Source organism: Peromyscus californicus, unplaced genomic scaffold, assembly GCF_007827085.1.
Source record: "Peromyscus californicus insignis strain IS unplaced genomic scaffold, ASM782708v3 Scaffold_5__1_contigs__length_169319896, whole genome shotgun sequence".
Taxonomy (NCBI): domain Eukaryota; kingdom Metazoa; phylum Chordata; class Mammalia; order Rodentia; family Cricetidae; genus Peromyscus; species Peromyscus californicus.
The window spans coordinates 133,059,150-133,203,328 of NW_026294573.1; positions in this window are offsets into that span (position 1 = coordinate 133,059,150).

Here is a 144,179-nt window from a genome sequence, read left to right on the forward strand (position 1 = left end):
GACAAGAACAATAGCTTCTCTTTCGTCCAATACACTGTACTTGCTGAGAACAGAAGCAAGTGTTATTTTCAAAGTGTATGGCAATGGGAGCACACTAGTGATTCTCCTTACCAGAAAACAACTCTTGGTACTAGGAAAAGAAACTGCATGTGATTCAAATCCGAATATGAAAGGGAAAGGAACACTAGCTCGTCTTACAAGAAACACACTCTGCTCTTGAGAATGCGGCACTCTTTTTCTCTAATGTATTTCCTATAGGGCCAGAACAGTGACCTCGCTCAGAACAAAAGAACTGTGCTTCCTACACACAAGGGGCATATATACTTCAACTCTGTTTAGGAAACTTACAAGAACAGTAGCTCTCTTCCATCCAACACACTGTACTTGCTGGGAACAGACACTAGTGCTATTTACTCTGTATATGGAAAAGGGAGCTCACTAGTGACTCTCCTTACCAGAAAAAACTCTTGCTGCTAGTACCAGAAACTGCATGTGATTCAACTCCGTTTATGAAGGGGAAAGCAACACTAGCTTGCCTTACAAGAAACACACTCTGCTTTGAGACAGGGGCACACTTCTACTCTAGTGTGTTTCCTATAAGGCCAGACCAGTGAGCTTGCTCAGTACAAAAGAACTGTTCTTCTTGCACTTACGGCCATATCTAGTTCAACTCTGCTTAGGAAACTGAGAAGAACATTAGCTTCACTTCCGTCCAATACACTGTACTTGCTGGGTACAGATGCCAGTGCTATTTGTACTGTGTATGGCAATGGGAGCACACTAGTGACTCTCCATATCACAAAACAACTCTTGCTGGTAGGACGATAAACTGCATGTGGTTCAACTCCATTTATGAAGGGGAAAGCAACACTAGCTTACCTTACAAGAAAAACACTCTGCTTTTGAGCAAGGAGCACTCTTCTACTCTAACATATTTCCTATAGGGCCAGAACAGTGACCTTGTTCTGAACAAAAGAACTTGCTCCTTCACACACGGGCCATTTCTATTTCAACTCTGCTTAGGAAACTGACAAGAACAGTAGGTTCACTTCTGACTAATACACTGTAACTTCTGGGAACAGACACGAGTGATATTTACACTGTGTATGGCAATGGGAGTGCACTAGTGACTCTCCTTACCAGAAAACAACTCTTGCAGCTAGGACCAGAAACTACATGTGATTCAACTCCATTTAAGAAGAGGAAAGCAACAATAGCCTGCCTTACAAGAAACACACTCTGATGTTGAGAGAGGAGCACTCTTCTACTCCACTGTGTTTTCTACAGGGCCAGAACTGTGAGTGTGATCAAACCAAAGAATGGTGCCTCCTACACACACAGGCCATATCTAGTTCAACTCTGCTAAATAAACTGACAAGAACAGTAGCTTCACTTCCGTCCAATACCCTGTACTTGCTTGGAACAGACACCAGTGCTGTTGGCACTGTGAATGTCAATGGGAGTGCACTTGTAACTCTCCTTACTAAAAAAAAACTCTTGCTGCTAGGACAAGAAACTACATGTGATTCAACTCCATTTAAGAAGGGGAAAGCAAGCCAGGCGGTGGTGGCGCACGCCTTTAATCCCAGCACTCGTGAAGCAGAGGCAGGCCGATCTCTGTGAGTTCGAGGCCAGCCTGGGCTACGAAGTAAGTCCAAGGAAAGGCGCAACGCTACACAGAGAAACTCTGTCTGAAAAAACCAAAAAAAAAAAAAAAGAATGGGAAAGCAATACTAGCTCGCCTTACAAGAAACACACTCTGCTTTTGATAAAGGAGAACTCTTCTAATCTTCTTTTTCCTATAGGGCCAGAAGAGTGAGCTTGCTCAGAACAAAAGTACTGTGCTTCCTACACTCACCGGCCATATCTACTTCAGCTCTGCTTAGGAAACTGACAAGAACAGTCACCTCTCTTCCATCCAATACACTGTACTTGCTGGGAAGAAATGTGAGTGCTATTTGCACTGGGTATATCATTGGGAACACAATAGTGACATTCCTTACCCAAAAAGAACTGTTGCCCTAGTGGTAAAAACTGCACAAGATTCAACTCCGTTCATGAAGGGGAATTCAGCACTAAGTTATCTTATGAGAAACATACTCTGCATTTGAGAAAGGATCACTCTTCTATTCCAGTGTGTTTTCTATAGGACCAGAACAGTGAGCTTGCTCAGAACAAAAGAACTGTGCTTCTTCCACACAAGGGCCATATCTAGTTCAACTCTGCTTAGAAAACTGACAAGAACAGGAGCTTCTCTTGCGTCCAATACACTTTACTTGCTGGGAACAGACGACAGTGCTATTTGCACTATGTTTGGCAATGAAGCGAATAGTGATTTTCCTTACCAGAAAAGAACTGTTGCTTTTAGCACCAATAACTGCATGTGATTCTACTCCATTTATAGGGGATTTCAGCACTAGCTTGCCTTAGGGGAAACACACTCTGCTTTTGAGAAAGTTGTACTCTTCTAGTCCACTGTGTTTCCTAGAGAGCCAGAACAGTGAGCTTGCTCAGAACAAAATAACTGTGCTTCCTACACATAGGGGCCATATATTTTTCAACTCTGCTTAAGACATTGACAAGATCTTCCTTCAATTGGTCAGATACACTGCACTCGATGGGAATTGAATCCAGTTCTATTTGCACTGGGCATGGCAATGGAAACTGTTAGTGACGTTCTTTGCCCAAAAAGAACGGTTGTTCCTAGGACCAGAAACTTCCTATGATATTACTCGGTTGATGAGGGGGAATTCAGCTGTAGCTCACCTTAAGAGAGAAACTCTCTAATTTTGAGAAAGGAGCACTCATCTACTAAAATGTGTTTCCTAGAGGGCCAGAACAGTGAGCTTGCTCAGAACAAGAGAACTGTGCTTCCTACATATGAGCTATATGTAGTTCAACTCTGCACAGGAAACTGACACGAACAGTAGCTTCTCTTGTATACAATGCACTGCACTTCCTGGGAACCATCTCGAGTGCTATTTGCACTGTGCATGCTATTCGGAGCACATAGTGACTTTCCTTACACGAAAAGAACTGTTGCACCTAGGACCAGAAACTGCATGTGATTGAACTCCATTTCTGAAGGGGAATTGAGCACTAGATTGCCTTACAAGAAAAACACTCTGCTTTTGAGAAAGGAGCACTCTTCTACTCCACTGTGTTTCCTAATGGGTCAGAACAGTGAACTTGCTCAGAACAAAAGAACTATGCTTCTTCCACACAGGGGCCATATCTAGATCAACTCTGCTTAGGAAACTGACAAGAACAGTAGCTTCTCCTGTGTCCAATTCACTGCAGTTGCTGGGAACAGACACGAGTGCTATTTGATCTGTGCATCTAATGGGAGCACAATACTGACTTTCCTTACCCGAAAAAAACTGTTACTCCTAGGACCAGAAACTGCATATGGTATTATTCAGTTTATGAAGGGGAATTGAGCACTAGTTCGCCTTAAGAAAAGAACGCTGTGCTTTTGAAAAAGGAGCACTATCCTTCCCCACTGTGTTTCCTCAAGGGCCAGAACAGTGAGCTTGCTCAGAACAAAAGAACTGTGCTTCCTACACACATGGGCCATATCTAGTTCAACTCAGGTTAGTGAACTGACAAGAACAGTAGCTTCTCTTGCGTCCAATACACTGCACTTGCTGGAAACAGACGTGAGTGCTATTTGCACTGGTTATATCATTGCTAACACAGTAGTGACTTTCCATACCCGAAAAGAACTGTTGCCCCTAAGCGCAGAAACTGCATATGATTCAACTCTGTTTATGAAGGGGAATTCAGCATTATCTCATCTTACAAGAAACACACTCTGCATTTGATAAAGGACCACTCTTCTACTCCACTGTTTTTCCTATATGGCCAGAACAGTGAGCTTGCTCAGAACAAAAGAACTGTGCTTCCTCCACACAATGGCCATATCTAGTTCAACTCTGCTTGGAAAACTGACAAGAACAGTAGCTTCTCTTGCGTCCAATGCACTGCAGTTGCTGGGAACACACGCCAGTGCTATTTACATTATGTTTGGCATGCGAGGACAATAGTGATTTTCATTACCAGAAAAGAACTGTTGCTTTTAGGACCAGTAACTGCATGTGATTCTACTCAGTTTATGAAGGGGAATTCAGCCCTAGCTCACCTTAGGAGAAACACACTCTGCTTTTGATAAAGGAGCACTTTTCTACTCCACTGTGTTTCCTCAAGGGCCAGAACAGTGAGCTTGCTCAGAATAAAAGAACTGTGCTTCCTACACACATGGGCCATATCTAGTTCAACTCATTTTAGGAAATTGACAAGAACATTAGCTTCTCTTGCGTCCAATACACTGCACTTGCTGGGAACAAATGTGAGTGCTATTTCCACTGTGTATATCATTGGGAACACAATAGTGACATTCCTTATCCAAAAAGAACTTTTGCCCTAGTACCAGAAACTGCACGTGATTCAACTCCGTTCATGAAGGGGAATTCAGGACTAACTCTTCTTATGAGAAACATATTCTGCATTTGAGAAAGGATCACTCTCCTATTCCACTGTGTTTCCTATAGGGCCAGAACAGTGAGCTTGCTCAGAACAAAAGAACAGTGCTTCTTCCACACAAGGGCCATATCTAGTTCAACTCTGCTTAGAAAACTGACAAGAACAGGAGCTTCTCTTGCGTCCAATACACTGTATTTGCAGGGAACAGACCCCAGTGCTATTTGCACTATGATTGTCAATGAAGCGCAATAGTGATTTTCCTTACCAGAAAAAAACTGTTGCTTTTAGTACCAGTAACTGCATGTGATTCTCCTCCATTTATAGGGCATTTCAGCACTAGCTTGCCTTAGGAGAAACACACTCTGCGTTTGAGAAAGGAACACTCTTCGACTCCACTGTGTTTTCTAGAGAGCGAGAATAGTGAGCTTGCTCAGAAGAAAAGAAGTGTGCTTCCTACACACACGGGCCATATATTTTTCAACTCTGCTTAAGACATTGAGAAGAACAGTAGCTTCTTTTGGTCAGATACACTGCAATTGATGGGAATTGAATCCAGTGCTATTTGGACTGGGTATGGAAATGGAAACTCAAAAGTGATGTTCCTTACCCGAAAAGAACTGTTGCTTCTAGGACCAGAAACTACATATGATATTACTCGGTTGATGAGGGGGAATTCAGCAGTAGCTCGCCTTAAGAGAGAAACTCTCTTATTTTGAGAAAGGAGCACTCTTCTACTCCAATTTGTTTCCTAGAAGGCCAGAAGAGTGAGCTTGCTTCACAAAAGAACTGTGCTTCCTACACATGAGCTATATGTAGTTCAACTCTGCATAGGAAACTGACAAGAACAGTAGCTTCTCTTGTATGCAATGCACTGCACTTCCTAGGAACCATCTCGAGTGCTATTTGCACTGTGCATGCTATTCGGAGCACATAGTGACTTTCCTTACACGAAAAGAACTGTTGCACCTAGGACCAGAAACTGCATGTGATTGAACTCCATTTATGAAGGGGAATTGAGCACTAGATTGCCTTACAAGAAACACACTCTGCTTTTGAGAAAGGAGCACTCTTCTATTCCACTGTGTTTCCTAATGGGTCAGAACAGTAAACTTGCTCAGAACAAAAGAACTATGCTTCTTCCACACAGGGGCCATATCTAGTTCAACTCTGCTTAGGAAACCGATAAGAACAGTAGCTTCTCTTGTGTCCAATTCACTGCACTTCCTGAGAACAGAAACGAGTGCTATTTGCACTGTGCATGTAATGGGAGCACAATACTGTCTTTCCTTACCCGAAGAAAAACTGTTACTCCTAGGACCAGGAACTGCATATAGTATTATTCAGTTTATGAATGGGAATAGAGCACTAGCTCGCCTTAAGAAAAGAACGCTGTTCTTTTGAGAAAGGAGCACTCTTCTTCTCCACTGTGTTTTCTCAAGGGCCAGGACAATGAGCTTGCTCAGAACAAAAGAACTGTGCTTCCTACACACATGGGCCATATCTAGTTCAACTCAGGTTAGTTAACTGACAAGAGCAGTAGCTTCTCTTGCGTCCAATACACTGCACTTGCTGGGAACAGACGCGAGTGCTATTTGCACTGGGTATATCATTGCTAACACAATAATGACTTTCCATACACGAAAAAAACTGTTGTAGCTAAGCGCAGAATCTGCATATGATTCAACTCCGTTTATGAAGCAGAATTCAGCACTATCTCATCTTACAAGAAACACACTCTGCATTTGATAAAGGAAAACTCTTCTATTCCACTGTGTTTCCTATATGGCCGGAACAATGAGCTTGCTCAGAACAAAAGAACTGTGCTTCCTCCACACAACGACCATATCTAGTTCAACTCTGCTTAGAAAACTGACTAGATCAGTAGCTTCTCTTACGTCCAATACACTGCACTTGCTGGGGACACACGCCAGTGCTATTTGCACTATGATTGGCATGGGAGGAGAATAGTGATTTTCCTTACCAGAAAAGAACTGTTGCTTTTAGGACCAGTAACTGCATGTGATTCTACTCAGTTTATGAAGGGGAATTCAGAACTAGCTCACCTTAGGAGAAACACACTCTGCTTTTGAGAAAGGAGCACTTTTCTACTCCACTGTGTTTCCTACAGGGCCAGAACAGTGAGCTTGCTCAGAATAAAAGAACTGTGCTTCCTACACACATGGGCCATATCTAGTTTAACTCAGGTTAGGAAACTGACAAGAACAGTAGCTTCTCTTGCGTCTAATACACTGTACTTGCTGGGAACAAACGTGAGTGCTATTTGCAACTGGGTATATCTTTGGGAACACAATAGTGACATTCCTTACCCAAAAAGAACTGTTGCCCTAGTCCCAGAAACTGCACATGATTCAACTCCATTCATGAAGGGGAATTCTGCACTAACTTATCTTATGAGAAAAATACTCTGCATTTGAGAAAGGATCACTCTTCTATTCCACTGTGTTTCCTATAGGGCCAGAATAGTGAGCTTGCTCAGAACAAAAGAACTGTGCTTCTTCCACACAAGGGCCATATCTAGTTCAACTCTGCTTAGAAAACTGACAAGAACAGGAGCTTCTCTTGCGTCCAATACACTGTACTTGCTGGGAACAGACGACAGTGCTATTTGCACTATGTTTGGCAATGAAGCGCAAAAGTGATTTTCCTTACTAGAAAAAAACTGTTGCTTTTAGCACCAGTAACTGCATGTGATTCTACTCCATTTATAGGGGATTTCAGCACTAGCTTGCCTTAGGAGAAACACACTCTGTTTTTGAGAAAGGAGCACTCTTCTACTCCACTGTGTTTTCTAGAGAGCCAGAACAGTGAGCTTGCTCAGAACAAAAGAACTGTTCTTCCTACACACACGGGCCATATATTTTTCAACTCTGCTTAAGACATTGAGAAGAACAGTAGCTTCTGTTGGTCAGATACACTGCACTCGATGGGAATGCATCCAGTTCTATTTGCACTGGGTATGGCAATGGAAACTCAATAGTGATGTTCTTTACCCAAAAAGAACTGTTGCTCCTAGGACCAGAAAATACGTATGATATTACTCATTTGATGAGGGGGAATTCAGCAGTAGCTCGCCTTAAGAGAGAAACTCTCTAATTTTGAGAAAGGACCACTCTTCTACTCCAATGTGTTTCCTAGAAGGCCAGAACAGTGAGCTTGCTCAGAACAAAAGAACTGTGCTTCTGCCACACAAGGGCCATATCTAGTTCAACTCTGCTCAGAAAACTGACAAGAACAGGAGCTTGTCTTGCGTCCAATACACTGTACTTGCTGGGAACAGACGACAGTGCTATTTGCACTATGTTTGGCAATGAAGCGCAATAGTGATTTTTCTTACCAGAAAAAACCTGTTGCTTTTAGCACCAGTAACTGCATGTGATTCTACTCCATTTATAGGGCATTTCAGCACTAGCTTGCCTTAGGAGAAACACACTCTGCTTTTGAGAGGAGCACTCTTCTACTCCACTGTGTTTTCTAGAGAGCCAGAACAGTGAGCTTGCTCAGAACAAAAGAACTGTGCTTCCTACACACACGGGCCATATATTTTTCAACTCTGCTTAAGACATTGAGAAGAACAGTAGCTTCTGTTGGTCAGATACACTGCACTCGATGGGAATTGCATCCAGTTCTATTTGCACTGGTATGACAATGGAAACTCAATAGTGATGTTCTTTACCCAAAAAGAACTGTTGCTCCTAGGACCAGAAACTACGTATGATATTACTCAGTTGATGAGGGGGAATTCAGCAGTAGCTCGCCTTAAGAGAGAAACTCTCTAATTTTGAGAAAGGAGCACTCTTCTACTCCAATGTGTTTCCTAGAAGGCCAGAACAGTGAGCTTGCTCAGAACAAAAGAACTGTGCTTCCTACACATGAGCTATATGTAGTTCAACTCTGCATAGGAAACTGACAAGAACAGTATCTTCTCTTGTATGCAATGCACTGCACTTCCTGGGAACCATCTAGAGTGCTATTTGCACTGTGTATGCTATTCGGAGCACAGAGTGACTTTCCTTACACAAAAAGATCTGTTGCTCCTAGGACAAGAAACTGCATGTGATTGAACTCCGTTTATGAAGGGGAATTGAGCACTAGATTGCCTTACAAGAAAAACACTCTGCTTTTGAGAAAGGAGCACTCTTCTACTCCACTGTGTTTCCTAATGGGTCAGAACAGTGAACTTGCTCAGAACAAAAGAACTATGCTTCTTCCACACAGGGGCCATATCTAGTTCAACTCTGCTTAGGAAACTGTCAAGAACAGTAGCTTCTCTTGTGTCCAATTCACTGCAGTTGCTGGGAACAGACACGAGTGCTATTTGCACTGTGCATCTAATGGCAGCACAATAGTGACTTTCCTTACCTGAAAAAAAACTGTTACTCCTAGGACCAGATACTGCATATTGTATTATTCAGTTTATGAAGGGGAATTGAGCACTAGCTTGCCTTAAGAAAAGAATGCTGTGCTTTTGAGAAAAGAGCACTCTGCTGCTCCACTCTTTGTCCTATAGGGCCTGAAGAGAGAGCATGCTCAGAACAAAAGATCTGTGCTTCCTACACACGTTCTATATCTAGTTCAACTCTGCTTAGGAAACTGTCAAAAAACAGTAGCTTCTCTTGCTTCCAATACACTGAACTTCCTGGGAACAGACGCTAGTTCAATTTGCACTGTGTTTGGCTTTTTAGCGCAATAGTTACTTTCCTTATCTGAAACGAACTGTTGCTCCTAGGACCCGAAACTGCATATGATATTACTCGGTTGATGAAGGGGAATTCAGCACTAGCTCGCCTTAAGAGAAAAACTCTCTACTTTTGAAAAGGAGCACTTGTGGGAGCCCGTTCTCAGGTTCCTCATGGCTTTACCCAGCAGGTCCACATAGAGGATGATTAGGACCACGGGCCTGAGTGCAGGTGTCTGAGATGGTCTGCATTGGCTGTGCTGGGGGAGGAGGTCTTTTGCTCCACCCCCTGGCATCTCTATAAAAACCCTGGGGCAGAGACAGTCAGGGCCCATTGGAATAGGTTCCAGGCCCTCTCGAGGCTATTCTTTATTTTCTATCTGTTTATCTCTGCGATATTCTCCACAATAAATCCTTCTATCTAATATTTCCTGCTGCTCGCACTCAAGAAAACTCTGGGGAACTGTGGGGGTGGTTGGGTAAACCCCTCACAGAATGGCGCCTGAACAGGGACTAAAGAAAAAAGAAAAAAAAAGGACTAAAGAAAAAATGGCGGGACTAAAAAAAAGGGACTAAAGACAAATGAACAGGGACTAAAGACAAAGTAATAGGGACTAAAGATAAAGGAAAATAGTTTTATTACAGAGTTTTTGGCGAAAGTGCTGAGTTCAGCCCTGCCAGTGGATAAGGCATGCTGGTGTTATGGAAATATATATATATATATTTTATATATATTGAGAGGCAGGGGTTTTATCCTCGAGAGAAAAGGAAAGAGGACTGGAAGGATGTCCGATGCTGCAGCGAAATTCTCTTCTGTCAAAGTTTTCTATCTTGTATCCCTTTCTCAATTTCTATCTGTGAAAAATAAGTATAAGGCATAGGGTAGTAATATAGTTTAGGAAAAACTTAGAAGTGTAAGATTGTGTAGGAAAAAATAAGTAAGGCAACTAGACAGAAAAACTCTTCAATTTTCTAACTTTGGGGGCTATGAATGCAAACTGGGGTAAAAAAATCTTTCTTTGTGCTTTATGGGTAGTAAAAAAACTCTTCTCTGAGCTTATGGGGAAGAAAAAGTGTCCTATGGAAGCTTTTGACCTGGGGACAGCTGAAATGCTGAATCCAAGTGGCAGGAGAAAGTGATTTCTCCCTGAGGCAAAAATGGGGGTGTAAAAAGCCAAAGTTTAAAGTTGGGAAGTTTTGGGAAAAGTTGGTCTTTCTCTTGGGGGAAAAAATCTTTCTCAAACTATAAAGCTTTTCTTGGAAAATTTGGGGGGAAAAACTCTCTAAAAAGCCTTCATTCTCAAAAGCTCTTAAAAACTAAAGCCTTTTAACTTTCTCTCAGAAGGACAAATTAGAATCACCTGAAGATATTAGTGTGGGGACCACCTGTGATTAGCTCTAAGGGAAAACAACAAACCTCTTAAGATAGCAAAACCTCTCCAAGTTCTCTTTCAAGCTTTAAAAATCCTCCCTGCAATACAGGAGGCAGGGACAAGTTTCTAAAAACCTCTTCTAAGCTCTGTCTCTTCAAGCCAGGAAAAGACAGTGGGTCAGAGTACCCTGAGGGAAACACTTGGGAGAGTGTGGGTAAAGAGCTACAAAGAGCCCAAAAGGGCAGGAAACTTTACTGGGAAAAGCAAAAAAGCCAAGCTTTTCAGTTACAACCGAGCTGAGGCATCAAGGGTTTTTTTTCTGAGTGTCTTTGAAAAGGTGCTCCTAATCTTCCTAAATCAAAGATCCCCTGAAGCATGCAAACTGTTAACATTGTATTCTTGCTTCTGACCAAAAACCCAGAGGCGACTGGCCAGCGTCTCTGAGTTGGAGTGCATTTCGGGGATACTAGGGTTCCTACAATGGTAAACTTCCTGGAGCACAGAGCTGAGGCAGGAAGGTGCAGGACCCAGGGGAAGATTGCTAATGAACAACCAAAGCTAAAGCCAGTGGGAAGGGCACAGTTGTCTGCTTTCTTATAAGTCCCGGTTTATAGGTCCACAGCTGCAAAAAGAAATCTGAGAAAAAGCTTTCCTACTAGAGAAAGGACCTTACTGGGAAAACAGTAAAGCTGAACTGTGTCTGAAGCAGTTGTGCTACTGAGTCAGAACGCTGTCTGGGGAAAGAGCCCAGCCAGGGCAGAACAGAACTATCCAGGAGTAAAGCTTTCTTTTCTGTCAGAGAAAGCATCTTTGAGAAAAGCTTTGTTTCAACTGACTCTGGTGAGATGAGGGAGTGTAGCCCGAAGGGGTGATTGCCTCTGGCATAAGCTCTGTCCTTGAGCACCCAGACAAGCAAATGCAACCCACTGGGGGACTGGGCCAGGTGAAGGCCTGATGAGGCAAAACAACTGTCCTAATGGGAGTTTAGAAATGGCAAAAACCTCCCTTGTTAGATTTTCAGTCTGTATGCAAACCACACAGACCCCAAAACAGAAACAGACAAAAGCCCCTACCTTCAGTAGCAGGGAAAGCCACCACAGTAGTGTCGGAAACTTACTGGGGTAGAGGGGATAAACTGAGACCAAACTGGGAACTGTCTGGGAAAGACTCCGAAGAAACAGAAGGGAAATATTCCTTCCCAGAAAATACATGACCTGTGAAAAGTTTCTAGAATTTGAGGCAGATTCGGGGGGGGGGGAAAAAGCCCCTACCTCCAAAAGCAGCTAGCAGAGGAACAGAGCCGCAGACAGATACCTGAAACTCTGCATCTGGGGAAGGAAGGAACAGGCAAAATGAGAATAAAATCAGTGGGAGAAAATCTCTCTGAAAGAGCTATGGAAAAGCTGTTGTACATGATCTTGTTTTTCCCTGACTGGCTAAGACAAACACAAGCCCCTAGGAAAGTTGCTATCAGAAATGCCAGCCTCAATGTGCACTAATGAGGCAGGTACGGTTCTGATTTGGGGGCCAGTGTCAAATGAAGGAGAGACACCTGTTAAAGCCAGCTGAGGAGAGACCAGAAATCTCCCAATGTCCCATAATTGAAAATGTAAAATGCTTGTTCAAATCTCCCATTGCAAAAGCAAAAAACTTTGTTCAAACCTCCCGGGCAAGAATTTGTAAGCAAGTCTGGTAAAAGAACCAGTTGACTCTCAGACCCAAAAAGAACTATGGGAAATGACTGATATAAGGGAAATGGTATAAAGGACTGATATAAGGGACTGATATAAGGGAAATGCATTCTGGGAAAGGTAGTTTTTCCGCTAAAGATGGCGACATTGCCCTGAAACACTTGTCAGCTCGAAAATACGTTCATGGTAAATTTAAAACACAGCTTTTAAAAGAATAAGGAGGAAAATCATCTAAGAGTGTAAGTGTCAGTTCCAATGAAAAATTGAAAGGATACAGAACTAGATGCTTCGCGGTTTGGGGCTTCGTTGGTAAAATGCCTTATTTACCCTAATAGCTGTGCAAAGTTTTTACAGTAGTTGGAAGACAAAAAGCTACCTTTAAGAGCAAACAAGCCACTTTAAAATCCTTAAGAAAGCAAGAGAGCAGTTTATACACTGAACGTTGTCTAAGATATGAAGAAACTTATGTTGAAATTAAAGTTCTTTGCCTTTTGAACAAACTGCCTGCAATGAGTAATTCCTTTGCAAATCTAATTAAGGGGATAAGAAACAGGCATTCAAAAAAATGACTGATTTATAGATGGGAAACAAACTTCAGAAAAGCTGTCTTACAAAAGAGTTGCTTTACCTGAAAGTTCCTTATAAGAAATCAATGCTAAATATCACAGCTGCTAATACCATCAGGAGTTAAAGCTAATGAAGTGAAAATACTAAATACAGATCGGAGCTGTGCCACTTGTGGCTTTACTAGCTTCTTTAGAAAAATACTTTATATCACCTAATAGCTGTGCAGTATTTTGGCGAAGAGCTTTACAGCAGTTAAATATGGTAATTTCCGCCCTCAGCGTGAAGTGAAGTTTTTCGGTAGAACAAACCAAAAGTACTGCTGTAAGAGAAACCTTTGTCTGAATTGAAGCACTTAGGGGGACAATTATGAATTTGGGTGAAGGAACAGCCTCTAGTTAAAAACTGTCTACCGCTGACAGTGCATCTCTGCCAGTCCGAACGGCTGAGAGAACTGGCAAATTTGGAGTGTGGCGTCATCCTGGGAAGGTTACAGTCCCCTAGCAACAACTATCACAATTCTATAACAACACTCACTAAATCCCAGTGCTTTATAGCAAAGCTGACTATAAACTCTAAACTTTAGAAATGATGTACGTACTTCCTGTCTAGTTAAGAGAATCTTTCTAATAGAGATAGTGATAATAATTAAGAGTAAGAAAGAGAAAAAGATGAAAATAAGATGTGAGTTTGTAGAAATTATTCTGTCTTGTTAGATCTGTGTTAAAGAAATCTTTAGGTGTTTGCTAAGTTAAATATATGCTAATGGTAGCCCTATATAAGTTTGTAAAATAGATCTATAGAGTTCCTTTAAGAATATAAGCTTGCGCTGGGTGGTGGTGGTGCACGCCTTTAATCCCAGCACTCGGGAGGCAGAGCCAGGCGGATCTCTGTGAGTTCGAGGCCAACCTGGACTACCAAGTGAGTCCCAGGAAAGGCGCAAAGCTACACAGAGAAACCCTGTCTCGAAAAACCAAAAAAAAAAAAAAAAAGAATATAAGCTTGCAAGAAGTATCTAAGGTAGTCTTAAGACATGTAGTAATAAGCTTGTAAGAAGTAAAGATGCTAGTTGTAAATGTAAGTTTAAATAAGAAATAAGATGGAATGAATATAAGTAGTATATAAGAAGTAATAAGAAATATATTTGCTAAAGTAGTTCTATAGTTTCCTTAAGGAGTATAAATAAGTAGATGTTAATACGTTATATGTGAGTTTGTACAATGTAAATGTTGAATGTGAGTCTAAATGCTTTGCAAGGCAAAAAAAGGTTATATGTGAGTTTTTAAAAAAGTGTATATGTTAAGTGTGAGTCTATTCTTAATGTATATGGTGAAAGAACCTGAGACACACAGAACTTAGTGTCCTAGCAGAGTGCAAAGCAGGCAGTCTGAGCGGTTTTCAAAAGCTCCAGAAGCCGCTAAGAAGCTAAGAATGGCGAACGCCAGAACCAGCACAAGGCATCCGCAGCTGAGATCCGTGGAAAATCGACGCAACACAGAAAAACCTGAGCTAACATCAAAAACGGTGCGGTTTAGAATACTACTGTACCTAAAAAGGTCTCTGGCTTGAGATTAAGTTCAGAGACGCTTGTTTGAACGAAAATTGTTAACTGCAAAAAGTTTTGGTTGTAAAATGTCTCTTCATATTTTGAAGTGAAAGCCTAATACCAGAATTTATTTGTTAGAACTTTTTGAACTTAAAATGAGATAAAACTACAAAAAGATTTTAGTTATGGATTTCTTCATATTTGGAAGGCTAGTACCAGAATTTATCATTTGAATTTTAAGACTTAAGAAATGAAATGAACAATAGAGATTTCATTGATATGGGACAATTTTGAGTTTATTCATAGTAATGGCCTAGGAACTGTTTTCTGGAATTGGGTTAAAAATGGAACTGTTTAAATGAAGAAATTCATTATTTCTACCTAGAATCAAGATGCAGTTTTGTGTATGCATATATGCTTTATTAATTGGTGATTCATGAATTGTTTTGTGGAACTGTTTATGTAAAAATGAAATTACTTACAGAACTGGTTTTGTGTTACAAATGGAACTGTTTAAATGGAAAAGTTTGGGTTTCTAACTAGGCTTGAGATTTTGCTTAAATTATAAAGAAAAGGGGGAGAGTTAATATTCCTTAGTCTAATTTCAAAAGTTGTTTGAGTGGATTAATGTCATGTTTTGTTAGTAAGAAATGCAAATGGGGTATATTAAGAGATTACTTTTAAAGGGTAAAGAGTTTTTATTTAAGAAACTGCTTTTGGATGTTTTGCTAAGTTTTCAAAGTGTTAATGGTTAGATTGAGAAGATTGCTTTTCAATATGGGTTTGTAGGAATTGTATAAGTTTGGGTTCTTCTAACTAGGTTTGAGATTTTGTTTAAAAAATTATAAAGAAAAGCAGGAGTTATGAGGTTGAATTATGTTTGCAGAAATTATATTTACCCTATTGATATTAATGCACCCTGGTTTTGTGGAGTTAAGGAAATATTTTAGTTTGATGTGAATACATTGAAGTTTTTCCTATGTTCTGTTAGCAAGAAAATTCAAATGATTGAGTTAAAGTTGTAAGACGGAGAATATTGTTAACTATATATAGCACCATATATGCTAATTCAAATGGTGCTGTTAAGAGTTTGCTTTGAGTTATAAGATTGAGAATTGTGACTATGTATAGCAATATTTATGTTAACCTGTTAATGGTAAAGATGAAGCTAAGGGATTCTTTAAGTTTGTAGTAGCCTTAAGGGTTTTTGGTTTAGAAAGGGCTTGAGGCAGCTAACACTGCTGTAGTCACCTTGGACCTAATTCAAAGAGAAATTCCATCTTTATCATCCTCTACTCCCATATTGGAAGGTGTAACAGCTATGTAGACTGCTATAAGCCATTAATAGTTATTTTTATATATTAAGAAAGGGGGACCTGTGGGAGCCCGTTCTCGGGTTCCTCGTAGCTTTACCCAGCAGGTCCACATAGAGGATGATTAGGACCACGGGCCTGAGTGCAGGTGTCTGAGATGGTCTGCATTGGCTGTGCTGGGGGAGGAGGTCTTTTGCTCCACCCCCTGGCATCTTTATAAAAACCCTGGGGCAGAGACAGTCAGGGCCCATTGGAATAGGTTCCAGGCCCTCTCGAGGCTATCCTTTATTTTCTATCTGTTTATCTCCGAGATATTCTCCGCAATAAATCCTTCTATCTAATATTTCCTGCTGCTCGCACTCAAGAAAACTCTGGGGAACTGTGGGGGTGGTTGCGTAAACGCCCCACAAGCACTCTTCTATTCCACTGTGTTTCCTAGAGGTCCAGAACAGTGAGCTTGCTCAGAACAAAAGACTGTGCTTCCTACACACATGGGCCATATCTAATTCAACTATGCTTAGGAAAATGAAAAGAACAGTAGCTTATCTTGAGTCCATTACACTGCACTTGCTGGAAACAGACGTGAGTGCTCTTTGCACTGCGTTTTGCATTGGAGCTCAGTGGTGACCATCCTTATCAAAAAAGAACTGTTGCTCCTAGGAGCAGAAACTGCATGTGACTCAACTCTGTTTATGAAGGGGAATTCAGCACTACTGTGCCTTATGAAAACAAAATCTGCTTTTGAAAAAGGAGCACTCTTCTACTCCACTGTGTTTCTTAAAGTGCCAGAACATTGAGATTGCTCAGAACAAAAGAACTGTGCGTCCTACACACACGGGCCATATCTAGTTTAACTCTGCTTATGAAACTAACAAGAGCACTAGCTACTCTTGTGTCCAATACACTGCAGTTGCTGGGAACAGACACGAGTGCTATTTGCACTGAGTATGGCAATGGGAGTACAATAGTGCCTTTCCCTAATGGAAAAGAACTGTTGCTTCCAGGCCCAGAAACTGCATGTGATTCAACTCTGTTTATGAATGGAAATTCAGCACTAGCTTGCCTTATGAGAAACACACTCCACTTTTGATAAAAGAACACTCTTCTACTCTACTGTGATTCCTATAGGGCAAGAATAGTGAGCTTGCTCAGAAGAGAAGAACTGTGCTTCCTACATACTAGGGCCATATCTGGATCAACTCTACTAAGAACCTGACAAGAACAGTAGCTTCTCTTGCGCAGAATACACTGCACTTGCTGGGAACAGACGTGAGTGCTATTTACACTGTGTATGGCAATGGGAGCACAATAATGATTTTCCTTATCCGAAAAGAACTGTTGCTCCTAGGAACAGAAACTGAATGTAATTCAACTCCGTTTATGCAAGGGAATTCAGCACTAGCTTGCCTTACTAGAAACACACTCTGCTTTTGAGAAAGGAGCACTCTTCTATTCCATTGTTTCCTTTTTGCCAGAACAGTGAACTTGCTCAGAATAAAATAACTGTGCTTCCAAGACACACTGGAAATATATACTTCAACTCTGCTTAGGACACTGACAACAAGAGTAGATTCCCTTGGGGAGAAATACACTGCATGTGCTGGAAATGGATGTGAGTGCTATTTGCACTGTGTACATCAATGAAAGCAGAATAGTAACTTTCCTTAACCAAAAAGAACTGTTGATTCTAGGACAAGAAATTGCATGTGATTCAACTCCATTTATGAAGGAGAATTCAGCACTAGATCTCCTTAGGAGAAAAACACAATACTTTTGAGAAAGGATCACTCTTCTCCTCCAATGTTTGTCCTATAGGGCCAAAACAGTGAGCTTGCTATGAACAAAGAACTGTGCTTCCTACACACACGGGCCACATATAGTTCAACTCTGCTTAGAAAACTGACAAGAACAGTAGCTTCTCTTGCATCCAATACACTGAAATTGCTGGGTACAGATGAGAAGGCTATTTGCACTGTGTATTGCAATGTGAGCACAATAGTGACTTTTCTTACCCGAAAAGAACTGTTGCTGCTAGGACCAGAAACTGAATGTGATTCAACTCTGTTTATGAAGAAGAATTCAGCACTTGCTCCCTTTAGGAAAAACACACAATGCTTTTGAGAAAGGAGCACTCTACTACTCCACTGTGGACTTATAGGGCCAGAACAGTGAGCTTGCTCAGAACAAAAGAACTGTGCTTCCTACACACACGGGCCATATCTAGTTCAACTCTGCCTTGTAAACTGACAAGAACAGAAGCTTCTCTTGCGTCCAATACACGGAACTTGCTGGGAACAGACGCGAAGGCTATTTGCACTGTGTATTGCAATGGGAGCGCAATAGTGATTTTCCTTATCCAAAAAGAACTGTTGCTCCTAGGAACAGAAACTGAATGTGATTCAACTCTGTCTATGCAGGGGAATTTAGCACTAGCTTTCCTTACTAGAAACACATTCTGCTTTAAGAAAGGAGCACTCTTCTATTCCACTGTGTTTCCTTTAGTGCCAGAACAGTGAACTTGCTCAGAATAAAATAATTGTGCTTCCTACACACACTGGCAATATCTAGTTCAACTCTGCTAAGGAAACTGACAAGAACAGTAGCTTCTCTTGCGTCCAATACATTGTACTTACTTGGAACAGATACGAGTGCTGTTAGCACTGTTTTTGGCAATAGGAACACAATAGTGACTTTCCTTACCCGAAAAGAACTGTTGCTCCTAGGACCATAAACTGCATGTGATTAAACTCCTTTATGAAGGGGAATTCATCACTAGCTCATCTTATGAGAAACACACTCTACTTTTGAGAAAGGAGCACAATTCTACTCCACTGTGTTTCCTATAGGGCCAGAATAGTGAGCTTGCTGTTTACAAAAGAACTGTGCTTCCTACCCTCACGGGATTTTCTAGTTCAATTCTGCTTAGGAAACTGACAAGAACATTATCTTCTCTTGCGTCCAATACACTGCACTTGATGGGAACAGACGCGAGTGCTATTTGCACTGTGTATGGCCATTTGAGCACAATAGTGACTCTCCTTACCAGGAAAGAACTCTTGCTGCTAGAACCAGAAACTGCATGTGATTCAACTCCGTTTATGAAGGGGAAACAAACACTAGCTCGCCATACAAGGAGCACTCTTCTACTCAGCTGTGTTTCCTATTCAGCCAGAACAGTGAGCTTGCTAGAACAAAAGAACTCTGTTTCCTACACACACTGGCCATATCTAGTTCCCCACTGCAGAGAAATCTGACAAGAACAGTATCTTCTCTTGCATCCAATACACTGCACTTGCTGGAAACAAAACGATTGCTATTTGAAATGTGTATGGCAATGGGAGCACAATAGTGACTTTCCTTACACTCAAAGAACTGTTGCTGTTAGGACCAGAAACTGCCTGGGATTCAACTCTGTTTATGAAGAAGTCAGCACTAGGTCACCTTAGGAGAAACACACTATGCTTTTGCGAAAGAGCACTCTACTACTCCACTGTGTTTCGTATAGGTCCAGAACAGTGAGCTTGCTGAGAACAAAAGTACTGTGCTTCCTACACACACAGGCCATATATAATTCTACTTTGCTTAGGAAATTGACAAGAACAGTATCTTATCTTGCGTCCAATACACTGCACTTGCTGGAATAGATGCGAGTGCTGTTTGCATTGTGTATGTCATGGGAGTGCAATAGTGACTTTCCTTACCCAAAAAGATCTGTTTCTCCTAGGACCAGAAACTGCATATTTTTCTACTCTGTTTATTAAGGGGAATTCGGCACTAGCTCCCCTTAAAAGAAACACACTCTGTTTTTGAGAAAGGAGCACTATTCTACTCCACTGTGTGTTTTTTATACGTCCAGAATAGTGAATTCGCTCGGAACAAAATAATTGTGCTTTCTACACACATGAGCTTTATCTAGTTCAACTCTGCTTAGGAAACTGACAAGAACAGTAGTTTCTCTTGTGTCCAATACACTGCACTTGATGGCATTAGATGCCAGTGCTATTTGCACTGTGCATGGCAATGGGAGCACAGTAGTGACTTCCTTACCCGAAAATAGCTGTTGTTCCTGGAAACAGAAATTTCATGTGATTCAACTCCTTTTATGAAGAGGATTTCAGCACTAGCTCACCTTATGAGAAAAAGACTCTGCTTTTGAGAAAGGACCACTATTCTTCTCCACTCTGTTTCCTATCCAGCCAGAATAGTGAGCTTGCTAGAAAAAAAGAACGGTGCTTCCTACACCCATGGACCATGTATAGTTCAACTCTGCTTAGGAAACTGACAAGAACAGTAGATTCTCTTGCGTCCAATATACTGCACTTGCTGGAAACAGACACAAGTGCTATTTGTACTGTGTTTAGCATGGGATCGCAATTGTGACTTTCCTTAGCCAAAAAGAACTGTTGACCCTAGGACCAGAAACTGCATGTGATTCTACGCCATTTATGAACTCGAATTCAGCACTAGCTTGCCTTACAATTAACACACTCTGCTCTGAGAAAGGAGCACTCTACTACTCCACTGTGTTTCTTAAGGGCCAGAACAGTGAGCTTGCTCAGACAAATGACTTGTGCTTCTAAACAAACAGGCCATATCTATTTCAAATCTGCTTAGGAACTGTCAGGAACAATTGCTTCTCTTGCGTCCAATACACTGCATTTTCTGGTAAAAGACACGAGTGCTCTTTGCAATCTTTTTGGCATAGGAGCACAATAGTGACTTTCCTTACCCGAAAAGAAATGTTGCTCCTGGGTCCAAAACTGCATGTGATTCCATTCCATTTATGAAGGGGATTTCAGCACTAGCTCGTCTTAGAAGAAACACACTCTGCTTTTGAGTAAGGAGCACTCATTACTCCACTGTGCTGTCTATAGGGACAGAACAGTGTATTTGCTCGAAACAAAAGAACTGTGCTTCCTACACACACGGGCCATATCTAGTTCAACTCTGCTTAGGAAACTGACAAAAACAGTAGCTTCTCTTGTGTCTAATAGACTGAACTTGCTGGGAAGAGATGCGAGTGCTATTGGTACTGTGTAAATTAATGGGAGCACAACAGTGACATTCCTTACCTTAAAAGAACTGTTGATCCTAGGACCAGAAAATGCATGTGATTCAATCCGTTTATGGAGGGGAATTCACAACAAGCTGGCCTTACGAGAAGCACACTATGCTTTTGAGAATGGAGCATTCTTCTACTCAACTGTGTTTCCTATACATCCAGAATAGTGAGCTTGCTAGAACAAAAGAACTGTGCTTCCTACACATATGGGTCTTATCTTGTTAAACTCTGCTTAGGAAACTGACAAGAACAGTAACTTCTCTTTCATCCAATACAATGCATTTGGTGACAATAGACGCCAGTGCAATTTGCACTGTGCATGGAAATGGGAGCACAGTAGTGACTTTCCTAACCCGATAAGAAGTGGTGCTCCTAGGACCACAAACTGCATCTGATTGAACTCCGTTTATGAAGGGGAATTCAGCACTAGCTTGCCTTACAAAAAATACACTCTGCTCTTGAGAAAGGAGCACTCATCTTCTCTACTGTGTTTCCTATACAGCCAGAACACTGAGCTTGCTAGAACAAAAGAACTGTGCTTCCTACACACAGGGGCAATATCTAGTTCAACTCTGCTTAGGAAACAGACAAGAACAGTAGCTTCTCTTGCATCCCATACACTGCACCTGCTGGGAACAAACGCGACTGCTATTTGAAATGTGTATGGCAATGCGATCACAATAGTGACTTTCCGTTCACCAAAAGATCTGTTGCTCCTAGGACCAGAAACTGCATAGGATTCAACTCCGTTTATGAAGGAGAATTCAGCACTAGCTAGCCTTATGAAAAACACACTCTGCTTTTGAGAAAGGAGCACTCTTCTTCTCCACTGTTTCCTATAGGGCCAGAACAGTGAGCTTGCTCAGAACAAAAGAACTGTGCTTTCTACACACATGTGCCATATCTAGTTCAACTCTGACTAGGAAACTGACAAGAACAGTAGCTTCTCTTGCGTCCAATACACTGCACTTGCTGGGAACAAACGCCAGTGCTAATTGCACTGGTTTTGGCATAGGAGCACAATAGTGACTTTAATTACCCAAAAAAAAAAAAAAAACTGTTGTTCCTAAGACAAGAAACTGCATGTGATTCAATTCCTTTTATGAAGGGGATTTCAGCACTAGCTTTCCTTATGAGAAAATCTCTCTGCTTTTGCGAAAGGAGCACTCTTCTACTCCACTGTGTTTCTTATACAGCCAGAACAGTGAGCTTGCTCTGACCAAAATTACAGGGCTTCCTCCACACATGGGCCATATTTAGTTCAACACTGCTTATGAAACTGACAAGAACAGTAGGTTTTCTTGTGTCCAATACACTGCAGTTGCTGGGAACAGACACGAGTTCTATTTGCACTGTGTTTGGCATGGGAGCGCAATAGTGACTTTAATTAACCTAAAACAAATGTTGTTCCTAGGACCAGAAACAGCATGGGATTCTACTCCGTTTATGAAGAGGAATTCAGCACTAGCTCATCTTAGGAGAAACACACAATGCTTTTGAGAATGGAGCACTCTTCTTCTCCACTGTTTGTCCTATAGGGCCAGAACAGTGAATTTACTGAGAACAAAAGAACTGTGCTTTCTAAATACATGGGCCAAATCTAGTAAAACTCTGCTTAGGAAACTGACAAGAACAATTGCTTCTTTTGTGTCCAATTCACTGCACTTGCTGGTAACAGACACGAGTGCTATTTGCAAAGTGTTTGGCATGGGAGTGTAATTGTGACTTTCCTTGCCCCAAAAGAACTCTTGCTCCTAGGACCAGAAACTGCGTGTGATTCTACTCAATTTATGAAGAGGAATTCAGCACTACCTCACCTTAGAGAAACACACTCTGCTTTTGAGAATGGAGCACTCTTCTACTCTACTGTGTTTCCTATACAACCAGAACAGTGAGCTTGCTAGAACAGAAGAACTGTGCTTCCTAAACACTTGGGCCATATCTAGTTCAAATCTGCTTAGGAAACTGACAAGAACAGTAGCTTCTCTTGATTCCAATACACTGTACTTGCCGGGAACAGACGCGAGTGCCATTTGAAATGTGTATGGCAATGGGATGCAATAGTGACTTTCCTTACCCTAAAAGAACTGTTGCTCCTAGGACCAGATACTGCATGGGATTCAACTCCATTTATGAAGTGGAATTCAGTACTAGCTCGCCTTAGGAGAAACTTACAATGCTTTTGAGAAAGGAGCACTCTTCTACTCCACTGTGTGTCCTATAGAGCCAGAACAGTGAGCTTGCTCAAAACAAAAGAACTGTTCTTACTACACACACGGGCCATATATAGTTCCATTCTGCTTAGGAAACTGACAAGAATAATAGCTTCTCTTTCATCCAACACACTGCACTTGCTAGGAACATACGCGAGTGCTATTTGCACTGTTTCACATAGGAGCATAATAGTGACTTTCCTTACCCAAAAAGAACTGTTGCTCCTGGGACCAGGAACTGCATGTGATTCAACTCCTTTTATGAAGGGGTTTTCACACTACCTTGCATATGAGAAAATCTCTCTGTTTTTGAGAAAGAAGCACTCTTCTTCTCCACTGTGTTTCCTATACAGCCAGAACAGAGAGCTTGCTAGAACAAAGAAACTGTGCTTCCTACACACATGGGCCATATCTAGTTCAACTCTGCTTAAGAAACTGACAAGAACAGTAACTCTCTTGCATCCAATATGGTGCACTTGCTGGAAACAGACACGAGTGCTCTTTGCACTGTGTTTGGAATAGGAGCCCAATAGTGTCTTCCCTTACCCAAAAGAACTGTTGCTCCTAGAACCAGAAACTTCATGTGATTCAAATTCGTTTATGAAGGGGAATTTAGCACTAGCAAGCCTTATGAGAAACATACTCTGCTTTTGAGAAAGGAGCATTCTACTACGCCACTGTGTTTCCTATAGGGCCAGAACAATGAGCTTCCTCAGAATAATAGAACTGTTCTTCCTACACACACGGGCCATATCTATACAACTCTGCTTAGGAAACTGACATGAACAGAATCTCCTTTTGCTTCCAATACACTGAACTTGCTGGTATCAGACGCGAGTGCTATTTGCACTGTGATTGGCATAGGAGCAAAAGAGTGACTTTCCTTACCGGAAAAAAACTGTTGTTCCTAGGACAAGTAACTGCAATGGATTCAACTCCTTTTATGAAGGGGATTTCAGCACTAGCTTGCCTTACAAGAAAAACTCTCTGCTTTTGAGAAAGGAGCACTCTCTATTTCATTGTCTTTCCTATACAGCCAGAACAGTGAGCGTACTAGAACAAAATAACTGTGCTTCTTACACATCTGGGCCATATCAATTTCAACTCTGCTTACAAAACTGACCAGAACAGTAGCTTCTCTTGCATCCAATACAGTGCACTTGCTGAGAACAGACGCGAGTGCTATTTGAAATGTGTATAGGCCATGGGAGCACAATAGTGACGTTCCTTACCCTAAAAGAACTGTTGCTCCTAGGACCAGACTGCATGGGATTCAACTCCGTTTATGAAGAGGAATTCAGCACTAGCTCGCATTATGAGAAACACACAATGCTTTTGAGAATGGAGCACTCTTCTTCTCCACTGTTTGTTCTATAGGGCAAGAATAGTGAACTTGCTCAAAACAAAAGAACTGTACTTCCAACACACACGGGCCTTATCTAGTTCAACTCTGCTTAGGAAACTGACAAGAACAGTAGCTTCTTTTGTGTCCAATACACTGCACTTGCTGGAAACAGACACAGTGCTATTTGCACTGTGTATACCAATGCCAGCACAATAGTGCCTTTCCGTACTGAAAAGAACTGTTTCTCCTAGGTCCAGAAACTGCATGTGCTTCTACACCATTTATGAAGGGGAATTCAGCACTAGCTCCCCATACGAGAAACACACTCTGCTTTTGAGAAAGGAGCACTCTTCTACTCCACTGTGTTTCCAATAGGGCTAGAACAGTGAACCTGCTCGGCTCAAAAGAACTGTGCTTCCTGCACACATGGTCCATATCTAGTTCAACCCTCCCTAGGAATCTGACAAGAATAGTAGCTTCTCTTGCATCCAATACACTGCATTTGCTCGGAACAGACACGAGTGCTATTTGAAATTTGTATGGCAATGGCAGCGCAATAGTGACTTTCCTTACAAAAAAGAAATGTTGCTCCTAGGACCAGAACCTGCATGGGGTTCAACTCCATTTATGAAGCAGAATTCAGCACTAGATCCCCTTATGAGAAACACACTCTGCTTTTGAGACAGGAGCATTCTTCTACTCCACTGTGTTTCCTATAGGGCCAGAACAGAGAACTTGCTCAGAATAAAAGAACTGTGCTTCCTACACCCATGAGTCTTATCTAGTTCAACTCTGCATAGGAAACTGACAAAAAGAGTACCTTCTCTTGTGTCCAATACACTGCACATGGTGGCAATAGACGCCAGTACTATTTGCACTGGGCATGGCAATGGGAGCACAGTAGTGACTTTCCTTCCCGAAAAGAACTGGTGCTCCTAGGACCAGAAACTGCATCTGATTCAACTACATTTTTAAGGGGAAGTCAGCACTACCTGGCCTTATGAGAAATACACTCTGCTTCTGAGAAAAGAGCATTCTTATACTTCACTGTGTTTCCTGTAGGACCAGAACAGTGAGCTTGCTCAGAACAAAAGAACTGTGCTTCCTACACATATGGGCCATATCTAGTTCAACTCTGACTAGGAAACTGACTGGAACAATTGCTTCTCTTGCGTCCAATACACTGCACTTGGTGTTACCAGATGTGAGTGCTCTTTGCACTGTTTTTAGCATAGGAACCCAATAGTGACTTTCCTTACTCGAAAAGAACTGTTGCTCCTGGGTCCAGAAACTGCATGTGATTCAATTCCTTTTATGAAGGGGATTTCAGCACTAGCTCACCTTATGATTAAAACCCTTTGCTTTTGAGAAAGCAGCACTCTTCTACTCTACTGTGTTTCCTATAGGGCCAGAACAGTGAGCATGCTAGAACAAAAGAACTGTGCTTCCTACACACATGGGCCATATCTAGTACAAGTCTGCTTAGGAAACTGACAAAAACAGTAGCTACTCTTGCGTCCAATACTTTGCATTTCCTGGGAACAGATGCAAGTGCTATTTGAAATGTGTATGGCATTAGGAACACAATAGTGACTCTCTGTACACTAAAAGAACTGTTGCTCCAAGGACCAGAAACTGCATATGATTCAATTCAGTGTAAGAAGGGGAACTCAGCACTACCTTCCCTTACTAGAAACACATTCTGCTTTTGAGAAAGGAGCACTCTTCTACTCCACCGTTTGTCCTATAGGGCCAGAACAGTGAGATTTCTCAGAACAAAAGAACTATGCTTCCTACACACACGGGCAATACTAGTTCAACTCTGCCTAGGAAACTGACAAGAACAGTAGCTTCTCTTGCGTCCAATACACTGCACTTGCTGGGAACAAACACGAGTGCTACTTGCACTGGTTTTGGCATAGGAGCACAATAGTGACTTTATTTACCCGAAAAAAGCTGTTGTTCCTAAGACCAGAAACTGCATGTGATTCAACTCCTTTTAGGAAAGGGATTTCAGCACTAGCTTTCCTTACGAGAAAAACTCTCTGCTTTTGAGAAAGGAGCACTCTTCTACTCCACTGTCTTTGTATCCAGCCAGAACAGTGAGCTTGCTCAGAACAAAAAAAAGGGCTTCCTACACACATGGGCCATATCTAGTTCAACACTGCTTTTGAAACTCACAAGAAGAGTAGGTTCTCTTTTGTCCAATACTCTGCAGTGGCTAGGAACAGATGCGAGTGCAATTTGCATTGTGTTTGGCATGGGAGCGCAATAGTGACTTTCTATACCTGAAAGAATTGTTGCTCCTAGGACCAGAAACTGCAAGTGATTCTACTCCATTTATGAAGAGGAATTCAGCACTAGCTTTCCTTACGAGAAACACTCTCTGCTTTTGAGAAAGGAACAGTCTTTCCTCCACTGTGTTTCCTATAGGGCCAGAACAGTGAACTAGCTCAAAAGAAAAGAACAGGGCTTGCTAAACACTTGGGTCACTACTACTTCAACTCTGCTTAGGAAACTGACAAGAACAGTAGCTTCTCTTGTGTCCAATACACTGTACTTGCTGGGAACAGACATGAGTGCTATTTGCAGTGTTCATGCAATGGGAGCACAATAATGACTTTGCTTACCTGAAAAGAACAGTTGCTCCTAGGACCAGAAAGTACATGTGATTCAACTCTGTTTATGAAGAGGAATTCAGCACTAGCTTGCCTTAAGAAAAACACACAATGCTTTTGAGAAAGGAGCACTCTTCTTCTGCACTCTTTGTCCTAAAAGTCCAGAACAGGGAGCTTGCTCAGAACAAATTCCTGTGCTTCCTACACACATGGGCCATATCTAATTTAACTCTGCTTAGGAAACTAAAAAAAAGTAGCTTCTCTTGTGTCTAATACACTGCACTTGCTGGGAAGAGATACAAATGCTATTTACACTGTGTATATCAATGGGAGCACAACAGTGACTTTCCTTACCTGAAAAGAACTGTTGCTCCTAGGACCAGAAACTGCATGTGATTCAATTCAGTGTATGAAGGGAAACTCAGCACTAACTTCCCTTACTAGAAACACATTCTGCTTTTGAGAAAGGAGCACTCTTCTACTCCACTGTTTGTCCTATAGAGCCAGAACAGTGAGCTTGCTCAGAACAAAAGAACTGTGCTTCCTACACACACGGGCCATATCTAGCACAACTGTGCTTAGGAAAATGACAAGAGCAGTAGCTTCCATTGCATCCAATACAGTGACCTTGCTGGTAACAGACACGAGTGATATTTGCACTATGTTTGGCATAGGAGCACAATAGTGACTTGCCTTACCCGAAAAAAAACTGTTGGTCCTAGGACCAGAAACTGCATGTGATTCAACCCCTTTTAAGAAGGATGCCGGGCGGTGGTGGCGCACACCTTTAATCCCAGCACTCGGGAGGCAGAGCCAGGCAGATCTCTGTGAGTTCGAGGCCAGCCTGGTCTACAGAGCGAGATCCAGGAGAGGGGCAAAGCTACACAGAGAAACCCTGTCTCGAAAAAAAAGAAGGGGATTTCAACACTAGTTTTCCTTATGAAAAACACACTCTGCTTTTGACAATGGAGCACTCTTCTACTCTATTGTGTTTCCTATACAGGCAGAACAGTGAGTTTGCTAGAACAAGAGAACTGTGCTTCCTACACACATGGTCCATATCTAGTTCAACTCTGCTTAGGAAACTGACAAGAACAGTAGATTCTCTTGAGTCCAATACACTGCACCTGCTGGGAACAGACTTAAGTGCTATTTGAAATGTGTATGGCAATGGGAGCGCAATAGTGTCTTTCCTTACCCGAAAAGAAATGTTTCTCCTAGGACCAAAAACTGCATGTGATTCAACTCTGTTTATGAAGGGGAATTCATCACTAGCACGCCTTACGTGAAACACACTATGCTTTTGAGAAAGGAGCATTCTACTACGCCACTGTTTTTCCAATAGGGCCAGAACAGTGAACTTGTTCAAGACAAAGGTGTTTGCAAAACATTCAGGCCACATCTAGTTCAACTCTGCTTAGGAAACTGACAAGAACAGTAGCTTCTCTTGTGTCCAAAACACTGAACTTGACAGGAACAGACGAGAGTGCTATTTACACTGTGCATGCAATGGGAGCATAATAGTGGCTTTCCATACCTGAAAGAACTCTTGCTCCTAGGACCAGAAACTGCATGTGATTCAACTCCTTTTATGAAGGGGATTTCAGCACTAGCTTGCCTTACAAGAAAAACTCTCTGCTTTTAAGAAAGGAACACTCTTCTACTCCACTGTCTTTCCTATACAGCCAGAAAAGTGAGCTTGTTAGAACAAAAGAACTGTGCTTCGTACACATCTGCGCCATATCTAGTTTAACTCTGCTTATGAGACTGACCAGCACAGTAGCTTCTCTTGCATTCAATACAGTGCACTTGCTGGAAACAGACACGAGTGCTATTTGAAATGTTTATATGCAATGGGAGCACAATAGTGACTTTCCTTCACCTAAAAGAACTGTTGCTCCTAGGACCAGAAACTGCATGGGATTCAACTCTGTTTCTGAAGTTGAATTCACCACTAGCTTGCCTTAGGAGAAAAACACAATGCTTTTGAGAAAAGAGCACCCTTCTGCTCCACTGTTTGTTCTATAGAACCAGAACAGTGAACTTGATCAAAACAAAAGAACTGTGCTTCCTACACATACAGGCCATATCTAGTTCAACTCTGTTTAAGAAACTGACAAGAACAGTAGATTATCTTGTGTCCAATACACTGCAATTGCTGGAAACAGATGTGAGTGCTATTTGAACTGTGTAAATCAATGCCAGCACAACAGTGACTTTCCTTACCCGAAAAGAACTGTTTCTCCTAGGACCAGAAACTGCATGTGTTTCTACTCCATTTATGAAGGGGATTTCAGCACTAGCTCCCAATCCGAGAAACACACTCTGCTTTTGAGAAAGAAGCACTCTTCTACTCCACTGTCTTTCCTATAGGGCCAGAACAGTGAACTTGCTTGGCTCAAAAGATCTGTGCTTCCTACACACACGGGAATTATCTATTTGAACTCTGCTTAGGAAACTGACAAGAACAGTAGCTTCTCTTGCGTCCAATACGCTGCCCTTTCTGGAAACAGATGCGAGTGCTATTTGCACTGTGTTTGGCGTGGGAGCACAATAGTGACTTTCCTTACCCTAAAAGAATTGTTGCTCCTAGGACCAGAAACTGCATGTGATTCAACTCCTTTTATGAAGGGGATTACAGCACTAGTTCTCCTTAGGAGAAACACACAATTCTTTTGAAAAAGGAGCACTCTTCTACTCCACTGTTTGTCCTATAGGGCCAGAACAGTGAACTTGCTCAGAACAAAAGAACTGTGATTCCTACACACTTGGGCCATATCTAGTTCAACTCTGCTTAGGAAACTGACAAGAACAGTAGCTTCTCTTGCTTCCAATACACTGCACTTGCTGGGAACAGATGCCAGTGCTACTTGCACTGTGTATACCAATGGCAGCACAATAGTGACTTTCCTTACCCGAAACGAACTGTTCTTCGTAGGACCAGAAAATGCATGTGATTCAACTCTGTTTATGAAAGGGAATTCAGCACTAGCTTGCCTTACGAGAAACACACTCTGCTTTTGAGAAAGGGCACTCTACTACTCCACTGTGTTTCCTATAGGGCCAGAACAGTAAGCTAGCTCAGACAAAAGAACTGTGCTTCCTACACACACGGGCCATATCTTGATCAACTCTGCTTAGGAAACTTACAAGAACAGTAACTTCTCTTCTGTACAAATACACTGTACTTCCTGGTTAAAGACGGGAGTGCTATTTGCACTGTGTTTGGCATGGGAGCACAATAGTGACTTTAAAAAACCTGAAAAGAACTGGTCTTCCTAGGACCGGAAACTGCATGTGATTCAACTCCGTTTATGAAGGGTAATTCAGCACTAGCTTGCCTTATAAGAAACACACTCTGCTTTTGAGAAAGGAGCACTCTTCTACTCCACTGTGCTTCCTATAGGGCCAGAACAGTGAGCTTGCTCAGAACAAAAGAACTGTGCTTCCTACAGACACTGGTAATATCTAATTCAACTCTGCTTAGGAAACTGACAAGAACAGTAGCTGCTCTTGTGTCCAATACACTGCACTTGCTGGGAACAGACATGAGAGCTATTTCCTCTGTGTATGGCAATGGGAGCGCAATAGTAACTTTCCTTACCCAAAAAGAACTGTTGCACCTAGGACCAGAAACTGCATGTGATTCAACTCCTTTTATGAAGGGGAATTCAGCGCTAGTTCGCCTTAGGAGAAACACACTCTGCTTTTGAGAAAGGAGAACTCTTCTACTCTACTGTATTTCCCATTGGGCCAGAACAGTGAGCTTGCTCAGAACAAAAGAACTGTACTGCCTACACACACATTCCATATCTAGATCAACTCTGCTTAAGATGCCGACAAGAACAGTAGCTTTCCTTGTGTCTAATACACTGCACTTGCTGGAAACCAACACAGGTGCTGTTTGCACAGTGTATGGCAATGGGAGCACAATAGTGACTTTCCTTACCTGAAAGAATTTTTACTCCAGGGACCAGAAAATGCATGTGACTCTACTCCGTTTATGAAGAATAGTTCAGCACTAGCTAGCCTTATGTGAAACACACTCTTCTTTTGAGAAAGGAGCACTCTTCTACTTCACTGTGTTTCCTATAGGGCCAGAACAATTAGCTTTCTCAGAACAAAAGAACTATGCTTCCTACACTCATGGGCCATATTTATTTCAACTCTGCATAGGATACTGAGAAGAACAGTAGCTTCTCTTGTGTCCAATACAGTGCAAATGCTGGGAACAGACGCGAGGGCTATTTGCACTGTGTTTGGCATGGGAACACAATAGTGTCTTTTGAAAACCCAAAAAGAACTTTTGCTCCTAGGACCAGAAACTGCATTTTGCTTTGGGATGTTCTGTATGCCAAATGTGTTGCTGATTAGTCAATAACTAAAACACTGATTGGCCATTGGCTAGGCAGGAAGTGTAGGCGGGACAAGGAGGACAATAATGCTGGGAAGTGGAAGGCTGAGTCAGAGAGACACTGGCAGCCACCACGATGAAAAACAGCATGTGAAGATGCCGGTAAGCCACGAGTCATGTGGCAAGGTATAGATTTATGGAAATGGATTAATTTAAGCTGTAAGAACAGTTAGCAAGAAGCCTGCCACGGCCATGCAGTTTGTAAGCAATATAAGTCTCTGTGTTTACTTGTTCAGGTCTGAGCGGCTTGGGAATGGCGGGTGAGAAAGATTTGTCCTGACTGTGTGCCAGGCAGGAAAACTCTAGCTACAAATGTCGCCCAAATTGGTGGCAAAAGTTTCCACCTAAAACCTGAGAAAAGATTCTAAAATGGATCTAAAAACAGTTCCTAATTGTCTCTCAGATGAGGGGCAGCTGCTGATTTGAGCTACTTATGGGTTCCTAGCATATGCCCTATGGCAGGAATGAGGCCTCTGCATGTGGCATATTAAGCTGCGTGGTAGAGTTAGACTTTGCTAGTTCAAAACAAATAAGGAGGTTTTTGTGCTACACGCTGCTTGGATAAAAAGATAGACCCACAATAGCTCCCAGAGCCCTCATGTAAAGTACCATGGCCATGTTGGGAAGCTGAGGTGGGTGGAGCGAGCAGCCATAGCTGCTGCATTTTAAAGCAATAGATTCACAAAAAAGACAGATTCAGATGTAATAGTTTACAATGTGTGTAAAATATACGTAGGCTTGAAAGAGACAAAAAAGGTGATATATGGTGATATATACAGTTATATAAACAAATACATAGTTTTAAAAAATAAAGTTTTTAAAGAGACAGTAAAATTAATATAAAAAATAAGCCACGTAAAGATGAATATTACACAGAGAATCTGGATTGTGTTGTCTTTGGAATTTTTAACTGCAGAAAAACATTTGATTGTAAAAGTTGTTGAGTTAGGCCAAAATGTATATTTTAAAGGTACCTGGACTTCAAAATTTGGATATAAGGATATGTTGCTTTGGAAAAGAATCTCTTTTGTTCCCACAAAAAGCCAAAGGCTATGGATTTGTTCCAGATTAAGATAAATGAGGTTTGACCAGCCAAGACCCTTTGAAAGGCCTCCGATAACACCATGGCCCAGATGATTCAACATCCACAATGGTTTCAAGCAACTGGCTCAGACGAGATAGCCTCATGGACTACTCAATAATCCTAAAACTTTCTTTGTGCCCCCATAAGATAAAGCGCCCCCATCCAGCAGGAAGTAGTAAGAGAAGCTATGGCCAAATTCCCAAATTATATGTAATTTTACTTTGTTAAGGTTAAAACCTTCTTTTTCAAAAAAAAAAAAAAAACGGGGGAAGTGCTGTGGGATATTCTGTATGGCAAATGTGTTGCTGATTAGTCAATAAATAAAACACTTATTGGCCATTGGCTAGGCAGGAAGTGTAGGCGGGACAAGGAGGAGAATAAAGCTGAGAAGTGGAAGGCTGAGTCAGAGAGACACTGGCAGCCACAACGATGAAAAACAGCATGTGAAGATGCCGGTAAGCCACGAGCCATGTAGCAAGGTACAGATTTATGGAAATGGATTAATTTAAGCTGTAAGAACAGTTAGGAGGAAGCCTGCCATGGCCATACAGTTTGTAAGCAATATAAGTCTCTGTGTTTACTTGGTCGGATCTGAGCAGCTATAGAAATGGCTAGTGAGAGAGAATTGTCCTGACTGTGGGTCAGGCAGGAAAACTCTAGCTACAGCATGTGATTCAACTCCATTTGTGAAGGGGAATTCAGCACTAACTCTCCCTAGGAGAAACACACTCTGCTTTTGAGAAAGGAGCACTCTACTCCTACACTGTGTTTCTTATAGAGCCAGAAGAGTGCGCTTGCTCAGAACAAAAGAACGGTGCTTCCTACACACACGAGCCTTACCTAGTTCAACTCTGCTTATGAAACTGACAAGAACAGTAGCTTCTCCTGGATCAAATATGCTGCATTTGCTGGGAACAGACATGAGAGCTATGTGTACTGTGTATTGCAATGGGAGCACAATTGTTACTTTCCTTATCAGAAAAGAACTATTGCTCCTATGACTAGGAAATGCATGAGATTCAACTTCGTTTATGAAGGGGAATTCAGCACTAGCTCACCTTATGAGAAACATACTCTGCTTTTGAGAAAGGAGCACTCTTCTACTCACCTGTGTTTCCAATAGGGCCAGAACAGTGAGCTTGCTCAGAACAAAAGAACTGTGCTTCCTATACACACGTTCAATATCTAGTTCAACTCTGCTAAGAAACTGACAAGAAGAGAAGCTTTTCTTGTGTCTAAAACACTGCACATGCAGGGAACCAACACGAGTGCTATTTGCATGCTGTATGGCAATGGGAGCTCAATAGTGACTTTCCTTACCCGAAAAGATTTGTTAGTCCAGGGACCAGAAACTGCATGTGACTCAACTCTGCTGTGGGATGTTCTGTATGTCAAATGTGTTGCTGATTAGTCAATAATTAAAACACTGATTGGCCATTGGCTAGGCAGGAAGTGTAGGCGGGACAAGGAGGAGAATAAAGCTGGGAAGTGGAAGGCTGAGTCAGAGAGACACTGCCAGCCGCCAAGATGAGAAACAGCATGTGAAGATGCCGGTAAGCCACGAGCCATGTGGCAAGGTATAGATTTATAAAAATGGATTAATTTAAGCTGAAAGAACAGTTAGCAAGAAGCCTGCCATGGCCATACAGTTTGAAACCAATACAAGTCTCTGTGTTTACTTGGTCGGGTCTGAGCGAATGTGGGACTGGCAGGTGATAGAGATTTGTCCTGACTGTGGGCCAGGCAGGAAAACTCTAGCTACACAACTCTGTTAATGAAAGGTAATTCAGCACTAGCTTGCCTTAGGAGAAACACATAACGCTTTGGGAAAGGAGCACTCTTCTACTCCACTGTTTGTAATATAGGGCCAGAACAATGAGCTTGCTCAGAACAAAAGAACTGTGCTTCCAACACACATGGGCCATATCTAGTTCAACTCTGCTTAGGAAACTGACAAGAACAGTAGTGTGCCTTGCGTCCAATACACTGCACTTGCTGGGAACAGACGTGAGACCTATTTGCACTGTGTATGGCAATGGGAGCGCAATAGTGACTTTCCTTACCCGAAAATAACTGTTGTTCCTGGGACCAGAAACTGCATGTAATTCAACTTGGTTTATTAAGGGGAATTCAGCACTAGCTAGCCTTACAAGAAACACACTCTGCTTTTGAGAAAGGAGCACTCTTCTACTGGTCTGTGTTTCCTATAGGGCCGGAACAGTGAGCTTGCTCAGAACAAAATAACTGTGCTGCCAACAAACATGTTACATATCTATTTCAAGTCTGCTTAAGAAACTGACCAGAACAGTAGCTTTTCTTGTGTCTGATACACTGCACTTGCTGGGAACCGACGCGAGTGCTATTTGCACAGTATGTCAATGGGAGCACAATAGTGACTTTCCTTACCCGAAAAGAACTGTTTCTCATAGGACCAGAAACTGCATGTGTTTCTACTCCATTTATGAAGGGGAATTCATCACTAGCTCCCCATCCGTGAAACACACTCTGCTTTTGAGACATGAGCATTCTTGTAGTCCACTGTGTTTCCTATAGGGCCAGAACAATTAGCTTGCTCAGAACAAAAGAACTATGCTTCCTACACACATGGGCCATATTAATTCAACTCTGCATAGAAAACAGAGAAGAACAGTAGCTTCTCTTGTGTCCAGTATTCTTCAAATGCTGGGAAAGGACGCGAGGGGTATTTTCACTGTGTTTGGCTTGGGAACACTATAGTAACTTTTGAAAACCCAAAAAGAACTGTTGCTCCTAGAACAAGAAAGTGCATGTGATTCAACTCCGTTTGTGAAGGCGAATTGAGCACTAGCTCTCCCTAGGAGAAACACACTCTGCTTTTAAGAAAGGAGCACTAATCTCCTACACTGTGTTTCTTATAGGGCCAGAACAGTACACTTGCTCAGAACAAAAGAACGGTGCTTCCTACACACACGGGCCATATCTAGTTCAACATTGTTTATGAAACTGACAAGAAAAGTAGGTTCTCCTGCATGAAATATGCTGCATTTGCTGGGAAAAGACATGAGAGCTATTTGCACTGTTTATTGCAATTGGAGCACAATTGTTACTTTCCTAACCCAAAAAGAACTGTTGCTCCTAGGACAAGAAACTGCATGTGATTCAACATTGTTTATGAAGGGGAATTGAGCACTAGCTCACTTTACGAGAAACATACTCTGCTTTTGAGAAAGGAGCACACTTCTACTCGCCTGTGTTTCCTATAGGGCCAGGAAATTGAGCTTGCTCAGAACAAAAGAACTGTGCTTCCTACACACACGTTCAATATCTAGTTCAACTCTGCTTAAGAAACTGACAAGAAGAGTAGCTTTTCTTGTGTCTAATAGACTGTACTTGCTGGGAACCAACGCGAGTGCTAATTGCCCTGTGTATGGCAATGGGAGCTCAATAGTGACTTTCCTTACCCGAAAAGAATTGTTACTCCAGGGTCCAGAAACTGCATGTGACTCAACTCCATTAATGAAGGGGAATTCAGCACTAGCTCACCTTAGGAGAAACACATAATTCTTTGGGAAAGGAGCACACTTCTACTGCACTGTTTGTAATATAGTGCCAGAACAGTTAGCTTGCTCAGAACAAAAGAACTGTTATTCGCACAACACTGGCCATATCTAATTGAACTCTGCTAAGGAAACTGACAAGAACAATAGCTTCTCTTGCGTCCAATACACTGCACTTGCTGGGAACAGACGCAAGTGCTATTTGCACTGTGTTTGGCAGTGGGAGTGCAATAGTGACTTTCCTTACCCGAAAATCACTGTTGCTCCTAGGACCAGAAACTGCATGTGATTCGACTTCGTTTATTAAGGGGAATTCAGAACTAGCTCACCTTATAAGAAACACACTCTGCTTATGAGAAAGGAGCACTCTTCTACTCCACTGTGGTTCCTATACGGCCAGAACAGTGAGCTTGCTCAGAACAAAAGGACTGTGCTTCCTACACACACTGGCCACATCTAGTTCAACTCTGCTTAAGAAACTGACAAAAACAGTAGCTTCTCCAGAGTCCAATACACTGAACTTGCTGGGAACAGATGCGAGTGCTATTTGCACTGTCTATATCAGTGGGAACACAATATTGACTTCCCTTACTCGAAAAGAACTGTTGCACCTAGGAAAACAAACTGCATGTGATTCAACTCGGTTTATGAAGGGGAAATTAGAACTTGCTCGCCTTAAGAGAAACACACTCTGCTTTTGAGAAAGGAGCACTCTTCTACTCCACTGTGCATCCTATAGGGCCCGAACAGTGAGCTTGCTCAGAAGAAAAGTACTGTGCTTCCGACAGACATTGTCCATATCTAGGTCAACTCTGCTTAGGAAACTGACAAGAACAGTAGCTTCTCTTGCATCCAATACACTGCACTTGCTGGGAACAGACACCAGTGCTATTGTCACTGTGCATGGCAATGGGAGCACAATAGTGACTTTCTTACCTAAAAGAACTGTTGCTCCTAAGACCAGAAACTGCATGTCATTCAACCCCGTTTATGAAGGGGAATTCAGCACTAGCTCACCTTAGGAGAAACATATAATGCTTTTGGAAAGGAGCACTCTTCTACTCCAATGTTTGTACTATAGGGCCAGAAGAGTGAGCTTGCTCAGAACAAAAGGACTGTGCTTCCTACACACACGGGCCGTATCTAGTTCAACTCTGCTTAGGAAACTGACAAAAACAGTAACTTCTCTTGCATCCAATACACTGTACTTTCTGGGAACAGATGCAAGTGCTAATTGCACTGTGTAAGGCAATAGGAGCGCAATAGTGACTTCCCTTACCCGAAATAAACTGTTGCTCCTAGGACCAGAAACTGCATGTTATTCCACTCTGTTTATGGCAGGAAATTCAGCACTAGCTTGCCTTATGTGAAACACACTCTGCTTTTGAGAAAGCAGCACTTTTCTGATACACTGTGTTTCTTATAGGGCCAGAACAATGATCTTGCTCAGAACAAACGAACGGTGCTTCATAGACACAAAGGCCATATCTAGTTCAGCTTTGCTTAGGAAACTGACAAGAACAGTAGAATCTCTTGCGTCCAATACCCTGCACTTGCTATGAACAGACATGAGTTTTATTTGTACTGTGTATGGCAATTTGATTCCAATAGTGACTTTACTTACCCGATAAGAACTATTGCTAAGGGGACCAGAAACTGCATGTGACTCAACTCCGTTTAAGCAGTGGAATTTGGCACTCGCTCGACTTACCAGAAACACACTCTGCTTTTGAGAAAGGAGCACTCTTCTACTCTACTGTGTTTCCCATAATGCCAGAAGAGTGACATTGCTCAGAACTAAAGAACTGTGCTTTGTACACAAACGGGCCATATCTAGTTCAACTCTGCTTATGAAACAGACACGCACAGTCACTTCTCGTGCATCAAATGCCCTGCACTTGCTGGGAACTGACATGAGAGCTATTTGCACTGTGAATGTCAATGGTAGCGCAATAGTGATTTTCCTTGCCTGAAAAGAACTGTTGTTCGTAGGACCAGAAACTGCATGAGACTCAACTTCGTTTATGAAGCTGAATTCAGCACTAGCTCGCCTTACCAGGAACACACTCTGCTTTTGAGAGAGGAGCACTCTTCTACTCATCTGTGTTTCCTATAGGGCCAGAACAATGAGCTTGTTCAAAACTAAAGAACTGTGCTTCCTACACACGTTCCATTTTTAGTTCAACTCTGCTTAAGAAACTGACAACAACAATAGCTTTTCTTTTGTCTAATACACTGTACTTCCTGGGAACAGACGCGAGTGATATTTGCAGTGTGTATGGCAATGGGAGCGCAATAGTGACTTTCCTTACCTGAAAAGAATTGTTACTCCTAGGACCAGAAACAGCATGTGACTCAACTCTGTTTATGAAGGGGAATTCAGCACTAGCAAACCTTATGAGAAACACACTCTGCTTTTGAGAAAGGAGCACTCTTCTACTCCACCGTATTTCTCATAGCGCCCGAACAATGCGCTTTCTCAGAAAAAAAGAACTATTCTTCCTACACACATGGGCCATATTTATTTCAACTCTGCATAGGAAAATGACAAAAACAGTAGCTGCTCTTGCATCCAATACATTGCACTTTCTGGGAACAGACGTGAGTGCTATTCGCATTGTGCATGGCAATGGGAGCACAATAGTGGCTTTCCTTATAACAAAAGTACTGATGCTTCTAGGCACAGAAACTGCATTTGATTCAACTCCTTGCATGAAGTGGAATTCAGCACTAGTTCGCCATAGGAGAAACACACTCTGCTTTTGAGAAAGGAGAGCTTTTCTCCTCTACTGTGTTTCCCATAGGGCCAGAAGAGTGAGCTTGCTCAGAACAAAATTACTGTGCTTCCTACACACAAGGGCCATATCTAGTTCAAGTCTGCTTAGTAAACTGACAAGAAGAGTACCCTCTCTTGCATCCAATACACTGAACTTACTAAGAACAGACATGAGTGCTATTTGCACTGTGTATATCAATGGGAGCACAATAGTGACTTTCCTTATGCGAAAAAAAATGTTGCTCCTTTAACCAGAAACGGCATGTGATTCAACTCCGTTTATGAAGGGGAAATCAGCACTAGCTTGCCTTACAAGAAACACACTCTGCTTTAGAGAAAGGAACACTCTTCTACTCCACTGTGATTCCTTTAGGGCCAGAACAGTGAGCTTGCTCAGAACAAATGAACTGTGCTTCCTACACAGACGGGCCATGTCTAGTTCAACTCTGATTAGGAAACTGACCAGAACGGTAGCTTCTCTTGTGTCAAATACACTGCACTTGTTGGGAACAGATACCAGTGCTATTTGCACTGTGTATGGCAATGGGAGCTCAATAGTGACTTTCCTTACCGGAAAGAACTGTTGGTCCTAGGACCAGAAACTGCATGTGATTCAACTCCATTTATGAAGGTTGATTCAGCACTAGCTCCCCTTTCTGGAAACACACTGTGCTTTTGAGAAGGGAGCACTCTTGTAATCCACTGTGTTTCCTGTAGGGCTAGAAGAGTGAGATTTCTCAGAACAAAAGAACTGTGCTTCCTACACACACTGGCCATATCTAGTTCAACTCTGTTTAGGATATTAACAAGAATAGGAGCTTCTCTTGTGTCCAATACACTGCACTTGCTGGGAAGAGACGTGAGTGCTATTTGCACTGTGTTTGGCATGGGAGTGCAATAGTAAGTTTCGAAAAAACCCGAAAAGAACTGTTTCTCCTAGGACCAGAAATTACATGTGATTCACCTCCATTTGTGAAGGGGAATTCATCACTAGCTTGCCTTAGGAGAAACACACTCTGCTTTTGAGAAAGGAGCACTCTTCTACTCCACTGTGTTTCCTGTAGGGCCTGAACAGTGAGCTTGCTCAGAACAAAAGAACTGTGCTTCCTCGAAACACGGGCCATATCTAATTCAAGTCTGCTCAAGAAACTGACAAGAACAGTAGCTACTCTTGTGTCCAATACTCTGCACTTGCTGGGAACAGACACTCTGTATATCAATGGGAGAACAATTGCTGTGGGATGTTCTGTATGGCAATTGTGTTGCTAATTATTCAATAAATAAAACACTGTTTGGCCATTGGCTAGTCAGAAAGTATAGTCAGGACAAGGAGGAGAATAAAGGTGCGAAGTGAAAGGCTGAGATGGAGAGACACTGCCAGATGCCATTATGAGAAATAGCATGTGAAGATGACAGTAAGCCACGAGGTATGTGGCAAGATATAGATTCATAGAAATGGATTAATTTAAGCTACAAGAACAGTTAGAAAGAAGCCTGCTATGGCCATACAGTTTGTAACCAATATAAGTCTCTGTGTTTACTTGGTCAGGTTTGAGTGGCTGTGGGACTGGCAAGTGAGAGTGATTTGCCCTGACTGTGGGTCAGGCAGGAAAACTCTAGCTACAAATGGCGCCCAATGTGGTGGCAAGAGTTTCCACCTAAAACCTGAGAAAAGATTCTAAAACAGAGCTAAAAACTGTTCCTAATTGTCTGTCTCAAATTTGGGGCAGCTGCCAGATTGAGCTACTTGTGGGTTCCTAGTGTGCATGCTCGACCTGCAGTATGGCAGGAATGAGGCCTCTGCAAGTGGCACTTTAAGCTGCATGGTGGATTTGCTGGTACAAAATAAAAAAAGAGGTTTCTGGCCTACACACTGCTTGGATAAAAGCATAGACCCACGATAGCTCCCAGAGCTGGTGGAAAACCTACGACCACCATGTTGGGAACCTGAGGTAGGCAGAGCCAGCAGCCACAGCTGCTGCCGTTTAAAGTAATAGATTCACAATAAGACAAATTCAGATGTAATAGTTTACAATGTGTGTAAAATATACGTAGGCTTAAAAGAGAAGAAAAAGGTGATATATAAAGGTATAGAAAAAAATACATAGTTTTAAAAAACAGAGTCTTTAAATAGACAGTAAAATTAATATAAAAATAAAGCCACATAAAGATGAATATTACACAGTGAATCTAGATTTTGTTGTCTTTGGGATTCTTAACTTCAGAGAGATATTTGATTGTAAAGGAAGCTGAGTTAAACCAATATGCATATTTTAAAGATATCTTGACTTCAAAATATGGATATAAGGATATGTTAATTTGGAGAGGAGACTCTGCTTTTGTGCCCACAGAAAGCCAAAGGCTATGGATTTGTTTCAGATTAAGATACATCAGGTTTGACCAGCCAAGACCCCCTGAAGGTCTCCTATGACACCATGGCCCAGTTGATCCAACATCCAGAATGGTTTGAAGGCATCTGGCTCAGACAATACAGTCTCATGGACTATTCCATAATTCTAAAATTTTCTTTGTGTCCCCATAAGATACAGTGCTCCCCTCCAGCAGGAAGTATTAAGAGAAGCTACGGCCAAATTCCCAAATTATATGTAATTTTACTTTGATAAGGTTAAAACAATCCTTTTTGAAAAAAAAAGGGGGGAAAGTACTGTGGGATGTTCTGTATGGCAAATGTGTTGCTAATTATTCAATAAATAAAACACTGATTGGCCATTGGCTAGGCAGGATATAGGTGGGACAAGGAGGAGAATAAAGCTGGGAAGTGATAGGCTGAGTCAGAGAGACACTGTCAGCTGCCACGTTGAGAAACAGCATGTGAAGATGAAGATGCCTGTAAGCCACGAGCCAAGTGGCAAGGTATAAATTAATAAAAATGGATTAATTTAAGCTATAAGAACAGTTAGCAAGAAGCCTGTCATGGCCATACAGTTTGTAACCAATATAAGTCTCTGTGTTTACTTGGTTGGGTTTGAGTTGCTGTGGGACTGGCAGGTGAGAGAGATTTGCCCTGACTGTGGGCCAGGCAGAAAAACTCTAGCTACACACAGTAGTGACTTTCCTTACCCGAAAAGAACTATTGTTCCTAGGCCCAGAAACGGCATGTGATTCAACTCCGTTTATGAAGGGAAATTCAGCACTAGCTCATCATATGAGAAAAAAAACTCTGCTTTTGAGAAAGGAGCACTCTACTACTCCACAGTGTTTCCTATAGAGACGGAACAGTGAGCTTGCTCAGACAAAAGAACTGTGCTTCCTAAACACACGGGCCATATCTAGTTCAACTCTGCTTAGGAAACTGACAAGAATAGTAGCTTCTCTTGCATCCAATACACTGCACTTGCTGGCAACAGACGTGAGACCTATTTGCACTGTGCATGGCAATGGGAGCACAATAGTGACTCTCCTTCCACGAAAAAAAAACTGTTGCTTCTAGGACCAGAAACTGCATGGGATTCAACTCTGTTTATGAAGGGGAATTCAGCACTGCCTTGCCTTAAAAGAAACACACTCTGCTTTTGAGAAAGGAGCACATTCTACTCCACTGTGTTTCCCATAGGGCCAGAACAGTGAGCTTGTTCAGAACAAAAGAACTGTGCTTCCTACACAGACAGGCCATATCTAGTTCAACTCTGCTTAGAAAACTGAAAAGAACAGTAGCTTCTCTTGCGTCAAAACACTGCACTTGCTGGGGACAGACGCGAGTGCTATTTGCACTGTGCATGGCAATGGGAGCACAATAGAGACTTTCCTTACCCAAAAAGAACTGTTGCTCTTAGGACCAGAAACTGCATGTGCTTCAACTCCGTTTATGAAGGGGAATTCAGAACAGGCTCACCTTGGAAATAAACACACTCTGCTTTTGAGAAAGTAGCATTCTTCTACTCCACTGTGTTTCAAATAGGGCCAGAACAGTGAACTTGCTCAGAAGAAAAGAACTGTGCTTCCTACACACATGGGCCATATCTCGTACAACTCTGCCTAGGAAACTGAGAAGACCAGAAGCTTCTCATGTGTCCAGTACACTGCACTTTCTGGGAACAGACGAGAGTGCTATTTGCACTGTGTATATCAACGTGAGCACAATAGTGACTTTCCTTACCCGAAAAAAACTGTTGCTCCTAGGACCAGAAACTGCATGTGATTCAACTCCGTTAAATGAAGGGGAATTCAGCACTAGCTTCCCTTACAAGAAACACACTCTGCTTTTGAGAAAGGAGCACTCTTCTACTCCACTGTGTTTCCTATATGGCCAGAACAGTGAGCTTGCTCCGAAAAAAAGAACTGTGCTTCCTACAAACACGGGCCATATCTAGTTCAACTCTGCTTAGGAAACTGATAAGAACAGTAGCTTCTCTTGTGTCCAATACACAGACTTGCTGGGAACTGACGCCAGAGCTATTTGCACAGTGTATGGCAATGGTAGCACAACAGTGACTTTTCTTAACCCAAAAGAACTGTTGCTCCTAGTACCAGAAACTGCATGTGATTCAACTCCGTTTATGAAGGGTAATTCAGCACTAACTCGCCTTAGGAGAAACACACTCTGCTTTTGAGGAAGAAGCACTCTTCTACTCCACTGTGTTTCCTATATAGCCAGAACAGTGAGCTTGCTCAGAAAAAAAGAACTGTGCTTCCTACACACACGGCTAATATCTAATTCAACTTTTGCTTAGGAAACTGCATGTGATTCAGCTCCGTTTATGAAGGGGAATTCAGCATGAGCTCGCCTTACGGGAAACACACTCTGCTTTTCAGAAAGGAGCACTCATCTACTCCACTGTGTTTCCTATAGTGCCAGAACAGTCAGCTTGCTCAGAACAAAAGAACTGTGCTTCCTACACACACGGCCCATATCTAGTTCAACTCTGCTTAGGAAACTGACAATAACAGTAGCTTCTCTTGCATCCAATACACTGCAATTGCTGGGAACAGACACGAGTGCTATTTGCACTGTGTTTGGCCTGGGAGCATAATAGTGACTTTCCTTACCCTAAAAGATCTGTTGCTCCTAGGACCAGAAAGTGCATGTGATTGAACTCGTTTTATGAAGGGGAATTCAGAACTAGCTTGCCTTACAAGTAACAAACTTTCCTTTGAGAAAATAGCAGTCTTCTACTCCACTGTGTTTCCTATAGGGCCAGAACCCGATTTGATGAGAACAAAAAAACTGTGATTCCTACACAAATCGGCCATATCTAGTTCAACTCTGCTTAGGAAACTGACAAGAACAGTAGCTTTGTTTGTGGCCATTACAATGCACTTGCTGGGAAAAGACGCGAGGGCTATTTGCACTGTGCATGGCAATGGGAGCACAATAGTGATTTTCTTTACCCAAAAATAACTTTTGTTCCTAGGACCAGAAACTGCATGTGATTCAACTTCTTTTCTGATGGGGAATTCAGAACTAGCTCGCCTTACAAGAAACATACTCTGTTGTTGAGAAAGGAGCACTCTTCTACTCCACTTTTTTCCCAAAGGGGCAGAAGAGTGACCTTGCGCAGAACAAAAGAACTGTGCTTCCTACACACACGGGCCATATCTAGTTGTACTCTGCTTAGGTAACTGACAAGAAAAGTAGCTTTTCTTGCGTCTAATACACTGCACTTGCTGGGAAGAGACTTGAGTGCTATTTGCACTGTGTATATCAAAAAAAAGAACAATAGTGTCTTTCAGTGCCCGAAAAGAACTATTGCTCCTAGGCCCAGAAAGTGCATGTGATTCAACTCTGTTTATGAAGGAGAATTCAGCACTAGCTTACATTACAAGAAAAATACTCTGCTTTTGAGAAAGGAGCACTCTTCTACTCCACTGTTTGTCCTATAGGGCCAGAACAGTGAGTTTGCTCAAAAGAGAAGAGCTTTGCTTCCTACACACATGGGCCATATATAATTCAACTCTGCTTAGGCAACTGACAAGAACAGTAGCTTCACTTGCATCCAATACACTGCACTTGTTGGAAACAGATTCAAGTACTATTTGCACTGTGTTTGTGAGCACAATAATGACTGGCCTTTTCCAAAAAGAACTGTTGCTCTTAGGACCAGAAACTGCATGTGATTCTACTCAGTTTACAAAGGGGAATACAGCAATAGCTCGCCTTAGGAGAAACACACTCTGCTTTTGAGAAAATACCACTCATCTACTCCACTGTGTTTCCTATAGGGCCAGAACAGTGAGCTTGCTCAGAACAAAAGAACTGTGCTCCTACACACACGGATCATATCTAACTAAACTCTCCTTAGGAAACTGACAAGAAGAGTAGCTTCTCTTGTGCCCAATACACTGCACTTGCTGGGAACAGATGCGAGCGATATTAGCAATGAATATATCAATGGGAGCACAATAGTGACTTTCCATTCCCAAAAAGAACTGTTTCTCCTAGGACCAGTACCTGCATGTGATTCAACTTCGTTCATGAAGGGGAATTCAACACTAGCTCGTCTTATGAGAAAAACACTCTGCTTTTGTAAAAGGAGTACTCTACTACTCCACTGTTTTTCCTAAAGGGCCAGGACAGTGAGCTTGCTCAGGCAACAAACTCTGCATGCTACACACACTGGCCATATCTAGTTCATCACTACTTAGGAAACTGACAAGAACAGTAGCTTCTCCTGCATCCAATACACGGACTTGCTGGGAACAGACGCCAGAGCTATTTGCATAGTGTATGGCAATGGGAGCACAATAGTGACTTTTCTAACCCAAAAGGAAATGTTGCTCCTAGTACCAGAAACTGCATGTGATTCATCTCCGTTTATGAAGGGTAATTCAGCACTAGATCGCCTTAATAAAAACACACTCTGCTTTTGAGAAAGGAGCACTCTTCTATTCCACTGTGTTTCCATTAAGGCCAGAACAGTGAGCTTGCTCAGAACAAAAGGACTGTGCTTCCTACACAATCGGGCCATATCTAGTTCAATTCTGCTTAGGAAATTTACAAGAACAGTAGATTCTCTTGCGTCCAATACACTGCCATTGCTGGGAACAAACTCGAGTGCTATTACACTGTGTTTATCTATGAAAGAACAATAGTGGCTTTCATTGCCCGAAAAGAACTGTTGCTCCTAGGCTGAGAAAGTGGATGTGATTCAACTCCATTTAAGAAGGGAAATTGAACATTAGCTTGCCTTAGGAAAACACATAATGCTTTGGGAAAGGAGCACTCTTCTACTCCACTGTTTGTCCTAAAGGACCAGAAGAGTGAGCTTACTCAGAACAAATGAACTGTGCTTCCTACACACACAGGCCATGTCTAGTTCAACTCTGATTTGGAAACTGACAAGAACAGTAGCTTCTCTTGAGTCCCATACACTGCACTTGCAGGGAACAGATGCGAGTGCTATTCATACTGTGTATATCAATGGGAACAAATAGTGAATTTCCTTACCCGAAAAGAACTGTTGCTCCTAAGACCAGAAACTGTATGTGATTCAACTCCGTTTATGAAGGGAAATCAGCACTAACTCACCTTAGGAGAAACACACTCTACTTTTTGAAAGGAGCACTCTTCTACTCCACTGTGTTTCCTATAGTGCCAGAACACTCAGCTTGCTCAGAACAAAAGAAGTGTGCTTCCTAAACACACGTGCCATATTTAGTTCAACTCTGCTTAGGAAAATGAGAAGAACAGTAGCTTCTCTTGCATCCAATACACTGCACTTGATGGTAACAGACGCGAGTGCTATTTGCACTGTGTATGGCAATGGGAGCTCAATAGTGACGTTCCTTATCCGAAAAGAACTGGTGCTTCTAGGTCCAGAAACTTCATGTGATTCAACTCTGTTTATGAAGGGTAATTCAGAAATAGCTCGACTTATAAGAAACACACTCTGCTTTTGAGAAAGGAGCACTCTTCTACTCCACTGTGTTTCCTATAGGGCCAGTACAGTGAGCTTGCTCAGAACAAAAGTACTGTGCTTCCTACACACACGGGCCATATCTAGTTCAACTCTGCTTATGAAATTGAAAACAATTCGAGATTATCTTGCATCCAATACACTGCACTTGCTCGGAAGAGTCGCGAGTGTTATTTGCACTGTGTATATCAATGCGAGCACAATAGTGACTTTCGAAAACCCAAAAATAACTGTTGCTCCTAGGACCAGAAATTGCATGTGATTCAACTCTGTTTGTGAAGTGGAATTCAGCACTAGCTCGCCTTAGGAGAAACACACTCTGCTTTTGAGAAAGGAGCACTCTTCTACTCTACTGTGTTTCCTTTAGTGTCTGAACCATGAGCTTGCTCAGAATAAGAGAAATGTGCTTTTTAAACACTTGGGACATATCTAGTTCAACTCTTCTTAGGAAACTGACAAGAACAGTAGCTTCTGTTGCTTCCAATATGCTGCACTTGTTGAGAACAGATGCTAGTGCTGTTTGCACTGTGTATGGAAATAGGAGCACAATTATGACTTTCCTTATCCGAAAAAACTGTTGCTCGTAGGAACAGAAACTACTTGTGATTCAACTCCATTTATGAACGGTAATTCAAGAGTAGCTCTCCTGAAGAGAAACACACTCTGTTTTTGATAAAGGATCACTCTTCTACTCTATTTTTTTTTCCTATAGGGCCAGGACAGTGAGCTTGCTCAGAACAAAAAGAGCTTTGCTTCCTACACACACGGTCCATATCTAGTTCAACTTGGCTTATGAAATTGAAAACAATTCGAGATTCTCTTGCATCCAATACACTGCACTTGCTGGGAACAGATGCGAGTACTATTTGTACTCTGTCATTGTTAGCACAATAGTGACTATCCTTACCTGAAAAGAATTGTTGCTCCTAGGACCAGAAACTGCATGTGATTCACCTCCGTTTATGAAGGGGAATTCAACAATAGCTCGCCTTATGAGAAACACTCCCTGCTTTTGAAAAGGAGCACTCTTCTTCTCTACTGTTTTCCTATAGGGCCAGAACAGTGAGCTTGCTCAGAACAAAAGAATGTGTTTCCTACACACGGGCCATATCAAGTTCCACTGTGCTTAGGAAACTGACAAGAAGACCAGCTTCTCTTTTGTCCAGTACACTGCATTTGCTGGGTACAGACCTGAGTCCTATTTGCACCTGTATGACAATGGGAGCGCAATAGTGTCTTTCCTTCCTCGAAAAGAATTATTTCTCCTAGCACCAGAAACTGCATGTGATTCGACTTCGTTTATGAACCAGAATTCAGCACTATTTCCCCTTTTGAGAAAGACCCTCTGGTTTTGAGAAAGAGCACTTTTCTACTCTACTGTGTTTCCTATAGTGCCAGAACCGTGAGCTTGCTCAGAAAATGAGTACTGGGCTTCCTACACACTGGCCATATCCAGTTCAACTATTCGTAGGAAACTGACAAGAACAATACCTTTCCTTGTGTCCAATACACTGCATTTGCTGGGAACAGACGTGAGTGTAATTTGCACTTGTATGGCAATGGGAGCGCAATAGTGAGTTTCCTTACTCGAAAAGATTTGTTGCTCCTAGCACAAGAAACTGCATGTCATTCAACTCCATTTATGAAGGGGAATTCAGCACTAGCTCGCCTTACCAGAAACACACTCTGCTTTTGAGAAAGGGGCACTCTTTTATTCTATTGTGTTTTCTATAGAGACAGAACAGTGAGCTTGCTCAGAACAAAAGAACTGTGCTTCATACACTCGGGCCATATCTAGTTCAATCTGATTAGGATACTGACAAGAACAGTAGCTTCTCTTTCATCCAATATACTTCACTTGCCTGGAATAGACACGAGTGCTATTTGCACTATGTATGGCAATGGGAACACAATAGTGACTTCCTTACCCGAAAAAAATTCTTCCTTCTAGAACCAGAAACTGCATGTGATTCAACTCCATTTATGAAGGAGAATTCAGCGCTAGCTTGCCTTACGAGAAACACACTCTGCTTTTGAGAAAGGAGCACTCATCTACTGTACTGTTTTCCTGTAGAGCCAGAACAGTGAGCTTGCTCAGAACAAAAGAACTGTGCTTCCAACACATGGGCCATATCTAGTTCAACTCTGCTTAGGAAACTGACAAGAACAGCAGCTTCTCTTGCGTCTAATACACTGCACTTGCTGGGAACAGATTCGAGTGCTATTTGCACTGTCTATGTCAATGGGAGCACAATAGTAACTTTCATTATCCCAAAAGAACTGTTTCCCCTAGGACGAGAAACTACATGTGATTCAACTCCGTTTATAAAGCAGAACTCAGGAGTAGCTCGCCTGAAGAGAAACACACTGTGCTTTTGAGAAAGGAGCACTCCTCTAATCTATTGTGTTTCCTATAGGGCCAGGACAGTGAGCTTGCTCAGAAAAAAAGAACTGTGCTTCCTACATATGGGCCATATGTAGTTCAACTCTGCTTAGGGAAATGACAAGAACAGTAGCTTCTTTTCTGTCCTTTACACTGCACTTTCTGGGAACAGATGGGAATGCTATTTGCACTAGGTATGGCAATGGGAGCACAATAATGGCTGTCCTTACCAAAAAAGAACTTTTGCTCATAGGAGAAGAAAATTCATTTGTTTAAACTCTGTTTCTGAAGTGGAATTCAGCCCTATCTTGCATTAGAAGAAACACACTCTGCTTTTGAGAAAGGAGCTCTCTTCTACTCTACTGTGTTTTCTATAGAGTCCGAACAGTGAGCTTGTAAAGAACAGAAGAACTGTGCTTCCTACGCACAAGGGCCATATGTAGGTCAAGTCTCCTTAGGATACTGACAAGAAAAGTAACTTCTCTTCTGTGCAATACACTGCACTTGCTGTTTACAGACGTGAGTGTTATTTACACTTTGTATGGCAATTGGAGTGAAATAGTGACTTTCCTTACCAGAACTCTTGCTCTTTGGCCAAGAATCTGCATGTGATTAACCTTCCTTTCTGAAGGGGAATTCCACACTATTGCCTTATGGGAAACACATTCTGCTTTAGAGAAAGGAGCACTCTTCTATTGTACTCTGTTTTCTATGTAGCCTGAACTGTTCGCTGGCTCAGAACAAAAAAATCTGTGCATCCTACAAACTGGGTATATGCAATTCAACTCTGCTTAGAAAACTGAGCACAATGGTAGCCTCTCTTCCATCCATTGCACTGCCCTTGCTGGAAACAGGCTTGCATGTTATTCGTGCTGTGCATCTCAATGGACATCCAAAGTGGCTTTCTTTACCAGAAAAGAACTGTTGCTCTTAGTACAAGAGACAACATGGGATTGAACTCCGTTTATGAAGGGGAAGTTAACACTGAGTTCCCTTTCAAGACACACACTCTGCTTTTGAGAAAGGAGCACTCGTCTACTCTACTGTGTTTCGTATAAAGCCAGAACAGTGAGCTTACCCAGAACAAATGAACTGTGCTTCCTACACTCACAGACCATATCTAGTTCAACTCTGCTTAGAAAATTGTTAAGAACTGCAGCTTCTCTTTCATCCAATGTACTGTACTTGCTGGGAACAGACGTGGGTGCTATTTGCATTGTGTTTCTCAATGGGAGCCCAAAAGTGACTGTAGTTAACCGAAAAGAACTTTTGCTCGTAGGACGAGAGACAACATGGGATTCAACTCCGTTTATTAAGGGGAAGTTAACACTGATTTACCTTACAAGAAACACACTCTCCTTTTGAGAAAGAAGCAATCTTCTACACTACTGTGTTTCCCATAGAACCAGAACAGTGAGCTTGCTCAGAACAAAAGAACTGTGCTTCCTACACACAGGCCATATCTAGTTCAACTCTGCTTAGGAAACTGAGAAGAACATTAGCTTCTCTTACATCTAGTGCACTATACTTGCTGGGAGCAGATGTGTGTGGTATTTGTACTGTTTACTCAAATGGAGCCCAATCGTGACTCTCATACCCGAAAAGAACTGTTTCTCACAGCACAAGATAAAGCATGTGATTGAACACTGTTTATGAAGGAGAGTCCAACACTGGGTTTTCTTAGGAGAAACACACTCTGCTTTTGAGAAAAGTACACTCTTCTACTCTACTGTGTTTACTATAGAGCCAGAAGAGTGAGCTTTCTCAGAACAAAAGAACTGTACTTCCTACACACAGGCCTTAGGAAACTGAGCGCAATGTTAACTTTTCTTCCATCCTATGCAGTGCCCTTTCTTGGAACTGTAGCAAGTGCCACTTGTACTGTACATCTCGTGTTAGCCTAATAGTTACTTTCCTTATACAAAAAGAACTTTTGCTGATAGCACAAGATAAAGCATGTGATTCAAATTTGTTTATGAAGGAGAATTCTGTTTCGGCCTGTGGGGTGTCAACAGGGGCGACCTACCTGTGGGAAAAAATGCAAGGAATGGGGAGACATGAAAGAAGACAGCAAGATAGTGTTCTGATCAATCTTCAAATTTTATTCTCCTAAGCAAGGCTTATATAGCTTGTGAGGGAGAGGGGGGTAGAATGAAGGAAGGGGTAAACTTCATTCAGTATGTGCAAGTGAAGGGAGACTTGCAAGTCATAAGGGTGTTGTACTTGGTGGTAAGATCACTGGTGAGGTCCCATTGTTCTATAGCTATGCTACCTGCCCTACCTGACCTGTTCTTTATCTTTGGGGGCATCTGGATTAGGGCAGTGTCTTATTCTCTGGCCTAGCTAGTACTTTTCCATAGTCCATGTTTGGTCCCTGACATCTCCCCCTTTTATAGGTATAGGAAAAGAAAGAAGGCCGAAATGTTTTTGCCCTGATGGGGGAGCGGTGACAGAGTCTCTATCCCTGATAAGTTCCATTGTTAACTGTCGGTCCATGTAGGCATCCCCACATGTCCCGAAGGAAGCTGAATTGATACAGTTTTTTTTTACAGGGGGCGGGTTTGTATCTGGGAGGGAAGAGTATAGGGTCTTCATTACCGCCATGCAATAGAGCATGACATCCATGGCAGCCAGGATGGTCGAGCACTTTAGTCTCCCTGCCTTCTGCAGTCTTGGCTACACCCTCAATCCCCTATGCTGTGGGCTCCAGTTCCCAGGCACAGGTGCATCCTCCCCTGAGCAGAGAGGCCTGTGCAGATATGGAGTCTTTATCTGGTTCATCAAGACCACAATCATGGAGGTTGAGGCGATGGTAATGAACCTGAATTTGTTTTGCCTGAAGTTCGGCCAGCTTACTGCTCACAAATCAAGTTAGTCAAGACAAGGCCCAAAGGCCAAATGTCAAGACCAGAATGAGGCCAACCAAGGGTTCCAGAAGGGATGGCAGGAAGATGTAGAGAACCAATTTTGAAACCAGCCTAGCTCTTGATCTCTTTGTTTTTTGCGCTTCTCTAAGCCTTCACACACCTTGGCCATGCTATCCCTTGCTACTCCTGTGTGATCAGTATAAAAGCAGCACTCTTCCTTAAAAGCAGCACAGAGACCTCCTTCCTGTAAAAAGAGGAGGTTGAGCCCTCTGCAGTTTTGGAGGACCACCTCCGAAAGGGAGGTGAGGGAGGATTCAAGGGCGGAAATGCCTCGCTCAAGCTGTGCTATATCCTCATCTATGGAAATTCTTAGCTCTGAATAATGTTGATTAGATAAAACCAGGGAAGCTATGCCCGTACCATTCCCTGCAGCCCCGAACCCCAGGAGGACAGCCAGAGTGACCGCAGTCATGGGTTGGGGCATCCTATGCTTTCCTCCCTCCAATAAATTTTGCAATTTTGGGTAGTCTGACCCCATTCCCAGAGAAGAAAAAGAAAATTTGTAAGTAGGACATATAAACTGTAGTAAGATTGTATTCCTCCCAGTCCTTCTTGGCTTGTGGGCATTGGCAAATGTTGATCGTGTGCCATCACTGCCGGTGTGATCTCCTGAAGCTTATAAGAACCTTCTTAATAGACAAAATCTTAGACATGTTAGCAATATAATAGTGGTGAACTTTATCAGAGCAAAATTATGAGTCCTTGGAGCCTCAACAAAGCATCAGGATAGTCAGAGAATGAAATCTGAAATGTATCATTTATATATCTCTCAAGTCTCATATATATTTTGACAAAAATTAACAAAATACATTTAGAACAGATTTATTAGTTCTAATCTTATTTCTATAAGTTTTGATGAACAGGTCATCAAAAGGATCTGGAATTGTATCAATTTATTTATATTCAAGGCTCAATATTTAAGAATCTTGAGGTAGCCGGGCAGTGGTGGCACACGCCTTTAATCCCAGCACTCGGGAGGCAGAGCCAGGCGGATCTCTGTGAGTTCGAGGCCAGCCTGGGCTACCAAGTGAGTTCCAGGAAAGGTGCAAAGCTACACAGAGAAACCCTGTCTCGAAAAACCAAAAAAAAAGAATCTTGAGGTAAATAACAGCCTGTATTTAGACTGGCAGCTTTAGAGCACCTTTGTCCTGCAGCTCCCAATATATGGTGTGACCAGGCAATCCAGGATTCATAAAGGCAGATCAATGTCCTATAAAGACATGTATCCTCCTCCTGACATTATGAAAACATGAGGACCTTTTTAAATATCAGTGAGGAGATCATAGAGGCTTAGGTGTAACTTTGTGACTTGGCCTGTTGGTGATGAGGAATACCTGTAGTGGGGGAAATGAAAAATTAAGCACCAATTTTAGGAGCTCTTGAAGTATATGTAAGGCTGTTGTCTATATATGAGCTCAAGGCATTCCTACAATTAAAAAGTAGTAAAAGAAATGGTGTATTATATTTTTATTTCATAACCATAAACCATAAGGACATAAGCCTCATGGGTAAGCTTCCATAGGGAGAGAATTTATAATTGTTGGACAGACATATGAAAAGGTGTCAGTATATCCTGTAGAGCTATTTGTCGTTCTATAGACTCACAAGTTTTATAGTTTGATATAAATATAATATCATCTGTACAATAAATGTATTGTAAGGTTGGGGAACTATGAGGAAGCGATAATTGACAGTTAGTTTTGATAGTTAATCTGTATATATAGTGAGGAACTTTGCTCAATGAATGAGTCCTGGATAAACAGAACTTGCATTTCCTGCTCTGTATGTCAGCTTTGGCCTCCATCATGGTAGGGTGAGTAGGCAAATTAAAAGTGAAATGCTGACAATCTTTAGGTTGAGGAGGTATGGTAAAGAAGCAATCTTGTATATCTATGACGATTTTATTATTATTTTTTTTATTTCTGGGGATGGCCCTGGGAGATGGCAAGGCAGGCTGTGAGACTGTCCTTGACTTTAATAAATTTTATTTAATTTTTTAAGGACCTGTAACAGTCTATAAGCCTTATTTTCCTAAATAAAAAGATTTTGGGGTGATTTAAGGGCTGGTGGGGGATTTTATATGCTCAATATTTAAGTTTTTCCTCCACCAGACAGGTAGCAATTATCATTTTTTCAGCATTTAAAAGCCATTGTTTGATCCAGATAGGAGCATTAGATCTTCCTGACCTTCTGGCTACATTATTAGCTTGACCTGTAAGAGATGAAGAAGTAATAGTCATCTTAAGTACTTGGCCAATCTTTTTCTGAAATATAAGAAACATCTATGTTTATGTCTAGCAAGCCAATTATCTTCTTTCCCTGTATTTTAAGTGTTTAGTTATTTGGAATATTTAATTTCCTGAACCCAGAAGGCCATATCACTAGAATCCACACCAGCAGCTCCCTTAGGCGCTGCCCTGTATGAATCTGAATTGTACAATGATCTTAATCTCTTCAGTAAAGTCAGAATCACACATCCCTAGGGCAACCTTGTACAGCCGAGGAGCTACAGCCTATAATTAGCCCCAGTGTCCCTTCTGAGGAGGTCCATAGACTTTTGTATTAAGGTATACATAAGTTTATTTTTAAAGCCTATATATCTATCTCAGACCTCAATAAAAACTTAGGCATACATTCTCAATATCTTTAGGTTACTTATTGAGATTTATGTATCATTTATAACACATCTAGATGTATATATGTTATATTTCTCTATCCCAATTACTTGTGTTACATATGTAATAAATTATTTCTTAACGTTCTTAAACATTGTTTATATCTAATCCTTTATATCCTATAAAAACATTACATCTAAAAGTATTTTTGTATTTAATTTATCAGGAGATATAGGTGATTGATTACTGAGAGCAGCCAATGTGGTAAATTCCTTTAAACAAAGGAACAGTTAAAGTTTATTTTGAAATCTGTTTGGCAAGCTACCTTTTCTATGAATTTCGATAGCAAGGCAAATTATCTTTTAGGCCTGGTAAATGGGGATATAATCTAAATGATCTCAATGCATAGTTTGGACAAAATCCTGACAATAAGGGGTATGGCAGTTTTGTCCAAAGGTTAAACATTTAAATGCTAGGGGGCTAAGTAATGAATTGATTATATGAAATTTAGCATACTCAACATGTATACAAATATGATTTTGCATACATTAGAAGATTTGATCATTTATGATGATTAACCCTTAATTTGTATCCTAATAAGTATCTCTAATAGCTTATAGCTTAAGTACAACTTATCCTTAACAGTTTACTGTTTACGTGAGCCAATCAATCAACAAGTTTTATTTTTTAATTAGTTTTAAATAAAGTAAACTTATTCTTAACAATTTAAAAGTCAGTTGTCTTTATAAACTTAGAACTTAGGTTTTACACCTGTCAGCTTTAGCCTTAAAAATATTAAGTTATTTTAGTATAGAAACAGGAACTCTTATTTAAAATATAGTATATAAGGAGAGTAACAATTTAATAAATCCTTTAAGGTGTATCATGAAATGAGATAAGCACAGTAAAACAAAGGAGGATTTTTTTTGTAGCAGCTGCACCCAGTCTGTATCAAGCCAGATAGCCACCAGAAATTGCAAGGTGAGGAGAAGGGTGGAGACGACTCACAGGCAAAAGTGAGCTGAGATGCAAATAGCAGATAGTTAGGTTCAGAGGTAAGAAGGCAGATGTTTAGGATTCCAACCCCCAAATGTCTTCGGGTTTCTGATGAATTCATACAGGTCGTAGCAGGGCATCCCCTAAGCAGGACCTGTTTTTTCGATGAGTTAACTGAAGTTCTTGTACTTGGTCAAGATTTTTGTAAATTACCAAGAACTTAAAAGTCAACCCAGAAAGAGGAAAGAGAGAGAAAAAGACACTTTTTTAGGAGAGCTGGGAGTTGTCATTAGTTTATAAGCCGGCTCTGGCTGTGGCGATTGCATTTTTATTTAAATGATGGCTGCTGGAGGGAGCTCCTAGTTAGCAATTTAGAAGTTTAGGCTCAAGTTGGTCCTTAGATCCATTTAGTTTTAGCACAAAAAACCCTGTTTGTAGCAGGACACTTCTGCTATGGAGAACATAGTGAACTTCATTATCTCTAGTTTACACTCTCAGGGGGTCTGGTAGTGTGATAATATCGTGTTTCCTCCTTGTAAGATCCTGAATGAAGTAACGGCAAATTTCTCCCTAAAAGGTAGGGATTAGAATCTTTGCTGCTTACCATAGTCTGACAGTAAATGAATTTTATAAGGTTGGCAGCTTTTAGAGGTCTCCTAAATCTTTTTTTTTTTTACTTTTTTTAATAAACCTTTAGGATATCATTAACATAAATCGTCCCTTCTTGGGGAAACCAGGGACAACAGTCCTCTAAGTGAATAAAGATTTTGTTGAGGTCTTTTTTTTTATGAACCCTTATCCCTTGTGTCTTGAGGGCCTCCTTAATGCCCTTAACAAAAAGATAATGGGAAGAACTTCCCTGTCCCATGGTTAAGTCTAAGTTTAGACTAACCTCATCCTTCCTGCTCTCATCTGGATCATCAAGAAAGGGCGTCGAGTCTGGCGGTCTCAATGGATGATGAGCAAAAATATATACACCAGACATCTGGACTTTCCTGGAGAAGGACGTTCAACTCCCAACAAGGCGAGGGTTGAGCACCATGTAGGGCGCCAGTTGCCCCAGGCAGCAGGGTTTCAATGGGGGTGACCCACCTGCGGGAGAGAATGAAAGGGACGGGGAGACATGTAGAGGACAGCAAGACAGTGTTCTGATCAAGCTGCAAATTTTATTCTCCTCAGCAAGGCTTATATAGCACGGGAGGGGGAAGGGACAGGAAGAAGGGAAGGGGTACATTACGGGCTGTATGAGTAGGTGAAAGGAGACGTGAAAGTCATGAGGGTGCTGAGCTAGGTGGTAAGGAAACAGGTCAGGGCCCATTGTTCTATAGCTATACTACCTGACTTACCTGACCTGTTCATTATCTTTGGGGGCATCTGGTTTAGGGCAGAGCCTTGTTCACTGGCCTATCTAGTACTTTTCTGTGGTCCATGTTTGGTACCTGACAGAATTCAACACTGGATTTAATTACAAGAAACACACTCTGGTTTTGAGAAAAGAGCAATCTTCTACTCTGCTGTGTTTTCCATAGAGCCAGAACAGAGAATTGCTCAGAGCAAAAGAACTGTGCTTCCTACACACACGGCCATATCTAGTTCAACTCTGCTTAGGAATCTGAGCACAATGGTAACTTCTCTTCCATTCAATGTACTGTACTTGCTGGGAACAGACGCGAGTGCTATTTGTACTGTGTATCTCAATGGGAGCCCAAAAGTGAATTTCCTTACCCTAAAAGAACTGTTGCTTGTAGGACAAGAAAAAGCATGTAAACCAACTCTGTTTATGAAGGAGAATTCAAACGGGGTTGTCTTACAAGAAACACACTTTGCTTTTGAGAAAAGAGCAAACTTCTACTCTACTGTGTCTCCTATAGAGCCAGAACAGTGAGCTTGCTCAGAACAAAAGAACTGTGCTTCCTACACACACGGGCCATATCAAGTTCAACTCTGCTTAGGAAACTGAAAAGAACCATAGCTTCTCTTATATTCAATGCCCTGTAGTTGCTGGGAACAGACTCGGGTGCTACTTGCATTGCTTATGTCAATGGTAGCCCAATACTGACTTTCCTTACCCGAATAGAACTGTTGCTCATAGGACAAGAGACAGCATGGGATTCAACTACATTTATGAAGGTAAATTAACACTAGCTTGAATTACAAGAAACACACTCTGCTTTTGAGAAAGGAGCACTCATCTACTCTACTGTGTTCCCTATAGAGTCATAACAGTGACCTTGCTCAGAACAAAAGAACTGTGCTTCCTACACACACAGGCCATATCTAGTTTATCTCTGCTTAGGAAACTGAGAAGAACTATAAATTCTGTTCCCTCCAATACAGTTTTGTTGGGGCGAACAGACGCGGGTGTAGCTAGAATTTTCCTTCCTGGCCCACAGTCAGGACAAATCTCTCTCACCCACCAGTCCCACAGCTGCTCAGACACAACCAAGTAAACACAGAGACTTATATTGCTTACAAACTGTATGACTGTGGCAGGATTCTTGCTAACTGTTCTTATATCTTAAATTAATCCATTTCTATATATCTATACCTTGCCACATGGCTCGTGGCTTACCCGCATCTTCACATGCTGTTTGTCATGGCGACGACTGGCAGTGTCTCTGACTCAGCCTTCCACTTCCTAGCTTTATTCTCCTCCTTGTTCCGCCTATACTTCCTGCCCAGCCACTGGCCAATCAGTGATTTATTTATTCACCAATCTGCAACACACTTGACATACAGACCATCCCACAGCACTTCCCCTTTTCTTTTTTTTTCCAAAAGGAACGTTTTAACCTTAACAAAGTAAAATTACATATAATTTGGGAATTTGGGCGTAGCTACTCTTACTACTTCCTGCTGGAGTGGGGCGTTGTATCTTATGGGGACACAAAGAAAATTTTAGGATTATGGAATAGTCCATGAGGCTATATTGTCTGAGCCAGTTGCCTTCAAACCATTCTGGATGTTGGATCATCTGGGCCATTTTGTCATCGGAGACCTTTCAGGGGGTCTTGGCTGGTCAAACCTGATGTATCTTAATCTGAAACAAATCCATAGCCTTTGGCTTTCACCAATAAGCTGATCCCGGCAGACTTGTATTCCTTTATCCCTCCATTGTTTTTCTATGTTTTTAGCTTCATCCTTGAACCAAGTTAGCCACTGAAGCCTTTGACTGCGTTCAAGAAAATCTTGTGCCAGCTCCCGCCAGTCCTGTGGTATAATCCTATTATATGTTGACCAAGAGTTTAACATTTGCTTTATATATGGGGAATGCATGCCATAAGATACTATTGCCTCCTTAAACCTTCCTAAATCTAACATTTCCATCGGAGCCCAAATGTTTTGTGTAGTCATTTGATTAGGCAACTGCTGTACAGTTACCAGATAAATTAAGGGTGACTGTGTGAAAACAGATTTACTTTCTGTAACCTTATGATCCAATCTTGAAACAACTTCACTGTTAATTTCTTCTGTTGGAATTTTTACAAGTTTAACAAGTTTTTCTAAAGCTGTCATCCTGGCACTTAAATTTACTATGTTCTTAAATAGTAAAATGAGGAGAAGCATAGTAATGAACTGCATAATTCGGTCAACATTAATCTTCTCATATAGGTGTTCCATTGTCAGACTGCCTAAAATTTCAAACAAAGACCAATTTTCTTCCAATGTACACATAAAACCCATTTTTTTAATGTGGAAAAAACTCTCCTTTTAATAGTTTCCTTTAAAATATTTGATATGTTAAGTGACTTACCAAGTCTGCATAGAACAGTAGAAATCTGAGGAATTTCTAAACAGCCACCTAGTGTCCAAGGTTTGAATTCAGAAAGAGAGAGAGAGACAGAGACAGAGAGAGAAAGAGAGAGAGAGAGAGAGAGAGAGAGAGAGAGAGAGAGAGAGAGAGAAAGAGAGAGAGAGAGAGAGAGAGAGAGAGAGAGAGAGAGAGAGAGAGAGAGAGAGTAGCCACAAATTCTGGCTAAGAGCTTAATCACCCACATGTTCCTGCTTGAGTGGAGTCAAACCTTGGCTCCGTCTTCCTTAAGCCCTGACCACATGCGTTGGCTTTACAGGCAGGGGCCCTGTTCAGCAGGACAGGCCTGAGTTATTTGTAGCACCATCTTTAAGTAAGTCACTCCAGCTGCATCTAACCACTTAGGGCTACAGTCAGTCCGCCCTAAGGCCACAAAAGTGAGCTTGCTCAGAACAAAAGAACTGTGCTTCCTACACACACAGGCTTTATCTAATTCAACTCTGATTATGAAACTGAGAACAACTGTAGCTTCTCTTACATCAATGCACTGTACTTGCTGGGAACAAACACGGGTGCTATTTGCACTTTGTATACATTGGGAGCCAAATAGTGACTTTAATTACTGGAAAAGAAGAGTTGCTGGTAGAAGAAGAGACAGCATGGGATTCAACTCCAATTATGAAGGCGAAATTAACACTGAGTTGCCTTAAAAGAAACATACCCTGCTTTTAAGAAAGGAGCACTCTTTTACTCTACTGTGTTTCCTATAGAGCCAGACAGTGAGCTTGCTCAGAACAAAAGAACTGTGCTTCCTACACACATGGGCCATATCTAGTTCAACTCTGTTTAGGAAATGAAGAAGAACCATAGCTTCTCTTTCATTCAATGCACTGTACTTGCTGGGAAGAAACTCTGGAGGTATTTGCACTGTGTATCTCATTTGGAGCCCAATAGTGTCTTTCCTTTCGCAAAAAGAATTCTTGTTCGTAGGACAAAAGACAGCATGGGATTAAACTCCGTTTATGAAGGGGAAATTAACTGTGAGTTACCTTACAAGCAACACATTCGGTTTTTGAGAAAGGATTACTCTTCTACTCTACTGTGTTTTCTGTTCAGCCAGAACTGTGAGCTGTCCTTCCTACACACCCGGACCATATCTACTTCAACTGTGCTTAGGAAACTGAGAAGAAGCCTATCTTCTCTTCTATCCAATGCACTGTGCTTCCTGGGAACAGATGCGGGTGCTATTTGCACTGTGTATCTCAATTGGAGCCCTATAGTGACTTTCCTTACCCGAAAAGAACTGTTGCTGGTAGGAGAAGAGACAGCATGGGATTCAAGTCTGTTTATGAAGGGGAAATTAACACTGAGTTGCTTTTTGAGAAACACACTCTGCTTTTGATAAAGGAGCACTCTTCTACTCTACTGTGTTTTCTATAGAGCCAGAGGAGTGAGCTTGCTCAGAACAAAAGAACTGTGCTTATTACACACATGGGCCATATATAGTTCTTCTCTGCTTAGGAAACTGACAAGAACCATTGCTTCTCTTCGATTAAATGCTGTTTAGTTGGTGGGAACAGATGTGTGTGCTATTTACCTTGCACATCTTAATGGGAGCCCAAGAGTGTATTTCCTTTCCGAAAAGAACTGTTGCTGTTAGGAGAAGACACAGCATGGAATTCAAGTCCATTTATGAATGGCAAATTAACACTGAGTTTTTTATGAGAAACACACTCTGCTTTTGAGAAAGGAGCACTCTTCCACTCTATTTTGTTTCCTATAGAGCCAAAACAGTGAGCTTGCTCTGAACAAAAGAACTGTGATTTGTACACACACGGGCCATATCTAGTTCAACTTTGCCTAGCAAACTGACAAAAGAGTAGCTTCTCTTACATCCAATGCATTGTACTTGCTGCAAAGAGATGTGGGTGCTATTTGCACTGTGTATCTCAATGGGAGCCCAATAGTGACTTTCCTTATCTGAAAAAACTGTTGCTTGTAGGACAAGAGACAGGATAGGATTGAACTGTGTTTGAAAGGGAATTTAACACTGAGTTGCTTTACAAGAAACATGCTCTGCTTTTGTGAAAGGAGCACTCTTCAATTCTACTGTATTTCCAACAGAGCCAGAAGAGTGAGCTTGCTCAGAACAAAAGAACTGTGCTTCCTACACACACAGGCCATATCTAGTTCAACTCTGCCTAGGAAAGTGACAAAAACAGTAGCTTTCCTTCCATTCCATGCACTGTACTTGTTGGGAACAGAAGTGGGTGCTATTTGCACTGTGGTTTTTTTTTTTTTTTTTTTTTTTTTTTTTTTTTTTTTTTTTGGTTTTTCAAGACAGAGTTTCTCTGTGTAGCATTGCGCCTTTCCTGGGACTCACTTGGTAGCCCAGGCTGGCCTCGAACTCACAGAGATCCGCCTGGCTCTGTCTCCCGAGTGCTGGGATTAAAGGCGTGCGCCACCACCGCCCAGCATGCACTGTGTTTTTTAATAGGAGCACAATAGTGACTTTTCTTACTCGAAAACATCTCTTCTTGCTCATAGAACAAGGGACAGCATTGGATTTAACTCTGATTTTGAAGCGGAAAATAACACTGAGTTGCCTTATGAGAAACACACTCTGCTTTTGAGAAAGGAGCACTCTTCTACTCTACTATATTTCCTATTGAGCCAGAGGAGTGAGCTTGCTCAGAACAAAAGAACTGCGCTTCTTACACACACGGGAATATCTAGTTCAACTCTGCTTAGGAAACTAATAAGAAGCCTAGATTCTCTTCTAAGCAATGCACTGTACTTTCTGGTAATAAACATGGGTGCTATTTGCACTGAGTATCACAGGTGTCCCAATAGTGACTTTCCTTACCCGAAAAGGTTTGTTGCTTGTAGGAGAAGAGACAGCATGGGATTCAAGTCTGTTTATGAAGGGGAAATTAACACTGAGTTGTCTTACAAGAAAAACACTCTGCATATGAGAAAGAGGCACTCTTCTACTGTACTGTGTTTTCTACAGAGCCAGAGCAGTGAACTTGCTCAGAACAAATGACCTGTGTTTCCTACAAACACGGGCTATATCTAATTCAACTCTCCTTAGGAAACTGAGAAGAACCGTAGCTACTCTTACATCCAATGCAGTGTACTTGCTGAGAATAGATCCGGGTGCTCTTTGCACCGTGCATCTCAATAGGAGCCCAATAATGACATTCCTTACCCGAAAAGAACTGTTGCTCATAGGACAAAGAAAGCATGGGATTCAATTCCATTTATGAAGTGGAAATTAACATTGAGTTGCCTTACAAGAAACACACTCTGCTTTGAGAAAGGAGCAGTCTTGTACTCTACTTTGTTTCCTATAGAGCCAGAACAGTGAGCTTGCTCTGAACAAAAGAACTGTGCTTCCTACACAAAATGGCCATATCTAGTTCAACTCTGCTTAGGAAACTGAGAATAATCATAGCTTCTCTTACATCCAATGCACTGTACTTGCTGGAATAGACATGTGTGCTTTTTGCACTGTGTATCTCATTGGGAGCCCAATAGTGACTTTCCTTTCTCGAAAATAACTTTTGGTCATTTGAAAAGAGACCACATGGGATTCAACTCTGTTTATGAAGGAGAAATTAACACTGAGTTCCCTTACAAGAAACACACTCTGCTTTTGAGAAAGAGGCATCTTCTTCTCTATTGTGTTTTGAATAGAGCCATAACAGTGACCTTGCTCAGAACAAAGGAACTGTGCTTCCTACACACACGGACCATATATAGTTCAACTCTGGTTAGAAAACTGAGAGGAACCATAGCTTCTCTTACATCCAATGCACTGTACTTGCTGGGAACAGACGCACGTGCTATTTGCACTGTATATCTCAATGGGAGAGCAATTGTGACTTTCCTTACCTGAAAGAACTGTTGCTGGTAGGAGAAGAGACAGCATGGGATGCAATTCCGTTTATGATGGGGAAATTAACACTGAGTTACCTTACAAGAAACACAATCTGCTTTTGAGAAATGAGCACTCTTCTACTCTAGTGTGTTTGATATTGAGCCAGAGGAGTAAGCTTGCTCAGAACAAAAGAACTGTGCTTCCTATACACGCGGGTCATATCTAGTTCAACTCTGCTTAGGAAACTGACAAGAGCCTTAGCTTCTCTTACATCCAATGTACTGTACTTGCTTGGAATAGACCTGGGTGCTATTTACACTGTGTATCTGAATGCGAGTCCTATAGTGACTTTCCTTACCCGAAAAGAACTGTTTCTCTTAGGACAAGAGACAGTATGGGATTCAACTCCATTTATGAAGGGGAAGTTAACACTGAGTTCCTTTACAAGAAACACACTCTGCTTTTGAGAAAGGAGCACTCTTCTACTCATCTGTGTTTCCTATAGAGCCAGAACATATAATGCACTGTACTTGCTGGGTACAGAGGTGGGTGCTTTGCACTGTGTATTTCAATGGGAGCACAATAGTGAATGTTTTTTTTTTCCAAAAAAACGAATGTTACTGTTGGGGCAAGAGATAGCATGTTATTCAACTCCTATTAAGACGGGGAATTCAACACTTAATTGCCTTACATAATCCAATCTGCTTTTGAGAAAGGAGCACTCTTTTACTCTACTGTGTTTCCTCTAGAGCCAGAACAGTGAGCTTGCTCAGAAGAAAAGAAATGTGCTTCTTACACACAGAGACGATGTCTAGTTTAACTGTGCTTAGGAAACTGAGATGAACAGTAGCTTCTCCTCCATCCAATGCACTGTACTTGCTGGGAACAGACGTGAGATCTGTTTCCACTATGTATCTCAATTGGATTCCCATAGTGACTTTCTTTACCCAAAAAGAACTCTTCCTCATAGGACAAGAGACAGCATGTGATTCAAGTCCATCTATGAAGGAGAATTCAACCCTGCATTGCCATATAAGAAACACTCTCTTCTTTTGAGAAAGGAGCACTCTTCTACTCTGCTGTGTTTCCTATAGAGCCAGAACAGTGGGCTTGCTCAGAACAAAAGAATTGTGCTTCCTACAATCACAGCCCTATCTATTCTACTCTGATTAGTAAACTGAGTAGCTTCTCTTCTGTCCAATGCACTCTACTTGCTGGGAACAGGTGCGAGGGCTGTTTCTACTGTGTATCTCACTGAGAGCCCAATAGTTACTTTCTTTCCCAAAATAACTGTTGCCTGTAGGAAAAGAGACAACATGTGATTCAATGCCATTGATGAAGAATTCATCCCTCAGTTGCCTTACAAGAAACAAACTCTGCTTTTTAGAAAATAACATTCTTCTCCTTTACAGTTTTTCCAGTAAAGTGGAACAGTATTAGAATAAAATAACTGTGTTTTTCTGAGATTCAGTCAATCCCTCCATCAATTCTTCTTTCTTCAAGAAAGAAATTGCCTTCTCTTTTCTGTGTTTTCAATGCAGCCAGAAGAGGGAGCTTGCTCAGAACAAAAGAAATGTATTTTTTCCTAGAACCAGGCATCTCTCGTTGTAATCTTCTTAGGAACCTGATAAGTACAGTAGCTTCTCTTACATCCAATGCACTCTTATTATGGGAACAGATGCAACAGTTATTTCAACTGTGGATGTCAATAGGAGCCCAATACTACCTCTGTTTACCTGGAAAGAACTGCTGTTCATAGGACAAGAGACAGCATTTGGTTCAACAAAGTTTAGGAAGGGAAATCAACTCTGAGTTCACTTACAAAATCACACTCTGTGTTGGAAAAAGAGGCACTCTTCTCTTTACTATATTTCCAATGCAGTCAGTATTCAAAGATTGCTCAGAACAAAGAACTGTGCTTGTCTGAGACCCAGGCAATACTTCTTTTAACTCTGCTTGGGAAAATGATAAGAATAATAGCTTCTCTTACATCCAATGCCCTGTACATGCAGGGAACATAAGGGTTGTCATACTTCCACTGTGTATCTCAATGGGAGCCTAAAAGTGACTCTGCTTACCCAAAAAGCACTGTGGTTTGTAGGACAAGTGACAGCATGTTGTTATCCTCAGTTTGGGAAAGAGAAATCAACACCAAGTTCCCTTCAAGAAACACACTCTTTGAAGTAGAAGCACCCCTCTCTTTACTGTGTTTTCAATGCACCCGGAAGAGGGAGCTTGCTCAGAACAAAAGAAATGTGCTTGTTTGTGTCCCAGGCAATAACTCATTCAACTCTGCTTAGACAAATGATAAGAACATTAGCTTTTCTTAAATCTAGTGCAATGTGCTTGTTGGGAATAAACTCGTATGGTTTTTCCACTGTTTATGACAATTGGAGCCAAACAGTGACTCTGCTTTCAAGAAAAGAACTGCTATTCTTAGGACAAGAGACAGCATGTGGTTAAACACCATTTAGAAAGGGGAATTCAACACTGAGTTCTCTTACAGAAAAACACTCTGTGTTTGAGGAAATAAAGCAATCTTCTCTTTACTGTATTTCCAATGTAGCCAGAAGAGGGAGCTTGCTCAGAACAACACGTTGTGGTTTCTGAGACCCAAGTGATACCTCTTTCAACTCCACTTAGGAAACTGATAAGAACATTAGCTTCTCCTAAATCCAATGCCCTATACTTGATGGGAACAGATGCGAATGTTAATTCCACTGTATATGTCAATGGGAGCCCAAGAGTGACTCTGCTTTCCAGAAAAGTACTGCTGTCCTTAGGATAAGAGACAGCATGTGGTTATTTTCTGTTTAGGAAGGGAAATTCAACACTAGGTTGCCTTAAAGGAAGCTAGGTCTGTTTTCAAGAAAGAAACACTCTTCTCTTCATTGTTTTTCCAATACAACCAGAAGAGGGATATTGCTCAGAACAAAAGAACTGTGTTTGCCCAAGAACCAGGCTATACCTCTTTCTACTCTTCTAAGGAATCTGATAAGAACAGTAGTTTCTCTTACATCCAATGCACTGTACTTGATAGGAATAGATGCAAGTGGTATTTCTACTGTGTATGTCAATTGGAGCCCAAGAGTAATTCTGCTTATGAGAAAAGAACTGCTGTTTGTAGTACCAGAGAATGCATGTGTCTATACTAATATTAGGAAGGGTATTCAACACAAAGTTCCCTTACAAGAAACACACTCTGTGTTGGAGAAAGAAGCACTCTTCCTTTACTGTGTTTCCAATGCAGCCAGAAAAATGAGCTTGCTCAGAAAAAAAAAAAAAAAAACAGAGCTTGTATGAGACCCAGGCGATACCTGTTTCAACTCTGCTTGTTGAAACAGATAAGGACAGGAAACTAATGAGAACAGTAACTTCTCTTCTATCCAATGCACTGTACTTGCTGGGAACACACACTAGGTGTATTTCCACTGTGTGTATAATGGGAGTCCAACAGTGAAACTGCTTACCAGAAAAGAACTGCTGTTTTTAGGACAAGAGATTACATGTCGTTAAAATCAGTTTAACATGGGGAATTCAACACCAAGTTACCTTACTAGAAACATACTCTGTTTGAGAAAGAAGCACTCTTCTCTTTACAGTGTTTCCAATGCAGCCAGAAGAAGTCACTTGCTCAGAACAAAAGAACTGTATATTTTCCTAGACCCAGGCATCCCTCCTGCAACTCTTCTTAGGAACCTGATAACTACAGTAGCTTCTCTTACATGCAGTGCACTGTTCTTATGGGAACAACACAACATTTATTATCACTGTGTATGTCAATGGGAGCCCAACAGTGACTCTGCTTACCAGAAAAGGACTGCTGTTTGTGGCACAAGACACATGTGCTTAAACTCAGTTTAGCATGGGGAATTCAACAACAAGTCCCCTTACAAGAAACACACTCTGTGTTTGAGAAAGAAGCACTGTACTCTTTTTTGTTTTTCCAATGCAATCAGAAGAGGGAGCTTCTCAGAACAATGAAACTCTACTTTTTCCGAGACACAGGGGATACCTCTTCCAACTCTGCTTAGGAAACTGAGAAGAACAGTAGCTTCTCTTACATCCAAATCACTGTACATGCTGGAAACAGATGAGAGAGGTATTTCCAATCTGTATGTCAATGGTAACCAAACAGTGACTCTGCTTACCAGAAAAGAACTGCTGCTCATAGGACAAGAGAGAGCATGTGTTTAAACTCAGTTTAGGGAGATGAATTCAATAGCGAGTTCCCTTACAAGAAACATCCTCTCTGTTTGAGAAACAAATATCCTTTTCATTACTGTGTTTCCAATGAAGCCAGAAGAGGGAGATTGCTCAGAACAAAACGAATGTATTTTTTCTGAGACCAAGGCAATCACTCCTTCAACTCGTCTTAGGAAACTGATAAGTACAGTAGCTTCTCTTACATCCAATGCTCACTATACTTACTGGGAACAGACATGAGTCATATGTGCACTGTTTATGTCAATGGGAGCCCAAGAGTGACTCTGCTTTCCAGAAAAGAACTGCTGTTCTTAGGACAAGAGACAGCACATGTTTAAACTCAGTTTAGGATGGGAAATTCACCCCTGAGTTTCCTTACAAGAAACACACTCTGTGTTCTAGAAAGAAACACTCTTCTCTTCACTGTGTTTCCAATGCAGCCAGAAGAGGGAGCTTGCTCAAAACAAAAGAACTGTGCTTTCAAAGACCCAGGCTATAACGCTTTCAAATCTGCTTAGGAATCTGTTAAGAACAGTAGCTTCTCTTACATCCAATGCACTTTACATGCTGAGAACTGATGTGAATGGCACTTCCACAATGTTTGTCAATGTGAGCCCAAGAGTGACTCTGCTTACCAGAAAAGAAGTGCTGTCACAGCACAAAAGAGAGCATGTGGTTAAACTCAGTTTAGCATGGAGGAATTCAACACCAATTTCCTTTACAAGAAACACAGACTGTCTTCAAGAAAGAAGCATTCTTCTCTTTCCTGTGTTTCCAATGCAGCCAGAAGAGGGAGCTTGCTCAGAACAAAAGAACTGTAATTTTTCCTAGACCCATGCATCCTTCCTTCAATTCTTCTTAGCAATCTTATAAGTGCAGTAGATTCTCTTGCATCCAATACACTGTTCTAATGGGAACAGATGTGACAGTTATTTCCACTGTGCATGTCAATGGGAGCCCAAAAGTAAATCTGCTTACCAGAAAAAAACTGCTGTTCATAGGACAAGAGACAGCATTTGGTTAAACTCAGTTTAGGGGGGTATTCAACACCAAGTTCCCTTACAATAACACACTCCGTGTTCGAGAAAGAAGCACTCTTCTCTTTACTATGCTTCCATTGCAGCCAGAAGAGGGAGCTTGCTCAGAACAAAATAACCTTGCTTGTCCTAGACCCAGGCAATACGTGTTTCAACTCTGCTTAGGAAACTGATACAAACAGTAGCTTCTCTTACATCCAATGGACTGTACTTGATTGGAACAGACACAAGTGGAATTTCAACTGTGTATGTCAATTGGAGCCCAAGAGTAACTCAGCTTACAAGAAAAGAACTGCTGTTCATAGGACAAGAGACAACATGTGGCTAAACTAATATAGGGAATGGTGTTCAACACCAAGTTCCCTTACAAGAAACACACTCTGTGTTGGAGAAAGAAGCACTCTTCTCTTCACTGTGTTTCCAATGAGGCAGAAGAGGGAGCTTGCTCATAACAAAAGAACGGAGCTTCCATGAGACCCAGGCCATACCTGTTTCAACTCTGCTTAGGAAACTGATAAGAACAGTAGCTTCTCTTACATCCAATGCACTGTACTTGCTTGGAACAGACATGAGGGGTATTTCCCCTATGTATGTAATGGGAGCCCAACAGTGAATCTGCTTACTGGAAAAGAACTGCTGTTCTTAGGACAAGAAACAGCATGTGGTTAAACTCAGTTTAGCATGGGGAATTCAACAACAGGATCCCTTACAAGAAACTCAATCTTTGTTCGAGAAATAAGCACTCTTCTCTTTACTGTGTTTCCAATGCAGCCAGAAGAAGTCTCTTGCTCAGAACAAAAGAACTGTATATTTTCCTGGACCCAGGCATCCCTCCTTCAACTCTTCTTAGGAACCTGATAACTACAGTAGCTTCTCTTATATCCTATGCACTATTCTTATGGGAACAGTTAGGACATTTGTTACCACTATGCATGTCATGGGAGCCCAACAGTGACTCTGCTTACCAGAAAAGGTCTGCTGTTCATAGGAATAGAGACAGAATGTGGTTAAACACAGTTTAGCATGGGGAATTCAACAAGTTCCCTTACAAGAAACACACTCTGTGTTCTAGGAAGAATCACTGTTCTCTTTCTTGTGTTTCATATGATATCAGAAGAGGGAGCTTGCTCAGAACAAAGTATCTTTGCTTTTTGCGAGACCCAGGGGATACCTCTTTCAACTCTGCCTAGGAGACTGATAAGAACAGTAGCTTCTCTTACATCCAATGCACTGTACATGTTGAAAATGATAAGAGTGTATTTCCAATCTGTATGTCAATGGGAGAACAACAGTGCCTCTGCTTACCAGAAAAGAACTGCTATACGTAGGAAACAAGAAAACATATGGTTAAACTCAGTGAGGAAGGGTATTCAACACTGAGATCCCTTACTGCAATCACACTGTGTTCAAAAAAGAAGCACTCTTCTCTTTACTCTATTTTCAATACAGCCAGAAGAGGGAGTTTGCTCAGACAAAAGAACTGTGCTTGTACAAACCCCAGGTTATACCTTTTCAACTCTGCTTAGGAAAATGATTTCATCCAATACACTGTACGTTCTGGGAACAGACACGAGCAGTATTTCCCTTGTGTTGTCAATGTGAGCCCAGCAGTGACTCTGATTACCAGAAATGAACTGCTGTTCTTAGGACAAGAGACAGCATGTGGTTAAACTTAGTTTAGGAAAGGGAATTCAACCGCGAGTTCCCTTACAAGAAACACAGTCTTTGTTCCAGAAAGAAGCATTTTTCTCTTTACTGTGTTTCCAATGAGCCAGAAGAGGGTGCTTGCTCAGAACAAACAAAATGTGCTTTTCTGAGACCCAGGCTATACCTCTTTTACGTGGCTTATGAAACTGATAAGAACAGTATATTCTCATACATCCAATTCACTGTACATGCTGGGAACAGACGCGAGTGGTATTTCCAATATGTATGTTAATGGGAACAAATCAGTGACTCTGCTTACCAGAAAATACTGATGTTTGTAGGACAAGAGACAGCATGTGGTTAAACTCAGTTTAGGAAGGGGAACACAACACCGAGTTCCCTTACAAGAAATATACTCTATGTTTGAGAAAAAACACTCTTCTCTTTACTGTGCTTCCAATGCAGCCAGAGAAAGGAGCTTGCTCAGAACAAAAGAACTGTGCTTTTCCGAGATCCAGGGGATACCTCTTTCAGCTCTGCTTAGGAAACTGATAAGAAGAGTAGCTTTCTGACATTCAGTGGACTGTATTTGCAGGGAACACACACGAGTATTATTTCCACTGTGTATGTCAATGGGAACCCAAGAATGACTTTGCTTACCACAAAAAAACTGCTGTTCGTAGGACAAGAGACAGCAGATGGTTAAACACTGTTTAGGAAGGATATTCAACACTGAGTCCCCTTATAGGAAACACACTCTGTGTTCGAGGAAGAAGCACTCTTCTCTTTAATGTGTTTCCAATGCAGCCAGAAGAGGGAGCTTGCTCAGAACAAATGAACTTTGTTTTTCTGAGACCCAGGCGACACTTCTTTCAACTCAACTAAAAAACTGATAAGAACACTACCTTCTCTTATATCCAATGCACTGTACTTACTGAGAACAGACACGAGTGGTAATTCCACTGTGTATGTCCATTTCCACCCAAAAGTGACTGTGTTAACCAGAACAGAACTGCTATTTGGAGCACAAGAGACAGCATGTGGTTAAACTCACTTTAGGAAGGGGGATTCAATACTGAGTTCCCATACAAGAAACTCACTCTGTGTTTGAGAAAGAAGCAATCTTCTCTTTACTGTGTTTCAAAAACTGCCAGAAGAGGGAGCTTACTCAGATCAAAGAACTGTGCTTGTTCCAGAATTAAGGGATACCTCTGTCAACTCTGTTTAGGAAACCGAAAAGAACAGTAGCTTCTCTTACATCCAATGCTCTGTATTTGATAGGACAATACACGAGTGGTAATTCCACTGTTTATTTCAATGGGACCCCAACAGTGACTCTGCTTACCAGAAAAGAATTGCTCTTTGTAGTTCAAGAGACAGAATGTGGTTAAACTAAGTTTAGATAGGGGAATTTAACACCAAGTTCCTGTAGAAGAAACACACTCTGTGTTTGAGAAAGAATCAATCTTCTCTTTACTGTATTTCTAATGCAGCCAGAAGAGGGAGCTTGCTCAGAACAAAAGAATTGTGCTTGCCTTAGACCCAGGCAATACCTCTTTCAAATCTTTCATAGGAAACTGATAAGAACAGTAGCTTCTCTTACATCCAATGCACTGTGCTTGTTGGGAACAGACGCGAGTGGTATTTCCACTGTGTATGTCAATGGGAGCCCAACTTTTACTCTGCTTAATAGAGAAGAACTGCTGTTCTTAGAAGAAGAGACAGCATGTGAAGGGGAATTCAACACTGAGTTCTCTTTCAAGAAAGACACTCTGTGTTCAGGAAAGAAGCACTCCTCTCTTTACTGTGTTTCCAATGCAACCAGAAGAGGGAACTTGCTTAGAACAAAAGACCTGTGATTTTCTGATAACCAGGGGTTACCTCTTTAAATTCTGCTTATGAAACTGAAAAGAACAGTTGCTTCTCTTACTTCCATTGCACTGTTTTTTCTGGAAACAGACGCGAGCAGTATTTCCAGTGTGTATGTCAATGGGAGCCCAAGAGTGACTCTGCTTTCCAGAAAAGAACTGCTGTTCTTAGGACAAGAGACAGCATGTGGTTAAACTCATTTTAGGAAGTGGAATTCAACACCAAGTTCCCTTATAAGAAACATGATCCTTGTTCAAGAAAGAAGCACTCTTCACTTTACTGTGTTTCCAATGCAGCCTGAAGAAGGAGCTTGTTCAGTACAAAAGAAGTGTGCCTTTTCAAGACCCATGTGATACCTCCTTCAATTCTACTTAGGAAACTGACATGAATAGTAGCTTCTCTTACATCCAATGCACTGTACTTGCTGGGAACAGACGTGAGTGTTATGTCCACTGTGTATATCAATGGGAACCCAACAGTAATTCTGCTTACCAGAAAAGAACTGCTGTTGGTAGTACATGAGACATCATATGGTTAAACTCATTTATGAAGGAGAATTCAATACCAAGTTGCCTTACAAGAAACTCCCAATGTGTTGAGAAAGAAGCACTCTTCTCTTCACTGTGTTTCCAATGCAGCAAGAAGAGGGAGCCTGCTCAGAACAAAAGAACTGTGCTTTTCTGACACCCAGGCAATATGTCTTTCAACTCTTCATTGGAAACTGGTAAGAACAGTAGCTTCTGTTACATCCATTGCCCTTGTACTTGCTGGGAACAGACACGAGTGGTATTTCCACTGTGTATGTCAATGGGAACCCAATAGTGACTTTTCTTAACAGAAAAAGAAAGCTGTTCTTAGTAGGACAAGAGACAGAATGTGGTTCAATTCAGTTTATGAAGGGGAATTCAACACTGAGATCCCTTCCAAAAAAACACTCTGTTTTCAAGAAAGATGTGTTTACTGTGTTTACAATGCAGCCAGAACAGTGAGCCTGCTTTAAAAAAAAAAAAGAACCATACTTCCTAAACACACAGGAGATATCTCTTTAAATTCTACTTTGGAAGCTGATAAGAACATTTGCTTCTCTTATTTTCCATGCACTGTACTTGTTCGGGAACATACAGGTGTGGTCTTTCCAATGTGCATGTCAATAGGAGACCAATAGTAACTTGCTCACCAGAAAACAAAAAAAAAAAACCTGTTCTTCGTAGGACAAGAGACAGTATGTGGCTAAACACATTTTATGAAGTGGAATTCTATAGCAAGTTTCCTTACAAGAAACAAACTCTTTTTTTTGCTCAAAACCAAAGAACTGTGATTCCAAGACATGGGCGATATCTCATTCAACTCTACTTAGGAAACTGATAAGAACAGTAGCTTCTGTTACATCCAATTCACTGTACTTGCTGGGAACAGAAGTGAGTGTTATTTACACTGTGTATGTCAATGGGAGCCAAATAGTGACTTACCTCACTAGAAAAGAACTGTTGTTCATATAAAAAGAGACAGCTTATGGTTAAACTCAGTTTATGAAGGGGAATTAAATGCCAAGTTCCTTAAAAGGAACACACTCTCTTTTGAAGAAAGAAGCACTCTTATCTTTACTGTGTTTACAATGAAGCCAGAACAATTAGCTTGCTCAGAACAAAAGAACTGTGCTTCATACACACACAGGCAATAAGTCTTTCAACTCTGCTTAGGAAAATGATAAGCATGGTAACTTCTCTTGCATCCTAAACTTGCTTGGAAGAGACATGAGTGGTATTCCCAGTGTATATGTCAATTGGAGGCCAATAGTGACTTTGCTTAACAGAAAAGAACTATTCTTCGTATGAAAACAGCCTGTATGTGGTTAAACTAGTTTATGAAGGGGACTTCAACACAAAGTACCCTTACAAGAAACACACTCTGTTTTCGATAAAGAAGCACTCTTTTCTTTACTGTGTTCCAATGCAACCAGAAGATTGAGTCTCCTCAGAAAAAAGCAAACCCTGCTTCCTACACACACAGTCAATATCCCTTTCAACTCTAATTTCAAAACTGATAAGAACAGTAGTTTCTCTATCATCCAATGTAGTGTACTTGCTGGAAACAGAAGTGAATGTATTCCCATTGTGTATGTCAATGTGAGCCCAATAGTGACTTTGCTTACCAGAACAAAAGCTGCTGTTCGCATGAAAAGAGAAAGCACATGGTTAAACACAGATTATGGAGGGGAATTCAAACCCTTATTCCCTTACAAAAGACATATCTGTTTTCTAGAAATAACCACTCCTCTCTTTACTGTGTTTCCAATGCAACCAGGAGAGTGATCTTACTCAGAAAAAAGAACTTTGCTTCCTAGACACACAGGCGATATTCTTAGGAATCTTCAACGCTACTTAGGAAACTTATAAGAACAGTAGGTTCTCTTACATCCAATACAATGTATTTCATGGGAGCAAAAGTGATTGTTATTTATACTGTATATGCCAATGGGAAGCCAGTAGTGACTTTGCTTACCAGAAAAGTACTGTTCTTCTTAGGATTAGAGATAGCATTTGGTTAAACTCTGTTCATGAAGGGGAATTAAACACAGAGTTCCCTTACAAGAAACATAATCTGTTTTTGCAAAAGAAGCAATATTCTCCTTCTTGTGTTTCCAATGCAGCCAGAAGAGTGAGCTTGCTCATAGCAATTGTACTGTGCTTCATAGATACACAGGTGATATCTCTTTCTACTCTACTTAGGTAACTGAGAAGAACAGTAACTTCTCTTACATCCAATGCACTGTACTTGCTGGGAACAGACATGAGTGGAATTTCCACTGTATATGTTAATGGAAGAGCAATAGTGACTTTGCTTACCAGAAGAGAACTTGTCCTTGTATGACGAGAGAAAGCATGTGGTTAAACTCAGTTTATGAAGTGGAATTCAACACTGAGTTTCCTTACAAGAAACACAGCCTGTTTTCAAGAAAGAAGCACTCTTCAGTTTTCTGTGTTTCCAATGCAGCCAGAATAGTGAGCTTCCTCAGAACAAATGTACTGTGCTTTCTAAGCACACATGCGATATCTTTTTCAACTCTGCTGAAGAAGCTGATAAGAACAGTAGCTTCTCTTACATCATATACACTGTACTTCCTGGGAACAGATGTGACTAGTATTTCCAGTGTATATGTTAAAGGGAGCCTATAGTGACTTTGCTTCCCCGAAAAGAACTGTTCTTCATAGGACAAGAGACAGTATGTGGTTACACTCAGTTTATGAATGGGAATTTCACACTGAGTTTCCTTACAAGAAACACTCTCTGTTTTCAAGAAAAAAAATCACTCTTTTCTTTAATATGTTTCCAATGCAGCCAGAATAGTGAGCTTGCTCAGAACAAAGGAATTATGATTCCTACAAACACAGGTGATATCTCTTTCAACCATGCTTAGGAAACAGATATGAATAATATCTTCTCTTAATTCCTATGCACTGTACTTGCTGGGAACAGACGTGAGGGGTATTTTGATATTGTATGTCAATGGGAGACTACTAATTACTTTGCTTAAAAGTGAAGAACTGTTCTTCATAGGACATGATGGAGTATTTGGTTAAACTCAGTTTATATATTAAAATTCAATGCTGAGTTCCATTATAAGAAACACACTCTGTTTTCAAGAAAGAATCACTCTTGTCTTTATTGTGTATGCTATGCATCCAGAACAGTGAACTTACCCAGAACAAAAGAACTGTTCTTCCTGCATAAACAGGTGACATCTCCATTCTACTAAGGAAATTGTTAAGAACAATTGCTTCTCTTACACACTATGCTCTGCAAATGCTGGGAACTGACATGCGAGGTATTTTCTCTGGGCATGTCAATGGCAGTGCAGTAATGACTTTGTTTACTAGAAATAACTGTTGTTTTTAGGACAAGAAACAGTATGTGGTTAAACTCTGTTATGGAGGGGAATTCATCACCAAGTTTCCTTTCAAGAAACAGACTCTATTCGAGAAAGAAGCACTTTTTTCTTTATTGTGTTTCCAATACAGCCAGAACACTGAGCTTGCCTAGAAAAAAAGAACTGTGCTTCCTAGATACACAGGTGATATCTCTTTCAAATCTACTTAGGAAACTTATAAGAAAAATAGGTTCTCTTACATCCAATGCACTGTATTTCCTGGGAACCAAAGTGATTGTTACTTCTACTGTATATGTCAATGGGAGCCCAACAATGACTTTGCTTACCAGAAAAGAACTGTTCTTTGTAGGAAAAAAGAGAGCATTTGGTTAAACTCAGTTTATGAATGAGAATTCAACACCTAGTTCCCTTACAAGAAACAAAATCTGTTTCTGAGAAAGAAGCACCCTTCTCTTTATTGTGTTTCCAATGCAGCAAGAAGAGTGTGCTTGCTCACAAAAAAATGTACTGTGCTTCCTAGATACACAGGCGATATATTTTTCAGCTCTTCTTAGGAAACTGATAAGAACAGTAGCTTCTCTTACATCCAATGCTCTGTACTTGCTGGGAACAGATGCCAGTGGTATTTCCACTATGTGTGTCAATTCGAGCCCAATAGTGAATTTTCTTACCAGAAAAGAACTGTTGTTTGTAGGACAAGGACAGCGTGTTGGTAATCTCCATTTACAAAGAGAATTCAACTCCAAGTTCCCTCAGAAGAAAAACACTCTGTTTTTGAGAAAGAAGCACTCTTCTCTTTACTGTATTTCCAATGCAGCTAGAACTGTGCTTCCTAGACACATAGGTGATATCTCTTTCAACTCTGTTTAGTAAACTGATAAGACCAGTAGCTTCCCTTACATACAATGTGCTGTATTTGCCTGCAACAGAGACATGAGTGTTATTTTCACAGTGCATGTCATCAAGAGTCCAAAAGTGACTTTGCTTACCAGGTTAGAACTGTTGTTCATAGGGCAAGAGACAGATTTTGGTTGAACTCAGTTTATGAAAAGTATTTCAATACCGAGTTCCCTTACTAGAAACATACTCTATTTTCAAGAAAGAGGCACTCTTCTCTTTACTGTGATTGCAATGCACTTAGAAGAGTGACCTTGCTCAGAACAAATGAACTGTGCTTCATAGGCACCCAGGCCATATCTTTTTCAACTCTGATTAGGAAACTGATAAGAACAATAGCTTCTCTTACATCTAATGCACTGTACTTGCTTGGAACAGATTCAAGTGTATTTCCAAAGTGTTTGTCAACAGGAGCCCAACAGTGTCTTTGCTTATTAGAAAGGAAATGTTGTTTGTAGGACAAGATACAGCATGTGGTTTAACTCTGTTTATGAAGTGTAATTCAACACCAAGTTCCCTTACAAGAAACATACTCTGTTTTTGAGAAAGAAACACTCTTCTCTTTACTGTGTTTCCAATGTAACCAGAACAGTGTGCTTGATTAGGACAAAAGAACTGTTCTTCTTACAAACACATGTGATATCTCCTTCAACTCTTCTTAGGAAACTAATAAGAGAAGTAGCTTCTCTTATATCCAACACACTCTACTTGCTGGGAACAGACATGAGTTTTATTTCAATTGTATGTGTTAATGGGAGCCCAACAGTGACTTGCATACCAGAAAAGAACTGTTGTTCTTAGTACACAGGATCTCCTGTGGTGAAACTCCATTTATAAAGGGGATATCAACACCAATCTCCCTTACAAGAAACACACTTTTTTTTTTCAAAAAAGAAGCAGTCTTCTCTTAACTGTGTTTCCAATGCTGTTTTAACAGTGAGCTTGTTCAGAACAAAACAACTGTGCTTCCTAGACACAGGGAATATCTCTTTCAACTCTACTTATGAAACTGATAAGAAGTGTACCTTATCTTATCTCCAATGCACTGTACTTGCTAGGAACAGATGCAAAAGGTATTTTCACTCTCTATGTCAATGTGAGTCCAATAGTGATATTGCTTACCAGAAAAAAACTGTTGTGTGTAGGACAAGAGACAGCATGTTGGTAAACTCTGTTCATGAAGGGAATTCAACACCGAGTTCCCTTACAAGAAACACACTGTATTTTTGAAAAGAAGCAGTCTTCTCTTTACTGTGTTTCCAATGATACAAGAAGAGTAAGCTTTTCAGAAGAAAAGAACTGTGCTTCCTAGACCCACAGGCGATATCTCTTTCAACTCTGCTTAGGAAACCAATAAGATCAGTAGCTTCCTTTCCATACAATGCACTGTACTTGCTGGGAAGAAATGTGTTATTTACACTGTATATTTCAATGGGAGCTCAACCATGACTTTGCTTACCAGAAAAGAACTGTTATTCTTAGGACAAGAGACAGCATGTGGTTAAGCTCAATATGATGGGCAATTCAACACCAAGTTCCCTTACAAGAAACACCTTCTTCTTTCGAGAAAGAAGTGCTCTATTCTTTATTGTGTTTCCAATGCTGACAGAACAGTGAGCTTAATCAGAACAAAAGAACTGTGCTTCCTACATGGGCCATCTCTACTTCAACTCTGCTTAGGAAACTGATAAGAACAGTAGCTTCTCTTACATCCAATGCTCTGTATTTGGTGGGAACAGACATGAGTGGAATTTCTACAGTGTATATCAACGGGAGCCCAATGCTGACTTTGCTTACCAAAAAAGAACTATTGTTTGTAGGATAAGAGACAGCATGTGATTTAACCCCATTTATGAAGGGCAATTCAACACTGTGTACCCTTACAAGAAACATACTCTGTTTTCGAGAAAGAAGGACTCATCGCTTAACTGTCAGCTTGATCAGAATAAAAGAACCATACTTCCTAGGCACATAGGTGATATCTCTTAAACTCAGCTTAGGACTCTGATAAGAACAGTAACCTCTCTTATATCCAATGCACTGTACTTCCTGGGAACAGAAGTGAGTTGTTTTTCTGCTGTGTATGTGAATGGAAGTACATCAGTGACTCTTGTTACCAAAGAAGAACTGTTGTTTCTAAGACAAGAAGGAACATGTGGTCAAACTGTGATGTTGAAAGGGAATTTAACAAAGAGTTTCTATTCAAGAAACATACTTTGTTTTTTAGGAAGAAGCACTCTTTTTCTTTAGTGTATTAGCAATGTAACTAGAACTGTGAGCTTGCTCAGAAGAAAAGCACTCTGCTTCCTAGAAACGTGCAATATCTCTTTCAACTCTGATCAGGAAATTGATAATAACAGTGGCTTCTTTTACATCCAGTGCACTGTACTTGCTGAGAAGAGATGCAAGTTGTAATTCCACTATGTATAAGAATGTGTGTGCAATCTCTCCTTTAAAAACTCTGCTCAGGAAAATAAGAACATTGGCTTCCTTACATCCAAGGCACTGTTCTTGCTGATAACAGATGTGAGATGTATTTCCACTTTGTATATGAATGGAAGTACAACTGTGACTTTGCTTTCCAGAGAAGAACTGTTGTTTTTAGGAAAAGAGGCAAGATGTGGTTAAACTGTGTTTATGATATGAAATGCAACACTGAATTCCCTTCCAAGAAACACATTTAGTTTTCATGAGAGAAACAGCCTTCTCTTTACTATATTAGCAATGAGCTCTGAACAGTGAGATTGCTCAGAAGAAAAGCATTGTGCTTGGTATAAACACAGGCAATATCTCTTTTAACTCTGCACAGGAACTTGCTAAGAACAGTGACTTCCCTTACATCCAATACACTGTAGTTGCAGGGAACAGACACGAGCTGAACCTTCCACTATGTATAAGAATGGGAGTGCAACAATTATTGTGCTTATGAGAGAACTGCTGTTTCTAGGACAATAGGCAACATATGTTTGAACTGCACTCAAATAAATGCAATTAAACACTGAGTGCCCTTACAAGAAGAAACAGACTCTGTTTTCGAGAAAGAAGCATTCTTCTCTTTACTGTATAGGCAATGCACCTTACTTACTTGCTGGGAACAGGGGGAGTTGTTTTCTACTGTGTATATGAAAGGGATGCAACAGTTACTTTGCTAACCAGAGAACAACTGATGATTTAAGGACAAGAGACCACATGTGGTTAAATTGTGTTTATGAAAGGAATTCAACACTAAGTTCACTTACAACAATAAACACACTTTGTTTTAAAGAAAGAAGCACTACTTTCTTATCTGTATTAGCAATGTGACTAGAACTGTGAGCTTGCTCAGAAGAAAAACACTGTGTTACCTAAAACCAAAAGGGATTTCTCTTTAAACTCTGCTCAGAAACTTGATAAAAACAGTGGCTTCTCTTTTATCCAATGCACTGTGCTTGCTTGGAACAGATGGAAGTTGTATATCCACTGTGTGTATAAATGGGAGGACAACAGTGACTTTGGTTTTCTGAGTAGAAATGCTGTTTCTAGGACAAAAGGCAACATGTGGTCAAACTAGGTTTATGAAGGGGAATTCAACACTGAATTGCCTTACAAGAAACACACTTTGTTTTTGAGAATGAATTTTTCTCCTTTTCACCTCATCAGTGATCTTGTACATAAGGAAAGGACACTACATCCTAGAAATGGAGGTGATATCTCTTTGAAAACTGCTCTGGAACTTGATAAGAACAGGGCCTTTTCTTATATATTTCCTATGCACTGTATTTACTGGGAACAGTCCTGAGTTGAAACTTCCACTCTGTACAATAAAGGAAGTGCAAATGTGACTTTTCTTATTAGGGTAGAACTGTTGTTTCCTGGTCAAGAGGCAACATGTGGTTAAGTTGCATTGATGAAAGGAAATTCAACTCTGAGTTCCCTAACAACAAAAAACACACTTTGTTTTCAAGGAAGAAACATTCTTCTCTTTACTGTATTAAAAATATGATTAGAACAGTGAACTTGTTAAGAATAAAAGCACTATGCTTTCTAGAATCACAGATGATATCTCCTTAAATATTGCTCGAGAACTAGACAAGAACATGAACTTCTCCTGCATCCAACATACTGTATATGCTTGGAACAGATGTGAGTTAAAATTTCCACTCTCCCTAAGAATGGGAGTGCAAAAGTGACTTTGCTTACCAGAGTAGAACTTTGTTTCTAGGACAAGAGGCCACATGTGGTTAAATTGCAATTATGAAAGGCTATTCAATACTAAGTTCCCTAACAACAAGAAACACACTTTGTTTTTGAGAAAGAAGCACTCTTCTCTTATTCATATCTTGCAATGTGACCAGAATTGTGAGTTTGCTCAGAAGAAAAGCACTGTGCTTCCTAGAAAAAAGATGATATCTCTTGCAACTCTGCTCAGGATAATTACAGTGGCTTCTCTTACATCCAATGCACTGGAATTGCTGGGAACAGACATGAGTAGTACTTCTACTGTGTATATAAATGGGAATTCACCAGTAACTTTGCTTACCAGGGAAGAACTGTTGATTCTAAGACAAGAGGCAACATGTGGTTACACTGTACTTGTTTTTAAGAAAGAGGCATTCTTCTTTTCACTGAATTAGTAATGCAACCTGATGAGTGAGTTTGTGCAGAAGAAAAGCACTGTACCTTCTAGAAACGAGGTGATATCTGTATTAAAACTGCTCTGGAACTTGGTAAGAACAGTGATTTCTTTTATATCCAATGCACTGTACTTGTTGGGTTGAAATTCTATTCTCTATAGGAATGGGAGTGCAAAAGTGACTTTGCTTACCAGAGTAGAACTGTTGTTTGTAGGACAAGAGGCAGCATGTGGTTAAACTTCACTTATGTAAGGGAATCCATAACAACAAGAAACACACTTTGTTTTCGAGAAAGAAGTACTCTATTGTTTACTGTATTAGCAATGTGAATAGAAAACTGACCTTCTTCAGAAGAAAAGCTTTGTGTTTCCAAGAAACACAGGCCATATCTGTTTCAACTCTGCTCAGGAACTTGATAATAACAGTGTTTTTTTCATACATCCAATGTACTATACTTGCAGGGAACAGATGCCAGGTTTATTTCCACTGTGTATAAGAATTGTAATGCAACTGTGACTTTGCTTACCATAGAAGAACTGTTGTTTCTAGGACAAAAGTCAACATGTGGTTAAACTGCACTTGCTTTTGAGAAAGAAGCACTCTTCTTTTCATTGTATTTGCAATGCAACCTGATCAGTGAGTTTGCTCAGAAGAGCACTGTACCTCCTAGAATCACAGGCGATATTTCTTTCTAAACTGCTCTGGAACTTGATAAGCACAGCTTCTTCTCTTCCATCCAATGTACTGTACTTGCTGAGTGCAAACTTGAGTTGAAATTTTAAAAGAATGGGAGTGCAAAAGTGACTTTGCATACCAGAGAATAACTGTTGTTTCTAGGACAAGAGGCAACATGTGATTAAACTGGATTTAAGAAAGGGAATTCAGAACTAAGTTCCCTAACAATAAGAAATTCTTTGTTTTCAAGAACAAAGCACTCTTCTCTTATCTGTATTAGCAAAGTGATGTGTGCTAGTTTTTTGGCTGTGTTGTGTTCTTACCCTGCAAGGAAATGCCACGAAACACAACAGAATCCACTAACATGAGTTTTATTAAAGGTAAAGGGACAGAGAGTGAACAGACCTGTGGGAAACATGTATGTGGAGAAGAAGAAGGAACCGGGAACATGGCGCCAGATTTTAAAGGCTGGGCGTGGACAGATCAGCATCACTACTACACACAAGCGCATAGATCACATGGCCACATTGCGCGCCTACGTGGCTAGTGGAACATCATGGATCTTGGTCATGTGAGACGCCCTGACCCAGAAATGGCTATCCTGACCTGGACCTGGCTAGGCGGAAGTGTCCGCCAGGCATATGCAAACACGCCTGACCCTGGGGACTTGTTGTAAACCTTTCATCCCTGATTCTTCCTTTTTTAAAAAAGAAAAAAATTGTGGTTGACTGGGTATGGGGGTGACGTTTCTCTCAAAGACTGCTTCCAGCTGAATAGTGGGCATTGGTTGGCTCTTGGGGGGCGGGGAAATGAGAGGGTATCTTGTGAAGTCCTGGGATGATGGTGGGCAGGTCCTGGAATGACGTTCTGCCATTCTCTCATTCTGCGGCTGTCCATCCGTGCTGTGGCTGGGAACCTTCCGTGCTGTGGCTAGGAACCTTCTGTTTGACAAAATACTGTTGACATAGAAAAGGCTTAGAGAGAAAGAATCATTTTTATATTTTGGAGTTGACATTTGTCTGAGGTAGATCTGGCCTGTCCAGATAGAGACATGTGATTTTTACCTGAGGTAGATCTGGCCATAGTACTCTGCTTAATTTTTATCTGAGACAAGCCTTATTAGAGGTAGTTAAATAAAGGCACCTGTTTCCCTTATTAGGTTAGCATTTAGGAAATACAGGTGATCAGTTGCTGAGTATTGAACAATGATAGATTATTGTATTACATTATTCCTTACCACCTGGATATTTTTGATGGTCCTTTTTGCCTCTGGCTCTGTGTGGCCCTGGTTGGGAAATGAAGGGGTGATACCTTATTCCTCTGGAATTGGTGACAAGGCAGTGGATCTTGGTGTCCTTTTGGAGCTTGAGAGTGAGAGGCCCTGCATGTTTCACTGTATATGAAGAGTGCCCTGCCTGCAGGGCTTCAACGGGTTCTCGACCACCCTAAGGATGAAATGATAGAGACAGGAGATACAAGGAAATACACCAAGTCTAGATTCTGATCAAGGTGCAACTTTATTTTTCTCCAAGAGGGTTTATATAGTTTCTGCAGGGTGGGGGGAGCAAGAAGCTGTCATCTGCATAAGGTGGGGCAAGCTATCAGGATGTTTGTATAGGATGTTTACAGGGTGAAAGGGTCAAGGGCTCTGCCTCAATGTCCTGTTGCTAGGCAACCTGACTGTAAGATGATCTAGTTCCCTGTCTTATCGGGGGTCTGTATTTTTCCACTAACTAGAAATTCTATCCTTGTCCCTGACAGAAGAGAGATTTTTCTGGGATGGAGGTGAGATAAAAGGTTTTAGATGAGACAGGTGGACCCAGTGAGGAAAACCCTCAAGTTTAGCAGCCGTGGGTGTCACAAGAATTACCTTGAAATGTCCCTGCCACTTAGGGGAAATGGGTGAAGGGCGCTGGCCTGGAGGGAAGAGAAGAACCTGATCCCCAATGTGTATTGGAGGTGGACAATTATTGTCACACGGCTGAGGTAATGAACAGTCTGCATAGCTCCATAGAATAGACCTTAGGTGACATAAGAGAGGAGTTAACAGGCTATCTGGAATAGTTGGAGGTTTGGATAAAAGACCTGGTGTTAGAACTGGCCTTCCATACATTAGTTCAAACGGAGAGATTGAAAGAGGCTTTTTAGGGAGAGCCCTGAGCCTGAAGAGAGCTAGAGGCAATAATCTTACCCAGTCGAGATGAAGTTCCTGTGACATCTTAGTAAGAATAGTTTTTAAAGAACGGTTGGTACACTCCACCTTTCCTGAGGATTGAGGGTAGTATTGGATATGGAAATTCCAGGGAATATTTATCGCCTTAGCTAGTGTCTGAGAAATCTGAGAAGTGAATTTTGGGCCATTGTCAGACTGGAGAGAAGCAGGGACTCCGAACTGAGGAATAATTTCTCAGAGAAGGAGGTCTGCAACTGTCTGAGCCCGATTATTAGAAACCAGATATGCCTCCACCCAATTTGAAAATGAGTCCACCATCACAAGGAGATACTTAACTTTCCTGACGGTGGGCATATGGGTAAAATCAAGCTGCCAGTCAGTCCCTGGAAGGGAACCTCTAGCCTGGTGGTTGGGAAAAGGCTGACTCCTGTACTTGGTATTGGGATCTGTTTTTTGGCAGATCTCACAAGAGGCAGTAATAGTTCTTAAGAACTGTAAATCCTCAGAGGTGGGGTGCAGGTGAGCTTTTATGAATTGAGACACAGCAAGATTATTAGGATGAAAGAGCTGGTGTAGATAGGAAAGAATTTGTCTAGTGTCTGGAGTTCCCTGTGAGGGTGTAGGCTATACTGTATGGATTCCCTGTGGTGGGTGAGGTGAGACTTGGCCCTGGAGGGCCGCTGTCCTGGCTGCCTGCTCAGCCTGGTTGTTTCCCTTAGAGATGATGGAGCTATCAGTCTGATGAGACCAACAGTGGACAATTCCTATAGCCCTGGAGAGGTGGAAAGCCTCCAGCATGGCCATTATTTGGCCTGAGTTAGATATGGATCCCACTTTTGTTGTGAGAAGAACACGCTCCCTCCAAATAGCAGCGTGGGACAGGAGGATATGAAAAGCATATTTGGAGTCTGTGTAAATATTTAGAGATTGTCCCTGTGCCAATTGGAAGGCACGGGTGAGAGCTATCAGCTCAGCCTGTTGGTTAGTGGTGTGTGTGGGTAATGCCTGTGCCTCTACTATCTCAGTATCTGACACTATGGCATAACCCGCTTTACAGGTCCCTTCATATAAGAAGGAGCTGCCATTTGTGTACCAGTTATAAGTAGCCTGAGGCAATGCACCCTCCTGTATGTGGCATCCTCTAGTAATGCCACCTGGAGAGAAAGAACTCGGGGAGGAGGTAAAGTTTGTAAGCCTTTATAAGTTAAAAGATGGGACAGATTATGGTGAGATAAGACAGTAGTAGATGACCCAAAACTTAGTTTCTTTGATTCCTGAATAAGGAGATCTGCAGCTGATAAGGCACGGATGCAAGGTGCCCAGCCCTGACTGGTAAGGTCTAGCTTCTTTGACAGATAGGCTACAGGTGCAAACGAGGGTCCCAGCTGATATTCTAGAGTTCCCAGGGCAAATCCCTCTTTCTCTGCTACATAGAGGGAGAAGGGACAGGTTACATCTGGGAGATGGAGCGCTGGAGCCTGAAGAAGAGCCTGCTGGAGATTTTGGAAAGGTTTAGTGACAGGATGAAGGAGGGGCTCATGCGGTGAGTCCTGAGCTGCCTCATATAAGGGGAGAGCAAGGAGAGAAAAAGATGGAACCCAGGACCGTACAAAGCCAGCCATTCCTAGGAAAGACAGAATCTCCTGTTTAGTAGAAGGGACTGTGAGAGACTGGATTAGATGCTTCCTGTCTACAGTAATAGCCTTGTGAGTTGGAGTAATGGATAGACCTAAATAGGTGACCTGGGGAGTTGACAGCTGAACTTTAGAAGGAGATACCCTGTAACCCCAGCTGGATAAGAAATTTAGGAGAGCAGAGGTATTAGTTTGGCTAACCTATAAGGATGGGCTACAGAGCAAGATATCATCCACATATTGTATTAGTTTAGAGCCAGGGAGAGACAGAGAAAGCAGGTCAGAGGCTAGAGCCTGACCAAATATGTGTGGACTGTCTCTGAATCTCTGTGGCAGAACAGTCCAGGTCAGCTGTGTGGACCGGTGGGTGTCAGGGTCAGTCCAGGTAAAAGCAAAGATATTTTGAGACTGAGAACTGAGAGGAATAGAAAAGAAGGCGTCTTTGAGATCTAGAACTAAGAAGTGAGAGGTTCCTGAAGGGATAGTGGACAGGAGAGTATAAGGGTTAGGCACTATAGGATGGAGAGGGACCACTGCAGAGATAATGAGCTGGAGGTCTTGAATCAGGCGGTAGGTTCCATTAGACTTTTTTTTTTTTTTTTTTTGGTTTTTCGAGACAGAGTTTCTCTGTGTAGCTTCGCACCTTTCCTGGAACTTGCTTTGGAGACCAGGCTGGCCTTGAACACACAGAGATCCGCCTGGCTCTGCCTCCCAAGTGCTGGGATGCTGTGGAATGTTCTGTATGGCAAATGTGTTGCTAATTAGTTAATAAATAAAACACTGATTGGCCATTGGCTAGGCAGGAAGTGTAGGCGGGACAAGGAGGAGAATAAAGCTGGGAAGTGGAAGGCTGAGTCAGAGAGATGCTGCCAGCCGCCATGATGAGAAACAGAATGTGAAGATACCGGTAAGCCACGAGCCATGTGGCAAGGTATAGATTAATGGAAATGGATTAATTTAAGCTGTAAGAACAGTTAGCAAGAAGCCTGCCACGGCCATACAGTTTGTAAGCAAAATAAGCCTCTGTGTTTACTTGGTTGGGTTTGAAAGGCTGTGGGACTGGCAGGTGAGAGAGATTTGTCCTGACTGTGGGCCAGGCAGGAAAACTCCAACTACACTGGGATTAAAGGCATGCGCCACCACTGCCCGGCACCATTAGACTTTTTAACTGCAAGTATGGGAGTGTTAAAAGGTGAAGAGGTTAGGCGGAGCAGCTTTTTCCTGAGAAGGTCAGAAATGATAGGCTTAAGTCCTCTTAGGCTCTGGAGTGAGAGAGGATACTGAGCTTGGGTGATAAACCTTGCAGGATCTTGTAGCTGGATAATAACAGGCTGATGGTGTCTAGCAATAGAAGGGTTCTGGGTATCCCAGACTTTTGGGTCTACCTGAGAAGCTGGTAGGGGAAAAGAATTGTTAGAGTAAGAACAGTGAGTGGTTAGGAGGAGAAGTAAAGGAGCTGCTGGCGCGTCTAGGATGAGGCGAATGTTTGGAGCGAAAGAATTGTATGCTCCTACCTTAACTAGAAGATTCCCTCCCCATTAAAGGTACAGGGCAGCTTGGCACCACTAAGAATGTGTGTGTGAGAGGGATGCCTCTGAAAATGCAATTGAGTGGTGGTGTCTGATGAGGTAGATAAGGCTGTCCCCTAACCCCAACAATAGGGAGATGAGCAGGAGAGGTCAGCCCCCAAAACTCTCTCAGGACAGAGTAGGTAGCTCCGGTGTCCAAAAGGAATGAGATGGGGTGTCCATTGACCTTTATAAGTACCCTAGGTTCCCTGTGTGAGATGGGAGTGGCTGGGGCGGAAACCGGGCAGCGTCAGTTCTTGCTGTAAGCCAAGCCTACAAAGTCAGCTGGAGGGTAGTCTTCATCTGGCATTCCTGTGTCACTTGGGACATTAGGACAGTCAGCTGACCAATGACCCTTTTGGTAACAGTTTTGACAAGGCTTTGTCAGTGCCCTTCGTGGGCCGGTGGTGCAAGCACGGGCCCAATGGCCTTCTCTCCCATACTTGAAACAGGGACCAGACAGCTTTTGGGGAGCTGGTCGGGCAGTGCTTGCCAGCATCTGGCAGCTCCTTTTATGGGCTTTTTCATCTCTACCATGGTACACCTTAAATGCTATTGCCAGCATATCTGCCTGTGGAGTTAGAGGGCCATTCTCCAAACATTTAAGTTTATCCCTAATGTCAGGGAAGCTCTGTGAGACAAAGTGGGTCATTAGCAGCTGCCTGCCCTCAGGGCTCTCTGGGTCTAAGCTAGTGAACTGAAGTAGAGCTTTGGTGAACCGCTCTAGGAAATGAAATGGATTTTTGTCCTTATCTTGAATAACCATTTTTAGTTTTTCATAGTTTACTGGTTTTAGGGCAGCCTTACGGAGAACTGTCAGGAGACAGGTAATAAACCTATCTCTGGCTAGACAGCCACCCTGGGTGTTATAATCCCAGTGTGGCTCTCAGTCAGGAACCGCCTCAGCTCCTGGAGAGTGTGAATGGTTAGTTTGATGAATTTCGTCTGCATGAATTCTAGCCTGCTCCCAAACCCACCTGCGCTCCTCAGGAAGTAAGTTATTAGAAAGTATCATGAGCCAGGCGGTGGTGGCGCACACCTTTAATCTCAGCACTTGGGAGGCAGAGCCAGGCGGATCTCTGTGTGTTCAAGGCCAGCCTGGTCTCCAAAGCGAGTTCCAGGAAAGGCGCGAAGCTACACAGAGAAACCCTGTCTCGAAAAACCAAAAAAAAAAAAGTATCATGAATATATCATGAAAGGTGAGACTATAAGATTGAGTTATATATTGAAACTGTTTAATAAAGGCAGCAGAATTAGAAGTATAAGAACCCAGCTTACTTTCTATCTGAGAGAGTTCTGCTAGAGAGAATGGAACATGAACTTTAATTAGTCCATCCACACCAGCCACCTCTCGCAAAGGGAGAACAGTGGAAGGGTTTGGATGGCTAGAATCAGGCAATTCAGTAGCCCAAGAGCGGGTGGTAGGAGGAGTGAAGCTTGGAGCTAGGGCAGGGCCTTTGGAACTGACCACTGCCAAGGAAGGAGCAGCTTTAGAAGAAGAAGAATCTGGAAGGGGAGCGGAAGGAACAGTTGTTCTAGGAGTTGGAGCTGGAGGTCGAATAGGTGGAGGTTCATTAGCAGGATCTAGAGTCAGAGATTCCAGAGTCAGAGAATCCTCCGGTTCAGGCATAGCTAAGAGCATATGAGCAGGAGAGAAGGAATCCAGAAGAGACGGTTTAGCACTGAGAAAGAAAAACGCTATGACATAGGGCAACTCTTTCCATTTGCCTGAACGCGGACAGTAATTAGATAACTCCCGTAAAATATCAGGATCTAAGGAACCGCTCGGCGGCCATTTTTTTGTTGTTTTCTAAAGCATACTTTGGCCATTTTTTAGAACATAGACAAGTTAGCTTAGGAATCTTTATGTAAGGCATTAAACTGAGAGGTTTTAAAGCTTCAACAAGACAGCCTAATGGAGAGGAAGGACTAACAGGATTGGAAGCCTTGTTTCCCATGTCTGCAGTGGAGGGGCAGAAAAAGAAAAAAGAAAAAAACAAACGTGATCCGGAGCCAAGGCCCCAGGTGTCCTCAAGGCCAAGGATGGATACCAGGCACAAGCCGCTCCTTGGCTCATCAGCCACAGAAGCGGGGACCCCTGCCACATGAGGAAAGGATTCCCCAGGAATCCAGACAGTGTCTGCTGCTTCCTCAAGTCAGATGAACGTGTCGGCCCCACATGGCCCCCAGGACACACCCAACGGCAGTGGTCCCAACATGAGAAACATTTCAGGCTGCAGATATGGGAGAGGGCTAGAAATCTCAGGCCTGTGATAGGGGCTGACCGTAGCCAATGAAGACCGTGGCCAGGGGTTTCCCCCAGTCTCAAGAATACTTGTGAGGTGCCAGATGATCAATGGTCATTCTCACAGATTCAGGAAACCGTTTATGATGGCCGAAAAATGGGGGACTCAACAATCGGAGAAAGCAGTGTTGCATGGAATTTTTGTAGTCAGGCAAAATGGAGAGTGGTCTGTCACGTATGGAGCAGAGTTTTGTAGTCCCTGGTTTACGGGTTTCCAGGTGCAGGGCACCCAGAAGCGCCCGCTTGGTTCACGGCACCAAAATGTTAGTTTTTCAGCTGCGTTGTGATCTTACCCTGCAAGGAAATGCCACGAAACATGACAGAATCTGCTAACAAGAGCTTTATTAAAGGTAAAGGGACAGAGAGTGAACAGGCCTGTGGGAAACATGTGTGTGGAGAAGAAGAAGGAACCGGGAACATGGCGCCAGATTTTAAAGGCTGGGCAAGGACAGATCAGCGTCACTACTACATGCAAGTGCATAGATCACATGGCCACATTGCGCGCCTACGTGGCTAGTGGAACGTCATGGATCTTGGTCATGTGAGATGCCCTGACCAAGAAATGGCTATCCTGACCTGGACCTGGCTAGGCGGAAGTGTCCGCCAGGCATATGCAAACACGCCTGACTGTGGGTGCTTGTTGTAAACCTTTCAATGTGTACAGTGAGTTTTCTCGGAAGAAAAGCTTCCTAGAAACACTGGCAATATTTATGTCAACTCTGCTTAGGAACTTGATAGAACTTAAGAACAGTGGCTTCTCTTACTTCCAGCACAGTGGACTTGCTGGGAACAGATGCAAGTGTTATTTCCATTGTGTGTATGAACAGAAGTATAACAGTGACTTTGCTTACAAGAGAAGAACTGTTGTTTCTAGGACAAGAGACAGCATGTGGTTAAACAGAATTTATGAAAAAGAATTTAACACTGAATTCCCTTACAACAAACATGCTTTGTTTTTTAGAAAGAAGCACCCTTCTCTTTACTGCATTAGAAATATTGCTAAAACAGTAAGCTTGCTCAGAAAAAAAAAAGCAGTGTGCTCCCTAGAAACACAGGCAATATCTCTTTCAATGCTGCTCAGGAAATTGATAAGAACAGTAGCTTCTCTTACATCCAGTGCACTGTACTTCCTGGGAACAGATGCTAGGTGTATTTACACTGTGTTTATGAAATGGGGTCCAACAGTTACTTTTCTTACCACAGAAGAACTGTTGTTTCTAGGACAAGAGGCAATTGTGTTTAACCTGTATTTATGAAAGAGAATTCAACACTAAGTTCCCTTACTAGAAACATTCTTTCTTTTGTTATAAAAGCACTCTGCTTTTAACTGTATTTGCAATGTGACAAGAAGAGTGAGTTTTGTTAAGGAAGGGAATGGCTCAGTTGCCTTTAACCTACTGGCTATGGGTGGGTTAAGACTTCTGTTGGTCTTTTCTGTGTCAAACACAGATTGAAAGCCCAGCACCACTTTGAGATTTTTGGCAGCAGTTAACTCTGCAGCTCACACAAGATTGAGCCTGTATGATAATGAGTATTCAGAGATGGGCAATGCCTGGGGGCGCTCACCAACCAAAGACAGAGTGCCTATGTGGCCTGGGCAGGTGTCTGCATGACAAGTAAGCTGACTTGCTGATGTCCCATGCAACCTAAGTCAGAAGCTCATTTATTAGTAAAAGGGGGACCTTATAGCCCTGGCCCCCTGTTTTGGATAACTGTTGCCTTGCTTGCTGACCTTGACCTTGATATCCTTCCTATGCAAATTCCCTGCTGGGTTTTACCCTCCTGAGTGCTTAAGGGAAGTTCCTTGTCTATGTATCCTGCATTATGGGGTTAAAAGGTTAGGTGCAAGATTTTAAAACATCTGTAGTGAACTTCTGCCCTCCAGGGCTTTCCCATTGTGCTGTAAGCCTGTATTCAAGACCTCCTCCCTCCTTCAATAAACAGCATTTGGCATTAAAAAAAAGAAATCAAGGGAATTCCAAGCTAAAAAAAAAAGAGTGAGCTTGCTCAGAAGAAAAGCAATGCTCTTCCTAAAATCAAAGGCAATATCTCACTCAAGAACTTGAAAAGAACAGTGACTTGTCTTACATCCAATGTAATGTAATTCCTTAGAACAGAGACAAGATTTATTTCAAATGTGTATATTAATGGGAGTGATACTGGGAATTTACTCACCAGAGAAGAACTGTTGTTTCTAGGACAAAAAGGAACATGACGTTAAATTGTTTATTAAGGGAATTCTACACTGACTTCTCTTACAAGAAACACATTTTGTTTTTGAGAAACACTTCTCTCTTTACTAAATTATAAATGAGATAAAACATTGAGCTTGTTCAGAAGAAAAGCTATGTGCTTCCTAGACACACAGGTGATATCTCTTTCAACTCTGCTCAGGTACTTGATAAGAACAGCAGCTTCTCTTACATCCAATGCACTGTACTTGCTAGGAACAGATGTTTTGGTGCCATTCTGTCATTATATAAAAAGTTTTATTAAATAATTGAACACTCATAAATTTTCATGCAGCAAAGAACACATTCAATGCCAAACCTACACCAGTTCTTTTAGATTTTCCAATTCTGTTGAGTACAGGTTTTTTTTAGGCATTGCCTAACCATTCTTTGGTTTTCCTCAGTATCTGACGTTATGTCCCCATAATTTGTTTTTGAATTTGTAAATTTGGATAGTCTCTCTCTGCCTCTTTGTTTGGATAAGGGTTTGTCAATCTTGTTGATTTTCTCAAGGAAGCAACTCTTTGTTTCACTGATTCTTTCTATAGTTCTCTTTGTTTCTATTTTATTGATTTCAGTCATGATTTTATTTCTTGCCCTCAAGTCCTTTTCGGTGTGTCTATTTCTTTTCATTCTAGAGTTTTCAGATGTTCTGTTAAGTCACTGGTCTGAGAATTCTATAATTTCTTTATTTGGGCATTATTGCTTTGAACTTTCCACTTAGCATCCCTTTCATTGTGTCCCATAAGTTTGAGTATGCTCAGCATTCATTTTCATTGAATTCCATGAATTATTTTAATTTCTTTCTTTATTTCTCCCTTGACCTAGTAATTTAGTAGAGAGTTGTTCAGTATCCGTGAGTTTGTAGGGTTTCTATTGTTTCTATTGTTCTGTTGTTGAAATCCAACTATAATCCATGGTAGTCTGGATGTAGTATAGAATACAGATTATTGCAACTTTCTTGTATCTGGTGAGACTTGCTTTGTTACTGAGTATGTGATTGGTTTTGAAAAAGGTTCCATGAGGTACCAAGTAAAAGGTATATTCTTTTGCATTTGGATGAAATGTTTTGTAGATATCAGTTATGCCCATTTTAGTAATAACATCTGTTAGCTACATTGTTTCTCTGTGTAGTTTCTGTATGGATGAGCTGTCCATTGGTGAGAGTGGGACGTTGAAGTCTCACACTATGATATTAGCATGTGTGGTTCAACGTGTGATTTAAGCTTTAATAATGTTTCTTTTACAAATATGGGTGCCCTTGCACTTGAAGAATATAAGTATTGAAATTATATATTCAATGATTAGAGAGCTGTTTATAACTATTTTTCTGCACATTCATCATGAATAATGTTAAGATGTATTTTAAGGAAGCTCTTAAATATGCCCTTCATTTATTGTATGCTCTTATTTCCACAACAGTTCTGATTTTTAGATATATGTCTTTGTTTATTCACTATGTCACTTACTTATATTTTTTGGGAAAATTGACTTTTAAAATTGAAACCAAAGAATAGAGGTTACTTTAAGAATTTTTCCATGTTATTTTGTTCTTCTCCTCCTCTGTTCATATCACGTAATTCAAAGCTTCCTTTAAGGATCCTTCCTGCTGTAGTCTATAGTCTAATACTCATGCTGGTTCCTGAATAGTGTGTGTGTGTGTGTGTGTGTGTGTGTGTGTGTGTGTGTAAAAATAAAAATATTAAATAAATAGAAATTTCAGGCAGTATTTGCATTTTAGAAGCCATTGAGTCTTGAAAATCAATTTTAGAGAATTTTTTTTGTAATCACATTATTTCCTTTGAAAGAGAAAATACCATCATTTAAAAACTAATGCATGTGCCTGTTCATGATACATTCACACACACACACACACACACACACACACACACACACACACACACACACACACACACACACACACACACACACCAGACAAATAAAGAAACAAAAAACAGACAATGTACATGTCTAGAAGTGCACAAGCAGTGATTAGTATTGGTGCCCATGTTTGGACTTACTCTTTGGTCTCCCATAGTGTGTCCTTCTGACTCATTTCTAAATAAATTGACTGCTTTTTGACTGGCCCCACTGTGTTATAGTTTATCAGATTAAACCAATCAGTTTATATCAGTTTTTCAAAATAAAAATAAGAACAGTAACTATACACCTATCTTATTTTAGATAAAATAATTTATAATTACACTGAAGAAAATGTTTAAGTGAAGAATCGTATGCAGTTTTTATAAAATTTAGTATTTTAATGGATGCTTTTCAGATGAAAACAAATGCCAGCATAGAATCACCAAATTTTAGTTAGGTTTGTTTTATTAAGAGGTGGGAACTAGCATCAGAAAGGATTATGGTATGTTTTTATAGGTATTGAACAATAAGCAAATATTTTTCTGATAATAAGGGCTAGCTTTCTGTCCTAATGAAATGTTAAGATGAACCCTGTGCACCATATTGCAGTCAGGTTATTATCTACAAATTCATAAATTTTGATGCATAGCGGTATGTATGCAGATGGTTCTATAGGCATTGGCTTCTTTGTGTTACATGCTTCTTTGCCCTGCATTCTAAGAAGACCTATAATCAGTCACTCACCCAAATCCAGTCCTCAGTTTTAAATACTAGTCATTAGAAAGGAACTGTGGCATCTTGGAGTAGTGGGTGGATCTTGTCCTGGAGCAGAGGAAATACAACTTGAAGTAAGGGGCTGGAGAGATGGCTCAGAGGTTAAAAGCACTGGCTGTTCTTCCAGAGGTCCTGAGTTCAATTCCCAGCAACCACATGGTGGCTCACAACCATCTAGAATGAGATCTGGTGCCCTCTTCTGGCCTGCAGGCACACATGAAGGCAGGACACTGTATACAAAAAAAAATTGAAGTAAGACCTCTTGTACTGTCAAAAGGTAAGGAAATAAACAAAACAGGCAGAAAGGACTGACAGGTGATCAGGCCAATCCAGATGAGCTCCTAAATACCCATGATGGAACAGTTTAAGGAAGAAAATGATAGTACTGATTTATACCCATAGAATAAAATAAATATCCATGGAAAAATATGTGATGGAATTGGGGCAATGTAATCATTACAGAAAGAATTGCTAATAAATTACAAAGAAACTACCACTAGACACCACAGTAATTGTACACAGACCCATTGAAGGGTCCCAAATGTAATAGGTAGAAGTTGAAGAAACAATATTTGCATAATCAAAGTATTTCTCTCAATATATTATTTAAAGTAATTATTACTTTATAGTATAGACACCTAATGGGTACCATCTTAGTGGTTCATTTAAAGTTTACATTACCACTTTCAGACTTATGGTCACCATGACATCTCTGAAGCACTAAGAAAGACATCATTTCCCAGTACCCTTCCTCAAATGTCTGATTTCATTGTGATCATGAGAAATCATTAGCTAGTGAAATATTTATACACTCCAGGAAAACCTCTCATCCTTTCCAGAAATGTAGAAAAGGACCATGGTATAAAAGCTGCTGTGATATAAATCTTATAGTTTAATTAATAATCCAGTGTCAATGCTTGATAATTAATTATACTTGGTTATGTAAAATGTTAACAGTGGGGGAAGGTTGGATGAAAGATGTATAGGAACTCTTTGTAAACAGCATTTTTGGAGATCAGAAAATATACTGAGTGGTAAAATGTGCAAAGATTGTCTATAAGGAAATTAAATTGCAGCATTACCTATTAGAGCAAAATAAAATGCAAGTAGCAGAAATACCCACTGATGAAAATTTGGGCATGTTATATTTTATTCAGATATCCAAATAAATAATACAGCTATCAAAAAGATTACATAGTGTCATTTGTACTGATAGACATGAACTTGCATGCCCTCACACACATGTTGGTCATAGTAAAGTTTCAGTCTTAATTTTGTTCATCTGCTATTGAAGTGCCTGTATCCTAACCATACCACTGATACTTAAAATTAATTCTGTGGTCTCAGGCAAATGATGTCTCTCTGTTCACCCATTCACTCACTTACTAATTGAAAATTAATAATATTTAAGAGCTAGCCATGAAAATTAAATGTCAAAATCTGTGAAATACTCAGTGTATATTTAACAAATAATAGCAGCTTTATTAAAACATCAGCATGGTGTTATTTTAAAGGAATAAATGTGAGGAAAACACTAAAACAGCATTAAATACAGAATGTTGCCACTTCTGTTAAAATTTTATGTGTATGAAATTTGAGGACAATCTAATGTGGTGTTGAGGTTGCCATCTATTAAGTATTTCCATGTCTTATTATTTAGAGAATACTTTATTTCTATACTCAAACCTATATTAGTAGGACATTATATATTTAATAAAGTGCATTGTCCCTGCTCAAGTAGAAAAAAAACCCAATGTTTACAATATGGCTCTTCATTTCTGTAAAAGGCCAATTCAACATGGTACACTGAGATACACTTTAGTTTCCAAAAAGTAAGATGTAATTTATACATTCTAAGTTAAACATTTGAAAATTTGTTTTCCATAAAGTACATAAGGAACTGTATATAGCAACTATTTCTTATTAAGGAATTTTTTATTCATTTTATATACCAAACACAGATCCTCCTCACCAATAAGGTAAGGCTTCTGATGAGGAGTTAGCAGAGCCTGATCTATTCAGTAGAGGCAACTTCAAACCCCTCCCCCTGCATCAAGGCTGTGTAAGGTGTCCCACCATAGGTAGTGGGCTCCAAAAACCCAGCTTATGCACCAAGGATTGATCCTGATCCTACTGCCAGGGGCCCCTTAAGCAATCATGCTACACAACAGTCTGGATTATGCAGAGGGCCTAGTCCAGTTCATGGAGACTTCACAGCTGTTATTCTAAAGTTCATGTGTTAGAGTTTTCCTGCCTGGCCCACAGTCAGGACAAATCTCTCTCACCTGCCAGTCCCACAGCTCCTCAGAACTGACCAAGTAAACACAGAGGCTTATATTGGTTACAAACTGTATGGCCATGCCAGGCTTCTTGCTAACTGTTCTTACAGCCTAAATTAATCCATTTCTATTAATCTATACCTTGCCACATGGCTCGTGGCTTACCGGCATCTTCACATGCTGTTTGTCATCGTGGGCAGCTGGCAGTGTCTCTGACTCAGCCTTCCATTTCCCAGCTTTATTCTCCTCCTTGTCCCGCCTATACTTCCTGCCTGGCCACTGGCCAATCAGTGATTTATTTATTGACCAATCAGCAACACACTTGACATACAGACCATCCCACAGCAGTTGTTACTAGCTTGGTTTGGTTGTCCCTGTAGGTTTCCCCATGATAATCTTGATGCCCTTGCTCATAATGGTGTGCATGCAGTTTTTCTGTCCTGGGAGCTGCTTCCAAATTACCACACAGAGACTTATGTTAATTGTAAATACTTGGCCAATAGCTCAGGCTTATTGCTAACTAGCCATTACATTTAAATTAACCCATTTCTATTAATCTGTGCTTTGCCACATGGTTTGTAGCTTTACCTGTCCTCTAGCATGTCTTGTTCCCCCCTAGTGGCTGGACGGCATCTACTTGACTCCACCCTTCTTTCCCCAGCATCCTCAATCTGATTGCCTCACCTTTTTGCTTAGCTATCAGCCAATCAGTGTTTTATTAACAATGAGCATAATCCACAGCAATGATGTCTATCAAGTAAAAGTATGCAAGCAGAGAGACCTGTATTTGTAATATAAAGGCTTTGAGTAATCTCTGAGGTCATGGACTTGTCTGTTACAGTGGAATGACAGTATGCCTCATTACTGACAGCAAGTGATGTCTACAATTCTGTGGAATATGAATCTTAATTTGAAAAATTAACTTAATTCCCTAAAATCTGTAATTCTAGACTGTAAACATTTATATGACAGAATAAGGAGACTGTCTTTGTAGGAAAAATTCCTAAGTTTTATCATTTAGTTAGAAATAGATAATTCTAATGTAATCTTTATAATGATCAAACCCAAGGGAAAGCATCAAATGGTGATATAATCTGTAAGCTAAAAGCTAAAAATACAATAAATAGCAATTTGTGGGCACAGTGTGGTAGCATCCTGTCTGAGTGACAGCAAGAGCCAGAATTTAGGAGAATCATCACCAGGCCTCTTTATTTCCATATACTACAGTCAGACCATATATAGAAATACACTTTGAAATAAGTACATTTTCAAATAATGCACTTTTTAATGACTATGTAAGTTTGATAGTCCTTTCACTGTGTTGTCAATACCTGTCTTATTCTGAATTCTTTAAGTGCTAGCCCACCTTACCTGGCCACTTTGATCACTGATTCAGGTCTACGCAGATCTATGAGGCAAGCATAAGACTCAGCTGCTTTTTCCTTTGAGCTCTACTTGGTTTCATTTTAGAAAATGTTTGTAGTTTTGACTTGATGCAATAATAATGCATATTATTGAATGTTCTAAATGAGGTTTACTTACGTCAAATGTTAACAAATCCTCTGGACTCACAATTAGTACATCTGATAATTAGTGCCTACTCACAATTAGTGTCCTATTTACCCTGACCCCACTCATGCTTCGTGTTTTGTTTTCTAAATTTAACAAACAACAGAAAATGTTATCTAATTCTTCTTTATATGGATGTGAAAATTTTAAATTTCCTTCCTTGCTTCATTTCTTGTTAGCTCTGTTCCAGGCATCTTTCTGGAGTTGAAACATTCTATTTTCAGGTGGCACCTAAGTGAATTTACACTTGGAGGACCTCCAAGAGAGCTCAGGAGAGCCTTGATGCCAGGTTGAACCTGGAACATCTGGTGGTTAAGTTTGCTTCTCAGTAGATATGTTCAGTGAAGGTAGGACAAATAAACTGTAGTTGTGGGAGAAGGCAACGGTGTGATGGAGATGTAAGATTTCTGGATGTTTCTTGGGGGATTGCCTTACTGGGGCCATTTTGTTGATGTTAGGAGTGTAAGATCCATTTTGTTAGAAGTGTAGAGAATTTTTGAAGGTTGTCTGTATAAACTTGTGCCCCCCACATTTTAAGATAAGAACAATGAAGACTTACCATATTAAGCTCAAAAATGAGTTGAGACTTTTTCAGGGTCACTTAGATAGTCTTTGTTGTCATAAGAGTGAGATGCGTTGACTACTTAAAGGTCCAGGGAGACCAAAACTGATAGTGTAATGTAATCTACCTGAGAAATTTACAAATGCAGCACCAAAATGTTTTCATCTCTGTAGCTAGATAATTCTGCAAGCTGTCAGAATTGACAAGAACTGGAGTAGAAAACACAAGGGAGATAGAGCTGATATCAGATTCTGAGGAGAGAGGGATAGAATAGGTTGTCACAGAGCAGTGATAGTGAAAACATTGTGGTGGCCATCCAGGTTGAGTTGACACAGTGGGGATGTCAGTGTGGGGTTAATTCAGTGTCCAGTTTCAAAGGCTATTTAGAAACTAAAGCTGGAAACAGGAGGTGGGAAAGCCATGTTCTGCCGAGAAGGGCTAGCCCAAGCATACATACTCCTGTACAGCAGTTGCTGCTGTGGGCTGAGAACTTCTCTCTGGTTTGTTTGATAACTCACATCTTGCCAGTAGCTCTGCAAACTCTTGTCTAGGAGCTTGGTCATGAACAAGGATATTTTGAAGCATCAGTTATTCCAAATTTGCTAACACATTCTTTATGATTTCTTCAACTTTCTTATGAAAAGAACTACTAATTTTCTAAAGACAACTTGCAGTGCCATTTTCATTTAATTTCTTTTATTCTTCAAAATTAAAACTTCCCTGAAATGAATAACAGACACTAAACTTGACTTTAACCAAAAGGCTGAATGAATTTTAAAAAGTTCTTACAATGAAAGTATGTTCAATTAACTCAATTTCATTATTTTTCATTATGACACAGCTTTATTTCCATATAACCATACATGCATAATTTAAATTGATTTAAAATAAGTTAGAGTTGGGGATTAAGCTCAGTGGTAGATCACTTGCCTAGCAAGCACAAGGCCCTGGGTTTGGTCCTCAGCTCCATAAATAAATAAATAAATAAATAAATAAATAAATAAATAAGTTAGAATTGCATTATAGTCTAGCACTCAAATTATATAACTCAAAGTAGTCTAGAATTCTAGAGCTCTGCTTATTAGTAATAGAAGATACATGTTGGCCTATTATCTTTAGGCCAGTAGACATACAAAAATGGAAATTAAGAAATAGATTTCACTACCAGGTTGAGCTGAATCCCCAGGGAAGTCCTTGCCCTGGAGGAGATGGGAATGGGGTGTGGGCTTGGGGGAGAGTGGAGGGAGGAGGAGGGAGGACAGGGGAATCTGTGGCTGATATGTAAAATTAAATCAAATTATAAAATTAAAAACAAAAGTTTATAATACCCAATTATCCCCTCTCATAGAATGCTCTCTGGATTAAAAGACACATAATAATAATAATAATAATAATAATAATAATAATAATAATAATAATAATAAATAGATTGCAAAGCATATAATTCTTTCATTTCCAGCACTATAATAAGGCCTAGATGTTTTAAGGACAGTTTCTGGTCCATTGTAGCATAAAATAATGTACTGTATTTACATTTGAACTTGTCCAGGTTTCCCGGCCCTGTGTTTCTATAAATACTCATGTTATTTCAACTAGTTGAGAATTAGTAATTCAGCATAGCAACACCCATTTTCCTTGTATATCTACTCTTCTTTCTTCTCCAAAGATTTGTTTATCCAAAGATTTTAAATCTTCTGAGAGAATCATGTGCTTTTGCTTCCAATTTTAACTAAGCAGAGTTTCTAATTTGAATTAATTTTTTAATTAATCTTCTTTCTTAGAGATATTTATCATAACATTTTCACCGAACTGAATTTTTTCTAGTTTTCCAAATATACCATTCAGAATGTTTACTGAGCCACAAATATGAATAAACATTAATATGAAACACAAATATTAATAAACACAATATGAATTAAATTGCTAAGAGAAAGCAGCCATTGGTTCAAGTTCCAAACACTTTATGATACATCAGTGCTGAATGCCTGTCTTAAAGCACTGTTTTTTTTTTTTTTTCTAAAAAACTCAAAACCTCTTTCAGTATTTATTTTTATGTATTTGGGTACATGCATGCCAGCGCATAAGTGTGGAGATCAGAGGACAGCTTTGGGAATCTGTTTTCTCTTTCTACTATGTGGATTTCAGGGATCAAACTGAGGTCATCAGGTAGGCTTAAGAGCAAGCACCTTTGCCCACTAAGCCATTTTGGCCAACCCAAAAAAATCTTGCTCCATCTGCTCTCACAATTCTAAATGCATTCAAGGAGATGCCTAAAGGTCTCTGCAGGGACTCTGAAGAACACCACACCCAGAACTGTCCCATAGGGTTGGTCAGCCACCACTCACATGGAGCAGAGGATGAGGATATCTCTCTTGTGGTTGTGACCACCATCTGGCCAGCAGTTTCTCCTGTCAGTATCCTAAGCAGTACAGATGCTCCCAGTATCCACACTTTGGCCCATGCCCTCCATTACCTAGGGGATGTTAAAATCTGAAGACACTTGGCCTTGCATAAAGGGACAGACAGGGCAGGACCATGTGGTAATGGGCTGAGTATCACATCTGGTCTGGCTCCAACAGGTTCTCCCACGTAAAATTTGCTACTGTTCAGGGTGTGGGGGACATGCCACCAAGGTCCCAGATAAGTAGGAGTCTAAAGGAGGATGAAAGTATGCATTTAAGGCTGGCTGATGCCAGTATTAGAGTGAGACCCTGTCTACACAACTCTCCCTTTAGGCTTGGGAGGGCAGGTCTGTAAGTTGTCTAACAACTTGTTCCTGCTAGGCTTGGGAGCATAGATCTGTCAGTCTCAGCTACTTGGGGGCTGAGGCAGGAGAGTCATCAGTTCAGGGTCAGCCTAGGGAACTTGGGTGTTGTCTAAAGAAGCAAAAAGAGAGAAATAAAAGAATGGAGGGAACTCGGTCACAATTCTTGATCAGTATGCACAAGGCCCTGGTTTTGTCTCCAGCAAGATATGGGTATATACACAGGCACACACATGCACATGTGCACATACACACTTGCCCCCAAATTTGCAGCCATTGCAAATGTTCTGCCCTGCCTTACAAGTCTTGTCACTTTCAAAGTCACCATTAGGGTCCTGAGATCACTCCTCAAGTAAAGCTTGGTAACCTGAGTTCAGTCCCCAGGACCTAGGAGAGACCTGATCCTCGGAAATTGTTCCTTGACCCCCACAGGTAAGCTTCACAAAACAAAATAAATGTCTTTTAAAAAGTTTGCTTTTATAAAATCACCATTAAAGTTACGACCACAGGCAAAGTTGTCCATTCTCTTTTCTTTTTCCACAGGATCACCTGTCAGTTGCTGAAACATTCCTCCCAGGCCAGTGAAGAAGCAGCATTGATAGATAAATCAGAAAGTCTGGGAAGAGATCCAGGGTACTCCTACCTGTAGCCAGTGGTACTTCAATCCGGATGCCCTCAGGGACCACAGTCTCTCCCCCTTTCCACAACAGGACTAATCACAATGCAGGCTTGACCCTTGAATGGCTCCAGGCAGCCTGTCTTGCCACTTTGTGAGCATTTCCTGGCTGCCTTTTTGGCCATTTACATTCTCTCCATGTTTTTCCTCAAACACTGAAGGAAGTTCTGGTGATAGTTTTCAGAAAAATTTTTGCACTTTTGTTTTCTACACTTTCCATTTAGGACATCATCAACACTTCTGTGTTTTATTTTAGTTTTTTGAGACAGTGTCTCTCTGAAGAGCCCTGTCTGTCCTAGAACTGAGTAACTACCAGGTCCCCAGCCCCTGTCCTTGTTGTTTAATCCCAGCACTCAGAGTCCAGAACCAGCCTAATCTACAGAGTGAGTTCCAGGACAGCCAGAGCTACACAGTGAAACCCTGTCTGGAGAAAAATAAATAAATTCTGATTGATGTGTGTTCACATATTTGTCCCTCTGTATTGGTCCTCTAGAGAACCCCATCTGTCACATCCTCCTACGCTGCCTGCCCACTGGGCCCCAGGATCCTCCTGTCTCCAACTTTGAAGTGCTGGAAACATGAACACAGACCACTCTGCTGGAATCTTCACTTGGGATCAGGGAACTGAACCCTGAGCCTCGCCCTTACATGGTGGCATTGTAGACTGGGGCTGACTCTGCCTCAAGATTCCAAAGGTTTCCATGCAAGGTCACAGATGGCCCCAGCACCTTCCTAACTACTGAGACTGAGCATCATGGGTGAGCCAAGAAAAAGATAAGGGGTGTGGTCCAACAACCTTCTAATATACATGCCAATGGCCCAACTGCCTCCTTCTAATGGGTGAGCTTTAATTGGGACATTTTAATTTTTTTTATCTTGACCCACCTTGTTTGTAGGGTGGGACTTTGAAAAGCTAATTAGGGCCTGGAAAGATGATGAAGTTGCCTGCCACCAAGCCTGGTGACCTGAGTTTAATCTCTGGGACACATGGGAAAGACCCAACTACAGCAAGTTGACCTATGTGCAGGTACACACAATAAATACAAAAAGATTTTTTTCTTTCTATTTTTTTTGAGACAGGGTTTCTCTATATGTAATAGCTGTGGTTGTCCTGGAACTCACTTTGTAAACCAGGCTGGCTTTGAACTCACAGAGATCCACCTGCCTCTGCCTCATGAGAGCTGGGATCAAAGGTGTGCACCACCACTTCCCAGCCTATAAATTGAAATTTTTAAAGAAACACCACTGGGCCAGCAGTTGTGGGAAACACCTTCAATCCTAGTAGTCAGGTGACAGTGGCAGGTAGAGCATTCAGTTCTGTCAGCCCAGTCTACAGAGTGAGTTCCAATCTAACCAAGGCTACACAAGAAGGCCCCTGTTTTGTTTGGGGGTTTGTTTGTTTTGCTTTTCATTTGTTTTCTTCCAAGACAAGATTTTTCTTTGTATCCCTGGGTGTCCTGGAACTCACCTTATAGACTAGGCTGGCCTTAAACTCAGAGATTTGCCTGCAGTGCCCCCAGCAAGACCCTGTCTTAAAAAAGAGTTCAGGGTCCTGGTAAGCTTGAGGCTAGCCTGGGCTACATAAGACTCTGTCTTGACAAGTTAAAATGCAATAGGCATGTAGCTCATTTGCTATTGTGCTTGCCTGGTGTGCACAAAGGCTGGAATTCCATCTCCAGGTGAAAGTGGTTTGCACCTATCATCCCAGCACATGGAGGTGGAGACAGCTTGACTACTGAGGTGACAATGTCAAATCTGAGGAGGCTCAGGCTGGAGGATCCTGAGGCCAGGAGTCTGAGACCAACATGGCCTGCATAGTGAGGCCCTGACTCATGCTGGGACATCATGGTGGGGTTTCAGAAACAGGGGAACTTTCACTGTGGCATGGGGTGGCAATGTTTCTTAACAACTTTGGTGTTCCCCACTATTTGATTAAGATAAATTGTGGGTTCCTGCTGCAAAGGACCCAGTGGAGCCTCTGAGCATCAAAGCTACTGTAGCCAGTAACAACCAACCCTCCTCTCTACAACCACTCTCCTTGTGGCCTCAGTAAAACAGCCTAATAGCCTCCAGACTACTGGCAAAAGGCAGGTGTCTGATGACCTCAGAAAACAAAATGTGTCAGTGGGTCATGTTTATCAGGTTCTCTAGAGGAGTGCTTGCTGGGTGGCTTACCTCAGCCAACATAGTGACGATCCCAAATTTCTACTTTTATTATCTTTACAGAATCACTCTCAAGAAGCAAAGCTCAACTGAAAAGCCACATCAATATGTTCCTGTTACCTCAAGCTAGCTGGGAAGTCCTGCCTCAGGATGGCAGCACAGCTCTGAAGTGTCCATGCTGAAGGTAGGCAGGTCTTCAGGAGAGAGAAGTGATAACCAAAGCTACTGAGACAGAAATCCCTAAATTATAGATCTGTTAGTCATGTATTTTATTTACTTATTTCATGCGTCCAAGTGTTTTGCCTAATGTGTGTCTGTGCACAATGTGCTTGCTTGGTGCCTATGAAGTCTAGAACAATACCCCTGGAATTGGAGTTAGAGGCAGTTATGAGCCATCAGGAACTGAACCTTGGTCTTCTTGCAGGAGCAGCCAGTGCTCTTAGTCACTGAGCCATCTCTTTATCCCTCCATTAGCTCTGTTATAATTGAGATTAAATTACTTTTGCCTTCTGTATTTGATATAACACTGATCTAACAAATGTTAGTGTGATGGTGTATATACCCACATGGATACAACACTTTGTACACATAAAATAAATCTTTTTCCTCTTTTCTTCTTCTTTTTTTTTTTTTTTTTTTTTTTTGAGACAGGGTTTCTCTGTGTAGCTTTGCGCCTTTCCTGGAACTTACTTGGTAGCCCAGGCTGGCCTCGAACTCACAGAGATCCGCCTGGCTCTGCCTCCCGAGTGCTGGGATTAAAGGCGTGCGCCACCACCGCCCGGCTTCTTCTTCTTTTTTTTCAAAGAAAAACGTGATCCAAAATGGTGGCAGGCCTTTAGTCCTAGCACAGACCTTTTCCCAGACCTCAGGCAGCTCTATGGTTGTTTGGGTAGTTTCTGAAAGGAGTAGGTTTTAGTTTTCTTCTTCCACCCTGCTCCCTCTTTATTTCCTAGGTAGGGTCCCCTGCTGCAGTGGTGAATGAGAAGGGCATGGACCACAACATCATCCCCACCATGCTCCTTCTTGCTTTACCTGGGGTAACTGGCAGCCTGGCACCCACTGTTGTTTGTTGTGCTGATGCTGTCTGTAAGCTTTGAAGACTTATGCCAGTGTAGAAATTTGGTGTCCTCTTAAGTCCAAAGTAATATGTATAGAAAAGCACATCTTGAAATGCCATAGGAAGTCAGTTGCCAGCACCTCCCCAGCACACAGGAACACAGACCCATTGAGATGGCTGGGTGTTGAAGGCTGTCCAGCAGATGTGCCATTAATTTCCCACTATGTGTGATAAATGTGACTATCGCCTGTTAACCAAATCCTGCTTGTCCTGTATACATTGTTTCAAGACTCCTGCATCTATCTCTGACCTCTAAGCAAATACATCAAAAGTCAAGTGGCCTGACCTCTGACTGTTCCCATAAAGGGTTTCTGTACCAAGTGTGGGATAGCCACCTGAAGGAAGGACCAACGCATGGCCAAGGAGCAAAGGTAGGGCCCAGCTGGGGCTTCGGGGTTGGGATTCTCGCATCAGGGAAGGAGCTGCCAGGCCTCCCCTGAGTAATGAAGACAACCTCTCACAGACATGCCCACAGTCCAGCCTGATCCAGACAATCCCTCACATACCAGGTGATCATAGATTGTGTCAGGTTGGCAATGAAAACTGGCCATCAAGGAGTCTCTGTCAGAAAGGATATGATTCAAGTGTTTGTGACGGGAGCATGGGGCAGTGTGTCTGAGGGCACAGCCATATGTCCAAGGAACTACTTGCAGATCCAGGGAGCAGATGGGAATTGCCCAGGAGCTACTGTTTGCTGTTGGTTTTAGGGGCTCTGCAGAAATTATAGCCTACTGGCTGCCTGACACCTGGGCACTTAGGAGTTGGAGATATGAAGATTAGGAGTTCAAAGTCATCCTTGGCCACATTGGGGAGATTGAAACCAGTCTGGGCTACATGAGACCCTACCTCAAAAAAAAAAGCAACAAAAAAATTCTCCAAGTGGGGATGAGAGCAGCACATGAGTCTGACTAGGGTTTACTCATGTGACTGAGTGAGGGCTGTGATTGAAGCTGGGCCAGTCAGGGGCCAAGACACGCCTGGATTTAAACAAGGGTGCTCATCTAACAGTGACGATCACGGGTTAGGGATGTATGCAGACATGTTATTTGGATTTCTGTCATTGGTGGGTGGAACTACAGCTGCTGGCTGAGCCCTTGGTGCACACAGCAGCCCTGGATAGGCCCTGACTAGCCCAGAGGTCAGCAGTATCAAAGCTGAGGAACTACTTTTATTTTATTTCATTTTGTCATCACTTGGTGCACACAGCAACCCTGGATAGGCCCTGACTATCCCAGAGGTCAGCAGTATCAAAGCTGAGGAACTAATTTTATTTTATTTCATTTTGTCATCACTGGTAGTTGTTCCTGGCACCTTGGCACATGTGGCATGAGAGGACAACTCTGTGGAGTTCTTCTCTCCTTCCAGCTTCCTCTGTGTTCCCCAGATTGAGTCCATCATCAGGCTTGCCAGGCAAGGAAGCACCTTTATGGGCTTAGTCAGCCAACCCATCCCAGTGTTTTTGTTTGGTTTTGTTCTGTTTTTTTGCTTTTTGATACAGGGTTTCATGTAGCCCAGACTGGCCCAGAAGTTTCCTTGCATCTGAGGGCAGCTCTGAATTCCTGAGTGATGGCTTGGGCCTTGAGCACAGGAACTACTAACTTCATAGCTCCAGAAGTCAGTAGCTCCTGTGGTACTGTGCAGTTTCTTAACTGTTTCCCTGCATAGCATAGTTGTAAAAGCAGTAAAATAGAGCCCCTCCCTACCTCTCTGATAGGTCATCACTTTGAATAGATTTATGTTTATCTCTAGGAATTACACATTGTGGTTTGTGGGTTATGATCATCCCAAGACTTGCTCAGCAGGGCTCCATCCTCAGCACCACAAAGAAGAAACACTAAGCCTAATGGCACCCATGGTCCCTTTAGTCTGTTTAGAATGCCTGTGCCTGGGGAGTTGACAGGGTTTGTTGTTGTTGTTGTTTATTTTTGAGACAAGGTCTCACTGTGTGGCCCTGGCTGTCCTGTAACTCATAGAGATCCACCCACCTTTGCCTCCTGAGTCCTCTAAGAGTAAAGGTGTGGGCCACTAAATTATGCTTGCAGTAATTTGCTCTTCTGAGAAAAGATTTGTTGGGGCTAGAGAGAAGGTTCAGCAGATCTTAGGAGGCTAGAGAGATGGCTCAGAGATGAAGAGCACTGGCTGCTTTTCCAGTGGACCTGAGTTCAATTTGTGTAACCCACATGACAACTCACAACCATCTATAATGAGATCTGGTGCCCTTTTTTGGCCTGTAGGGATACATTCAGGCAGAACTCTAAATATCTAATGAATAAAATCTTAGAAAAAATGAAAGAGTAAATCTTTTTCTGTTTGCTTGTTTGTTTTTCAAGACAGCTTTTCTCTGTGGATCCCTGGCTGTCCTGGAACTAGCTTTGTAGATCAGGCTGGCCTCAAACTAATAGAGATATAACTACCTATGCCTGCCCAGTGCTAGCATTAAAGATGTGTCACTGCCTGGCAAAAATAAATAAATGAATAAATCTTAAAGAAATAAAAGGTTCACCCCCCCCAACTCCCACCATGTGAGATGGCTCAGCCAGTAAAGCCATGCCTGGTGCCCTGAGTTCAATCCCTAGGACAAGCCTAGAAGGAACTCAGCCCACAACAGTCTCACTCACCACAGTAAATAACTTCCTAAAAACAAGACATTTAAAGAGGCTTATTGAACTCATGGTTCTGTAAGTCTGTGCACAAGGACAAGAGAATTGAGCCATCCCTTACCTCAGCCATAGAGCTCACAGGCATAAGAGTCCAGCACCCACTCACCTTGGAAGAAACAGTCCTGGGGGCCCCACACAGTACTGTACCAAGAGGTGCACGCCCAATGGCACTGACAGTGGCATTCTTTGGGCAGAAGACAGCTGGGTGATGATGGGAAGAGCAAACCTGCAGTCTACAATGCTAGAAGGGCATGCCACAGCTCCACTCGACCTAGACCTTTCAGCCATCAATGGCAAGTTGTTTCTTACCAGTGGCTGAGCTTGTAAGGATGGTCCCCAGCCTTAAAAAGCCCTTGTTGCCAGTTTGTCTCCCTGCTGTGAGAAGAGTATGTACCTTTCATGCACACCAGACTAGGACTGTGGGTCCCAGTATGTTCTCAACTGGCAGTGTGAGTCAGTTCCCTCCTGCCTGGTGGGGTAGCAGGTCCCAGGCTGGGTGACTGTACCAAGGACAGGTCCCAGGCTGGGTGGTGGTAACAGGTGTAGGTCCCAGGTGTGATGACAGCATCAGATGTGGGTCCCAAATGGGGTAGTGTCAGCAGGTTCAGGTCCCAGGAAGGAAGGAGATAGCAAGTACAGGTCCCAGGCAGAGTGACAGCAGCAGGTACAGGTCCCAGGCAGTGCTTCTGTTGTAAAGGGCATGAGGGCCTGGGTGCTAGGGTTCAGGGTGACATCTTCCTCTTGTGACAGTCTGAGTCATGAGTCAAGAGGCACTTGTTATGTTCTTGGTCACTTTTGGTGGCACAAGCCTAAAGCCCCAAGCTGGGGCAGGAGGTTTGAGTCTTAGGCCAACCTGGACTACGTTTCCAAAAACCAAGTGAAAGATGCTTTTTTAAAATAAGTAAAATAGTCTTTTTTAGACAAAAGCATGTTCAGGGAGGCTCCCAAGCTAGACAGGACAATGTCAAAGAAAGCCAACTCCAAGTCCTTTGCCACCCCTCAGAGAAATAGAACCCTTCACAAGAAGAGACAGGTGATACAGAGATATTGGGCAGTGGGCAGTTCTGACTCCCAGCACCTAAGGCTTCAGGTCAGAGGCAGTCAGTCCTATAGGCCAGAGGCCAGGACTGTGGTGCCCATGAGACCTTGTTCAGGTGAGTATGTTCATATACTGAGTGGGGTGGGGGAAACCATATAATTCCCAGGCAAGAATAGACCTGGCTCCATTCCCAACCCCTCTGACACTATTTCCATTTGAACCTATAAAGTACACAGAGGTTGGGGTTTTTTGCCATGCATAGAAGAGTCAGGTCAATATGGCTTACTGGACCTGTGTAGGATCTGCAACATGATGGAGTCACAGATGCTGCTGACCCTGCTGTCTGTGAGGGTAGCTTAGCTGGACCTCTTGAGCACCAGTGTGTCTTCTGTCATCTCCCTCAACCAACCTGAGTTGGTCTTGCAACCACAGATGGAAGAGAACATGATTCTGCTGGAGAAGGATGCGAAGGACTTGACAGCCATGTGCTGTGAGGAGAGACTACAGGGACTGGTGTCAGAGATGCAGCAGCAGCTGCTGCTCTGGCAGAAAGACCAGGAGCAGAATGCCATCCTGAATGCCCAGGTGGGTCTGAACATGCTCTTGAAGCCATGGGTGCCCGAGGGAGCAAGGATCAGGGTATCACCTCTTGCATTCTGCCCACTCTGATTAGGCTCCTGATGTTAGCATAGACTGGGTATGGACACCTGTGTCTGCCACAAGATGTGCACAATTCTTGGTGCCTGCCAGCTGATGGCAGGAAAGTCAGCTGCCATCCCATCCTGGTGCCTAGCACAGCAACAGTATCCCATCAAGGACAGATCAGAGGGATGTGGTGGTATTGTGTTCCCCAAAATACTGTGTACCCTAATAAAGTTATCTGGGGTCAGAGAACAGAAAAGCCACTAGATACTTAGGCTAGAAAAGGTTGGCACTCATGCCTTTAATCCTAGCATGGATTTCCAGAGGCAGAAATCCATCTGGGATCTCTGTGAGTTCAAGCCCACATTGGAAGCAGCCAGGCATGGTGACACACGCCTTTAATCCCAGGGAGTGAGCCTTTAATCCCAGGGAGTGATGGTAGAAGGCAGAAAGATATATAAGGTGTGAGGACCAGGAACTGGAAGCATTTGGCCTGGTTAAGTATTTGGCCTGGTTAAGCATTCAGGCTTTTGAGCAGCAGTTTAGCTGAGACCCATTCTGGATGAGGACTCAGAGGCCTCCAGTCTAAGGAAACAAGACCAGCTGAGGATCCGGCAAGGTTGAGGTGCACCACCTGTGCACTCAACACTAGGATTTCCCTTATCAGTGTCCCTTCGGCACTCATATTCTGTTGGGATCCCTCCCTTTGTCCCCATTCCCTGAGTGCAAGAGAAGAGCAGAGTCCATACAGCACAACCAGCTGTTGCTTTGGGAACCAGAGTCCTGATAACAACCTGTGTCTCCACAGGTGATCTGAAGCTGGCCCTGAGGACCACCCTGAAGCCCAGGATGGGCTGGGCATCTGCTTTCTGGACACTAGTGCTCAGTTGCCATGCCTGATAGAGCTCAGGGACTTGACCACCAAGGACCTTGGAGCTCCACAGGTGTGGAATGCACCTTCCCTTGTCCCCTCCTCTCTCCATCCTTTCTTACTTTTCAGTTGGGGTGCTGGGGAAGAAAACACACCCAGTTCATGTCTCAGGTGAAGGCTGGTTCTGTATGAACAGGCAGCTTTTGGGGGCTATGCTGTCGAGTGACTTACAACCACCACTCTCCCAAAGTGGCCAGGTGGTGTCACTGCTGCCCTAGTGACTGGCAGTCACTGTTTGACTTCTGACCCGCTTCTGAGTTCTGAGATATTGGGGCCTTGGGTGAAAAGGAGCCATAGATTCATACTGTACCAAGGTCCAGCAGAGTAGGATTGGGGACAATAGAGACTCGAGACCAGCACAGGCGGGAAAAGCATCCCACACTCACTATCATGCCCTAGACTGCAGCACTGGGTCACCAGGGGACAGAGGGAACCTTTTCTGGACCAGACAGTTCTCAACACATGTTAAATGTCATTCAGAATACAGTCTCAGTAGGATGTTTTGGGGTTTGTTTTTGTTCTACTGTTAGGTTTTGTTTTATTTCCAGACATTTCTCTGTGGAACAGCCCTGTCTGTACTGAAATTCACTCTGTAGACCAGGTTGACCTTGAACTCAGAGATTCACCTGCTTCTGGCTCACAACTGCTGGGATTAAAGGTGTGTGCCGGGCTGGAGAGATGGCTCAGCCGTTAAAGGCTAGGCTCACAACCAAAAATATAAGTTAAAGGTGTGTGCCACAACTGCCTGGCCAGTTTTGGGGTTCCTTGAGTGATGTTGTTTTGTGTGTTTTTCTGACACTAGTTCTTACTATTGTAACCCAATGTAGCTTTGAACTAGCAGCAATCCTCCAGCCTCAGCTTGCACAGTTTTAGAATGGCAGGTATGTCCCACTACACCCAGCTCTTATGTGTTGGATTTTTAAAAAGTATTTAATTTTATGTGTTTGGGCTCACGCATGCCAGGGCATGAGTATGGAAATCAGAAGACAGCGCTGGAAAACCATTCTCTTTTTCCACTGTGTGTGTCCCAGGGATCAAACTGAGGTCATCAGACAGGTTTGGCAGCAAACACTAAGCCTTTTTGTCCATCCCCCCAAAAAATCCTGCTCCATCTACTCTCACAATGCAAAATGCATTCAAAGAGATGCCCAAAGGACTTTTCAGGGACTCTGAAGCACACCATACCCAGAACAGACCCACAGGGTAGGTCGGCCACCACTCACATGGAGCAGAGGATGAGGATGTCTCTTTTGTGCTTGTGACCACTATCTGGCCAGCAGTTTCTCCTGTTAGTATCCTAAGCAGTAGAGATGAGGCCAGGAGTCTGAGACCAACATGGCCAGCATAGAGACCCTGTCTCGTGCAACGATGTTATTGTGTGAAACAGAAATGGAGCAGAGGGACATTTCATTGCAACATGGAGTGTGAGTGTTTAACAACTTTGACGTTCTCCCAATTTTGATTGATTTAAGATGACTCCTGTGTTCCACCACCCTGTAGAGACTCTGAGCATCAATGCTACTGTAGCCAGTGACCACCAGCCCTCTGCTGTAGTCACCAGTACCTTGAATGAGCTAAGATCTAGAGCACAGGCCTAGCCTCCCAGCCATGTTACCTGGTTCTAAAAAGCTTTGGGATCCATCTTCAAAGCCAGCACCTGCCTGAGTACATTTTGGGAAAACAGGAACAAAGACCCTCTCCTGGTGCTTTCCAGAAAAGACAGCCAAGAAAACCAAAAGCAGGGGCCACAGCTAGTTTGCCAAAGAGCACAGCAATGGAGTCTCTGCTCCTGTCATTGTGGGTTCATCACTGACATGGCTTTCCATGTTTGGTTGGGGGCCAGCCACCTCTTCTAAGGAAACATAACAGACTCCACTCACCCCAAGCCTCATTCTTGGTGTCCCTGATTCTGCTCCTGTGATATCCCATGCCACCTGTCACTGTGAGGGCCTCCCAGATGGTAATATCATTCTTTCTATGAAAAGGGACAGGAGTTGTCCCTCTGAGGCACAAGGAGATCTCAGCTCTGCTGTAAGGAGTCGGCCAACCACTTGGCACAACCAGCTCTTGCTCCATCCACCACATGTCATTTCAGAGAAGTGAGGGAGGGGAAGCCACAATTTCATGGTCTCTTGTCAGGAAGGATGTCAAGTCAGGAGTCTTGAGTCCCCAACTGACCCACATGGTCACCAGCTAGACTTGAGAGAGGGTCTTACCTCTCTCATAGCTTTATGCTCTGCGCAAGAAGCATACTGGACACCTGGCTGGGGGTGTGGGTCAATGATGGAATACTTACCCAGCATGAGTGAGTGAGGCTCTAAATTCCATGGCCAGGATTATAGTACAGGAGATAGAGAAAAATCAGGGCTGCATAAAACCAAAGGGTATGTACGAGAGACAGGAAAGTTAATAGGTGGGGTTAGCTCTTGAAAAAGGCTGACACATCACACCAATCCAGACCCTGTGCAGAGGAGGAAACAGCCAGAGAGTCTTGTACCAGACACAAGGCACTTCCCCCAGGGGACCCCTATTAAGTCACATGCTCTGAGCTCACAAAGAAAATCACATGGCCATGACACAGGAATAATCAGGTCCTCCCTGCAGTCTCCAGACCCAAGCAGTCTTTGACATTGCAAGGGGCATGACTGGACAGTGTGCCCTGAAGCAAGCTAAGCTGAAAGCTTTCTTCCAGAACATTCTGGAAGTGAATAGTGCAGTCATATCTATGAGACTTTCTTTATATTCAGACTCATGACCAAACAGAGCTCTAAACCTGCAGATAGGGATCCAGGCAATGGGTAAGGGAAAAGGAGAAAGTCATGCCAATCAAAACTAGGCAGTTCCAGGCCTTTGTAGGAGCAAACAGGCCTATGGCAATAACTTTACAGTTGTCCATGTCATCTCCAGTCATTCCTGGACACCTTAGGATTCTGGAGTCTCAAAGACCAGACAATATTCAAGAGAAGGAAGGAGCCATAACAGGAGGAGCTGCAAGGTCCTTAATACTGGCACCTGAGCTAAAGAGGCACAGATAGGCCCCTCCTATGAAGCCCTGGAGCTAGGAAACCCCAGAAAAAGAAGGGAGAGCTTGCTGGCAGCTGTGCTTCCCTGGGGCTGAGCTTACAACCACTGACAGCAGACACATTTTCTGTATGTTGTTTTTTACCCATTTAAGTCCAAGGATGCAACTCTCTTGAGAGGGTGGCTTCCACCCTATGAGTTGCCCTTCCTTCTGAAACGAAATTCTGAGTGTTAGAACTTCTCCCTAGCTCCCCTAGAACCCAGCTACTCCTTTCTTGAGCAGAAAGTGATGTGCATTCCAAATGAGAGACAGAGACGGGGGTGGGGGGGTGGGGGGTGTTGTGGGGGGGAGGGCCTGGAGCCTGGCCCTGGGATCACCCTGCTGTCTGGGTTTGAAGTCAGGAAGAAGATGAATCAAGAAGGGGAAGGCGGGTCGAGCCTCCAGATTCTGCACCCCATCATCTCTCCAGGGCCGTGGGAGCCCTTTCCTCCTCCTCTCCCCTCTTCAGGTCCTCTTTGTAGATGTTCTTGCATGGCTTTCCAGGTTCATGTTTTGCATCCTTCATTCCCAATAGTAAGCTGCCCCAGACCTTGTTCTGTTATCTGAGTGCCCGGGGAACTCGCTAACACCCAATTGCTGGGAACACACTTGTAGATGACTCTTTTTCCTTGCCTGAGCCCTCAGCTCAGCTTCCTGTCATCCCCAGTTTCCTGAACCCCTCCAGTTGCCACTTTAGCCAAGTCCTCTCTGAAACCACTGCTCTAAGGCGCTGAGCAATGTAAGCCCACCAGCCTTGCCCTCATCAGCCTCCCCGCTTCCTACAGTCCCCTTCTTGCCCTGCTCCCCCCATACCCCAGTACCAATCCTGTTGTGGTTTCCACTCAAGGCCTCTGCAGCTCCAGGCCAGCCTGCCCTGCCTCGTGCCGCCCCGCCCCATGCGGAGCTGCACTGTGCTGCCTTTCCCGCTGTCCGCTCCCCTCACTGCTCCCACTTCCCTGTTCCAAAGGGTTTGAGCAGGGGCCTCCAGCGAGTTGGATAGGCAGGGTGCATTGAGGCCACGCCCCATCTGATAGCACACCACAGACACCCCCTATGGTTGGTGCCTTTTCATTACCCAACTCCATACAGCTGAGAGAGGTGGGGCGCTACAATAGCCCTGCCCCCCTCCCGCTAGCATTTAGCGCTTTGAGAGTGAGGCTGGAAGCCACACCCACTTACACTGCCCTTTTCTGGGAGGTAGGAATCAAGTGAGAGCTTGGTATTGACTGGGCATGCTGCCTGTCTAGAACACCTTCCAGTCATGATGATATGCGGTCCTTTCTGCCTCCTGGTGGGCAGGGCCCTGAGAAGCTTGTGGAAAACTGGTGGACTCCTCTGAGTGGAGCATTGGGTGAGTTGGGGGTGCAGCAGGGCAGAACTTAGGGTGGCCCTGAGGGCTGGTCAAGGTCAGAGCCTGGGCTGATGGGTAGCCGAGCCAGAGAACTGGGGTCCTGAGAGCGACTCCCGAATCCCTCCCAGACTGGAGGCCCGAACTCTCTGAGGTCTTCTGTGCATGCTCAGAAGGTCCCAGTTTTTTACAGTATAGCACTGCCTCGATTCATCCTTGTTAGGGAGCTTGGGAAGTATTGGAGCATTGATCCTTTCTTCTCAGAATTCAGGTTTCCTTCTTTCCTGAGAGGAGTTTTGTAGCACTGATAAGGGAAAACTCAGGGAGTTAGGAAATAGTTGCTTGAGAGTAATATCTGGAAATTGATAAAAGTCTACACCTGGGTGGGTTGATGCTAATGGCATCCACATGCACTCAGTGAGGGTCAAGAAACCAGGTGTAGTGAAGCTTGCCTGTCAGCAGCACAGGGCACAGAAGGTAGAGGTGGGAGGGTCCAGAATTCAAGGACAGCCTGAGTTACTTGAGATCCTGTCTCAAAGAAACTACTTTTTGTTCTCTATATTATCTTTGAGACAGGGTCTCACTTTGTAGCACTGGCTGTCACAGAACTCCCTATGGAGACCATGCTAGCCTCTAGCTCACAGATCACAGAGATCTGAATGAAAAGTGAGGACGTGGCTACCCCAAGGTATGGTCGACAACAAGGTTTATTGTACATGTGAGGGAAAACACACAGCCAGTGGCATCTGGAAGAATCCAGACTGAACCTGACCAGCATACTGAGCAGCAGGAGAGAGAGGGGCAGAGGGAGAGAAAAAGAGAGAAAGAGCAAAGACAGTACCTGGAAACCAACAAACCAAGTAGGCAAAAAAGACTGAGTTATATAGAGAAGAGAAGCTGGGGGAAGGGAAGGTAAGCTCAGGGGCTGGAGAGGTGTAGGGTAGGGAGCGGAGTATGTCCGCCAGAATGACTCTGTAACAGGTGCTTGGGATGCTGAGAGATTTTGGGAGAACCTGGTGGCCTGAATCTACTTTGATAAGTTAAATAGGCACCTCAGACAGACACTTGTCACAGGGTTCTTTGAGACCTAACAAGATCCACCTGCCTCTGACTCTGGAGATTATAGGCTTGCACCATCACACCCAGGCCTAGGCCAAATTTCTTTACTATGGCTCTGTCACTCCTGGACAGACTTCTAGAACACCTCACAATTCCAGCAGGAGCTTTAGGACAGACTTCTAGAACACCTCACAATTCCAGCAGAGGCTTTAGTTCTTGCGTGTGTGTGTGTGTGTGTGTGTGTGTGTGTGTGTGTGTGTGTGTGAGAGAGAGAGAGAGAGAGAGAGAGAGAGAGAGAGAGAGAGAGAGAGAGAGAGAGAGAGAAAGAAAATGTGTGAAGAAAACTAGTAGAGGGGCAGGAGAAATGGCCTAGTGGTTAAGAGCACTTACTGCTCTTGCAGAGAACATGGCTTCAGTTTCCAGCACCTATCTCAAAACTACCTGTAACTCCTGCTCCAGGAAATCTGATGATTCCTTCTGGCTTCTATGGGTACCTACACATATCATAGCATACACACAGACATGCTTGTGTACATACACACAAAAAACCCATAAATTAATTTTTAATTAAATATGATGACACACACCATTAATCCCAGTGTTAAGAAGGCAGAGGCTACCAGATCTCTGAGTTTGAGCCAGCGTGGTATCCCGAGGGAGTTCCAGGATAGCCAAGGCTACACAGTGTAACTCTGTCTAAATAAAAAAAATGTTTTAAAAGAAATTTTGTTTTCTTTCTTTTCTTCCTTCCTTCCTTCCTTCCTTCCTTCCTTCCTTCCTTCCTTCCTTCCTTCCTTCTTTCTTTCTTGATTTTTTAATATAGGATTTCCCTGTGCAGCCCTGGGTATCCTGAAATTCGCTCTGTTGACCAGCCTGGCCTGGAACTCAGAGAGATACACTTGCCTCTGCCTCCCAAATGGTGAGATTAAAGGTGTGTACCATCTCCACCACCAGGCTTCTTTAATATTTTTTAAAGAAATAGAGAAATGACTTAACAGAAAGACCTCCAGGAGACAGTGCGTAGTTCAGAGTCTAGCTTCTGAGCTGTGGTTTGACACCATGGGTTAAGGGTGGTGTCCTCATTTAGGACTGGTGTTAATAGGTTGGTCTCAGGGGTGGGAAGGCTAAATCATTAGTCAGAAGTCTCAAATCAAGATGGGGTTGTAGAATCCAAGAAGTGTGGACAGTTTTCTGCATGATCTGGGTCAGCACACAGACTAGAAGGGTCTCAAATATTAAGGAGCAGCCTTAATAGTCTTCTTCCCGGGGGATCCAGGAGAGAAGCTACAAATGGTAAGAACTATTTTCGGGAAATGAATCTAAGTACACCAATCTCTTAGTCTGTCTACTTTATTCCTCTAGGATAAGAGTCTATCTATATAGCTATAGTTCTGTACTTAAGCCTAGCTCCTTTCTTGTTACCTTTATCTGCTGTCCCCTCTAAGTTCTATCTTAATTCTTTCATCTTAGTTCTGCCCCATCTTGGTCTTTCTGATCTCATTCTTCCCCCATCTTCTGGCTCTTCCTCATCTTCCATCTCATTCTTCTAGTTCTCCATGTAGTTCCCCAGTCAAAATCCTCTCCAGTCAAAATCCTCCTTAAGTCTCTGAAGTTTACATTTATATACCCATGCAATAGCAGTGGTCTAGCTAAGGCAAGGTCACCAGGCTTGAATTTTTACAGGGTCATAAAGGCAGATGAGAGTTTTCCTCAGGCAATGACCACCAGGCTCTCTTTTAAAAACCAAAAGGGAGAAGAGATCCACTAAGAGCTAAAATCAGGTAAGATATCAGAAAAAGGAAATTTATGTGATCAAACCACCTAGAGGTAAATGGTAGGCGTCTATAATGATAGTATAAATACCACTAAGGCTGTATAAGAAAGGAGGGTGTGAGCTTAATTTGGCTTAATTCAGGAGATTGTTTAGCCTTGGATGCTGGATAGGTATTTCAGATAAAATACACTGTTATGAGTTCTTGGAAGTATACATAGCATACAAGAAAATCATTGCAGGAGTCAGCTAATATATATACAAAAGCTAAACTATCACTAAGACTTCTTAAGCCATGGCTTGACCTTTGGAGAAGTCCTTGACCTTTCCAAGTAGTAGCTTTTGTGATAGTAGCTAAATTTCATTGCATTTTTCAGTGGCTTGCAGCAGAAGGGCCTGTCTATTAATCCAAGAGTCACAGCAGTCGTTACAGGAGTAGTCACAGGCCCAAGTCAGAAGCAGTTGAGAATCTCAAAAGCCCCTTTAGTGGGGAGTATTGAGAGGATTAGTGCAGAGAACTAGAGCTGATGATGGCACGGGCAGAGGAGAAGACATTTAGATGTGGATTTTGGCCACTAGAGAGGTTGTGGGTGTTGTACCCTGGGCACAAGACCCCCGAAGAGAAAGGAACTCAACAAAATAATACAAAAGCAAGGTTTATTGGATCAGGGACCTTGTTGAGAACCCCATGCAGCAGAGGCTAGAGGAGGTCCCTGCCCCTCTGCAAGCTCAGTTTTTAAAGGCAAAAATTACAAGTTTACATCAGTTAGCAGTGCTAGTATGGTTACAGTTCTGATTGGCTCAAGTTTTAGGGGCTTTCTGAAATGTCTGTGTTATCTTGCTTTGCAGTTTTGACCTGTTGTTTGTCAAACTTTATAGACTATCTCCGACATTGGGGTATTCTGTGGTTAATCAGTTGCTATCAGATGGCTCTTCAAACATCCTGACTTTGTACTTTTGGGTTCCTGGGACCTATGTCATCAGCTCTGAGAATTTTGAAATTCAGGCCTGTTTCAAGCTGGGGTGAGGGGCTTGCTTGAAATGGGGGTGCTTTGGTTCTTCAGTGGGGAAGGCAGAGTAAAGATAGGTCTTATCAGTGTTTCTAAAGATCTCATTAAAATTTATTTGTCATAAAAACCTTATGGCATAGGCTAGGTGGTGGTAGCACATGCCTTTAATCCCAGCACTTAGGAGGTAGAGGTAGGAGGATCTCTGTGAATTTGAGGCCAGCCTGGTCTACAGATCGAGTTCCAGGACAGCCAGGCTGTTACACAGAAAAAAAAACCTGTCTCAAAAACAAAACAAAATCCTTATGTTGTATACTGAGGACAATAATAGATTTGACTATGGCTTTGGACCTGTACCATTCCAACTCTGCACACTTAGGGACAGCCATTTTGAAGGTGTAATAGTGAGGTGCAGCTTGTTTTGGAAACCTTGGCCTACTGTGTTTAATAGTTCATGCCCTATGGAGCTAGGTGATATCATAAAAGCCAGTAGGGCTTAGTTGTCAGGAAGGCAGATCTTCAGGATAGAGAAATTTTAACCAAAGCCACTGAGACAGAAATCCCTGAATTATAGATCTGTTAGCCATGTATTTTATTTACTTATTTCATGCATCCAAGTGTTTTGCCTAATGTGTGTCTGTGCACCATGTGCATGCTTGGTGCCTATGAAGTCCAGAACAATGCCCCTGGAACTGGAGTTAGAGGCAGTTATGAGACACCAGGAACTGAACCTTGGTCTTCTGCAAGAGCAGTCAGTGCTTTTAGTCACTGAGCCATCTCTTCATCCCCTCATTAGCTTATAATTGAGATTTAATTATTTTTGTCTTCTGTATTTGACATAACACTGATTTAACAAATGTTAGTGTGATGGTATATATACCCACATGCAGGCAACACTTTGTATACATAAAATCAATCTCCTTTTTCTTTGTTTCTTCCTTCCTTCCTTCCTTCCTTCCTTCCTTCCTTCCTAAAGAAAAACATGATCCAACATGGTGGCTTGCCCTTAGTCCAAGCACAGACCTTTTCTCGGGCCTCAGGGAGCTCTATGGTTGCCTGTGAAGGGCTTGCTGCTCTGTCCTTTGACCCTTTGGTGTGGTGTTTGCTTCTTAAGAGTCTGAAGGATGGGGTTTCTAGCATGGCAATTAGGGTGTTTGGCCATCCCATCACCAGAGTAGGTCAGTTCGGGCTGTCTCTCGACCATTGCCAGCAGTCTGTTGTGTGGGTATCTTTGTGGATTTCTGTGGGCCTCTCTAGCACTTTGCTTCTTCCTATTCTCATGTGGTCTTCATTTACCATGGTCTCCTATTCCTTGTTCTCCCTCTCTGTTGTTGATCCAGCTGGGATCTCCCGCTCCCCCAAGCTCTCTTTCCCTCAACCCTCGCCTTTCATTACCCCCACTCATGTCCAGGCTGTTCATGTAGATCTCATCCATTTCTCTGTCATTGGGCGATCCCTGTGTCTTTCTTGGGGTCCTGTTTTCCAGGTAGCCTCCCTGGTGATGTGAGTAGCAGACAAGTCATCCTTGTTTCATGTCTAGTATCCTGCTATGAGTGAGTACATACCATGTTTGTCTTTCTGAGTCTGGGTTACCTCACTCAGGATGATTTTTTCTAGATCCATCCATTTGTCTGCAAACCTCATGATGCCATTGTTTTTCTCTGCTGAGTAGTATTCCATTGTGTATATGTACCACATTTTGTTTATCCATTCTTCAGTTGAAGGGCATCTGGGTTGTTTCCATGTTCTGGCTATTACAAACAATGCTGATATGAACATAGCTGAACAAGTGCTTTTATGGTGTGGTTGAGCATTTCTTGGGTATATGCCCAAGAGTGGTATAGCTGGATCTTGGGGGAGATTGATTCCCAATTTTCTAAGAAAGCGCCATATTGATTTCCAAAGTGGTTGTACAAGCTTGCATTCCCACCAGCAGTGGAGGAGAGTTCCCCTAGCTCCACATCCTCTCCAGCATAAGGTGTCTTCAGTGTTTTTGATCTTAGCCATTCTGACAGGCGTAAGGTGGTATCTCAGAGTTGTTTTGATTTGCATTTCCCTGATGATTAGGGATGTTGAGCAATTCCTTAAATGTCTTTCGGCCATTTGAGTTTCCTCTGTTGAGAATTCTCTGTTTAGTTCTATAGCCCATTTCTTAATTGGACTGTTGGGCATTTTGATGTCTAATTTCTTGAATTCCTTATATATTCTGGATATCAGTCCTCTGTCAGATGTGGGGTTGGTGAAGATCTTTTCCCATTCTGTAGGCTGTCGCTTTGCCTTGTTGATCGTATCCTTTGCTCTACAAAAGCTTCTCAGTTTCAAGAGGTCCCATTGATTGATTGTTTCTCTCAGAGTCTGTGCTACTGGTGTTCTATTTAGGAGGTAGTCTCCTATGCCAATGCATTCAAGACTACTTCCTACTTTCTCTTCTAGCAGGTTCAGAGTAGCTGGATTTATGTTGAGGTCCTTGATCCACTTGGACTTAAGTTTTGTGCACGGTGATAGATATGGATCTATTTGCAGCCTTCTACATGTTGATATCCAGTTTTGCCAGCACCATTTGTTGAAGATGCTTTCTTTTTTCCATTGTGCACTTTTGGCTTCTTTGTCAAAAATTATATGTTCATAGGTGTGCGGATTAATGTCAGGGTCTTCAATTCGATTCCATTGGTCCACATGTTGGTTTTTATGCCAGTACCAAGCTGTTTTTATTACTGTAGCTCTATAGTAGAGCTTGAAGTCAGGGATCGTGATGCCTCCAGAAGTTGTGTTATTGTACAGGATTCCTTTGGCTATCCTGGGTTTTTTGTTTTTCCATATGAAGTTGAGTATTATTCTTTCCAGGTCTGTGAAGAATTGTGTTGGTATTTTGATGGGGATTGCATTGAATCTGTAGATTGCTTTTGGTAAGATTGCCATTTTTACTATGTTAGTCCTGCCTATCCATGAGCATGGGAGCTCTATACATTTTCTGACATCTTCTTCAATTTCTTTTTTCAGGGACTTAAATTTCTTGTCATATAGGTCCTTCACTTGCTTGGTTAGTGTTACCCCAAGGTATTTTATGTCATTTGTGGCTATAGTAAAGGGTGATGTATCTCTGATTTCCTTCTCCGCTTCTTTGTCCATTGTATATAGGAGGGCTACTGATTTTTTTGAGTTGATCTTGTATCCTGCTATGTTGCTGAAGGTGTTTATAAGCTGTATCAGTTCCTTGGTGGAATCTTTGGGGTCCCTCAAGTATACTATCATGTCATCGGCAAATAGGGAAAGCTTGACTTCTTCCTTTCCAATTTGTATCCCCTTAATCTCCTTATGTTGTCTTATTGCTCTGGCTAGAACTTCAAGTACTATATTGAATAAGTATGGGGAGAGTGGACAGCCTTGCCTCGTTCCTGATTTTAGTGGAATTGCTTTGAGTTTCTCTCCATTTAATTTGATGTTGGCTGTTGGCTTGCTGTAAATTGCCTTTATTATGTTTAGGTATGTTCCCTGTATTCCTGATCGCTCCAATACTTTTATCATGAAGGGGTGTTGGATTTTGTCAAATGCCTTTTCTGCATCCAGTGAGATGATCATATGGTTTTTTTCTTTGAGTTTGTTTATATGGTGTATTACATTGACGGACTTTCGTATGTTGAACCACCCTTGCATCCCTGGAATGAATCCTACTTGATCATGGTTATCCCATGCATTTTAAGGCTCTAATAGTGGGTCCTCTCTCTGTGTCTTTATTTCTCTCTCTCTCTCTCTCTCTCTCTCTCTCTCTCTCTCTCTCTCTCTCTCTCAGTCTCTCTATCTTGTGTGTGTGTGTGTGTGTGTGTGTGTGTGTGTGTGTGTGTGTGTACACATTTGCAGGTTAGTGTGTCTCTACAGACTCTGAAGGTCAGGGATATGTCATGGGACCTGAGGATTGCCTATTTCAGTTTCCAGTTCATGCCAGTTGCTCTTGTCTTGTGAGCTCACCTAGGTGACATGTAGGAATCTTTTCAGGAGTTTATATAGCTATACTAAGGTTGTGTCTGAACCCCAGAATTATATGCTGTGTCTAACTGTTTAGTAATAGTCACCCGAGACCTAGAATTACTATTCTGAAATGGGAGAAATGTCATTGCACGATCTTGTTGAACATTAACCTGGGGCATAGTCTCATGGTAACACCTGGAAACAATCTGCTACTCAGGCTTCTGTCACTGTGAACCAAGAGCTTGGCAAAGTGAAAATACATTAGGATGCAGGAAGAAAGGAGAAGGTCACATGCCACCCAAATCCATGACTATGAGAAGCACCCATTTGGCACTTGCACAGGGATCTCCTCCCTGCAAATTGCTTTCCATCTGAAAAACATTTCCAAGAGCTCTGCCAGGCAAATGAGCCTGAGGAACCAGAACTCCAGATAGATATATCATAATGGCGTGTAGATGTGTGAACAGTTTTTGACCCATCTCCTACACTGGACTGCAGCTACAAGCAGAGCAGCAGAGATGGCTTGCCAATAATTAACTTTCTCAGAGGAGGCTAACCTCCCAGAAGTTCTTGTGCATGGACAGTGAAATGGGCACCTACATGGCATGAGCTGAGTCATTGGATGGGAACATGGATGAATAAGCACAGGTCTGGAAAAGCAGACAGGCAGGCAATGAGCAAATGGTGCCAGATTTTAGCCTGACCAACCTGTCTACTCCTGCCTGTTGTTGATGGGTTTTGTCTCTCCCTCCTGGTCCTTACAAATCACTTTCAAGTCCTCCAGATGGCGATTCAGCAGGACCCAATCCTTCAGCAGATTCTGGTTCTCTTGCCTCAGCATGTTCACTTTCTACTCCAACTGGATCTGTTCCATCAGGTGACTGCTGTCCAGATCATTAGAAACATACTCTGCATACTAAGGCCCTACCAGACTCCTTCTGCCATGCCAGCCTCCAGGAAGTAGCACCCCAAAAGCCCAGAGTTTACAAGAAGATAAAGCCTAGAGTTCCATACAGCCGTGAGAGCTGCACTCAGAAGGCCAAAATGAGACAATACCTAATGGCAGAAAGAATCAAAGAACACCATAAAACCCCAACACCAAAAGGGATCGATTTTCCTTCAACAGAAAGAGGAGTCCATAACTGGCCTTATCTACCTGTGGTAATAGGGAAACATCAGCAAATGGTGGGCAAATGCCCTCTGAGTGAGAACAGGAGGTCCAAGTTGATTCTATTTTATCTACAGGTTCCACAGCAACCAGACTTCCAAAGCCTGGGCCTGAATTCCAGACACCCAAGGCTACCTGACATTTCCCTTATGGTGCAAAATATTTGTCTATATCTAAAGTCTCCAGAGGCACCAGGACAATGGTCACAGGGGCTATCAGTCTCTTTGACACTTAGCAAAACAGAGTCCAAGAGACACAAGTCTAAAAAATGCTTGCTAAGGCTGCTTAATAAGAACCAGAATGGCAAGAACCAGAGTTGGACTCTCTAGTACAGAGAAAAAGAAAGGCAGAGATAGTCATTCCACAACTCATGGTGTCCATGTCAAGATGTGCACTTACTGATAAAAAACTGTCTCCTTGGTCATATACTGAGCTTCTCTGAGGCCTTGGAGATCTCATCCTGCAAGGTAGTTAGTTCCTTCATGACTTGCTTATGTTCCATTATCAGTTTCTGATAAAAGGATTTGGCTTGTGGTAGGGTCTAGAAACGGGAGAGAACCCCATGAACACAGGCCTCAGGGATCACAGGAACTCAAGTTGTATCCTGAACCTCACATTGGATGCCACATTGTGGCTTCTACGTACTGGGACCTTCTGGTGCTTATAAACATTTTTATCCTGACCCTAGATTATCAGAGGCTAGTTGTTAAGATCAAGGGTACTCTGGATGCATGAGCACACTGAGTAGGCTTGGAGGGTCAGTAGGCCTGGAGTGGTGCTGGGCATTTCTTCCATCCAGCAGAATATAGTCTGTGGATCTTTGGATGATCAGCTGGAGGATTTTGACAAGCTGGTGGTAGAAAGTGGGCTACAGGGGCAAAATTTCAATAATCAGCTCAATATAGTCTGGCCAAGCAAATCACATTACTCATAGCAGTATTAATTCCCAAGGAATAATGGCTGAGTTGTGAGATTCTTCTGAAAGGGCTTTTACGTTAGTCTAAACTCAAGTGCTCATCTGCCATGATGTTTTGTTCTTCTCACTCCCCCTCTCTCTCTTATCTCTTGCTCTCCTTGTGTATGTGTGTGTGTGTGTGTGTGTGTGTGTGTGTGTGTGTGTGTGTGTGTGTGTGTGTGTAGTGTAGTGTAGTGTAAGTGTTATGGTGCGTGATGCTTTTGTGCATTGGCTAGAGGAGACCAGTGGGTTTCTTGTCAGTTTCTATGTTGAATGAGGTATTCTTACTTCCCAGGGTACATTCTATTTTGCCTGCCTGGCTGACCAGTAAGCTATTGGGATCGTTTGTAACTGCTTGCATTTGTATGACTGTGTGTAACCCTCCACTAAGAATATAGCCTTCTTATGAAAAGGACCTCCAAAGATTGGAGGAAAGACTACAGTTACTGCTGAGGCAGAAGGAGATGGTCATGCAGGTAAAGCACTTGGGAGAAAAGCTGCACCATCACTTTGAAGGCTTCCAGATGAGGTAGAAGACCAAGCTGGAGGGAGGCGCTAAAGCCAAATGGGTCCCATGTACCTGGGATGTCTGTCTTCTATGGGCTTCTGCTCAAATCCATGGTTTCCAGCTACACCAGAAAAAGAAGACCTCAGAGAAAGGGGCTTGTCCAGTCAACAAGAAATTCTTTCCAGGAAACAATTAATTTGATAATCAGTATGCTTCTTCCCTTCTTAACTCTGTTCTGAGAAGGATTTTCTTGAACTGACAGAGATTTTCCAGCATTAACATCCCAAATAATTGGGTTTAAAGGTGTGCACTGCCACACCTGGCTGAAATTACATTTTTCTTTAGGAGCATCCCCCATAGAGAAGAGATGCCCACCTTTGAACACTGTTGTTTGCAACATTTACCCATTGTCTGTGCAAAGTGTTCTCAAGATAGAATAATTAATGACTTTTCAGGATGAAGATAGGAAGATGCCTCAGATGCAAGGAAGAGCAGAACCTTCTTGAGACTGTTCTGTAACAGATTATAAAGAGCCAGGATACAGATTCCCAGGTCTAATCCTAAGGAAACCAGAAGTTTGTTTCGTCCCAAAGCCCAGGTAGGGTCAGTGTTCTCAGGCACACATCTCAGGAAATGTTGCTCACAGGATCTATCTTGAATGTTGCACATATTCAAGGTGCCTCCTGGACATGAGGATAAGTTAGTTTCACGACCTTGTTCAGCTGTCCAGAGGCAAGACTGTATTATGGCTATCAATAAAATTATGTGGTTGACTCATCATTGATAACAAGTGTATTGCTCATATACTGTTGGCTATGGTATTAATATCCTGTTGGTATTTATAAGATATTGTCCCTGAACTGTAGAAGAATGTCCTATTCTTTCTAGTAGAAAGGACATGATAAAGTGCTCAGTTTAAGTTATGGCATGTGTTTAGGGCTGAGAAAAGTTCTAGGCCCAGGTACTCTGTGATCTTTATTCCTTCAGGGTTAAAACAATGACATCAATTAAAAGATCAATATTGAATGGTCAGCATGCCTGAGGTGGGGGGAGGAAGTAGCTAGATAGTTGACATGGCAGGTCCCTCCGGACCTGTGTCTTAACTACTTTTCTCTCCAGGTCCAAAAACTTCAACCTGAGCTGGAATGAGCCATAGCCTAGGATGAGAGTCACTTATATAAGGGGGCTCTACAGCAAGAGCCACCTGCTTAGCCCCATTTGCAGCATCTAATGAAATCTGGGGATATGTTTTCTTCTTCAAATTTGGTTTCCATTGTGGAACAGGCCTTGATTATGCCTAGCCAGTGACACATCATGGCAGCTTCTGCGTCTTGACTCTCTTTCCTTCTTGACAACACTTTTTGTGAGAACTGAGGAAGTCAAAGGAAACCACAGACAACTAGAGGTCATGACCTTCATCATCTTGCAATCTAGGCCTCTTTGGAAAAAGACACCCATTTGTAGCTCTGAACCCAGAAGGGGGATAATACCTTATTCTTCGGGAGAACATGTCATATAAAGATGAATGCCTATACTCCTCTTAAAAAAGCTGTTACAACTGGTGACTGTCTCCTTACCATGTCTCCAAGGCCAGCCAGAGGTGGTAGATCTGTGTTATTCTCTTTGAGTGAGAAAATCATGTTTATTTTAATTGTTCTTTTGTTTTGGGTTTATGTTTTTGTTGTGTTGTTTTGGTTTTTGTTTTATTAATTTGATGTCATTTTTTCTTGTTATTGTTTTTCATAATTTGCTAAGGGTATTCACTGTTTATATTGACTGACCTTTCAGAGGCACTTTTGAGAAAAGTGTATTTTTTATGAATAAAAAAAGCAATTTCCAACTCTTCACACTTAAGCCCAACTCCTTTAGTCAAGAGACATGTCACACTCCTATAATCACAGAACTCACAGGCATCATAAGCCATATAGTAATAACCCAGCCATCCAGGGCAAAACAGGGGACTGGTGTCTTTGGTGTAGATAGTTTGCTTTATTCAATAGATACACACTTCATGATGGAATTGGTATGGATACTGTATCCATGCTGTCATGTATTTAACTACCTCTAAAATATGGTATTCTATAGACACACTTTCATGAATTGGTCATAAATACCAAAATATTGAGAAAAACAACTTTATTGCTCTATAGACCCTAAGGCAATATAAACATTCATTAAGGGAAGTATGGAAGAAACCAGGAAACACACAGCTATCCACCCCTGTCTTCCTTGCAGTACAGCATCAGTGATAACAACACAACAGAGATAAGGACTTTCCAAGTCACTTTGGGAAATAGCTTTTTAGGGAGGCTGTAGATCTTTTCTTGCATTTGCCCCACATGCGTGCATTTCAAATAGAGGCCAGAAGAGGGCATTGGATTTCCCTGACCTAGATGGTTGTTATGTGCCATGTGAGAGAGCAGCAAATGCTCTTAACCTATGAGCCATCTCTCCAGCTTCTGTTCTTGGGTTTGGATGTTCAAGCCCTATGTGCTATATTAGTTAGACTAGATAGCCCCAACCAAAGTGAGATGTTTCTCAAGACATGTAGGAACAGGTACAGGAGGAAAGCATGCTAACTGTCTTACACTGCCAGGCTTCTATGCAGGACTCCAGTGTCTACACTGATGTCTATGGGTTCACGATTGTACCCCTGCATCACTTATTGTCAGTGTTGGAGCAGATCTGTCACCTTTCATCTAGGACAACAAGGTAGATTAGGCACATCTGATGAAAGGCAGAATTGAGATGTCTCCCCTTGGGCCTGGATGTGGGTTAAGAAATCTTTGATAGCAAGAAAGATTTCCAGCTAAGCAGTGTTGGGAGAAAGCACCAAAGCAGGCATAGGGTATAAAGCCTGCAGCAGATGATATATGCTTCTTCTGGTGGGGATCATGCCCTTGCAAGCCTGGCACATGAGAGGGACAGTTGAAGCTGCTTTTGGCCATGGCATATCTCAGAGCACATTGAGGAAGGGTTTCTTCCAGGTGACAGTTTTATAAATATAGAATTCCTAGGAGTGGATTTGACTTCTTAGACTGTAGGTGAGTCAGAGAGTTCAAGTGTGGAGGAAGTAGTTCTGTGGGTCCCCAGACAGGTGCTGAGAAACTCTGACTTTTACAAGCTCACTAACCAGAGAAATATGGTAGAGGCATTTGTTATTTTCTGCCATAGCCCACCCACCTTCTCTTTCTGAGTTAACCCTGACACAGAAAGGGCCATCTATAATCACACTGGTAACAAGACAAGACTTGGTTTATGCCACACTATCAAGTTACTACTGTATTTAGTATGTCTCCTTGTCCATCTTCTCAGTATCTGGAAGGGGCCTGGGGCTAGATATACTTTACTCAACTGTGGGTCCTCAGTATAGTGTCATTACTATGTTATCACCCTGTCATCAAAACAACATCAAGGTGAAATGAAAGAAAAGTGAGAAAGGTTAGCATTGGAGAAGCCCATGCACAAGCCAGAGTATAGTTGTCAGACACCAAGACTGAAGGCTAGCCCCTACCACCATCACCTTTGAAAGCTTGGCACAGCTTCTGTCCCCCACCCTACTTGAAAATGTCCCCCGTCTCTACATGTGGAACACTGTAGCCCTATATTAGCTCTCACTGTGTATTGAGGTTAGTTTGGGTGTTTGCCTCTCAGTTCTGGAGCTGTTTTTGCCATCAATGTAGAATGCATCTACCTCTTGCTTCCTTCCTGCAGAATCAGATTCCCAGCATAGAGCTTATAGGACTTGAACTGAATCTGGGTGGGGTTTGCTCATGCCTTTAATCCCAGCACTCTGAAGGAAGAGACAGTCAGATCTCTGAGTTCCAGGTAAGCCTGATCTATAGGAGTTCCAGGGCAGTCAGGATGACATACAGAAACCTTGTCTCCAAGCCAAAGAGATGAGAGAGAGAGAGAGATGGAGAGAGGGAGAGAGAAAGACTTGAACTGTAACCAGGACAAGAGGAAATCTATTCCTTCTGGATGTCAGTGGTAGCATCTCTTCCATGTGTGCTGATAGGGACACTGGTATCCCTGGCCGTACACTTCCAGCCCCATTGTCACCTTTGCTTCTAGACACTAAGGTAAGGAAAGGATGTGGCAAACTCACCATCTTCTGATCATTTACAGAGTTCCTGCTGCCTAAGCAGTATCTCAAAGCCTGTCTATCTCTTGCTTTTTACTCCTGTTGAAGAGAACTATCTGAGCTGAATTAACTTCTGGTGACCTGTTTGGCTGAGGAAGGCCCTGACATTCCAGAGACAGTACTCCTTGGCCATCACCCTAGTATATATTCATGGAAGGAAAGTGATGAGCCACGTTCAGCCAGATGAATTGTGGTAGAACTGGACCTCAGATCACAACGCTGCAATCCTGAGTAAGTAATGTTCTCCCCACTCTGTGAATCCCCAGCTCTCTGACCTGGACTGTGATTGGTTCCAGGTGTGTCCCAGTGCATCATTATGGGAATCTCAATGAACATCAGAACTTGGCTCTTCAAGCTGTAGCACAGGGCCATAGAGACAAAAATGATATAGGAAGCCCCTGATCTTGGACACAAATGGATTTCACATCTCTTTTGTAACATAATTTATGGCAGGAAATCACAACCCTGACCTTGGCTCCTTGTTCTGATGGTTGCTAAATGGAAGAACTTTGTATCTTTTGGACAGATGTCTGAATGACCTTAAATAGTGCACAGGGTCATACAGAAACTATGGCCTCTGCAGGAGCTCCTTCAAAGGAGAACTGGAAGTCTGCTTGTAACCTAATTTGTGATGGCTCAGGATGGGTTCTCAGCCTGCTCAGTGCAAATTTCCCCTCACTGTGTCACTGCAGAGGGGCCTAAGTTGAGCCCACTCCTACCTGTGAGTCAGCTCTAGGCTCACAGAGGGCAGGACTCAGTTCTGGTTCCCAATACTCAGTCTGGATTTTCCACTGGGATGTATTCATGTAAATATATTACTGTTATTTATTTGTTCTGTCTGAGAGGTATACAATGATTGTTGTTATATTACTTTGAAACTGGGAACTTTAGCACCCAGAAAACAAGCTTTAAAAGATTCCTGGAAAAGCACCTAGGATGTGAGCTCCAGGGTGGCATGGCTAGTCCCTGGCTAGGCACTGTCTATTTGAATTTAACTGCCTTAAAAGCAGAGAAATTAAGCAAAGTTGCTCCCACTCCATCTGCTGTGCCTGCTGGTACTTCATGGGTGTCTTCTCTGTGGTACTTTCCTGTTAACTGTGCTACCTGCCAGCCACAGACAGTGTCAAGCTGTTCCAATATGGCCATGATAGCCTGAGACACCCTGGTTGAAACTTCAAGCACATGAACAGCATCATATACAAGGCAACTAGAGGCAACACCAAGGCCAGCAGGTCCACCAAGCCTTTCCAATAAATTGGAGGAAAATTCAGTACTGTCCTTGGAAACATAGTCTCTCCTGTGGTCTTTTAAGGCTGACCTTGCTTACCTGTCCTCTCCTAAAGCCTAGATTGAGAAGAAACAGGCAGAGACCACTGCCAGCCAGCCTAGTGTCCCCAAAAGGATGAAGATGAACTTTGGGATTTTCATGTTCTTGAAACTTTATATCAAGTAGCAGTGACAGCATCAGGGTATGCTGATACTGGATGTAGTTTTCCTATTTCACAAGAAAGAACACAGATGTAGACACAATCTGGAAGTTCGGCTGCTCAATAGCCTACCCAGTCCCTTCTCAATCTCTTCCTCCCACTTTGTCACTGTCTCTGGCTCCTGATGGATCTTCCTCTCTGGGAGAAGCAGCTATTGGAAAGTGGGATACCTGACAGAAGACACTTAGAACCTGGATTCTGCCATTTCTTCCTCCTTCAATGACTGTTGACCTTATCCTCTTGGGAAGGTGCACCATAGCAATCCAGCTATATGTACTTGATAGCTGATAACAAAATCTGCAGTAAGCCAAAGCCTCTCTGGAGTCACTGAATGGATAATGAGCCATTGGGCAGGGTATTTCTCCTAGTTTCAATCACTAACTTGGGGGTGTCTACTCATCATACCATTCTCAACTTCTTCTTCATCATCATCATCTTCTTCTTCCTCTTCTTCTTCTTCTTTTTGTTTTTCAAAATTGACTTTCTCTGTGTAGCTTTGTGCCTTTTCCTGGAACTCACTTGGTAGCCCAGGCTGGCCCCAAACTCATAGAGATCCACCTGCCTCTGCCTCCCAAGTGCTGGGATTAAAGGTGTGCGCCACTATCGCCTGGCCATTCTCAACTTCTTAACTGAGTCACAGACTGCCCAGCCTGCTATGTGTCCTGAGCACTCTCTACTCAGATTCTTCGCAGAAACTTGCTGAGTAAGGAGGGTCAGGGTTACACAAGCAAGACCAAATATTTTGCTAATGAGTCTGAGTCTGTGGTCTCTGGATCCAATCATGATGTTTTTACATGTTTAATTAAATGAGATCCTAATAGTGTTTAAAGAATACTAATTCAGCAAGTTGCATCTTTTTGGGACAACCCCAGGAAAGGCTGATGCCAAATGGGGTAAGTAACCTTAAGGAGCATAATTTCCCTGGCCATCTAGAATGATGAAAAAGAAGCCAAACCTCCCATTGGCAGAAAGACATTTGAGTCAAGCAGGGGTTGGGTATTCTTTGGATTGTACTGCTTGCTGTCATAGCCTTTTCTGTATATGATATACCTATCTTTATGTAAATAGAGGATGAACAGAATCTATTTTAGTCTTAGGGAGGCACCAGTCAACACTGTGTTCCCTTACAAGAAACACACTCTGTTTTTGAGAAAGAGGCACTTTACTGTGTTTCCAATGAGACCTGAACAGTGAGCTTGTCCTCACAGCAACAGGGGGATCCATATCTAACTCAGGCCAAATAATGGCCATGCTAAAGGCTTCCCACCTCCCCCAAGACTATAGGAATTGTCCATTGCAGGTCTAATCAGACCGATAGCTCCATCATCTCTAAGGGAATTAACCAGGCTGACCAGGCATCCAGGACAGTGGCCCTCCAGGGCCAAGTCTCACCCTACCCACCACAGGTAATCCATACAGTGCAGCTCACATCCTCACAGGGAACCACTAATACTAGGCAAATTCTTTTCTATCTTCACCAGCTCTTTCACCCTAATGATCTTGCTCTCTCTCGATTCATAAAAGCCCACCTGCAGCCCACCTTTTAGGAATTACAGTCTTAAGAACTATTACTGCCTCTTGTGAGATTTGCCAAAATACAGATCCCAATACCAAGTACAGCCTTTACTCACCCACCAGGCTTGAGGTTCTTTCCCAGGGACTGACTGGGAGCTCAGTTTTACCCATATGCCCACCATCAGGAAAATTAAAAATCTCCTTGTGATGGTGGACTCACTTTCAAATTGACTGGAGGCATACCCTGTTTCTAATAAGTGGGCTCAGACAATTGCAGATCTCCTTCTCTGAGAAACTATTCCTTGGTTTGGGAATCTTGCTTCCCTTCAGTTTGACAATGGTCCAGAGTGCACCTCCCAGGTTACCCAGACAGTATCTAAGGCTCTTAACATTCCTTGCCATTTTCATATCCCATACCATCCTCAATCCTCAGGAAAGGTGGAGTTTACCAACTGGTCTTTAAAATCTATTCTTACTAAGATGTCACAGGAACTTCACCTTGATTGGGTAAAACTATTGCCTCTAGATCTTTTCAGACTCAAGGCTCTTCCTAAAAAGCCTCTTTCAATTTTTCCTTTTGAATTAATGTATGGAAGGCTAGTTCTAACATGAGGTCTTCTATCCAACCCTTCAAGCATTCCAGATAGTCTGTTAACTCCACTGCTATGTCACCTAACGTCTATTTGTGGAACTTTGCAGACCATTTCTTACCTCAGTCATGTGACAGTCCTTGCCCACCCCCAATCCATATCGGGGACCAGGTTATTCTTCCCCTCCAGGCCAGCACCCTTCATACCTTTCCCCTAAATGGCAGGAACCTTTAAAGGTAATTCTTGTAATCCCCACAGCTGCTAAGCTTGAGGACTTTCCTGTCTCATCTGAAACCTTTTATCTCACTTTCATCCCAGAAAAATCTCTCTTCATATACAGCAACACAGACAGGGCCCTGTTCTCTCACGCTTCAGAGGACATCAGGATGCACTGCCTTGTCACTAATTACAGAGGAATGAAGTATCAGCCCATAAGTTCTTCCTTTCCTAATTAGGGCCACACAGAGCTGGAGGCAAAAGGACCATCAAAGATATCTAGGCAGTAAGGAAAAAATCAAACAAACAAACAAAAAACCCAGTAGTAATCAAAAAGTAGTTATACTCCCAGACCCCAAAGTGTCTGAGCTCTACAAAAATGAACTCTAATGTAACAGTCTATCACTGTTGAATGCTTTCAGAAATTGATCACCTGTGTCACCTAAATGCTAAACTAATACAGGAAGCAGGTGCCTTAAATAAACTACCTCTAATAAAGCTTATCTCAGGTAAAAAATTAAGCAGAGTACTAAACACCACAATGGTCACTAATTTTCTCATGGCTGCTTCTTAACATGTTCAATTTTTTTCCCAAGCTCCAGAAACAAGCTTACATCCATCTGGACAGGCTGGATTTACTTCAGATAAGTGTCAACTCCCCTGGCCTAGGAAAACTCCAAATAAAATAATAAAATAATAATGATTCTTTTCTCTCTAAGTTTTTCCTGTGCCACCAGTAATGTGTCAATCCAAAAGTTCCAGCCATAAAGGATGGACAACTCCAGGAAAACAGGAGATAGACAGCCCATCATCCCAGGACTTCAGAAGCTTCCCTCCCTATCCCCCCCAAGAGCCAACGAGTGCCCACCAAGTCAGCTGGAAGCAGTCTGGGGAGAAATGATGCCTCATATCCACTCATCTGCCATCTTCCATAAAAACAAAGAGTCTGAGTCTTGTACTCACTCATAGGAGGATACTAGATGTAAAACAAAGGATGACTAGACTGCTACTCACAACTCCAGGGAGGCTACCTAGAAAACAGGACCTTAAGAAAGACACAGGGATCACCCAATGACAGAGAAATGGATGAGATCTACATGAACAACCTGGACGTAAGGTGGGGGGGTAATGAAGGGTAAGGGTCAGGGGAAAGAGAGCTTAGGGGAGTGGGAGGTCCCAGCTGGATCAAGAACAGAGAGGGAGAACAAGGAAAAAGAGACCATGATAAATGAAGACCCCATGGGAATAGGAAGAAGCAAAGTGCTAGAGAGGTCCCCAGAAATCCACAAAGATACCTCCACAATAGACTACTGGCAATGGTTGAGAGAAAGCCCGAACTGACCTACTCTGGTGATAGGATGACCAAACACCCTAACTGTCATGCTAGAAATCTCACTCAATGACTGATGGAAGCAGATGCAGAGATCCACGTCCAGGCCCCAGGTGGAGCTCCAGGAATACAGTCAGCAAGAAAGAGGAGGGATTGTATGAGTAAAAATTGTTGAGACCAAGATTGGAACAAGCACAGGGATAAATAGCCAAACTAGTGGAAACATATGAACTATGAACCAATAGCTGAGGAGCCCTCAACTGGATCAGGCCCTCTAGATAAGTGAGACAGTTGATTAGCTTGAACTGTTTGGGAAGCACCCAGGCAGTGGGACGGGGACCTGTCCTTAGTGCATGAGCTAGCTGTTTGGAACCTGGGGCCTATACAGGGACACTTTGCTCAGCCTGGGAGGAGGGGACTGGACCTGCTTGGACTGAATCTACCAGATTGAGCTGAATCCCCAGGGGAGTCCTTGCCCTGGAGGAAATGGGAATGGGGGGTGGACTGGGGGGAGTGGGAGAGTGGGAGGAGGGAGGACAGGGGAATCCGTGGCTGATATGTAAAATTAAATCAAATTATAAAATAAAAAAAATTTAAAAATAAGAGAAAAGTTAAAAAAAAAAGAGTCCAGGATGATAGGAATTCCAACCACACCCTCATGGTTGTGCATGCCTGGTAGGACACTTAGTCATCTCCGCCTAGGCATTTTCAGGTCATAAAGCCTGCATAATCCATGCTCCATGGCTGCATTGTCACATAATCATTGGGGGTGACCATGTGACCTATGCACAGGCATGGAGAAGCCACTTGAGCCTGTGTGCAGAGGTGCAGCCTGGCCTTTAAAAGTAGGGCCCCATGTTCTCCCACTGTCTTTCTCACACATGTCTTCCACAGGCCTGATCACATCTATCTCTTTCTCCTTGTCTCAATAAAACCCTTGTTAGTGGATTCTGTCATGTTTTGTGACTTTTCCTTGGGGGTAAGAGCACTGTTAAAAAAGCATCACACTCAACTCCAAAATTAGAGGCCAGAATGACCAGGACCTGAGGACACCAGGAAATGAGGAATGTGAGTGTTTAGAGAAGCCAGAAACATCCAGGGATACAATATTGGGTTCTTCATAGCTGGGATCTCTCTGTTCTCAGCTGAGTAGACAGGAAGGGAGCAAAAGCAAGTTTCTCCCTTGTGCAGTAACCATACATAAATTACTAGATTGCTATAAATTTGCTTTACTACTAAACCTGGCCAGCAAAGAATTGGGATACTGTGCTTTCTGTTTCTTCTTGTTTAAGAAGTGTAAAGTTCTGCATTTGAGCACTGGAACCTGCACTGTTCACATGGTCCATAGAATTTAAACCACCTTAAACTTCAAAGACAGAAAGAACTCCTACTTTCTACTAAAATATGAAGACATTGTTCAATTCAACCTTGATAAGGGAATCAAGAAAATCACAAAGTATATCAGTAGAACAATTCTGCTTCAAGGTAGCATTTCACCTAGAAAATTAAGTTGCTTTTACCTAGTTTCATTCACTTGGATCAGTACTGAAACACCCCCACTTACTTGCCTACCATTGAACATCCACTATCTAAGCAATTATGGCCACAAGTAGTTCTCTCAGCTTGGAAGGTTTTGGGTTTAAAGATAGAACAGGAATGTCATTTTAAATTAAATCAAACATTTCTGTAGTGAAAATGGCACCACTCTAACATTCAGAGAACATATACATAGAAATACAAACAGAAATATAGTCTTAGGTGGCCAATAGTATAGTAGCCTCAGATAGAAATTCACTAACAGTGGGACAAGTGGCAGTGCTCAAGACCTCTCACTATACAACAGCAGTACACTGTCATGGAGAGTAGTGCAGGACCTCAGCATTTTTTCTAAACTCCAGATACCACTTGACACATAGTAATTTCAATTTTTGTACTTGGTAATGACTCTTTATCCAAGCTTTTAAAGACTTTCACATAGACTAAGTTGGGCATCTGTAAAGTTAGAGAAAATTACATCCTATACCAAATTCAGTATAGTCTAATAAATGGTGTAAACCTCACTGAACACAGGTAAGAATTGAAAACTTACCCTTCAGTAGATAACTGATTCCTTAAGTTTCTTATTCCAGAGTTTTACTCCTTATGGAAGAGGAAAACCACCAATATAATATTTGAACAGATTCTTTACAGTCTATATTTACTAAGATTAGGTTCCCTTGCCTTGTGAAATAGTTCCAGCTGCTTGTCCAACGTCCAAGTCTTTGGACATGTGGTGATTTTGAGACAAACTTCCAATGTATACTTACCTTAATAGTTGTACAAGACGCTTATATTCACAGAGTAAAATATCCAATGATAATATTGCATCTCTGATGTTCCCTGCATCTTGGACCCGTGATAAGGGCAGAGAGAATTCTACCAGAGTTTCTAGGCAACCATAATGATTTAATAGTCTGTCATAAACTAATATACCTTCCCAGGTTAGAACAACCACATGCCCTCATGACCTCACACTATATACTCATTTAATTTATCCAAAAGACACAAGTCTCTCTGACTTGTAATTATTTTTACTCCTCCTACCTCACAGCTACCTACTATGGCTACAGTCAAACACACATGTAAGTGAAGGCTTCGCTGTGCCATTCCAGTAGATTGATAAGCACTAAGATATATTCCATATAAAGCAGTTCTCATATCTCCAGTAAGGAGAAAGCACTACCCTTGTACCTCAGACTTATTCAGTGCCATGTCACTCAATGGAAGACAATTGCAGTTCATAATCTTTTATTTAGAGGAACTTGACACCATTGACAAAATAAATGGAGTAAATAGGTGAGTGAATAATTTTTTTAGTATAAAATCACACAGTCACACACTAAAGAACATAAATATACACACCTCCACTTAACACATGTACACACACACACACACACACACACACACACACACACACACACACACACACACACAAAGCATGTAAATAACACAAAAATGACACCTATGCTCACAAGACCACATGTTCATGTAAATTCCATGACAAGGTAACCAGAAGTGATAGTTTTCTCTAGATTCTTAGTAAATTGCTTTTTTACCTTGGGAAATCTTTTTTACATCCCAAGAAGAAACCTTAGCCTCTCTAACTCATGATCCTACAGAGGCAACCCAATAGTTGTTGAGATCTTTGGTGAGATCCATGGAATAAAGGAACCCTTTCTGTGGTTGAAGACAAGATATTCTCCCCTTTTACAAACCTGAGTCTAGGAAGCCTCTTTGTTGCTGACAACCTCTCTTTTTTCCTGAGGACAAACTTCTCAACAGGAATTTGTTATGTAATTCAATTCTCTGAACTCCTGACCTCTATGTTTTGAACCACCAGTCTTTCCTGTTCTCTCAAAAGAATAGATAACTGATCTCATAGTTTCTCTGAATGTAGGTGACAGTTGTGTAGCATAGTCTGTTTGTGGGGCCCCTAGGAGTGGGATCAGGACCTGTCTCTGGATCAGGAGCTGAGGTATGAAATCTACTCCCCATGCTGGGTTGCCTCACCAAGCCCTGACACAAGAAGAGAGTTTGGTCCTGCCTCAACTTTATATGCCATGCTTTCTTGACTTCCATGGGAGGCCTTCTCATTTATGAAAGGAGAAGTAGTGTATAGGGAGACAAGCTAGAGGTGGGGGAAGGGAAGAGGATGAGAGGAGGGAGGGAAACTGTGGTTTGCATGTAAAATAAATTTACAACTTTAATAAAGGGAAAAAATAACTACACTGGGAAGGGTGGATATGTCTCTTTTCTGATCACTGGACTGTGTTAACTTCAGCTAGTTTTGAATCTTATGCCTGTATGTGGCTTCAACCATAGTCCCATTTTATTTCCTTATTTTTCTGTAGTTTAATTTTTTTATTGGTACAATAGAAAAAGGACACGGCCTCACAATGTTACAGGTGATGAAACAGATCTCTGAAGGAAATATTTGGGAAGAGAGTATTCTTTTTTTTAGTTTCTTTCATTTTCCTCAATTCTTTCCTCCCTCCACCTTTCTATAGATTTTCTTTTATAGCATCTCATGTAGCCTTAGCTAAACTTGACTTACTGTGGCCTAGAAACTTTGAACTCCTAATGTAAGGGCTAAAGTCATGTTTTTTTTCCATTTTTTTTAATTCATTTTACATAGCAACCACAGTTCTTCCTTTTATTCCTCCTCCTGCTCCCTGCCCTCACCTTCCCCCACTCCAGACCCACCCCTCATGCTCTTCTCCAACAGGGTAAGTTTTCTATGAGGGGACAGCTAAGCCTGGTACATTCAGTTGAGGCAGGGCCAAGCCACACCACATTGCATCAAGGGTGAGCAAAGTATCTGACCATATGTAATGGGATCCAGAAAGCCAGCTCATGCTCCAGGGATAGATCCTGATCACACTGCCCATCAAACAGATCCAGCTACACAACTGACACCCAAATGTAAAGGGTCTAGTCCAGTCTCATGCACGTTCCACAGCTGTTGGTCTGAAGTTCTTGAGTTCCTTTGAGCTTGGTTCAGTTGTCTCTATAGGTTTCCCCATCATGATCTTGAACCCCCTTGATCATATAATCCCTCTTCCTTCTCTTTGATTGGACTCCCAGAGCTCAGCTTGGTGCATGGTTATGGATGTCTGCATCAGGTACCATCAGTTGCTTGATGAAGGCCCTATGATTACAGTTAGGGTATTCAATCTAATTACCAGCATAGGCCAATTGAGGCACCCTCACCATTATTTCAGGTAGTCTAATCTGGGGTTGTCCTTATGGATTCCTGATTATTTCCTAGCACAAGGTTTTTCCCTTATTCCGTAATGTCTCCCTCTATCAAGTTATGTCTCCATTGTTCTCCCAATCTGTCCCTCCCCCAGCTCAACTGTCCTGTTCCCTCATATTCTCATTCCCCATCTCCTCCTCTCTATTGTTCTGCTCATCCCCAGTTTACTCATGGGAATCTTCTTGGTTTCCCCTTTCCAAGGGGGTCTGTACATCCCTCTTAGGGTCTTCCTTGTTTCCTAGCTTCTCTGGAGCTGTGGGTTGTAGTCTGATTATCCTTTGCCTGACTAACACCATCCCCCACTGAACCTTGTAACCTACAAGCTCCACTCCAGCCCCCAACCCACCTATCCTCTGAGACCACAACTGCTCCATGATATACAGAGTCTGCCAACTCCAATTGAACCAAGAGGTGAGTCTTTGTTCTCCTAGCTGATCACCCAGCCTCTAGATTTTAGGTCCAGGTGAACAAATAGTGCCCCCATACCCCTACCCATTGCAGTTCCTGGTTCAAGCCAGCAGGCAGCACTCCTGCAGGCAGGCCTGGTCATCCCAGGAGATCCTGTAACCTACAAGCCTGACATCACCCACGCCAACCCCACCCATCCTCTGAGATCACAGCTACTCCCTGAAACACAGACTCTACCAGCTCGGCCTGTCCATTCCCACAGCAGACCCTGTAACCTACAAGCTCTGCTCCAACCCTAAACTCACTCATTATCCAAGACTGCACTTGCACCCTGAGACACAGAATCTGCCATTTCCAATTGGACCATGAGCTCTAATTAGACCAAGAATGCCGATTGAACAAAGAGTGGCTTTCTGAGACACAGACACCATTTACACCAATTGGAGAAATAGATGGATAGTAGCCAGTAAAAAATGCATTCAACTACATAAAGAATAATATGGCACCACCTAGTGGTTGTATATCAGCAAGACATGAATATCCTAACAGAAGAAGCAGAAGAAAAAGACCTTAAAAATGACTTTAAGAAGATGATAGAGTCCTTTAAAGAGGAAATGAAAAATTTCCTTAAGGAAATTGAAAAAAAGACATACAAAAAATTGGAAGAAATCAATAAATCCCTTAAAGAAAGGCAAGAAAACAAAGAAAAAGCACTGAAACAGGTGAAGGTAACAATAGAAGACTTGAAAACTGAAATAGAGGCAATAAAGAAGACACAAACCGAGGGAATGCTGAAAATGGACAATCTGAGTAAATGAACAGGAACTACAGGTGGAAGGATAACCAGCAGAATGAAAGAGGTGGAAGAGAAAATATCTGGTGTTGAAGAAAATATAGAGGAAATAGATTTGTCAGTCAAAGAAAACATTAAAACCATCAAAGACACAACATAAAATGTCCAGAAAATCTGGGAAACCATGAAAAAAACAAAACTAAGAATAATAGGCATAGAAGGAGAAGAATGTCAGCTCAAAGACACAGAAAATATATTCAACATAATCATAGAAGAAAAGTTTCTCAACCTAAAGGAGGAAATGTCTATGGAGATACAAGAAGCTTTACAGAACAACAAATAAAATGGACTCAAAAAGAAGTCCCCTGCCACATAATAATCAAACCACTAAACATACAAAATAAAGAAAAAAATATTAAGAGCTGCAAAGAAAAAATGCCAAGTAACATATAAAGCTAGACCCATCATAATAAGACTTGACTTCTCAATGGATACTCTAAAAGAAGGTTCTGGAAAAAAGTAATGCAGACACCAAGAGACCACAGATGGCAGCCCATACTGTTATACCCAGCAAAACTATCAACCACCATAGACAGAGTAAGCAAAATATTCCATGATAAAAACAGATTTAAACAATACTTATCCACATATCCAACCCTACAGAAAGTACTAGAAAGATCAATCCAATCTAAGGAAGTTAGATACACCCATGAAAATACAAGCAATAGATAATTCCACACACACAGATCCCAAAGAAGGGAAACATGCACACACTACCAACAAAAGTTACAGGAATTAATAATCACCGGTCATTAATATCCTTTAATATTAATGGACTCAATTTGCCTATGAAAAGATACAGGCTAACAGAATGGATAGGAAAACCAAATCTATTCTTCTGCTGCATACAAGAAACACACCTCGACTTCAAAAACAGACACCACCTCAGAGTAAAGGGCTGGTAAAAGTTGTTCCAGTCAAATGGACTTAAGAAACAAGATGTTAACAGCATTGCTCTATGATTCATGCTGTAACTAGATAGAAAACTATTGTTTGCCATGTTTAAAATACTCAGGAATTATCAAATGTCAAGAGTTTGAACTATTCTGTGTTATTTGTTTAACACATGGGGACCCTTGAAACAGTATGTGAGTATTGTATAGGTCCTGTCTTTTTAAATTGTGAATCAATCCACATAATAAAATAAATAACCCCAAGCACATTAAGAAAAAGAATGAAGGGATCTGGAAAAACAAAAGAACAGAAAAGCAAAAAAAAAAAATCCTTTAGCAACTAGTAGGCCATAGGTTGAAAAGATCTGTGTCTGTGGTCATTGAAAGTCTCACTTATGAAGGAAGTGATTTTACAAGTCATCCCTTGTGACGACACCCATCTCCACTGTGTAGAAGAAACTAACAAACAGAGACGCTGAACTGCCAAAGAAATAACCAAGAATTTCCTGTTTGTGTCTGCTGTCCTGCCCTTGTTTTGCACTCTGTTCCTCAGACCTGCATTCTAAACTTGTACCTGTGGTTATTTCAGTTCTTAGCCCATGACTTTATTCTCCTTGGATAGCGTTTGATGTAGCTCAAAAGGGCCTGTTACATGTCCTAGGAGGAGAAGGACAAAATCAAACTGACTTTTCACATCTGATAAGGTCTATTTACTTTTGAAGGAGGAAATTTGTCAAAGATCTGTTTACAGAAACCTTGATGAAGAGGCACAGAAGTTAGAGGGAAACTGAGAAGTCCTCACAGGGATGCTTGTACATCAGCCCTGGAGTTAATCTCCAACTAGTGGACACATTGCCAGTCATTACTTATACCCCCTCATACTTGGAACTTAAGGTCCAGTTGGTTCCCAGAGACTCCAAACTTATATGTCCTATTTCTGGAAGATTCAGCTCAAGCCCACTTCCTCCAGGAAGCTTCCCTTTTCCTGCACAGAACTCAATACACAATTCTCTCAACCATTTATTTCTTGATATTTTACACTGAGACTGAAAGTCAGCTTTTTTTTTTTTTTATCACTCTCTGGTCTCTCTAACCTCTCCATTATCTTTCTGAATTAGAATCTTCAGTGTGCCATCATGTTCATCAGTAAATGGTGAAGGCACTGAATAAACTTTCCAAGGGCAATTGGTGTTGCCATTACCTAGGTGACCAGAGGATGCCAGGGCTCTCCAGTATACAATAGAATTTCCAGGGAAGAGCTGCAGATGTCATGGGAACTGACATTGTTTCCCTGCTAATGAGCTTTCCTCATAATATACTAGAAGTCAAGCTGACCTTTCTAGGAGCCTCTGCTGGGATACAAGGGAAGCCCTTCACCACCCCCTTCTTCCAAAGCCAGAGATCTCCCTCTGATTGATAGGAAATCCTTTAGTAATTTCCATGTGTGGAACTGAATGTTTATCCTCTACTGAAATTATATGTACACAAAGTAATGATATTATAGAAATTTGTGTATGCTATAGTTCTTCGTAAGTATCTGCATGTCATTATCTCCTTAGCCACAAGACATTATAGACTTAATACTGACTGAGGAAGACACTTGTTAAACAACTTACTGGTAAAGAATCTGCAGGGAACAGCTAGGCAGAGTTATGCTAGAGGAGGTTGACACAGCCTAGGAACAGGTACCCATTTGAGTATGGTATTGTCATGGAGCTCAGTGTGAATAAAATCTGTGTTGTCAGCGTGTGTGTAGTGGGTGTTGTCCTCTCTGTTGAGTAGCTCAATGTGGTCTGATCTTACTGGGTAGGAAAGATGTCCAGACAGCTGGAGTCCACACAGAACATGAGTTTCCTATAGAGCAAAGGATATTCAGGAAAATCTTTTGCAAGCCCCTTCATGTTTAGGAACATAGACACTGGACACTCTAGATCAATGGTTCTAATTTTTTCCAATTATCTGACCCTTTAAATTGCATTAACAGTAGTTCCTTATGTTGTAGTGAACCCTAAACATAATTGTTTCACTGTTTCTTAATTTTAATTTTTTGCTATTGTTATGAATCACAATTCAAATATTTGATGTGCAGGATATCTGATATGCAACCCCCAATGGGGTGGTACACACAGGTTGAGGACTACAGCTCTGAATGCAGACAGAAATCTCATCAAAGCCTGGCA